General features: G+C 43.4%; 1 long non-coding RNA gene across 1 annotated transcript; it reads left to right on the forward strand.

The window, feature by feature from the left end:
• The first annotated feature begins 258 nt into the window (after positions 1–258).
• On the forward strand, positions 259–91,409 carry LOC132391448 (uncharacterized). The gene is made up of 5 exons (XR_009511211.1): positions 259–466; positions 14,050–14,983; positions 21,630–21,892; positions 86,187–86,312; positions 89,098–91,409. It is a non-coding gene; the product is annotated as an uncharacterized LOC132391448 (long non-coding RNA).
• Positions 91,410–144,179: the final 52,770 nt, after the last annotated feature.

The raw sequence follows: 144,179 nt of genomic DNA on the forward strand, positions 1-144,179 counted from the left end.
ATGAAGGGCCTTGGCCCAAAACATCAACAGTTATTCCCCACCATTGTTCTGCCTGACTTGCTGAGATCCTCCAGCATTTTGTGTCTGTTACTGCAGCATTTTGCCGAAGACTGGCTCAGGCCACTGGATCTTAATCTAATTAAGGAACAGATCACGAATGCTGGGGCACTTACAGCCATTAATAATGAGTTACAAGTCAATCTATAACACTAGCAATAATTGATAAACAGCATTAAGCATAGTACACATACAGCCAGGTACTCAACCACAGCAGCTGCAGAGCGCAACGTTCACTGTCACATTTCCTTCAGTTGTTCAGACAAGATACTGCACAATTGGACACTGGAAATATTGAGATTGCAAGAGGCATACCCACAAGGTCTAGCCCCCCCATAGAGGACATGTTGCTGAGTAAGCCATTCCTTCAACAGCAGACGGTGTGAAGCTCGGTCCATGAATGTTGACGGTAGGTTCATGTCTTATCTTCTTTCTCACATCCATATAATCTTCCTCCCATAATCTTTTCTGGCTGAGAATCTGCAGCTGATTTGAGCCAAAATCTCTTCTTTTCTCCTTGTTATAACCTTTCTATAATCCCTGCCTCCTATCAAATACTCAAGAAGTGATAGACCAAGAGGAGCATGTTGGCAAAGTGAAGTGCTGCCATCACCTGATTTCACTCTCACAATCGCCACATCAGGCGCCCACGGTGAAAATACCATGGAAATCAGCATCAAGGCAAGATCGAAGAAGTTAGCATGCTGCTTTCAGGCTGGGGAGTAACACAAGAGCAGGTGCCCGGTAGCCAGTTGATATTGGAGCTGGATGTACGGGGTGAAATACATGATGTTTGGGAAGTCTGCCAGAAAGCTTGGAGACAGTGTCAAAAAGCATGGCGAAGTTCAGCACTGGCTGGGTAATGCCTCTCCTGCCACACCACTGGTGCTTTGACAGCCGCCTGTCAGTCAGCTAACACAGGGTAGTCTGTCTCATGCCAAGTGGATGCGGTCTGATGCTGGGTCTTTCAACCAAAGGTGTTGAAGTTTGCTGACGGCTATCTAGAGTATGCAAGTGGCTACACTGTGGCCACTGAGAGTCCTGCGCAGGGTAGTAAGACAGCAGATTAAGGTGATTATCTAGTTTTCCTGCAATGTGATGCAGATGCAATATTTATTTGATAACTTGTTTGCAAATGAGGAGTTTTGTGATGATTTCTATTACTGGCACTGGATTGCAATCAGTGAATAGCATTTGAATCAATTTTCCATGTAACTACCAAGCAGAAAAGGGGTTGTTTAGATTGCATCCTTCTCAACCCCCCCATTTGTTTTCATCTCCTTGTCCTACTCTTCCTTTCCCTTTCTCCTGCTCACCCCTCTGCCAGTACCCTACCCTACTGTGTGGCCTCTGCTCGCTCCCCCAGCCACGCTTGATTGTAAGAGGGAGGAGTGCAAGGGCACTCATTTCCAGGAGCAAACACGCCCAGTGTGTCATGACTAGTATCACTAGTCACCTGCAGAATCAGAATCAGGCTTAATATCACTGGCATATGTTGTAAAACTTGTTAACTTCGTGGCAGCAGTACAATGATAAATATAGAAAAAACAGAATTACAGTAATTATAAACATGTGTATTAAAAGTTACATTTAAATAAGTAGTGCAAAAGTAAAAATAAAAAAGTAAGGTGGTATTAATGAGTTCACTGTCCATTTAGAAATCCAATGGTAAAGAGGAAGAAGCTGTTCCTGAATCACTGAGTGTGTGTCTTCAGGCTTCTGTCCCTCCATCCTGGTGGTAGCAATGAGAAGAGGGTTTGTCTTGGGTGGTGGTGGTCCTTAATGATGGATGCCACCTTTCTGAGATACCGCTCCTTGAACATGCCTCGGATACCTCAGATACTAGTACCCATGTTGGAGCTAACTAATTTTACAACTTTCTGCAGCTTACTTTAATCCTGTGCAATAGCCCCAAATCTGTGCCCCCCCCCCATCATACCAGACTGATGCAGCCAGTTAGAATGCTCTCCACAGTACCTCTGTAGTTTTCAACTGTTTTAGGTGACAAACCAAGTCTCTTCAAACTCCTAATGAAATATAGTTGCTGTCTTGCCTTCTTTACCTCTGCATCAATATTCCAAACGAAGTTAGATCCTCAGAGATATTGACATCGAGGAACTTGAAATTGCTCACATTCTCCGTTTCTGATTCCTCTAAAGATTGGTTCATGTTCCTTCATCTTACCCTTCCTGTAATCCACAGTCAGCTCCTTGGTCTTGCCGATGTTGAGTGCAAGGCTGTTGCTACAACACCACTCAACTAGCTGGTAGTATATCTTGCTCTTGTACACCCTCTTGTCACCATTTGAGACTCTCCCAACAAAGTTTGTATCATCAGAAAATTTTTGGATGCCTTTTTAGCTATGCCTAGGCACACATTCATGGTTGTAGAGAGAGTAGAGCAGTGGGCTAAGCAACGTAGCCCTGTGGTGTGTCAGTATTGATTGTCAGCAAGGTGGAGATGTTATTTCCAATTCTCACAGTTTGTGGTCTTCCAGTTAGGAAGTTGTGGAGCCAGTTGCAGAGGGAGGTACAGAGGCCCAGGTTTTGGAAATTTCTGATGGGAACTGTAGGAATGATTCCCTAGGAATAATGGTGATGCACTACATTCTTCTGTCAGATTAGAAGATCAAACCATTGAATCCAAAAAGTACCAATGTGGAAGCAGTTTTGAACTCCAGAGACACACATTTAGTGCCCAAAACAGCTTCTATTTTAAAAATGCATCTGATTTCCAGTTATCACCTCCCTTGATGCCAGGTTTAAATACTATACCCCGTCCTCCCTCTGACCCCTAATTTCTCTACAGCTCCTTCCTCATTGCTGTCTGTATGATTATCGATTTGCTATGCTAGAGAAGTGTCGTCACTGGGGTAGGTATTTCAGGAGGAGCCAAAGCTAACACCAGGGACTGAGTGAGCTGAGGTAGAGTGATAGTACAGTTGTTTGGAGAATCGTGGTGGGAAATTGAAGCTGCTGGACTGTGGGCAGTGCTCAAACACAAGAAGTTGATTCCAATGATTCATCACCATTCAATAGACAATAGGTGCAGAAGTAGACCATTCGGCCCCTCGAGACTGCACCGCCATTCTGAGATCATGGCTGATCATTTACTATCAATAGGAATTATCATTCAGGAATAATCAGCAACTCTACTCGAAAAATGAAGGTTCCTCTTAGTCTGGATTTCACCTACATCCTGTGTAGGAAAATTCCTCCCCTTAGCAGCATCTGTTGGTCCTGATTTCTGTCTCAGAAGCCGACATTAGAATATCTTTCAAGAGTGTGAGCCCTTGCAGGGTGTCAGGCCCTGATGGTATACCAGCTAGGGCTCTGAAAACCTATGCCAGGCAATTGGCGGGTGTGTTCAAGGACATTTTCAGTCTCACTGCTGCAGTCAGAGGTTCCCACCTGCTTTAAAAGCTCAACAATCATACCAGAAGAGAAGGATGAGGTGCCTCAATGACTATCCGACCAGTGGAATTCACATCTACTGTGATGAAGTGCTTTGAGAGGCCGGTCATGGCCAGAATCAACTCCTGCCCAGACAAGGACCTAGACCAGCTGCAACTTGCCGATCACCACAATAGTTTAACTGCAGATGCAATCTCACTGGCTCTCTGCTCAGCCTCAGAGCACCTGGACAATAGTAATTCCTACATCATGCTGCTGCTTATTGATTACTGCTCAGAGTTCAACGTAGTCGTGCCCTCATTTCTAATCAACAAGCACCAAAACCTGGACCTCAATACCTCCCTCTGCAACTGGATCCTTGACTTCCTCACTGGGACACCACAGCTTGTGAGGATCAGAAATAACATCTTCTCCTCGCTGACAATCAACACTGACACACCTCAAGGATGTGTGCTTAACCCACTGGTCTACTCTCTCAATACCCATGAACTGTGTGGCTAGGCACAGCACAAATGCCATCTATAAATTTGTTGACAATCCAACCATTTTTGGCAGAAATTCAGATGGTGATGAGGAGGCATACAGGAGCAAGATAGATCAGCTGGTTGAGTGGTGTTGCAACAATAATCTTACACTGATTGTTAGTATGACCAAGGAATTGATTATGGACTTCAGGAAGGGAAAGTTGAGGGAATACACAACAGTCCTCATCAAGGGATCAGCAGAGGAAAGGGTGAGCAGTTTCAAGTTCCTGGGTGTCAAACTCTGAAGGTCTATCCTTGGTCTAACATATTGATGCAATTACAAAGAAGGCACCACAGCGGCTATATTTCATTAGGAGTTTGAGGAGAATTGGTATGTCAACAAAGGCACTTGAAAATTTCTACATATTGTATGTCTTGCGGAGAGCATTCTGGTTGTATCATCGTCTGGTATGGAGAGGCCACCACACAGGATTGGAGAGTTATAAACTCTGCCAGCTCCATCATGGGTACTAGCTTCTCCAGCATCCCTCAAAGGCAATGCCTCAAAAAGGCGGCATCCATCGTTAAGGAGCCACATCACTCAACATTTCAGGAACAGCTTTTTCATCTCTACTATCAGATTTCTAAATAGACAGTGAACCCATGAACACGACCTTCTTTTTTACTCACTTTTTGCACTACTCATTTAATTTAATTTTTTCTTTTATGGTGTGCCACAGGGATCAGTGCTGGGTCCATTGTTATTTCTCATCTATATCAATGATCTGGATGATAATGTGGTAAATTGGATCAGCAAATTCGCTGATGATACAAAGATTGGAGGTGTAGTGGACAATGAGGAAGGTTTTCAAAGCTTGCAGGGGGATCTGGACCAGCTGGAAAAATGGGCTGAAAAATGGCAGATGGAGTTTAATACAGACAAGTGTGAGGTATTACACTTTGGAAGGATAAACCAAGATGGAACATACAAGGTAAATGGTAGGACACTGAGGAGTGCAGTAGAACAGATGGGTCTAGGAATACAGATACAAAATTCCCTAAAAGTGACGTCACAGGTAGATAGGGTTATAAAGAGAGCTTTTGGTACATTGGCCTTTATAAATCAAAGTATTGAGTATAAGAGTTGGGATATTATGGTGAGGTTGTATAAGGCATTGTTGAGGCCGAATTTGGAGTACTGTGTGCAGTTTTGGTCACTGAATGACAGGAAGGATATTAATAAGGTTGAAAGAGTGTAGAGAAGGTTTACAAGGATGTTGCTGGGCCTTGAGAAACCGAGTTACAGAGAAAGGTTGAATAGGTTAGGACTTTATTCCCTGGAGCATAGAAGAATGAGGGGAGATTTGATAGAGGTGTATAAAATTATGATGGGTATGGATAGAGTGAATGCAAGCAGGCTTTTTCCACTGAAGCTAGGGGAGAAAAAAACCAGAGGACATGGGTTAAGGGTGAAGGGGGAAAAGTTTAAAGGGAACTTTGGGTGGGGGCTTCTTCACACAGAGAGTGGTGGGAGTGTGGAATGAGCTGCCAGATGAAGTTGTAAATGCAGGCTCACTTTTGACATTTAAGAAAAACTTGGACAGGTGCATGGATGAGAGGTGTATGGAGGGATATGGTCCAGGTGCAGGTCAGTGGGACTAGGCAGAAAAATGGTTCAGCACAGCCAAGAAGGGCTAAAAGGCCTGTTTCTGTGCTGTAGTGTTCTATGGTTCTATTTATAGTTTATATACATTTACAGTTTTAACAGTACGTTACAATGTACTGCTGCTGTAAAACAACAAGTTTCACAACATAGGCCAGTGATATTAAACCTGATTGTGATTCTGATTGTGAACTATTGCCATAGTCTTTGATATTGTCTAAGTTTACATTTCAATATTGCATTTTGGAAATAGCATACTCTAGTTTGAAGCCAAGTGTCCAGTTACCCAAACAAGAGAAAATCTTCAGATTCTGGAAATCTGAGCAACACACACAAAATGCTGAAGGAACTCAGCAGGCCAGGCAGCATCTATGGGAAAAAGTGCAGTCAATATTTTGGGCTGAAATGTCGACTGTTCTTTTTTCCATAGATGCTGCCTGGCCTGCTGAATTCGTCCATCATTTTGTGTGTGTTCTCCAGTTACCCTTTCATTAGCATGTAAAAGATTCTATGGCAGATTCAGAAACAGAATCAGATTTATTATCAGTGACACATGAAGTGAAACTTGTTTTGTGGCTGCAGTACAGTGCAAAGACATAAAAATCTATAATTTACAAGAATAAGGCATAATGAGACAGTGGTCATGGGTTTGTGGATCATTCAGAAATCTAATTGCAGTGGGGAAAAGCCTGTTCCTGACTCCTTAAATTTGGGTTTTCAGGTTCCTGTACCTCCTCCCTGGCGATAGTAATGAGAAGAGGTCATGCTCCAAATGGTGAGAGTCCTTAATGATGAATGCTGCTTCTTGAGCTACTAACTGTTGAAGAAGTCCTCAGTGTTGGAGAAGTTGGTGCCTGTGATGGAACTGTCTGAGTCTATAAACTCTGTAACTTTGTACAGTTCTCTGCATTAGGTGCTCCCTACCAGGCTGTGATGCATGCAGTTAGAATGCCCTTAGCATACATCTGTGGGTGGAAGTCAGAAATAGGAAGGGAGCAATCAACTTACTGGGAGTATTCTATAGTCTCCGTAATAACACCAGGAACACTGAAGAACAGATAAGTAGGCAAGTTTTGGAAAGTCACAAAAATAATAGGGTTGTTGTCACGATTGCAAAAGGTTTAGATGGGGCAGAATTTGTTTGGTGTGCCCATGAGGGATTCCTGACATAGTATGTGGACAGGCTGATTAACAGAGAGGTTATGCTGGATCTAGTACTAGGCAATGAACCTGGTCAGGTGACAGATCTCTCAGTGGGCAAGCATTTTGAAGATACTGACCATAAGTCCTTGATCTTTAGCAGAGCCACAGACAAGGATAGGAGCAGATGACAAGGGATGAGAGGTGTATTTAATTGGGGGAGAGCTCATTATGAGGGTATTAGGCAGGAACTTGGAAGAATAAATTCGGAGCAGGTGTTCTCAGGGAAATGCAAAGTGGAAATTTTGAGGTTATTTAGGGAGTTCTAGAGATGTTTGTTCCACTGAGGCAGGGAAATGAGAATAAGGTGAAGAAACTGTGACAAGAGAGGTGGAACTTCTAGTCAAGAAGAACAAGGATGCATACTTAAGGATAAGAAAGCAAAGATCAGACTTGGCTCTTGAGAGCTATAAGGTATCCAGAAAGGAGTTTGGGAATGAAGTTAGGAGAGCTAGATTAGATGGGGTCATGAGAAGGCCTTGGTGGGTAGAATTAAGGGAAGCTCCAAAGTGTTCTACATGTACGTGAAGCACAGGAGAATGATTAGAGTGAGAGGAGGACTGCTCAGAGATAAATGCAAAATCTGCTGGAGTAGGAGGAGGTAGGGGATTCAGATTCATTTATTTATCACATGTATATTGAAAAATATGGCAAAATTATGCTGTTTGTGTTAACAACCAATACAACCTAAGGATGTGCTTGGTGCATTCTGCAAGTATCACCACATGTTCCAGCCACAACATAGCATGCCCACCATGTCCGCAGAACACAAGCAACAATAGAAACAAAAAAAAACAATGGCAAACAAGCTTTTTACCCCTCTCCAACCCACTCACCCACACAAATAGTCCTCTAATCTGAGGACAGACAGCCTCTGGGCCTCCAGTGGATGCTTAGGCTCATATGAGGACCTTAATGAATACTTCGTATCAGTATTCACCACTGAGAGATACCTTGACGAATGTGAGTTCAGCATAGAACAGGCTAATGTGGTGCTTAAGAAACTCTAGTGTTGGGGCTTTTAAAGAACATTGGGATAGATACTGTAAGTCCTGGGGCCAGATGAGTATTACCCCAGGAAATTACAGAAAGTGAGGGAAAAGATCGCTGGGGCATTGAAGATGATCTTTGCATCCTTAATGGCCACAGGAGTAGTACCAGGAATTGGAGGGTGGTAAATGTTGTTTCTTTGTTCAAGAAGGGTATTAGGGATAATTCTGGGAATTATAGACAGGTGAATCATATGTCAGTGTTGGGCAAACTAATGGAGAGGATATTTAGAAATTACTATTTGGAGAAGCATACTCCTAATTGGGATAGTCATCATGGCTTTATAAGAATTAGGTTGTGCCTCATGAGCCTGATTGAGTTTTCAAAGAATTAACAAAACATATTGATGAAGGTGGTGATAAATGTGGTGGATATGGATTTTAGTAAGGCTTTTGACAAGCATCCCCATGGAAAGCTCATTCAGAAAGACATGAGGTGTATGATCTATGGATATTTGACAGCAAGGATTCAGAATTGGCTTGCCCACAGAAGGGAGAGGGTGGTAGTAGATGGAGCATATTCTGCCTGGAGGTCTGTGACTAGTGCTGTTCTGCAGGGATATGTTCTGGAGCACCTGCTCTTTGTATTTGTTATAAATGTCTAGGATGAGCAAGTGGAAATGTGAGTTGGTGCTGTTGTGGATCGTGTGGAAAGTTACAATGGAACATTAACAGGAGAGGGGGGCTGAGAGGTGGCAGATGGAATTCAGTCTGGAAAAGTTTGAAGTGTTACATTTTGGAAGCTGAAATTGAAGGCAGAGTGAAGGGTTAATAGCAGGATTCATATCTATAAACCCCTCAAAGTTGCAATGTTACTTAGGGTGGCTAAGAAGGCATATGGTATGTTGGCCTTCATTATTGGGGGATTGAGTTCAAGAGCCACGAGATAATTTTGCAGCTCCACAAATCTCTAGTTACCACACTTGGAATATTGTGTTCAGTTCTGGACACCAAAGGATGTAGAAGCTTTGGAGAGGTCGCAGAGGAGATTTGCCAAGATGCTGCCCATATTAGAGAACTTATCTTGTGAGGAAAGATTGAGCGATCTAGGGTTTTTCTCTTTGGAGGAAAGGAGGATGAGAGACAACTTCATAGAGGAGTAAAAGGGGCATAGATAGAGTGGACAGCCACCACCTTTTTCCCAGGGTGGCAATAACTAATATGGGAGGACTTACTTTTGAGGTGAATGTAGGAAAGTATAGGGGAAATGTTAGAGGTGGGTTTTTTTACACATAGAGTGGTAAATGCCTGGAATGCACTGTTGTAATGGTAGAGGCTGACACATGAGGGACACTTAAGAGACTCTTTGATAGATATATGAGTGAAAGAAAAATGTGATTGCATCAATGTGTTGCCTCAGTCCTCTGAGATTTTGACACCCAGGAACTTGGAGCTGCTCACAGCTGTTCCCTTCCTGAAATTCCTTGGTCTTCCTAATACTGAATTCAATGTCGTTGTTGCAATACCACTCAACCAGCCAATCCATCTTACTCCTGTATGCATCCTCATTACCTTAAGATGAGCACCACGATTCTTTCAGTCATCCGACAAGCACTTATTGTTTATTGATCTGAATGCATTTTTTTTCTTTATCAGAACAGCCACTTCACTTTGAAAGTATCGTTTTGGCTGTAAAGCAACCTCAGCAAATCCAAGGGCTTGTAAGACATTGTCAGCATTTGCCTTCTTTAAAAGAATTATGGACTTCCAGTTTAAGATGGTGCTGGTGAATCTCGGCAACTTTTGACTGGTGGCCATTGAAACAAAGCAAACAACTAAGTACTTTGTCAATCACTCTTTTCCTGGTAAACTCCTCTTTGGACTTGGAGCCGATTTGATGTGGGAGAACCGAGGCGAGGCAGCAGGCCTGACACTGAGAGTGAGGTTCGATTGGGTTCAGGCCAGATGAAGGAGGTAGAGTCCGGGCCCCAGGGTGTATCAGAACGACTGAACCCAATGTTTGGATGGTGATTTAGGGCTGGGCCAAATTGAAAAGGTTCAGGTGTCGGGGCCCAGCTACTCACTGCTCTGCTCTGCGCTGAACTAAGGCTCTATGAATAGACTCCCTTTTTTGGACTTCAGTTCAGAATGCTATTTGCTTGCATTTATCATTTGCATGACTTGTTTTATTTTCTTTACACATTGCGTGTTTGACGGGTTTCTTTCCTTAAAGGGTGTTTCTGGGTTTCTTTGTTTCCTGGCTACCTGTTAGGGAGAAGAATCTCAAAGTTGTATAACATATATGTACTTGATAATAAGTGTACTTTGACCTTTGACTGACATTGCCTCTTGCTTGACTTATACTGGCTATTCTGTTTATTTTTGAAACAAATGAGGAGTGATTTTAATTCTGACCAATCAACGGAAAGGACCAACTGTGAGGATTAATGTGATGCTGGTGATGGTTTCGATGGGAAGGTTATTCGTTTGTTCAGGTGGGGATCCTGTATAATGCAAAGGGATTAGATTCTGTTCTAACTATTGCCTGCGAGAAGTGTGCATTCAAGAGAGATCCGAATGAGATCCATAAAAATTGAATGGTAAATTTGATTTGATGGATCTAGGAGGAGTGAGGTGACAGAATGGGGGGAAGGAGGGGAGGTGGATTTGCTGTTTCCATAAACACATGAGGCTCTGCAGATGCTAGAAATCCAGAGCAAAACACAAAATGCTGGAGGAACTCAGAAGGTCAGGCAGCATCTGTTGAGGGGAATAAACAGTCAATGTTTTAGGCTGAAACCCTTCATCAGGACTGGAAAGGAAGGGAGCAGAATCCGGAATAGGGTGGAATGAGAGAAAGCTGGCAAGTGATAGGTGAGGCCAGGTGAAGGGGAAGGTGGTGGGAGGGAGAGGCGGAATGAAGTAAGAAGCTGAAGGGCTAGGAGGAAGAAGTAAAGGCTAAAGAAGAAGAAATCTTATAGGAGAGGACACCTCAGCATGGAAAAAAGGGAAGGAGAAGTGAAACCAGAGGTAAGTGATAGGCTGGTGAGGAGAAGAAAAATGGTGAGAAGGGAATCAGAATGGGGAACGGAGAAAGAGAGAAATGGGGAGGGGAATGATTATCGGCAGATGGAGAAATTGATGTTCATGCCACCAGGTTGGAGATGACCCAAATGGAATATGAGGTGTTGCTTCTCCAAGCTGAGTTAGTCTCATCGTGGCTGTAGACAAATGCTTCACAGTTAGCACGGCATTATTACAGCTCGGGGTGCTGAAGTTGAGAATTCAGTTCTGATGTCACCCCCCTGTACATCCCCCTCATGAAACGTGTGTGTTTTTTCCAGGTACTCCGCTGTTCTCTCAGAGTCCAAAGATACACCGATCAGCAGATTGATTAATCATTGTAAATTGTCCCATGATTAGGATAGGGTTAAGTCAGGGGCTGCTGGGCAGAATGGCTCAAAGTGCCGGAAGGTCAATAAATAAACAAACACATCAGAATGGGAATTGGAAGTCAACTTGAAACAGGCGGCCGCTGAGCGATCCTACCTTCTGTGGTAGACAGAGCGAAGGTCCTCGATGAAGTGGTCCCTCAATCTGTGCTGGGTCATGCTGATGTGGAGGAATCCACACTGGGGCACCGGAGACAACTGATGGACTCACATGTGAAGTGTTGCCTGACCTGGAAGGACTGCTTGTGGCACTGAATGGTGCTGAGGGAGGAGGTGTGTCACACTTGCAGGGGTTAGTGCCGGGAGGGAGATCAATGGGGAGAGACGAGTGGACAAGGGAGTCACGCAGAGAGCAATCCTTACAGAAAGTGAGGGTGGACGGGGGGGGGGGGGGGGCGGGGAGGATGGGTGTGGAAAGATGTGCTTAGTTGTCAGATATGTGGATATGTCGGAAATTATGGAGATTGATGTGCTGGATATGGAGACTTGTAGATTGATAGGTAAGGACAAAGGGAACCCTGTTCCTGTTATGACATCAGGGGGATGGGGTAGGGTAGATGTGCAGGATAGGATAAATGTGCGGGAAATGGAGGAGATGGGGTGAGGACATTATCAACGGTGGTGGAAAGAAAACCCCGTTCTTTGAAAAAGAGAACATGTTAGATGTTCTAGAATGGAAAGCCTCATCTTGAGAATAGATCTGGCAGAGTTGGAGGAAATGAGAAAAGGGAATAGCATTTTTACAAGAGATAGTGTGGGAGGAGGTATAGTTAAGATCACTGTGAGAGTCATTGGGTTTGTAAAAGATGTCAATGGATAGTATATCTCCCATGGTATGGATACAGTAAGACTGAAAAAGGGGAGAGAGGTGTCAGATGGACCAAGATTTAAGGGCAGGGTGGAAGTCGAAGGAAAAATTAATGAAATTGATGAACTCAGCACGGGAGCAGGAAGCAGCACCAATGTAGTTTTCAATGTTGCAAAGAAAGAGCTGTGGAGTGTTACTAATGTATGCTTGGAACCTGCATTGTTGTTTTCAGTTCCCTTCCAAAATCAGCTTTATATTGTTCAAGTCTAGAGTCAGTAAGTTATATCATGATATTTGTTATGGACATCTAAATGCAAAATATAAATGTGATCTTGCTCTCAAAGTAGGTCTGAGAGCAGGGCCTCTGGCTGTTGGTTGAATGGTTGTTGTTTCTTCTTTATTTATTTTACCTAATATTATTAATTGAAGTCATCATCACTGGTCTGGTTTGGGCTCATGATGTTGCTCTAACAGGTCGAATTAAAATTTACAAATGTTGTCCATCAAGACATTGAGATCTTTACATTGTATTAATCAACTCAAAGTAAAGAACTGAACGCGAATACTATCTGTTTATTGGAGACACAATCCTTGGCACAGTTTCTTTGACTAACACAACAGTTGGTATCTAGAATTATGCCACATTCAATTCAAAGCAGGTTTAAAAAGTTGTTGGCCAGATCTGAAACTAATTTGACACTAATGGTCTGATGGAAATAAAATGGTTCTGTAGCACATACAAATAATAAGGTCAGTGGGAGCCTCAAGGTCTCCAGAATAGAAAATTATTGATTTCCTTGAAACACTTTGAGATTGAGGATTGCTAAAACAAATGTAAGATGACTGCAGGCTGTTTACGAGGGAATGTTTCAAAATCTTACCGCAGCCCAAGTTATTTAATAATGATGAATGACTCATCTTCACTTCAATTCAAGCTCAAGCTGACTGTAGCCTGTCAGACTTCAGTGCCAGGGCCAAGCTGTGCCAAGAGCTGAATGGAATCTTGGCCTCCCTCCAAGATCACCACAAGTTTAACCTCAGATTTCTTCTGATGGACAATCCTGCTATTTATCAACTGATATGGACTCCAAGCAAACAAGCTGATTCTGGTTGTATTTTTATTTGAAACCCATAATCAATTATCTGCTTTCTACTGAAATTCTTGCCTTTACGCCTTGTACCAAGTTTGCTTAGGCCGTGAACCTTCCTTTGTGAGAAGATGGTGTAATGACATTTACTCCCAGCCCCTCGAAAACCTGCTGCTAGTAGGAGTTTAAAAAAAATAGCCTCTGGTTTACTTCCCTTGCAGTATTTTCCCTAAGAATGGAATGCCGCTGGCATGGAAGTGCGAGTCTTGGGTAGCCGGTGAGAGGCGTGAAGTAAAGCTGTTGGACACATGAATACCAATGGTTTGGAAGGCCGCTTACAATGAGGCTGACAAGCTTACTTTGTGTTGTCCTCAGCAGCACGGGGATGAAATGATATGCCCGTCATGCTGTCTACCTGTCCGGTCACATGCTTACGTCAACACTCTTGTAGAAATTGCCCAGGACTGCATCCCTTCCTGGGCCATGCAGATAGTTTGAAAGTTAAAGTCTAGACTAGAGGGAATAGAGGATACAGTAAGCTTTATCCTTAGCAGTGACATCCACGTGCCAGAAATTAATGTGAAAATCAACCTATTTAAGTTAGCTTGTAAGGACAAGAGAAAAGAGAAAGTTTTCTCTCCATATTGTTGATGTTAAAATGCTTCTATGTTTTTATTGAGGACAGGATGGTAAGCAATATTTTTGATGATATTACCACTGACAAAAATGTCCTATATCATTTATTTCTAATATATAAATATATGAAACAAGAGAGAAAAAAACAATCTTACTTGTAGCTGGCAGATCCAAGCTCCACCATAATTCTTAAATCACAATTGATTAAGTCCATTAATGTATTGAAATTTAATATATCTTGTGTATTTATCTTTGACAATTTTTTTCTTGTCCTTTTAGAATCAATAAGCTCCAAGACCTTGGCCTCAGTACCTCCTTGTGCAACTGGTTCCTGGACTTCCTTACTTGTAGACCCCAGTCAGTTCAGATTGGCAACACATCTCCTCCATGATCTACATCAACACAGATGCACCACAAGACTGTGTACTTTGTCCCCTGCTCTACTCACTTTACATCTATGACTGTGTGGCTAAGTACAGTTCCATTGCCATATTCAAGTTTGCTGATGACACCACAGTTGTGGGCCGAATCAAAGGTGGTGTTGAATCAGCTTACGGGAGGGAGATTGAAAATTTGACTGAATGGTGTAGTAACAACTGCATGTTAGCAAGACCAAGGAATGTTGACGTCAGGAGAGGGAAAGCAGAGATTCATGAGCCAAATCCTCATCTGAGGATCAGAGGTGGAGTGGGTTAGCAACTTTAAATTCCTGGGTGTTACTATTTCAGAGGCTCTGTTCTGGACCCCGCACGTAAACGCATTTGCAAAGAAAGCACGGCAGTGCCTCTACTTCCTTAGGAGTCTGTGGAGACTTGGCATGACATCTAAAACTTTGACAAACTTCCATAGGCGTGTAGTGGAGAGTATACTGACTGGCTGCATCACAGCCTGGAATGGAAACACCAATGCCTTTGAACAGAGACTCTTACGAAAGCTAATGGATTCGTCCCAGTATATCATGGGTAAAGTCATCCCAACCACTGAGCACGTCTACATGAAACACTATTGTAGGAAAGCAGCATCCACCCACCCAGACCATGCTCTCTTCTCGCTGCTGCCATCAGGTAGAAGGTACAAGAGCCTCAGGACTTGCACCACCAGGTCCAAGAACAGTTACTACCTCTCAACCATCAGGCTCTTGAATAAAAGGGGAAAACTACACTTACTTGCCCCATCATTGAAATGTTCTCACAGCCAGTGATCCCACTTTAAGGTCTCTTTATCTCATTATGTCACGTTCTTGTTATTTATGTCTGTTTATATTTGCATTTGCACAATTTGTTTGTTGTCTTCTACACTCTGGTTGATCTTTTGTTGATCCTGTTATAGTTACTATTCTATAGATTTGCTGAGTATGCCGACAGGAAAATGAATCTCAGGGTTGTATATGGTGACACATACATACTTTGATAATAAAATTTACTTTGAACTTTGAACTTTTGAACTTTAGAATCTAAAATACTTTTACTTAAGCAGCTGATCAAATGTAAGAAATAGTTTGCAAAATTATACTACCAGTTTCCAGTAGACTGAGTAGAGTGGATATTCATTTACTTTTAGAACGCTGTGCATTGTTTAATAAGTGACCACACTAATAGCTGGTAACAATTGAATATGAGCAGTTCTTTTCCCTCTTGAAGGTCCACTGATCAGTATGATAAATCACCAAAGATTGCTAGCCTATTGAACTGTACCGTTAATGGCAATTGAACCACTCATTTTCAGCTTCCATTGGAACTACTGTCACTTGAAACATTCACCAGCTGTGGACTCAACCAAACAGCACCGTTTCTTTTAATCAAAAACGTGCAGATGCTAGAATTCTGAAAATAAGGCAGAAGTGCTGGAAATGTTCATTATGTCAGACAGAGAAAACAGTGTTAACATTTCAGGTTAATTCCCTCTCACCAGACATACGGGTTTTTTGAACTGTAATTTTAAGCTCTGTTTTCTCTCAATGATTGCTGTCTGACCTAACTATTTCCATGGCTTCCTGTTTGATTTGCAGTAGTCCTTGGATAAATGGGGGAAAGAAAGAGGTAGAAATTTATTATAAGTGCAATTGTTTTCTGGTTATATTCCAAAGACCATCCTTGGGTGATATTCAGGTAATGAAGCTAGCATGTTGATATCAGTTTTAGATTATTCTACACTGGCCTTGATGCTGGCAGGGAGAAGCCCAGGAAGCAGATGATACATTCATCTTTTCTTTATATGCTCTTTCTCACATCCCTATTAACCAATGACCCCATCCCCCAGTCCCTGTACTGATTGGACTTTTTTGCCTCTGACTCATCAAATGCAATGCACCGCTGGCTGAACACAACACCTCAGCCCCCATGGGTCTATTCTTTTCTATATTGCAGGTGAAGCGAGTTCAGAAATAGAAACAATGAAGAGTGTGATATATCCTCAGGTGGGCTTTAGATACTAGCAGGGAACAGGAGTGACCTAACCATAACCACAGTTACTAGAGAGAGAGGATCTTCAGCAGCAGCAAAAGAACAAATTGCTGGAGTAACTCAGTGGGTTGAGCAGCAGCTGCGGGGGGAGAGGAAGTGCAGGACATTATGGGTCAAGATCAACCCTACATCAGAAAGGATGCAGGGTTGGGACCTGAAGCATTGAAAATTCCTTCTCCCCTCTCCCCCCACCCCCACAGATGCTACTTAAATTGCTGGGATCCTCCAGAAATTTGCTTTTGCTCCAGATTCAATCATCTGTAGTCTCTTGAGTCTCCCTTTTAAAAAAATATTTTTGCCTTATGGTAACTCTAACTGAATGATACTCCTACCTGTCATGCTTATGACATGTACAGTATATGCACATTTTGATGTCATTGTGCCCTATGACCCGTTACACATTTGCATATAGTATATAAATAACCACATTGCTTTCCCATTCTAAGGATATGTGCAAATATTGGTCATAGTCATTAATATTCATTGCAATGACTATCTCTTACTATAATCATTGAGTCATACTGATATTTTTGGCAGTTTCCGATACATGCTGAGTTCCATTTAAGATTATGAGATTAGTCTTTTTATTGGGATCTCATTGCTGAGTCTCGTACTCAATCTGTGGCCTAGTGAGTCTCCTCATCCCCACTTTTCCCACATCTTCTCTCTCTCTCTCTCTCTCTCTCTCTCTCTCTCTCTCTCTCTCTCTCTCTCTCTCTCTCTCTCTCTCTCTCTCTCTCTCTCTCTCTCTCTCTCTCTCTCTCTCTCTGTCTCTCACTCTCACTCCCTCCCTCTCTCTTTCACATACACTCTCTCTGTGAAAATGCTTTTCTTCGCATCGTGACTTTGGCTCTGCTTCAATTGCTGACTCTGTTCTTTTTTCTAATTCAGGCAGTATCAAACTTAATTTGCACAAAAAATGATGATGCACAAACAGTTCTGCCAGAGAACAAACAGCAGACGAGTGGAGCTGGTACCTTAACATGGAATTAGACAATTGATGAATCATTGTGAAGTGAGAATAACATTGAAACCCTTAATTCTGCAAGGCTTCTTTTACCTAACACAAGACAGATCCCTCCGCTGCTCCATTTGAAGCCAAATGACACACAGAAGTAAACAGATACTTGTTGTCATTGCATCAGATAAAACACCCAAATAAATGCAAAGTGAAATGCGGTTTATTGCCAGAATCAGATCCTGTCAGTATTTCACATGCAGCAAAGATTAATCTCGACTCTCACATTCCCTAACTGCAGCATTTAATGTCTGCCTGCTTTCAGCACTATCTTTTCCAACTTTAATATTATTGGTATGGAAAGCATCTTCATCCTCTCCTTATAAGATATGAATGATTCACATTCCTTGTTGCACATTCCTTGGCTGTCTGAGAAACCTGAAATAAAAACAGAAAGTGCTAAAAATACTTATCATGTCAGGCAGCGCCTGTAGGGTGAACAACAAATTTAAATATTTAGGTCAATGATCCAAAGTGTACTTTAAGTTGTAGGGGAGGGGGTTGGAAAAAGCACTGAAATGTCCAAGGTAGCCCAGTTCTCTTGAAGCACTGTCAAATTAATTGATAGCTCAGAGCAATTAGCAACGGAACATACTGGATTCATGAGAAGCAAAACACAGCAGTTGCTGCAAATCCAAATAGGAAAGCTGGAAATACTCAGCAGATCAGGCAGCACCTGCAGGGAGAGAGAAATAAAACGTTGCTGTAACAGAAGCTGAAGGGCTATCTGTGGAAACTTGCACAAGCTCAAGCTGCTTGTCATTTTGTGGTATATGTGAAAAAGTCTTTGTTTCCATCTGAATGGGCCCTACCCCTCAACTCTTTCTTTATTGATATCTGCCTTGGTGCAGTGCCTGGCAATCATAAAGCAACTTAAAACTTTCATTACCATGGCATAATCTCCCACCTTGTTGACACTTCCACATGATCCATTCCCTTCCTTGGGTTCATTATGTCCATCTCAGGGATAGCATAACAGCCAATATTCATTACAAACTGACAGACTCCTTTAGCCAACCTGACAATTCCTCATCCCACTCTGCTTCAGTAGGACCCCATTCCAATTTTCCCAGTTGTATTCTGATGACAAGATGTCTTCCTGTAATGTTAACCGTGACTTCCACTTTACCACAATCGGCGAGACTCTCAACAGCAACTCCTCTATTCTGCTCTCACCTTCTCTATTCACAGCCAGAGGAAGGCTATGTTTCCCCTTCTGCCCCACCAGTTCCTGCATTCAATCATCTCCGTAACTTCTATTACCTTCAACAAGAGTCCACTTTCCATAAATTGTATGCTCCCCGCTCTTTGACCATTCCAAAGGAACCACTCATTTGATGACATTCTTGTTGGCTCACCCACCAACCATTGCCTTTTCATGTCACGTTCCTGGGCAACCATAGATGCTGCCTAAACTGTTGTGCATTTCCAATAGAATGGCATGATAATGTAACAGTTAGTGTTCCCACCTCACAGATCCAAGGAACAAGTTTTGATCCTGACCACAAGTTCTGTCTGTTCTCCTCTTGACTATTCTCCCCGTCTTTTCCAGTTGTCCCCCCCAAAACCTGAAAGAGGTTGGAACATTGATTAGCTCCTGTAAAAATACCGTACTCTTCATTCTGGGAGAATGATGAAAAGTGTGAAGTATATGCAAGCATGCTTTACAGCAAAATAAGACATGGAGCTGGTGTGATTGATTTGCTGGAAGCTGGCATTGACTTAATGGGTGGAATGGCCTCCTTCTGTGTCATAGTTATTTGCCAAAGTGATGTCCTTATACCCCTGCTTCCTGTGTACTTGCATTTTTACTCACAACTTTTTCTTCTATTTGTCAACATACACAATCTCCTTTGCTTTAATTTAAATTTTGACCTATTTACATATAATGATAAATACACTACAGAGAGGGACACAAGTAGGGTGGGAAGAGGAGGGGCAGACAGATAATGTATTTGGTTGGATTAAAAAAGATCATGTCATGTTATCATGCTGATTTGATTTGAATTTGAAGTAAGTCATGATCATCTCCATATAAGACCATAAGATGGTAAGACATAGGAGCAAAATTAGGCCATTTGGCCCATCAAGTCTGCTCCATTATTCAATCAAGGCTAATTAGTTATCACTCTCAACCTCATTCTCCTGCCTTCTCCCCGTAACCTTTGATGCCCTTACTAATCAAGAACCTATCAGCCTCCACTTTAAATATCCCCAATGACTTGGCCTCCACAGTCATCAGTGGTAATGAATTCCACAGATTCACTACTGCCTGTCTAAACAAATTCCTCCTCATCTCTGTTCCAAATGGACGTCCCTTTATTGTGAGGCTGTGTCCTCTGGTTCCAGACATCCCACTATAGGGAACATCCTCTCCTCATCAACTCTATCTAGGCCTTTCAATATTTGATAGTTTTCAATAAGAACCCTCCTGTATTCTTCTAAACTCCAGTGAGTAAAGCCCCGGGCCATCAAATGCTCCTTATACCCTTTCATTCCCAGAATCATTCTCATAAGCCTCATTTGGTCAATGCTAATCAATTCTCTCAAACTAGGGCTTTTTACATCAATTGCCAGCAAATAGCTGAAGAAGCCAGCCCTCTGAGGGGGCCCATTCTCAATCCTAGGCCAGCTACTAATAACTAAATTGGTCCAGTCGGGAAGGTCAGGAAGATAGTTGGAGTGTCACCTGAAGATCCAGAGCATGAATGTGGCAGATGGTGCTGGCAGGGAAGTTGCAGAACAGGGGTGATGAAACTTCCTGTGTTTGTGTGTCCAAATTGGTGATAATCTTATAAAATTTCTCTCGTGTGCTTAGTAATTTTGAGCAAATATTATCATTGATTAACAAATTAGTGACAATAATTCTGGACATTTTAAAGGAAGAAGGATGAGCCCTGTTAATTAATTATATGTATTTATTATTAAGATTTTTACTGCTAATTCTGTACGGTATTTCATTTAATAGCTTTCTGTAAAAACAGTGTGTCCAGCTGGTGGAATGTTTGGGTTTTGGCTAAAGATAACATCCAACTTAGGAACGTTGTGTCAGCCAATCAGGATGGTGGAACTAGGAGAAGGTTCTAGAGAGAGCTGGGTGGAGAGAAGTCTGTGATGCTTTATGGTCTTGTTGGCAGGAGCTACGGAGAGGTTTGGAGGGAAGATTGGGTTGAGATGGATTTCAAGCAAAGTTCAGAATGTGCAGTGTGCTTTCCCACTGACCGGGGGGTCCAGCACGTGAGGTAACAGGACAACTTCAAGATCAGCTCTAACTTTATGTGCACATTTGGACTGAAATGGGCCCTCTTTCTAACTAACTGATCCATAAAGATGAGATTTGTAAATATGCTTTCTTTAAAATTTTATGCAGTGTATGATCTGTTATTTTGTGCTGACCAACAATCATGTATGGGCATTAACTCAAATCAGGGTTCCTCTAATCTGAACATCACGGCATTCCTGTGTGGCTGAACGCCAAACTATATTGACAGTAGCCATATATAGTTTATGAAAGGTGGCTTTCTCACCACTGAGTCCTGTGGCTGTTAGCAGAGCTGGCTAACAAGCCAAGTTTGCAAATGAGCCCAGTGAGGCAGTTGCCATTATATCTGTGCACATGGGGAATGAGAGCGGACCTGAACTGTAAGCTCTGTGGTCAAAAGGGGACACTAGCTCATATACTGTCCGGGTGTAAAACTGCTCTAATTCAAGGACGGTATAGGTGACACCATGATAAAGTGCTGCTGGCTCTTGCTGACGCACTAGAGTGAGGGAGATGCAAGAAGAGGACAACTGGCACAGATTTGAGGAAGGTCATCACCTTCATCAAAGAGGGAGCCAGGCCTTTCATAACCAAACAACAAAAGCCAAATCTGCTGCTAACAGCCAGGTCCTGGGAGATGAGGGTCGATGTGGGAAGGTGGCTGTAGTTCCCGGAGGTGGTGCACACAACCCTCCACCCGGACATTGTATTGTGGTCAACTGATGACCAGAAAATAATTCAGGTTGAGCTGATGGTGCCGTGGGAGGAGGGATGGGAAGAGGCCCACGAGAGAAAGGCCTTGATGTACCAGCCCTTAGTGCAGACAAGGGATGGCAGGCATGGTTGTTCCCAGTGGAGATCGGCAATCAATGGAAGATATTTGAATGAAGTGTGGCAGAAAAGTGTACTGGAGTAGAAAGCCGCACTGTCCCCGATGGCAGGGACTTCAGAGGAACCTTCTTCAAGCATGTGAGATTATATTACAGAATATGCTTCCTGTATGGATCAAGCAGACAATCCTGTTGGTTATCAGACACACCACTGAATTGGGTCCAAATATACCATGACACTGGATACATGCACTCTGAATTCATTTTGTCTTCAATTATGTTGGCAGATACCTTCGAACTCAGACTCAAGATGGTGAAGTCTGGTTGGTCTTTGAGATGGATGAAGACAAAAGAGGTACATCAATGAGGAAACTCCATTGAAGTGCTCCTCATCTGGAATCTAGTAGGCCTCAAAACACAAGTGTGCTCCTGATACAGAAGAAGTTGATTTCCTGAAGCTCTCCAGGACTCCAGACTCATAATTTGTCAGCCATGTGACAGAGCTGCCAATCCTTACCTTTGCTGGAACTACAGAAATTACACATTGCAGGTAGTAAATGGCTAATGCCTTAAATTTGCTCAAAGGCATGTAAAGAGGAAAGTCAGATCATATGTTTTCGCTTGCAAGTCATATGTATCCAAATAATTCTGAGTATTTAACTTGAAATAAAAGTACCAAATGTCAAATATACTCAACTGGTTAGGCAGTATCAATGGAGGGAGAATTAGTGTCATTGTCTCAGGTCAATGATCTCTCATCAGAACTATGTCCTGGACTGTTTTGCCCATGGAGCTCAGGGTCGTTTGTTTTCAACTTCCAACTCTCAGGGTCATTCTAACTGCTACTGATCTCCGCCATGTCCCAGCTTGTGCTCACCACCATATTAGAGGAGTCACCCAAACTCCAAGCCAAGGAATAAAGTCTATCTACTTTAGACAGAAAGGAAATGGGAATCAAACTTCTCTGAATATAAACCCTCTTGAGAACACACTCGTATTCTTTCTGTGGTTTTCTTTTAGGGTCTCCATAGTGCTATAGGACAAAGAACTCTTACAGGTACAATGCTTCACCAACATGAGAACTCAGTTGGTAAGACAGCATCTATGGACACTGTTAGCATTTTGGAATGAGACCATTCATCAGGACTATGAAGCGTCTCAGCCTGAATTGATGACTGTTCATTCCTCTCCATAGATGCTGCCTGGCCTGCTGTGTTCCTCCAGCATTTTGTTTGTGTTGCTCACTATTCTTCACCATTCTGTTCAAGTTCCCCTGGCCCCTGGGTGCACTGTCTCATTCAGCTCCCAGCATTAGAGCAGTTATTCATTCATTGGAAAAACGAACCTGTGGCTCTAAGTGCTGCTGGTACATTGCTGTTTCTTTAAATGTTACCTGGGAGGTTTGTCTTTGCTGTTTTACTGTAATGTGCAATGCTAACAAGTAACACTGGACTGGAACCCACAATATCAGTTTCAGCTCCGCATTGTGCAGGGAAACCTGATCTTGTGTCCTGTGAGGCTTTCCCTTGCAGTTCCCATTCTTTACACAGTTTTCGCAAACAGGTGTTACAAAATTCTGCTTCAAGGTCAGGAAAAAATGGCATGGAACATTTTCTAAGCCAGCACATCTTGATGTGATTCAGAAAAAAACTTCCTGTGTAGAAAGTAAATTGTCAGCAAGTGCAAAGTGAACAAATCCTATCCTACTGGAAATTTGAAAGCACCTGTGAATAAGGAGCTCTTGTGTTATTTCTGTGAGTTTTAACCAACCCGCTCAATAGCTCTTGCTCTCCCACCTTGCTGTTAAAGAGGTTTTGTGAAACCAGGAACACAGTGTTTGGCACATTAAACTTTCAAAATATCACTCCTCTGAGCAATTGCTGTACTCTATGTCATTGGGCAAACTGCATCTTCTAGGGTGGTTATAATAACATTGAATTTAACTTAGTTTCAGCCCGCAAATGTTGCTCTGCTTCCAGTACCAACATATCATTCCCATTAACTCACGAATCCTAATCCCGTGTCTGGAATATGGGAGGAAGCTGGAACACCTGGAAGAAACTCATGTAGTCATGTACAAGCATTTACAGCCTGTTGCAGGAATTGAACCCTGATCTTACGGCAGGCGTTGTAAAAGCATTATGCTAACCGGTACACTATCATGCTGCCCCTTTGCCATTTTGAACCTGCTGTGTAGGGGTGTGCAGAATGTGTGGCAATGACCTGCATTCCCCGTACCTCCTCCTCTCCTCTCATAATCATTAGGAGAAGTTATGGTAATTGGTTTACACATACTGTCTCAGTAAGATTAAAGAAGCACACACGTGACTCTCCAAAAGCAGTCACACCCTCCTTGGTTAAAAGATGGCATTTATCATTGCAAACATGGACTCAAACAACATTTTGTGATCAGAGCTTTATTAGTGCGACACAGAGCAGTCAGTATCAAAGATTCAGTCTGCCTATTCAGTTAATATTTATTTTCATAATTCCTTACAACGTAACAGAACATTCAAGTCATTGAGTCTGTTCTGGCTTTCATCCGTCTGGTTTCCCCCCCTGTCTGACATGCATACCACTTCCACTCTAGTTCTCCTACCATCAGCTCTTTAGTCCTCAGCTCTGCAAGGCCTTCCTTAAACATTTCTTTTGTACTTTGCTTTTCCCCTGAAAACGCTTCTTGAAACCCATTTCTCTGGCAAAGCTTTTGCCTCAATGTCAAATTGCCAAGTGCTTTGTGTCAACAATACTCCATGTCCAGCAGCAGAGTGGGAAGTACGCAAGACTTCAGGTCTAGGAGCAGAAGAAGACCATTTGTCCTCTCCTGACCAGTTCACCATTTAATAAGGTCTGCTACTTCAATGCACCTTCACTACATTAGCCCCACCTTTCTGAAATCTAATAAAAACACGTGTTTGCAAAAACCTTGATAACTAAATCTGGAAAATGGGATGTGATTTTACAATTTTTTAAATTAACCTTAAAAGTGGACCCTCTTTTGCTAAACAAAGTTATTAAGCAAGTTTTACTTTATTGTTGACCAAACTGAAAAATAAAAAGTGCTAATGATTCAATCTATTGCGAGCAGAGTCAATGGAGACATTTGCTTCACGATGTTCAGCAGATCAAGTGCAGCTAAATGTCACCTGATTCTGCCGAGTGAGGAGCACGTCATTGCCAAATTAACAGATATGTAAGTCTGTCAGTGTTAAGTACTTAATGCAGTATTCGAGGCTGGGTCTGAATTAACTGGGGCTTTCTTAAGTACAATATGAAGGGATTAACATGATCTACACTTTGAAATGCTTTGACTAAACTAACTTGAGGGGTGTGGTAGATGCAGGGGATGAGGTCACCTGCAGAAACTGACTGCAGAGGTTTTCTACATGAAACAACCTGAAGTAAATGACATGGTTTAGGATTTATCTGCTTACAACTACACCAGATCCACACAGAAATGGAAACTGCACAACTGTAACTCATAGAAAATGTGAAGAATGGAAATGTGCCAATTTTAAAGTAATATATACTGTATATATGACCATAGTGATTTCAACTGGTGCAGAGTATCCACCTCCGGGAAATTTTACTGAACATACAGTCAGAAATAGATTACCAATATTATATGGAATAAATAATAATTCAATAACCTTGGTACACCAGTGAGTTTCTTGATAGAAAATTAATCAACCCTCCCCCTTCCTACATTCCCCAGTTAAATAGTTCCAGCTGAGACATATTTGTTTGCTCGATTCCTAGTCTTCTGTTAAAACCGGGAATATTATTTGCCACTAATTCCCCATTTCTCCTGTTTGCAAACCAGAAAGCAATTTGTGGCTTACAGCTGGCTACCAGTGACTAAATTCAGCCATTCATGCTAATGTGCTAATAGTAATAAGACCCCAGGCTCTTGCCCCAGATCCTGAGGAGAAGAACCATCTTTACCATGCTGTAAATCAAATTCACTTTTTTTTTCCTGTAGCGTGTCAAGTTTCTTGAGCCTTGTCAGAGTTGCATGATCCCGGCAGGTGAAAAAGTATTTAGTTGCACCTCAACACATACAAACAAGCTGGATGAATTCACCAGTTCGGACAGCATCCATCGAAAGGAGCAGTCAACGTTTCGGGCCGAGACCCTTCGTCACGACTGACAAAGAGTCTCGGCCGGAAACGTTGACTGTTCCTTTCAACGGATGCTACCCAACCTGGTGAGCTCATCCAGCTTGTTTGTACGTGTTGATTTGACCACAGCATCTGCAGTGTACTCAGTGTTTAATTGTACCTCGACTTGACCCTTACAGAAGTTTTATGAAGTTGGAGGTGGGGGTGGGGTGATTGAGTCATTTATCCTATCACACCCAAACGCTCTATTATAAGATATTTTATACGCAGATACCTCACGGAATAGGCTATTCTGGCCACTCAAGCCATGCGTCAGCCTGATTTAATAATGACCTAATCACGGGACATTTTGCAATGAGCTATTAGTCCACCTACCAGGTGGACTATGGGAGGAAACTGGAGCACCTGGAGAAAACCCACGCATTCCACAGGAGGGACGTACATAGACAACTTACAGAAGAGGCTAGGTTTGAACTCTGAACTCGTGATGCCCTAAGCTGTAATAGCAACATGCTAACTGCTGTGTTGCTATGTGCCTCTTTTAGCTATAGCATTTATGTGAGTGCTCTAACTCATTTTCAGTTCAGTAGTAATCCCAGGACTCAAGGGAAGTCTCTATAATGGTAATGTCATGGGATGGCAAACGTACGTAGTCACCCACCTGGCTTTTATGGAGATAGGCATTGTTTGGAAGCTCACTTCACTCAGGTGGGACCCTTGTGTACAGGTCATTGGTAAGTGACACCTCTAGCACAGTTGTTGAAACCATTCGTTATTTTGCCGATGATTGAGGCTAAAGCGATTGAGCAATAATTAGACTGACTGGATCTTTTCCACTTTTTGCGCTTGGACAAGCCTGAGCAAATTTCCACATTGTGGGGAAAATTTTAGTATTCTACCTGGACTGGTATCGATTGGATAGAGAACGCAGTTAGTTCAAGAACACATGTCTTCACACTATAGTCAGAACCTAATCTGGTCCTATAGCCTTTGCCGTGCCTAACATTTTCAAATGGAGAAGTTCAAATTACTGAAGATCTCAGTAAGCAGCAATTCTGGCCTTCCTGCTAAAGATAGCTGTAAATGTTTCATCCTTGACTTTAGTACTCATGTTCTGGGCTCGGCTATCATCATAAACAGCAACGTGCTGGGAGCCTTGTCCACTCATTCGCTGTTTAGTTGTCCACCACTGTTCTCAATTGGATATGGTGGGACTGATTCAGAATAAGGTGACAAAGATTCTTATTTCACAGTAAGAGTACAGTGCCAATCATAAAAAATATTATAAGTCACAACAATAAATATATGGTGCAAAAGGTGAATAATGAGTTAATGTTGAAGGATTCATGGACTATTCAGAAATCTGATGGTGGAGGGGAAAAAGCTGTTCTTAAATCATTGAGTGTGGGTCTTCAGGCTCCCGTCCCTCCTTCCTGAAGGTATTAATGAGAAGAGGGCATGTCCTGGATAGTGAGGGCCTTTTTTGATGGATACCACCTTCTTGAAGCACCTCCTCTTGAAGATGTCCTCAATGTCAGGGAGGGTTGGGCTGATAATGGTACTGACTGAAAAGGCAGCACTGGAGGCCAGGGCTGGACCCTCATCACTGGCGCGCAGCTCTACTCGCTGTACCACTGTGCTAAATTGATTGCACGTTGCTTTTACTCTTCAGTGTTCATGTAATCCAGTGTTCCTTAAGGTTGACATAGCCAGAGGGTTTGGGGTAATAGTGGGGATAAGCTCCCACTAACTATTAAATGCCCCCAATGGTAAGCTCCTCAAAGAGCCTCTGACAATCAAATCCAGCTTCTGGCCTTCCCATGTGGCTTAGCTACTAAGCCCGGTGGTATCATTTTTACTGACAGGAGAAAGGGGCAAAGGTGGGTTACTGGCACCTTATAACCAGTCACTTCAGGCAGAATTAATTAACCAAACATAGAATGCTTAATTAAACAATATAGTTATGATATTACTCAAATATTACTGATATATTAAATTCACTTACCACTTGCTTCAAACCAAGTCTACAGTTATTTCCTCCGAGATGGCCATGCCTGTTGATGGTGATGCTATTTAAGCCAGTCGTGGTGATGGATATTGAAGTCTCCGCTCAGAATGTACTAACCCTACTACTCAGTCCCTCATCCTCATCTTCAGTACACCTATTGCTGCTCCCTGTTGATGCACCCTTCGTCACTGAACCTGGCCTAGTCTTGATTGTAATAGTGCAGTGAGAGATGTGAGGTTGACCTTCTCAGCTGAGGGAGAATGGTAGGTAGGGACCGGATAATCTTGAAGATTCTGTCACTGTGTGCTCTTGGAGGACAGGATCCAGGTGTGGAGGAACGGCAGGCTTTCTCTGACACTGGCACTGTCTCATCCTGCGGACGGCAGGTTCACGACTCGACCCGGGAATGGAGAAGCAGCAGGTTCTCCAGGAGGAGATGGAAGCAAGGGGTTACACATTGGAATACCAACGGTGCCTCAATGGAGCAACTGAGTGGCACAGTGAGACAAATCATTCTCTCCAACACAATGATCCCGGTAATTAATTTGGCCTGATTAAGCCCGAAGCACAAGGGCTTAATGGCTCTGCTAAAGATACTGATTAGTAAACAAAGGTGCTCAGAAACCCTTGGAGCTCAACACTCTATGGCAAGGCACAGAGGCCTGCAGGGCTCATGACGGGTTCTCAAGCTGCTTCCTCCCAAGCATATATGAGGGTACTGCCACCTTATTCAAGTCTGTCCCACCAGTTGGCAGGAGGTATTGTGAGAGTGAAGTGTGGGAATTTGGCTGTGAGCTATGATTTTTGTTGATAATGCCAGGCTATTAATTGACCATTTCAGAATTTTCAAAATTCCACATCATTTAATTAACTGAACCTATTCTGCCCAGTTAGCATAGTGGGATTTGGAAAGCTTCTGGATGGTCTTACTAACCACTAGATTACCACAACAGTAATGTAATATCCACACTATTGCTCACACCAGGCTACTCGACAGCTACATTCAAGAGATTGTTATCCCAAAATATACTAGCCTGAATATTTTCTGCTAAATCCTGTACTCATGAAGGTTTTGAGCTAACATTTCTCCCATTTCTTTAGCTATTGTGAAACATAGTTAAACATTTGCTTTACAATGATCTTATGGAAGAACGTGCTATTAAAGATTAATTAGGAAGCATATCTGTTCACATATTATTTACAAAACCCTGCAGGACCTTTTCCGTAAATGACAATTAGTAGATTAATGAGATTACAGTGTCTCCCAGTTTTCGTGACAATGCTCTTTCATTATATCTCCGATTAGGGAACATGTAGAGATCCCAGTGGGGCTGAAAGTAAGCTGAAGCATTGCACTGCAGAAGAACAGGAAGGGGAAATACATTCAGTCATCCAAAATAACTTGACTATTTATTTACAACAGACAAATGAGCTGATTTGTTCTAAGGAATTACGCCTCTGTGTCTTTTCACTTTGGCTTACTGAGCTTAATGAGGCAACCAAGCCAATTATTGGGAGTCCAATTTATGACTGAGAATGTTGCAGGTTCTTACAATGTCATATTTTGTAATGTGATTCCCTCCCTTCCATCAAGAAGTTTTCTTACGGTTGAAAGGATCTTAAGGCAAGGTGTTTCATATGATTTTTGAATGACTAAGAAAAAGATCACTTTGAATTAATTGCCATATTTATTACCATGTATATGAGCCATTATAGCTCCAGCGATGGTCCCTTCTCTTTACATCAACTGAACTGGCAGTGAACTCTTGGGTTCTTGGACAAAGAACTGGGAAAACCAGATAGAGTTTGATCCACTTATCAAAGTTGTAAAGCTGATGTGGGTAAATGTCAAATGATCAAAAACTAAGGGTCAGCTGTGATGCATACAATATGACACTTGCTGTCTCTCACATAGGGAAGAAGGTAGGTTCAAGAAGACGCCAGTCTCCGTGGCCCTGTACCATGATGTGGAAAAAAAGCAAATAAAAAATGTTAAATGTTTTCTCAAACATGAGAAAATTTGCAGATGCTGGAAATCCAAGCAAATCACACAAAATGCTGAAGGAACTCAGCAGGCCAAGCGGCATCTATAGAGAAGAGTCCACTCCACATGTCAGGCTGAGACCCTTTGGCAGAACTGAAGAAAAAAAGCTGAGGGGTAGATTTAAAAGGCGGGGAGGGGGGTGATGGTGGTAGGGAGATAGCAAGATGACAGGTGAAACTGGGGGGGGGGGAACGGTCCCTCCCCCTCCTCCTTTCACCTAACACCTTGTGTTTCTCTCTCCTCTCCCCTCACCTTTAAAATCTACGTTTAATATTCTTCTACATTTTTGCTGCTGATAAAGCTACTTAAAACATCCAACTAACTGTCCTTCGTGATGTCTGCATCACTCATGCCTGCTAACAGCACTATCAAAGCAAAAGTCAGTAAATATAAATGGGATAATTTCAGTAGTCTGAAAATCATGGGGAGGCTCTCCAAAATACATGATTTCACAGTATAATTACAGCAAAAGCATCTTGGGATGTTACAACATTCTGTAGAAATGCAAGTAAGATTAGAAAGCCAATCTTAGGTAATCTAACCCCAATAAATTAACTGTGTTCCTGTGGTCTAATAATTAACTCTAATGAATTTGATTCCACTGCTCTGAGGCAGAACTAATTTCTGTGTTGAGTGCTTTGTACATTAAGAACTTTTTGACTCCACCAGTAGTGCTGATAGGAATATCATCCTTTTCTGTTTTTGGGAGAAGTATTCAGTTTAATTAGCTTCCCTTTCCCACACAACATAACATTTTAAACATGGTTGAAAGTTGAACGTTAGCCAAAACATGGGGAGAGCTTCCCTGCTGTTGTGCAGCAGCTTCGATTGAATTATCTGATAAAGGGCAGTGTGGCACACCTTCAACACTGCGCTGAGGTGCCAGGCTAAATTCCATGTTTTGTAGTGCCACTGCCTCCTGGCTCAGAGATGTCTGCTTTCAACTAGAGAGCAGGAAGCGGTGAAAGAAATGCACAGAACTTTAAAGAATAATTCTTAGCTGGTTGCCCTGGCAGACCTTTGTACCGAATACCTTTAAGCCAGGCACTGCTGAAAATATTTATGTCTGCTAAGCCAGTCATGGATCAGTTATAGTACTGTCTGAGCCATGCTGGTGATGCAATTGTTCCAGTCTAAACTATTCTTACAAACCAGCAGATTTCCATTAGAATATATCAGCAATGAAAGCGGGTCTGCTTTCAATAATGGGATTATTCTTTCATTTGGTTGATTTGTATACCATTCTACAAACTGCTGTCCTCAATCTCAAAATGAGTTCTCATGGTTCCACTAAGACTGTCACCTCCCAAAACAGCATTGTCTTGGAACCAAATCAAAGACTTCCTGCAACTTACTGAGGTAGTGGTCCAGCACCTTCTGAGGCAAGCTATAACTGACCAGATGGCTCATCCTGTCAGTGTATTATCTCCATTTGCTAGAATTTTGAATTGATAACAACATTGCATCTGTGTCAGGCCAGCTGGACTGTCCTGAATATTGGATTGAATGAAATTTCAGGAAAGACTTAATGGTTGGTTTTATGACATCAAAACATTAAACTAGTTCAAAGGAAGATGCAGGAGTCTGAAATGTGAGTCTAACTTCGTGCTTTACTTTAGGTGAGGAACGCACGTATCATGTGGTAGAATCATGACATATATAATTCACGTATCTATGCATATAACTTGTAATGAATTACTTAAACAAACAAGGCTACTTAATCAACCTATATATATATATATACAAGATTACTGAAATATTACTAAAACATTAAATACTCAACTATCCTCCCTGCTTAGCTACAATCTCAAACTAAGTAGAGAATTTATCAACTATATACACATATATATAATATATACACTATATATATAATACTATTATTGTCTATTGTCTATATATAGACATCCATGGCATAGTAAATTTTAAATTGTCCCAGTCAGGCCTAAAGATAGATTTAATTGTTGTGGAAGATTTCTTGCTCTTGTGGGATAACATCTTTTCTTTTTTTTTGTAATTTATTTTTTTATTGAAATTCATCAAACAAACATTTCCATAAGATGTATTTCAGACATTGTACATATATATCATGTAATCATATATATCACAAATTTCCGCAAAGTATTTATCTGAGGTATACACTTATAGAAAAGAGTGGAAAGAAAAAACAAGCAAAAGGGAAGAACTATGTACAAGTATAGTAGTGATCATTTTTTTTTACAACAGATTCATTGATTTGTGAGAATAAAATCAGGCCTATGAGGCATTATGTAGTTAAACCATTTTTCCCAGTATGAATCAAATTGTTCCAGCTTATGATTAACAAATGCTGTTATCTTCTCCATTTTGTAAATGTCCATTGTAATTTCCATCCATGTATTTAAAGTTGGGCTCTCCTGTGATAACCATTTCCTAGTAAGCGTCTTTTTACCAGTCACCAACAGTATATTCATTAAATATTTATCTCTTTTCAAACATTCTTGAGGTATATATCCAAAATATATGGTCTTGCTCTCCAAGGGTATTTCACATTTAAAGATGTCTTGTAGGGTATTGTGTATCCCCCTCCAATAGTTTTTGATAACAGGGCAGTCCCAAAAAATATGATAATGATTTGCGTTTTGATTTCCACAATTTCTCCAGCAAACAGGGAGGTTACTATCATAATGGGATTTCTGAGAGGGTGTGGTAAAATACCTTATCAAGTTTTTCCATCCAAACTCTCTCCATTTCTGTGAATTGGTACACTTCCATTGATGCCTCCATATTATTGTCCATTGTTCCTCAGCTATAATTATCCCTCCTTCCTTCTCCCATTTTGTTTTAATGTAAGAAGTCGAATGTGTTTTAAGATTCGACAACCCCTTATATATGCTTGAAATGATTCTACTACCATTATCTGAATTATATACTTTTCTAAAGAGCTCTATTAAGCATGTATTTGCCTTGGTTACATTTTTAAGCGTCTTATTAATATATTGTCGCATCTGTAAATACCGATAAAAATTTTGTTTTTCTAATAAGTATTTCTCTTTAAGCATTTCAAAACTGAACAGTGTTCCTTCTTTCATTATGTTGCAAAGAACTGTTATTCCTTTAGCTGTCCAGTCCTGAAATCTAGCATCCAATTTATTTGGTGTAAAATCAGAGTCATATGCACACCATTTAAGAATTGCAATATCTCCCTCTAGATTATATTCTTTTATAGTAGTTTTCCATATTTTAAGAGTCAATTTCACCAATGGGTTATCAATAGTATTTATGTACCTTTGCAGGTTGTTATCAGCCAAAATTGCTTGTATGGGGATAACATCTTTTCTGACAAGGGATTTCATTCAGCCTGGCAGGGGAGGCTTGTGGCTGTGAAACAATCTCAGGCTCTGGGGCCTCCTCTATGGTGGTTGAAGGAGTTGACTCTGGGACTGCAGGAAGTTGTTCTGACAGCTCTGGGCACTTCTCTTCTTTAACAATGGACTCTGCTCTCCCCAACTGATCAACGTGTCATCTCCAGATGATATCTGATACAATGTCCATTGTGCAAGAAAGAAGTCCAGTTCTCTCCTTAATCTTTCCGAGTACCCACTTTTGATCACCTCTGTAGTCCCTCACCAAGACTGCTTATCCAGGGGTAAAAAATCGGACCTTTTTGTTTGAGGACCCTTGAAGGTGTCTCAGCTGTGTGTCCTGAGACTAGGTTTGAGGAGATCCAAGCATGAACACAAGGGACAACCTAGAACAGCATGGCTGGTGAAATATTGGTTATGGAGTGTGCTGCATTACAATATACAAGGAGGAGATTAGTGAGCTTCTGATTCAGTGTGTGTTCTGCTGCCATTGCTTGCAGTGACTTTTGACTCTGGATAAACTTTTCTGCTAAAATGTTTCTAGCTGGGTAGTATGGTACAGATGTAATATGTCTTATTCCATTCATTTTTAGGGTTGACTGAAACTGTTCCCCACTAACTGTGGTCCATTGTCTTGTAATTGCGTCCTCCAAGAAACAGAGCCCATCTCTGCATTGGCCCTGTTACTGTTAGTGGAACACCCTTCTGTGGATTGAAAATGGACACCAATGGTTGATGATCAGTAATGAGGTAAACTGTCTCCCAAACAAGACTCGAGGCCTCTCTGTCAATCTGTGTGTATTTTTTTCTCTCTCTGCAACATGATGCAAAGGCGATGGGGCATTCACTTCCATCACTCACAACGTGACATGACTGCACCCATGCCATAAGACGAAGCATCACAAGCAAGGTTTGCTGGCTGACGTGGATCATAATGTGTGAGAACACTGTCTGATATTACCATTTCACTTACTGCTACCCTGCACTGCTTTGTCCATTGCCATTTGTTCCCGATCTGCAGTAATGAGCCAAGGGGTTGAGGACAGAAGCTAGGTTTGTCAGGAACTTGTTATAGCAGTTGACAGATCTTTGACACATCCTTTGGACTTTGAGCATTCAATACTGCTTGAATTCTCACTTGCACACTTGTGTAATCCTTCTGCATCAAAATTATGACATCACGTGTGTGATGTTTGCTTTAAAGTATTCACACTTGTTGCGTCATACTCAGAGCACATAAACTTCTAATCTTTTTCACACTGTCTTCAACTTTTGGAGTTGTTTCTTGTCATCCTTACTGGTAACAATGTCATCCAGGTAACACTGTGAACCTGGGCAGCCTTGCAGCACCTGGTCCATAGCTTTCTGCCAGAGTGCAGGTGCAGGTGCTACTCCAAAATTAAGCATGTTATGGTGATAAAGCCCGTTGTGAGTTTTTATGGTGAGAAATACTTTGGACTCTTCTTCCATCTCGATGAGGAGGTAGGCCTCAGCCAAGTCCACTTTGCTGGTGCTTTCTTCAGAAAGGTTTGCAGAGCTATCCTGGATCCTGGGCAGAGAGTATTTATTGATCTGGATTGATGTCACACTGAAGTGACAGACCCATTCTTCTTGGTGACTAGGACCTCTGGTGTTGCCCATGGGCTCAACCTCAATCTTGGAAAGAATCCTTTCAGCCTCCATGCAATCTAGATGACTGGCTAATTATCACGGATAGTGCAAGGAATCGGACAGGCTTTGCAAAACTTGGGTGTAGCATTTTCATTTAACATTATTTTCCCCTTGCTATTTTTGAGTTTTCCAATGCCATTCTTGAACACTGCTGTGGCATCACCTGGTGTCTTTCTTAATTTGCTTTCAGTTGGTATCATTGCATGCCCATTGCAAGGGATGTTGCATGGAATTTGTGGATGGATCAATTTGTAGTTGTCTCTAACAATCATGATCCCATATGCTGGTCCTTCTGTTTTTACCACATGCAAGCTCAATGTGACTTATCTGTTGCTGTATTTCACAATTACGAATGCCATTCCCACAGGAGTTATCTTTCCTCCAGCATAAGTTCTTAGTTAAATATCTACAGGCTTTGTTGTAGTATCTTTGAAATGCTGCTCAAGCACATTTGTGGAATATCTGAAACGGTTGAAACAGTGCCCAATTCTATTTGAATTAATTTGCCATTAACTTCTGGATGGCCCACCTGGGGGAAGCAACAGTGGCCGTGCCTCTGGTACAGATTCTGGGCCTGTGGTTCAAAAGGGTAGGGAAAGGAAGAAGATGGCAGCAGTGATAGGGGACTCTATAGCTAGGGGGTCAGACAGGTGATTCTGTGGATGCAGGAAAGAAGCATGGATGGCAGTTTGCCTCCCAGGTGCCAGGGTCTGGAATGTTTCTGATAGCATCCACTATATCCTGAAGTGGGAGGGAGAACAGCCAGAGGTTGTGGTACATATTGGAACCAACGACATAGGCAGGAAAAGGGAGGAGGTCCTGAAAGCAGACTACAGGGAGTTAGGAAGGAAGTTGAGAAGCAGGACCACAGAGGTAGTCATCTCGGGAGTACTGCCTGTGCCAGGTGACAGTGAGTATAGGAATAGAGTAAGGTGGAGGATAAATATGTGGCTGAGGGATTGGAGCAAGGGGCAGGGATTCAGATTTCTGGAGCATTGGGACATCTTTTGGGGCAGGAATAACCTGTACAAAAAGGACAGGTTGCACTTGAATACCAGGGGGACCAATATCCTGGCGGGGAGGTTTGCTAAGGTTATTGGGTAGAGTTTAAACTAGAATTGTTGAGGGGGTGGGAACCAAACTGAAGAGATGGAGGAAAGGGCGGCTGGCTCGCAGCGAGAGGGAGAATAGGCGGGTGATAGAGAAGGGACGTGCTCAGACTGATGGTTTGAGATGAGTCTATTTTAATTCAAGGAGTATTATGAACAAAGCAGATGAGCTTAGAGCATGGATCAGTACTTGGAGCTATGTGTTATGGCCATTACAGGGATTTGGATGGGTCAGGGGCAGGAATGGTTACTTAGAGTGCCAGGCTTTAGATGTTTCAGAAAGAAGGGGAAGGGAGGCAAAGGAGGTGGGGGTGGGGCACTGTTGATCAGAGAGAGCGTCACAGCTGCTGTAAAGGAGGAAGTCATGGAGGGATTGTCTACGGAGTCTCTGAGGGTGGAAGTTAGGAACAGGAAGGGTCAATAACTCTACTGGGTGATTTTTATAGACCACCCAATAGTAACAGGGACATTGAGGAGCAGATAGGGAGACAGATTCTGGAAAGGTGTAATAATAACAGGGTTATAGTGGTGGGAGATTTTAATTTCCCAAATATTAATTGGCATCTACCTAGAGCAAGGGGTTTAGATGGGTTGGAGTATGTTAGGTGTTTTCAAGAAGGTTTCTTGACATAATATGTAGATAAGTCTACAAGAGGAGAGGTCTCTGCTTGATCTGGTATTGGGAAATGAATCTGGTCAGGCGTCAGATCTCTCTATGGGAGAGCATTTTGGAGATAGTGATCACAATTCTGTCTCCTTTACCATAGCACTGAAGAGGGATAAGAACAGCCAAGTTAGGAAAGCGTTTAATTGGAGTAAGGGGAAATATGAAGCCATCCGGCAGGAACTTCGAAACATAAATTGGGAACAGATGTTCTCAGGGAAATATATGGAAGAAATATGGCAAATGTTCAGGGGATATTTGTGTGGAGTTCTGCATAGGTATGTTCCAATGGGACAAGGAAAGGATGGTAAGGTAGAGGAACCATGGTATATAAAAGCCTGTTGAAAATCTAGTTAAGAAGAGAAGCTTATGAAAGGTTCAAAAAACTAGGTAATGATAGAGATCTAGAAAATTATAAGGCCAGCAGGAAGGAATTTAAGAATGAAATTAGGAGAGCCAGAAGGGGCCTTGAGAAGGCCTTGGTGGACAGGATTAAGGAAAACCCCAAGGCATTCTACAAGTGTCAATACCTCCAGTTGAACTCTGTCTTTTTGTGTATTTCCCCCCAGCTGTCAGTCTGTGGTTTTGTATTACCATGTGCTCCTGCTCTACTCCGGCCCTTGTATCACTGAATACTCTGTCTCTCATCTGTTTCTCATTATAACCTGTAATTGCTGCCACCTGTGTCTCATTGAGCTCCACCTATCATCTGCCTCTCTGTTTATTGCTCAGTGTATTTCAGTCCTGTGTTTTCACCTGTTTGTTGTCAGAGTGTGCCAGTGAATTTTTCTGATTCTGTCTAGCATTTATATTGTTACTCTGTCTGATTCTGAATTTTGGATTTCTCTAGATGTTTTGATCTCTGTCTGAACTTTGATGCTGACTTTGATTGTACCTTGGGATTTATTACTCAATTAATATCACTATGTGCACAGTACTGGGTCTGTTATTGGATCCCTGCTCCAGTGCCCTGAAACAAGTATGTGAAGAGCAAGAGGATAAGATGTGAGAAAATAGGAACAATCAAATGTGACATTTGAAAAGCGTGCATGGAACTGGAGGAAATAGCAGAGGTACTTAGTGAGTGCCTTGCTTTAGTATTCACTGTGGAAAAGGATCCTGATGATTGTAGGGATGACTTACAGTGAACTGAAAAGCTTATGCATGCAGATATTAAGAAAGAGGATGTGCTGGAACTTTTGGAAAGCATCAAGTTGGATAAGTCACTGGGACTGGATGAGTTGTACCACAGGCTACTGTGGGAGATGAGGGAAGAGATTGCTGAGCCTCTGGTGTTGATTTTTGCATCATCAATGGGGACAGGAGAGGTTCTGGAGAATTGGAAGGTTGCAGATGTTGTTCCTTTATCCAAAAAAGGGAGTAGAGATAGCCCAGGAAATTATAGACCAGTGAGTCTTACTTCAGTGATGGTAAATTGATGGAGAAGATCCTGAGAGGCAGGATTTGTGAACATTTGGAGAGGCATAATATGATTCGGGATAGTCAGCATAGCTTTGTGAAAGGTAAGTCATGCCTTATAAGCCTGATTGAATTTTTTGAGGATGTGACTAAACACATTGATGAAGGAAGAGCAGTAGATGTAGTGTATATGGATTTCAGCAAGGCACTTGATAAGGCACCCCATGCCATGCCTATTGAGAGTAAGAAGGCATGGGATCCAAGGGGACATTGCTTTGTGGATCCAGAACTGCCTTGCCCACAGAAGGCAAAGAGGTTGTAGAAAACTCATAATCTGCATGGAGGTTGGTCACCAGTGGTGTGCCTCAGGAATCTGTTCTGGAACCCCTACTCTTTGAGATTTTTATACATGACCTGGATGAGGAAGTGGAGGGATAGGTTAGTAAATTTGTTGATGTATGTTGGACATGTTTTGGATAGTGTGGAGGGCTGTCAAAGGTTACATCGGGACATTGATAAGTTCAACCCAGATAAATATGAGGTGGTTTATTTTGGTACAGTGGTCCCCAACCTCTGGGCCGCGGACCAATACCAGGCCGCGAAGCATACAGAGATGCAGTGGTAGCTAGCGCCCACCCAGCACATCTTTAAGAAAAAAGCCAAAATAAACAAGATTGATTGGCAATTGCCTCTGATCTGCACTGACATTTACGTGCTGGGTGGCACCTAATTAATTAGCTTGTTTATTTTGGCTTTTTAAAGATGTGCTGGGTACGCTCCAGCTACTGTTGCACCCGTTCATGCTTTGTGGCCTGGAGGTTGGGGACCACTTTTTTGGTAGGTCAAAATGATGACAGAATATAGTATTAATGGTCAGACTCTTGACAGTGTGGAGGATCAGAGGGACCTTGGGGTCTGAGTCCATAGGACACTCAAATCTGCTGCGCTGTTTGACTCTGGTTAAGAAAGCATACGGTGTATTGGTCTTCAACAATCGTGAAATTGAGGTTAGGAGCCGAGAGGTAATGTTGCAGCTGTATAGGACCCTGGTCAGACCCCACTTGGAGTACTGTGCTCAGTTCTGGTCACCTCACTACAGGAAGGACATGGAAACCATAGAGAGGGTGCAGAGGAGATCTACAAGGATGTTGTCTGGATTGGGGAGCATGCCTTAAGGAAACAGTTTAAGTGAACTTGGCCTTTTCTCCTTGGAGCGATTGAGATGAGAGGTGACCTGATAGAGGTGTATAAGATGATGAGAGGCCTTGATTCTGTGGATAGTCAGAGGTTTTTTACCAGGGCTGAAATGGCTAACACAGGAGGACACAGGTTTAAGGTGTTGGGGAGCAGGTACAGAGGAGATGTCAAGGATAAGTTTTTTTTATGCAGAGAGTGCGTGGAATGGGCTGTCAGCAACGGTGCTGGATGCAGATATGATAGGGTCTTTTAAGAGACTTCTAGACAGGTACATGGAGCTTAGATAAAGAGTCCTATGGGTAACCCTAGGTAACTTCTAAGGTAAGGACATGTTTGGCATTGATTTGTGGGCTGAAGGGCCTGTATTTTGTTATAGGTTTTCTATGTTTGTGTCATATTGCTTGTCTATTGTCAATTTTCATGCTTGAAGTCTCAAGGCTATACAGTCCTGTGTCACTCATCATTATTAGATTTTTCATCTCAGCATGCAGACTAGTGCTCTTTTTGTAACTGCACCTTGACTTTTTCTCTTCCTTTTGCTGTCCATTGGTTTTTGTCTTCCTGATGTGCTCTTTGTTCGTCTCCTACTTTGTTGCATTTTCTGCAAGTTTCACTGATAATCCTGCATTTGTTTGTGAGCCCCTGCCACAGCAGTAACACAATTTATTCAGCCAGGCTGGTTTCTGTTTAAGCATTACAATTTTGTTCATTCTCACTTTCATTCTGGACTGTAACTCCATTATGTCTGTCTGCTGTTTCCATTGATACAGCACTTTCAACTACTTTAACTGCTTCAGTTCAGAGCTGCTTTTGAATGCTCTCTCATAAGATTCCACAAACTAAATGATCTCAGTCCATCAATAGCGAGCTGACAATTATCAGACCATGTCTTCAATTCATGTTGGCGCGTAGCCGAGTGGGCAAGGCATCAGACTAGTAACCCGAAGGTCACTGGTTCAAGCCTCAGCTGAGGCAGTGTGTTTGTGTCCTTGAGCAAGGCACTTAACAACACATTGCTCTGCGACATCACCGGTGCCAAGCTGTATGGATCCTGGTGCCCTTCCCTTGGACAACATCGGTGGCGTGGAGAGGGGAAGGCCTGCAGCTCAGGCAACTGCCAGTCTCCCATACAAACCTAGATGCAAACTGTATGCCTTTAAACGCAAAGCACTCAGCAAAATTGGTACTTGTTTCTTATTTGCTGTGTCATTTTCTTTAAACTATTGTTCAATTTGATCAGTGTATAAAATTCACTTATCCATTGAGTAATCAAATGCATCAATCTTCCCAATGTATCCAGCCATTTCTGATTTTCTTAAATGATTATCACCTGGTACTCATTTTTATCAGAACCTGTGAATTCTTCTGATTTTTTTTAAAGAAAACTGGAGTGTATTTTCCTTTTCAAAGAACACATGCTGCGCTGCACTGCTCTGTTCATTTCTGTACATGCTGGGCTGCGTTCTTCACTCACTGTTCCTCATTGCGTTTATTTGTACTGAAATGTCCTAGTGAACTTCAACAAGTTGGCAGTCGCCTTGGATTCATTTTAAAAATACTTTGTTGCCACTGTTATGTATTGAATCTTCAAAACATTAAATTAATTCAAAGAAAGAGATGGGTATCCAAAATGTGAGTCTAACTTGTGTTCTACTTTAAATGAGGTGTAAACATATCACATGGTAGCATGATGACATATGCAATTCACATATTTATACACATAACTTGTAATGAATTATTTAAATGGATAGGAATGCTTAATTAACCTATATGTGTGATAACCCAAATATTACTTAAATACTAAATGCACAACATTTAATGCAAGGAATTACTGAAAGTGTAATTTGAGTCTCCTAAGCTGCAGGAGGAAACAAAGAAAACAGAAACTGAGCTTTAAGAAAAAGTGAAACAATTGTACCTTTGCAGTGTAAAGCCTTCAAATTTGTGTGGTATGCCACAACTTTAAAAAGGGCTTAAATAGCATCATTTGCTGGCCTGAAATTAATTTATATTTGCAGAGCAAATTGAACAATTCATAACCCAGAATGGAAGTCTCTCAATAAGATTAGTCTGGGTGAGGTTAACTTGTGGAATAATGCAAATGGACAAACAATTTCTGATGATTGGAATTCAGCATGCATTTTTCATGAATTGCTAGTAGTTTAATATACCAATATTGGCAATTACTGTGAATTTACTATTTTCATCAATGCTTTTGACCAAATTTTAGTTTTTTAAGTTGTTCAATTTGCTGAATTACTTACTAAGTTGGACAAGTTTACAAGTAGAGAGCTGGCAGGAGGCATTTGCCTGATTTCTCAAATGTGAGTTAATGTGTAGTTAATACAATTATAGATTAGGACAATTCGACTCCTTTGCTTAGTATTCATTCTGCTAAAAGTTCAAAGTAAATTGAAAATAAATGTTTTTCATATTTAACAATGACTGCATTTGAAACATAATATTAGTGAAGATCACGGACTTTTGACTGGTGTACTGTTATAAATATATGGGTGAACACAATATTTAGCCTGACAAGGTACTGTAGCTGGCAATTTCTTGGTTCATACTTACCCAGCTACTGCAAAGAAATAAATACAAAGCAATTTCTCTAAGTCAAATATCTTTTTTGTTAAATGGTTGGACAGAGATTTAGATGTTGATTTACTTATGTCTAACAAAAGTTGATTATATTGTAATTATAATAAACTTACATTATGGCATATTAGTTTAAAAAATACACTTGTAAATACAGTGCCTATAAAAAGTATTCATTCCCTCTTGGAAGTTTGTGTTTTATTGTTTTACAACGTTGAATCGCAATGGGTTTAATTTGGCTTTTTTGACACTGATCAACAGAAAAAAACTCTTTCATGTCAAAGTGAAAATAAACCTCTACAAAGTGATCTAAATTAATTAGAAATATGCAATCAATTATTTTGTGTTTATAAGTATTCACCCTCTTCAAGTCAGTATTTAGCATATGCACCTTTGGCAGCAATTACAGTCTCTGTGCATAGGTCTCTATCAGTTTTGCACATCTGACGCTGCAATTTTTCCCATTTATCTTTACAAAACTGCACAGGCTCTGTCAGATTGCATTGGGATTGTGAGTGAACAGCCCTTTTCAAATCCAGCCACAAATTCTCAATTGGATTGAGGTCTGGACTTTGACTTGGCCACTTCAGGACATTAACTTTTTTTAAGCCATTTCTGTGTAGCTTTGGCTTTATGCTAGGTGTCATTGTCTTGTTGGAAAACAAATCTTCTCCCAAGTCACAGTTCCCTCGCAGACTGCTTTAAGATTTCCCTGTATTTTGCTGTATTCATTTTACCCTCTACCTTTACAAGCCTTCCAGGACTTGCTGCAGTGAAACATCCCCACAGCATGATGGAACCACCACTATGCTTCATGGTATGGTTCGTGTGTTTTTGATGATGTGCAGTGTTTGGCTCATGCCAAACACAACATTTAATCTGATGGACAAAAAGCTCAATTTTGCATTCCATCTGACCATAGAATTTTCTTCCAGCTGGCTTTCATAGTCTCCCACATGCCTACTGGCAAACTCTAGCCGAGATTTCACGTGAATTTTTTTTCAATAGTGGCTTTCTCTATGCTACTCTGACTGGTGAAGCACCCAGGCAAAAGTTGTTGTATGTGCAGTCTCTCCCATCTCAGCTGGCAACTCTTCCAGAGTTGTCATAGGTCTCTTGGTGGCCTCCCTCACTAGTCCCTTTCTTGCACGGTCACTCAGTTTTTGAGGATGGCTTGCTTAGCCAGATTTACAGCTGTGTCACATTCTTTCCATTTCTTGATGATTGTCTTAACTGTACTCCAAAGGATAGTCAGTGATTTGGAAATTTTCTTGTATCCATCTCCTGACTTGCAATTTTCAATAAGCTTTTCACGGAGTTGCTTGGAGTGTTCTTTTGTCTCCATGGTGTAGCTTTTGTCAGGGTACTGATTCACCAGCAGCTGAATCTTCTAGATACAGGTGTATTTTTACTGCAATCAATTGAAACATCTTGACTGCACACAGGTCCCCAAAGACAGATTTCTATTTAACTAATTATGTGACTTCTAAAACCAGTTGGCTGCACCAATGATGATTTGGGGTGAAATATTAGAGGGGGTGAATATTCAAGCAATCAATTATTTTGTGTTTTATATTTGTAATTAATTTAGATCACTTTGACTTGAACAAGTTTTTTTCTGTTGATCAGTGCCAAAAAAGCCAAATTAAATCCATTGTGATTCAATGTTGTAAAACAATAAATCATGAAAACTTCCGGGGTGGGGGTGTTAGGGAATACCTTTTGTAGGCACTGTAAATTAAATTTGTTTTTCACTGTTGGATCCCAGTATAACCTTGTTGGTAAAGAGCAGTAGCCCCAATGCATTGAGGTTTTCTACACATACCATTAGAGCTTCATTGCTGAATTGGACTGGTATTTTTACATCCATGCAAAGTTTCAACAAATAGGGAGAATGTTTATGGTGAGAAACACTTTGGACTGTTCTTCCATCTCTATTTGTATGTAAGTCCACTCGCTGGAGTGATTTCTTCCAGAAAGGTTTGCAAAGATATCCTCCATCTTGGCAGAGGATATTGATGTACTTTCGGTATTGAGTTGATGGTAACCTTAAAATCATCACAGTTCAAGCCCTCTTTCAGGACATGAACATATAGATTAGCTCGGTACTCTGCAGCAGTACTCAGTGCATTGTATTGTCAAAAGAAAATGCGTAGAAAATAAATGTTAAAGTGAGGTGTGTTTGTCTGGAATTCTACTATTCAAAGAAGGAGAATAAATTTACTCTATGTCGTAACCAGCATTTATTTTTCAGCAAACATGAGTTGAACGAGTCACTTTTCAGATCAATTTACTTGTTAAGTAATGTTCATTACCCACCTTTCCCCTTGTCAGTTATCCACAGTGGTATTCTCAGGTTCAGGAACATGTAATTTTCCAGCGCACACCTCTTCATTCTATTGTCCTTTACTGCACCGACAGTAAGCTGCTCATTTTACTCTAAGGTTGTAGATTGGAATAATGCTAGTCTGACTCATAGTTCAATAAATCCATTTAATATCAGAGAAATATTTGCCATATACATCCTGAAATTCTTGTTCTTCGTAGACATCCATGAAAACAGAAGACTGCCCCAAAGAATAAGTGAAAGTTATAATGTTAGAACCCCCAAACCCCCTTACTGCCCTCCCCCACACACAAGCAGCAGCAAAGCATGAACCCTCCCAAGCCCACACCTCCACCCACTTCCACAGAAAAGCATCAGCGCCCTCCACCCACTAAGCTTAAAAGAGTAAAGGTCTTAATGAGGACCATGATCTGCAATACAAAAAAACCTCATTATTCACCCAACAATTTGACATACCACAGGCTCAGTCACTCTCCCTAATAAAGGGGAAACGAGTTGTCCTCTTTCACAGTGAGAGGGGAGACATACCAACCAACTCGCAGATTTCTGGTGTTAGAAGTCTTTTGAACCACTCTTTTTTTCTGAGTTCTCTGACTGGAGAATCAGCAACAAACTCCCTCCCACCAGCAAGAGAGAGAGAGAGAGAGTGCGTGATCCGTTGACTACAGAGCCCCCAACAGCCGATCTGCAATTCCCGATGTTCCTTTTCCTCCCATGATGCTTCAGTTTGTGGCACTGGCTTAGAATCAGTCCGCCCATAAGCAGAAAAACCTTGGAGCGCCAAAAGCACGCTCGTCTTCTAGGTTGCATCCTTGGGATTTCAAAAAGCAGCTGGTTGTGAGCCCCCGGGAGCAGGTCTCGCCACCGCAACGACCCAAAGTCTGAACGTAACTCCAGGTCTGCAACAGAACCCCATCCACCCTGTAAAGGAAAAAGAGAATCATCAAAGTCAGAAATTAAGCTGTTTTCATAGATAAACTTGGAAGAGTCATCATTGAGTGTCATCGTAACTCTGACTCATGAAGTGAAAAATAGCCTGTGGTTTAAAAAGTATGAATTCAGTGTGTATAATCCAACATCAGTGTCAACCCTGAATAGATATCTGAAGGAGGGCTAAAATAGCCTTTACAATCCAGATGGCTCCTCTCAGTTACAGAGAGATTCCATAGACATGAGAGGTACTGCAGATGCTGGAAATCTAGAGCAATGCACACAATGTGCTGGAAGAGTTCAGCATGTCAGGCAGCACCTATGGATGTCAAGTCAAGTCAAGTCACTTTTATTGTCATTTTGACTATAAACTGCTGGTACAGTACACAGTAAAAATGAAACAACGTTCCTCCAGGACCCCGGTGCTACATGAAACAACACAAAACTACACTAGGCTACAGACCTACACAGGACTACATAAAATGCATAAAACAGTGCAGGGCAGTACAATAATTAATTAAAAAATAAATAAAGACAGCAGAGGATACGTTTCAATATTATAATAAATGCTGTAGATGTCAGTCTAGATTCTGGGTATTGAGGAGTCTGATGACTTGGGGGAAGAAACTGTTGCCCAGTTTGGTCGTGAGAGCCTGAATGTTTCGGTACCTTTTGCCAGATGGCAGGAGGGTGAAGAGTTTGTATGAGGGGTGCATGGGGTCCTTCACAAAGCTGTTAGCTTTGCGGGTGCAGCGTGTGGTATAAATGTCTGTAATGGTGGGAAGAGAGGCCCCGATAATCTTCTCAGCTGACCTCACTATCCACTACAGGGTCTTGCGATCTGAGATGGTGCAATTCCCGAACCAGGCAGTGATGCAGCTGCTCAGGATGCTCTCAATACAACCCCTGTAGAATGTGGTGAGGATGGGGGGTGGGAGATGGACTTTCCTCAGCCTTCACAGAAAGTAGAGACGCTGCTGGGCCTTCTTTGCTATGGAGCTGGTGTTGAGGGACCAGGTGAGATTCTCCACCAGGTGAACACCAAGAAGTTTGGTCAATGTTTCAGACAGAGACCCTTCATCAGGACTGTAATTACATACCTTTTGGGGTTATATTTCAACCAGAACTATTTTGAATTGATTATTTGCCTTTATTTTAGCTTAATGATATATCCTATGTGTGAGCAAGTTCAACACGTGTACGCTTCTTATTAGAACTGAAGAACTTTGAAAAGCCATTCTATACTTCAGAGCCAAAAAATTGATCTATCAATTCATAAATATACTCTGTGACCTTCTGTTAAAATTCATTTCTTTAGAATGTACTGCACGACAAAATTAAAACATATTTCTTTTTCTCCAGCATATGAACATGATGAAAGAAGTGTGAAATAAGAGCAAAAATAGCTGTGAACACTAAGCAGGCAGGCAGGCAGAATCTGTGAAGAGAGATGCAGATGTTATGCTTCAGCATGAAGTCCCTCTATTTGGTTTGGAAAATCTTGCGTGTTGGTAGTCAAAGATCGGTTCTGTTTAGTGGTACACCATGTGAGTGAGGGGGTGCTGGATAGGACATATAGAGAGTTTGATGTGCATTTAATATTTCAGTGGTATTTGAGTAATATTGTAAATGTATTGTTGAGTAAGCATTCTTGTTCTTCAAATAATCATTACAGGTTATATGTATAAATACACGAATTGCATATGTCATCACGCTACCATGTGACACGTACGCGGCTCGCTAAAGTAAACTCAAAGGTACGTCTGTACTTTCAGACTCCTGTGTCTTCCCTGAATTACTTTAATGTTTTGAAGTTACAAAACGTAACATTGGTGACGCGGTATTTTTAAAGTGAACCCGAGCCAGCTGTCGACCTGATAAAGTTGAGCGAGATATTTGAACTAAAAAGTAACGCTGCAAGGAGTGGTTGAAATTAAAAGAAAGGGCACAGCATGTGTAGAGACATTGAGTTAAAAAAAGGTCATAAATGGAAGAATTCAGGGTTCATAAAGAGTGAGTACTGAATGAAAATGATCATTAAAAAATCAGAAATGACTAGATACATCAGAAAGTTCATGTATAGTGAACTATTGGAACAGTATTTTGAAGCAAATGAAATAGCTAGTGAAAAATGAGTACTAATTTTGCATTGGGTTTAAAGGCAAACAGTTTGCTTCAAAGTTTGACTGCTCCAGCCAAACCATCAGAATTGAGCTTTGCTGCTGTTGATCATTTAGAACCAAATCTATTGTGGATTGCAGAACGCTTTAGGTTTAATAGGGGTGTCCATTTCACCATATGTGGCTGAATTGAAGAAGTTGTCTGAGCTTTGTCAGTTTGGTAACAGGCTTAATGAGGCACTGACAGATTGTTTAGTCTGTTGAATCTTACAAGAAAGTATTCAAAAATGGCCTCTAACTGAAGCACAGCTTACATTTAAAGGAGCAGAGGAAATCACTGTTTCAATGGAAAACACCGACAGGGAAGCAATTGAGTTGCGGTCAGGAATGAAAGTGAATGTGAACAAAATTGCATCATCTAAACAGAATCTGGCTTGGTGGAACAAATTGTTTGTGTCAGGGGGGTCCACATACACCAAACAAATGCAGATTTAAAGATGAAACTAGCAGAAAATGCAACAAAGTCAGTCACATACAAAGAGCATGTCAGGCAGACAAAAATAAATGGATTGCTCAGGGAAGAGAACAAGCTAAGAAGTTATATTGCCATTTCTAAAAGAGCACTAATCTGCATGCTGTTGGTGAAAAGTTTGATAATGATGAAAGTGACACAGGACTGCACAGCCTTGAGATTAGAAGCGTTAATATTAATAATAGGCAATATGGCTTACACCAGAAATGAATTACAAATTAATTAAAATGGAATTGGACACTGGCTGTTTCAGTCATTCCATAAAATGTGTTTGACTGGTATTTCAAAGACCAAACTGAAAGTTGCAGATATTCAACTAAGAACTTATATTGGAGAAAATATAACTCCAGTGGGAATGACATTCGTTAACAACCAATAAGACACATTGAGTTTGCATGTGGTAAAAACAGAAGGACGAGCATAGTGGGGTGTGATTGGTTGAGACAATTGCAATTTGATTGGAGATCCATCCACAATTTGCATGTCACATCCCTGCAATGAAGCCATATGAAAGTGAATTATGAGAGGTACTGGATGATTGCGCAACAGTGGAATCAGGGATGCCTTGGAAAACTCAAACATATCAAAGATAAAATAGTGTCAAATGAAAATGCTGCACCCAAGTTTTGCAAAGCCCATCTGGTTCCTTACACCATCCTGGTAAAGTAGCCGGTGAGCAAGATCGCATGGAGGCTGAAGGTATTCTTTTCAAGGTCAAATGGAGCCCATGGACAATGCCAGTGGTCCCAGTAGCCAAGAAGGCTGGCTCTGTTAGTATCTGTGGTGACTTATAAGATTACCATCAACTCAGTACTGTAAGTAGATCAATACTCTCTACCCAGGATAGAGGATATCTCTGCAAACCTTTCTGGAAGATAACACTTCAGCAAAGTGGACTTAGCTGAGGCCTAACTACAGATGGAGTTGGAAGAAGAGTGTAAAGTGTTTCTCACCATAAACACTCACATCGCTATAATAAGCAGGCTTACTTTTGGAGTAGCATCTGCACCTGCACTCTGGCAGAAAGCTATGGACTAGGTGCTGCAAGGCTGCCCAGGTACTCAGTGTTACCTGGATGACATTGTTACCAGTAAGGATGACAAGAAACAACTCCAAAATCTCCAGACATTGTTAAAAAGATTAGAAGATAATGGGCTCTTCAACCCAAGTATCATTTACTGTGGTCACACCATTGATGCACAAGATTTACACAAGTGTGCTGAGAAAGTTCAAGCAGTGGTGGATGCCCCAAGGCCAAAGGATGAGTCACAGTTTTGGTCCTTTTTAAGATTTGTCAGTTACTATAACAAGTTCCTGTCACACCTGGCTATTGTGCTCCTCCCTTGACCTCTTCACCGCAGAGTGAGAAGACATGGCAATGGACAAAGCAGTGTGAGATGGCTTTCAAATAGGTAAAGGAGAATGGTGACATCAGATACTCTACTTGCACCCTATGATCCACATCGTCCAGTGAAGCTTGCCTGTACACCTTGCCTTATGGTACAGGTGCAGTCATGTCACGTGATGAGTGTTGGAAGTGAACGCCCCATCGCCTTTGCATCACATTCCCTTATCGCTGCAGAGAACAACTGTGCACAGGTTAACAGAGAGGCCTTGAATTTCATTTGGGGTGTAAAATGCTTGAAATGGTAGTTGTATGGGAGAGAGTTTATCCTTGTTACTGATCCTAGTGTTCATTTTCAATCCACAAGAGAGTGTTCCACTAACAGCAGCACAGAGATGGTCTCTGTTTCTTGGAGGACACAATTACAAGATCGAGTTCAAGAGGATGACTGATCATAGAAATGCTGATGGATTGTCTCATTTACCCTTGGAAAATGAAGTAGTAGAAAAATTTACTATTAAAGACACCCTCCTTGAAATAATCTTCTTCATGCAAATTGATAGTCTCTCTGTTATAGCTGAAATGATCCAAAGGGAAACCAAAACAGACCACATTGTCTCAGGTCTACGTGGCAACCCAAAATGTCTGGAAAGTGTAGCAGAAATTGCAGTTCCTCTGTTCTTAACAGTGATGGCATGAATCTGCCCTTGCCTGATGTGGGGATTGAGAGCTGTTCTACTATCTGAGCATTGGGGGAGCTATGTGCTAGTCATCTAGATGTGGTTAAAAATGTCCAGAAGATGACAAGGGCAGTGGCTCTCTATCCCTGACCTTGGCAGAGGGTTTGTGTGCACTTTGCCAGACTGCTCACGGGCAGTTTCCTTGTTGTAGTTGATGCAGCTACAGAGCGGCCATAGGTGTTTCCATTGGCCGCCACTATAGCCTCACGCACTGTTGCTGTGTTTAGAAGCCTCTTTGCAAGGACTGGTATCCAGAACACTGAGTTAGTGACAATGGACCACAATTCATGGGGGAGCTATTTCAGTCATTCCTAAAAAGTAATAGAATAAGGCATATTACACCTGCACTGTATTAACCAACTGCAAATGGGTTGGTTCATCCGGAGTCTAAAGTATGCACTATGAGCAATGTCAGCAGAACATGCTACACTAGCACTGAATCAGAAGCTCACCAATTTCTTCCTTGCTTATTGTAATGCAATATCTTCCAGAACCAACAACTCATATGCTAAGCCGTTCCTGGGTTGTCCCTTGCTTCATGCTTAGATCTCCTCAAACCCAATCTCAGAAGGAGTATGCGGGTCTAACAGCTGAGGTAAATTGAGGGCTCCTCAAACAAGGAAGTTTGATGTTCCTCTCCTGGACAAGCAGTCCCGGTGAGGGACTACAGAGCTGATCAAAAGAGGGTGATGGAAAGATTAAGAACAGAACTGGGCCACTTTCCTACACAGTGGAGATTGTGTCTGATATCATCTGGAGGCTACTTATTGATCAGTTCAGAAGAGCAGAGTCAATTGCTGGACAACAAAGTTGGCTACTGCTATCAGAACCATTCCCTGAAGTCTCAGAGTCAACTCCTCCAAACACCATGGAGATGCCACCAGAACCTCAAGAGTGTTTCACAGCCACAAGTCTCACCTGATAAGCAGAGTGAAATCCCTTTTCAGGCAAGATGTTATCCACAAGAATATGAAATCATCCACAGTGATTAAATCTACCTTTGGACCTGCATGGAACAATTTGAAATTTTCTAGGCTGTGGATATCTGTATGTAGTCATTGTATTATATAGTATACTGTGTATATAGTTGTTAAATTCTCTACTTAGTTTGAGATTGTAGCTAAGCAGGGAGAAGAGTTGAGTATTTAATATTTCAGTAATATCTGAGTAATCTTGTATACATGTTGGTTGATTAAGCATTCTTGTTTGTTTCAGTAATTCATTATGAGTTATATGCATAAATACATGAATTTAGATTGCTGAACCTCTGGCTAGGATCTTTATGTCCTCGTTGTCCATGGGAATGGTACTGGAGGACTGGAGGGAGCTGAATGTTGGCCCCTTGTTCAAAAAAGGTAGTAGGGATAGTCCAGGTAATTATAGACCAGTGAGCCTTACGTCTGTAGTGGGAAAGCTGTTGGAAAAGATTCTTAGAGATAGGATCTATTGGCATTTAGAGAATTGTGGTCTGATCAGGGACAGCCAGCATGGCTTTGTGAAGGGCAGATCATGCCTAACAAGCCTGATAGAGTTCTTTGAGAAGGTGACCAGGCATATAGATGAGGGTAGTGCAGTGGATGTGATCTACATGGATTTTAGAAAGGCATTTGACAAGGTTCCACATGGTAGGCTTATTCAGAAAGTCAGAAGGCATGGGATCCAGGGAAGTTTGGCCAGGTGGATTCAGATTTGGCTTTCCTGCAGAAGGCAGAGGGTCATGGTGGAGGGAGTACATTCAGATTGGAGGGTTGTGACTAGTGGTGTCCCATAAGGATCTGTTCTGGGACCTCTACTTTTTGTGATTTTTATTAACAACCTGGACGTGGGGGTGGAAGGGTGGGTTGGCAAGTTTGCAGACAACACAAAGGTTGGTGATGTTGTAGATAGTGTAGAGGATTGTCGAAGATTGCAGAGAGACATTGATAGGATGCAGAAGTGGGCTGAGAAGTGGCAGATGGAGTTCAACCCAGAGAAGTGTGAGGTGGTACACTTTGGAAGGACAAACTCCAAGGCAGAGTACAAAGTAAATGGCAGGATACTTGGTAGTGTGGAGGAGCAGAGGGATCTGGGGATACATGTCCACAGATCCCTGAAAGTTGCCTCACAGGTAGATAGGGTAGTTAAGAAAGCTGATGCGGTGTTAGCTTTCATAAGTTGAAGGATAGAGTTTAAGAGACACGATATAATGATGCAGCTCTATAAAACTCTTGTTAGGCCACATTTGGAGTACTGTGTCCAGTTCTGGTCACCTCACTATAGGAAGGATGTGGAAGCATTGGAAAGGGTACAGAAGAGATTTACCAGGATGCTGCCTGGTTTAAAGAGTATGGATAATGATCAGAGATTAAGGGAGCTAGGGCTTTGGAGAGAAGGAGGATGAAAGGAGACATATTAGAGGTGTACACAATATTAAGAGGAATAGACAGAGTGGACAGCCAGCGCCTCTTCCCCAGGGCACCACTGCTCAGTACAAGAGGACATGGCTTTAAGGTAAGGGGAGGGAAGTTCAAGGGGGATATTAGAGGAAGGTTTTGCACTTAGAGAGTGGTTGGTGTGTGGAATGTACTGCCTGAGTCAGTGGTGGAGGCAGATACACTAGTGAAGTTTAAGAGACTACTAGACAGGTATATGGAGGAATTTAAGGTGGGGGGTTATATGGGAGGCAGGATTTGAGGGTCGGCACAACATTGTGGGCCGAAGGGCCTGTAATGTGCTGTACTATTCTATGTTAATTACATACATCATCATGCTACAACATGATATATGCGTGTCTCGCTTAAAGTAAATGTGAAATTACATCCGCATTTTCGGACTCCTGCGTCTTTCATGAATTAGTTTAATATTTTGAAGTTGCGCAACATAACAGAGGCAGTAACACCCAAGGAGCAGCACACAGGAGACGGGGTGACAGTCAGGCAGGAGAAAGGGGTAAAGGAGACAGTGCAGAGTACCCCAGTGGCCATTCCCCTCAACACCAGTTATATCACTTTAGGTACTGTTGTGGGGATGACCTAGCAGAGGGAAGTCACAGTGGCCAGATCTGTGGCACTGAGTCTGTCTCTGTGATTCAGAAGGGAAGTGGGGAGAAGAGGTGAGTTGTGATGATCAGGGATTAGTTAGTTAGGAGAACAGAAAGGAGGTTCTGTGGATAAGAATGAGATTCCCAAATGGTATGTTGCCTCCCGGATGCCAGGTTCCGGGGCATCTTGGATCGGGACCTCAGCATTCTTAAGTGGGAGGGTGAACAACCAGAAGTCATGGTCTATGTAGGTACCAATAACATGGGCAGGATAAGTGACAAGGTTCAGCAAGAAGAGTTCAGGGAGTTAAGTTAAAGGACAGGACCTACAGGGTTGAACTCTCAGGATTGCTGCCCATGCCACATGCTAGTGAGGCCAGGAATAGAAAGATTATACAGTTTAACACGTGGCTAAAGAGTTGGTGTATGAGGGAAGGTGTCAGATTTTGGATCAATGGACTCTCTTCCAGGGAAGGTGGGTCCTGTACAGAAGAGATGGTTTGCAAATGAACTGGAGGGGGCATGGGGGGGACTAATTTCCTAGTAGGAAGGTTTGCTAGTGTTGCACGGTGGGGAATTAGAGTTACAGGGGGATGGGAACCAGACTGCCAGAACAGATAGTGGACAGGCTATGGAGACAGATGTTGTTAAGATCTCAGACAGAGTCAATAATCAATAGGTTGAACATCGTGCAACTATGTCTTGAGCTGCATGTATTTCAAAGCAAGAAGCATCATAGGAATGACAGATAAACTCAGAGCATGGATTAACACATGGGATTATGATACTGCAGCCATTAGTGAGACTTGGTTGCAGGAGGGGCAGGACTGGCAGTTCAATATTCAATAAACAATAGACAGTAGGTGCAGGAGTAGGCCATTCGGCCCTTCTAGCCAGCACTGCCATTCACTGTGATCATGGCTGATCATACACAATCAGTACCGGGGTTCTGTTGTTCTAGATGTGACAGAGTGGGAGGGATTAAAGAGGGACAGGTGACATTATTAGTCCGGGAAAATCTCACGGCAGTGCTCAGTCAGGGCAGACTGGAGAACTCATCTAGTGAGGCTTTATGGGTGGAAATGAGGAATAATAAGAAAGGTATGATCATGTTGATGGGGCTATATTACTGACCATCCAACAGTCCACAGGATTTAGAGAAGCAAATTTGTAGAGAGATCGCAGACTGTTGCAAGAAACTTAAGGTGGTTATAGTAGGTGATTTTAACTTGCCAAATATTGACTGGGACTTCCATACTGTTAAAGGAGTAGATGAGATAGAGTTTATCAAATGTGTTCAGGGAAGTTTCCTTAATCAATGTGTAAAGTCCCAGTGAGATGGTGCACAATATTGAGTCTGCTGTTAGGGAATTAGACAGGGTCAGTTGCAGAGGTTTGTGTAGAGGAACACTTTGTATCTCATGATCATAGTGGCATTAGTTACAAAGTAAATATGGAAAAAGGTAGGTCTGGTCCGCAGATTCCAAATTGGCGAAAGGTTTATTTTGATGATCTCAGAGAGGATCTAGCAAGTGTGCTTTGGGACACTCTGATTTCTGGCAAAGGTGTACTTGGTAAGTGGGAGACCATCAAGTATAGAATTTTGAGAATACAAAGCCTTTCAGACTAAAAGGTAAAGATAACAGGTTTAGGGAACCTTAGTTTTTGAGACATATTGAGACCCTGCTTATGAAAAAAGAGGAGGTGCATAGAGGTATAGACAGGCCAGAACAAATGAGGTACTTATGGAGTACAAGAAATGCAAGAAAACATTTAAGAAAGAAATCAGGAGGGCTAAAAGAAGACATAAGGTTGCCCTATCAGACAAGGTGAAGGAGAATCCTAGGGGATTCTATGGCTATGTTAAGAGCAAAAGGATTGCAAAAGACAAAATTGGTCCTCTGGAAGATCGGAATGGTAATCTAATCGTGGAGTGAAAAGAGATGTGGGAGATCATAAATGGATATTTTTACATCTCTATTTACTCAAGAGATGGATGCAGAGTCTGTAGAAGTGAGGCAAAGCAGCATCACTTTCATGGGCCCTATACAAATTACAGAGGAGGAGGCGTTTGCTACCTTGAAGCAAACTAAGGTAAATCCCCAGGGTGGGGCAAGGTGCTGTCTCGGACTCGGTGGGAGGCAAGTGCAGGAAATGGAAGGGCCCTCACAGAGATATTTACATCATTCTTTGTGATAGGCGAGGTACAAGAGGATTGGTGGATAGCTATTGTTGTTCCACTGTTTATGAAAGGCTCTAAAAATAAACCAGGAAATTATAGGCCAGTGAGCCTGACATCAGTAGTGGGAAAGCTATTGGAAGGTATCCTGAGGGACTGGATTTATGAGTATTTGGACAGACATGAGCTGATTAGGTATAGTCAGTATGGCTTTGCAGGTTATGTCTAACTAATCTTAATAGAGCTTTTTAATGAAATTACCAGGAAAGCTGGTGAAGGCAAGGCAGTGGACATTGTTTACATGGCCTTTAACAAGCTCCTGCAAGGGAGGTTCAATTGCTCAGCATTCAGGATGAGGTACTAAATTGGATTAGACATTAGCTTGGTGGGAGAAGCCAGAGAGTGGTAGTAGATGTTTTCCTCTCTGACTGGAGGCCTGTGACTAGTGGAGAGTCGCAGGGAACGGCGCCGGGTCTGTTGATGTTTGTCAAGTCTGTGGTGAGAAGGCAAATGCAATGTTGGCATTCATTTTCAAGGGGGATAGAATATAAAAGCAAGGAGATCATGCTGAGGCTTCATAAGACACTAGTCAGGATGCAATTGGATACTGTCAACAGTTTTGGGCCCTATATCTCAGAAAGGATGTGTTGTCTTTGGAAAGAGTCCAAAAGAGGTGCACAAGGATGATTCCAGAATTAAGGGGTTAACATATGAGGGGCATTTGGCAGCTTTGAGTTGTACTCACAGGAATTTAAAAGAATCCAGGGGGATCTCATTGAAACCTGCTAAATGTTGAAAGGACTAGATATGGTGGATATGGAGAGGATGTTTCCTATGTTGGGAGTATCCAGAATTAGAGGGCACACCTCAAAATTGAGAGGAGACCTTTTAGAACAGAGGAAAGGAGGAATTTTTTAGCCAGAGAGTAGTGAATCTGTGGAATTCTCTGCCCCAGTCTGTGGTGGAGGCCAAGTCCGTGGGTATATTTAAGGTGGAAGTTGATAGTTTCCTGATCAGTCAGGCCTTCAAAGGATATGGCGAGAATGGAGTTGAGTATGGAGTTGAGTGGGATCTGGGATCAGCCATGATGGAATAGCGGAGCAGACTCAATGGGCTGAATGGCCTAATTCTGCTCCAGGTCTTATGATCATTTGGTCTTACTGTACTTGCCTGAACCTTGCTGTGCTTCAAAGCAGCAATGACAACAGTTGATAATCGGCAACACCAGAGCTTCCATTTATATATTGACTTTATGTAGCAGATAGGTCTCAAAATCTCCACAAAAACATTTTTAACAAATAAATTGATGCTTAGCCACATAAGTTTTGCTAAAGTCTCAGAAGGAATTGTTTGCCAAAACCTTGGTCAAAGCCAGAAATTTTAAGGAGTGCATTAATAAAAGAAAGAAAAATAAGACCAGGAGATTTTGAGGGGGAGCTTCAGAGCCCAAGGATTTTGCAGCCAAAATTGAGGAAACAGAGGAACCCAGAACAGGTTTAGGCACATTGGAAAGACTAGAGGAGATCCTCAATAAAAGGAGAGGCAAGATCACAGAAAGACCTGGGAGTAAAGATAGCCAGTTTAAGTTCAAAAAGTATAGCACAACCATAAGCCAATGTAGGTTAGAAAGGGCTAATGGATGAATACCTGTGGGAAGGGATAGGGTAATTAAATGTACCATCCAACTTGCTTTCTTTAGTTATGTGTTGACATAATGACATGAAATTTCTTAGATCTGTCACCAAAACTTGCCGAGAATGTAATGGTAGCCACTTTGATAAAACAGGACGATCTCCAGTAAAATTTGACGCTTATTACAATAGCAGAGTGTTATTGGCGTTTAGTGTTACTATTCTATGAAACCACAAATCTTGAGGGTTTCTATATCTATGTACTACAGTTGTTTGAATTGACTTTATTTCTTACATCCTTCTTATACATGTGGAGTAAAAATCTTTACGTTATGTCTCCGTCTAAATGTGTAATATACAATTTATAGTAACTTGTAATAAATAGTATGTACATCAGGACAGTCAATATAGCATAGAAATATAATTGTATCAGCATTAACTAATCAGTCTGATGGCCTGGTGGAAGAAGCTGTCCGGGAGCCTGTTGGTCCTGGCTTTTATGCTGCGGTACCGTTTCCCGGATGGTAGCATCTGGAACAGTTTGTGTTTGGGGTGACTTTGGTCCCTAATGATCCTTTGGGCCCTTTTTACACACCTGTCTCCGTAAATGTCCTGAATAATGGGAAGTTCACATCTACAGATGCGCCGGGCTGTCCACGCCACTCTCTGCAGAGTCCTGCGATTGAGGAAAATACAGTTCCCATACCAGGCAGTGATGCAGCCAGTCAGGATGGTGTCAATTGTGCCCCTGTAGAAAGTTCTTAGGATTTGGGGCCCATACCAAACTTCTTCAACCATCGGAGGTGTCTGAGGAGGGATAGTTTAACGTGGACCAATTGTCAGCAATTCAACATTCCTCCAGTGGATTTTTTTAGTCTTTTCAGTTAAAGGAAGTTATTTGTAATGTGATTTCAAACCATTCAAAAGCCGGTGTTCCAATGAAATATTACCGAAGTCTCGTGCTTTAATGCTTATGTATGTTATGATGTCACATCAGCTTTAATTACTGCTTAGCAAATGATTTAGCTCTAAAATACTAATTTTTCATCTAATTTATTATCATTTATCAAGCATGAACATTTCAGCATATGTGAGATTTAAAATATCAGCACTTACTTCGTATGTATTTCTGAAATTTCATCTTCTACATGAATCATAGATACATGATCCAGATGGGCTGGTGTTAGTGATGTGCTGGGCAGCTTTGACGACCCGTTGTAAAGCTTCCTGTCAGTCACAGTGCAGTTTACACTCTATGCAGTGATGCTGCTTGTTAGGATGCTCTCTGCTGTGCATTTGTAGAATGATGTGAGTGTAGATGAGCAAAGTCCAGCTCTCTTCTGCCTCGTCAGAAAGTATAGGCATTGGTGAGACTTCCTGACTGTGTAGGATGTATTCTGGGCCAGTGAGAGGTTCTGTGTGATGTGCTCCCAGGAGTTTGAAACTGCTTGCAGTTTCTGCTGCCGTGCCGCTGAGGTAAAGGGGGTGGGCTGGGGTGAGTTCTGATGTCGATTACCATCTCTTTTGTCTCGTTGGCATTGAGGAAGAGGTTGTTTGCCTGGCACCAGACCTCGAGTTCCTCCACCTCCTCTGTAGGGCATCTCATCGTTGTTGGTGACGAGTCCCACCGCTGTCGTGTCATCGGCAAACTTGACGACGTGGTTGCTCGGGTGTTTGGCCACTTTGTCACGTGTGAACTGAATGTATGGCAAGTGGGCTCAGCACACAGCCCTGGGACCACGTGAGTCGGGGAAAGCATCTTTTCTTTAAGTTCTTTAATTGACGTTGGCATATTGTGGGCCAAGTGTATAGTAGTAGTCAGCTACTCAACACTGTTGTTCCAGCAGCTGCAAGGCACAACAGATAGCTTGTTCCTGAACCCTCTGTTCATAATTCTGTTTTTTTTCTTTTTATTCAATGACTTTTCAGAACAGCATGGTGGTGATTGGGAAGTTCGTGATATGGGGGTAATAAATTTAAAAATCATTTTCACTGCTACTTAGGGTAGTTCTCTACAAAAGATTGATCTCAAAAGCTTTTATTTCTTTCCTGTGACCTTAACTGAATGATTAAATCTTGCAGGTAATGTAACACATATAGTTTATTTAGTGATGCTCCCACCTATCAGCTCTTCTTCCTGTGAATGTTAGAGCAGTGCTCTGCTTTAAGAGGGATGTAAGGGTACCTTTGCTGTTTGTCCTCCTCCATCTGCTGGTTTCAGCAGTGGGATATGAGGATCAGAGAAAGCATGCGATTGAAGCTTGTTCAGCTGCACAAGAGGATTGGCAGCGTCCTCCTGCAAATTGCTATTGCCACAGAACAGATGGATAAGTGGAGAACCTGCCTTGAATACTGCTGGCAACAGATCTTGGCTTCAAGTCAACCCTTATAAGTTCATGAGTGAGTACTATATGGATCAAACATGTGTTGGCTGCATCTTTTGCATTTGAATGTGTCAGAGTTGCTCTCAGGATACAAGGACCACCCTTCTGTCTGGCCTGGTTAAATTTAGAAAAAATCGCTTCATCTTTGTCTTGTTGTACCTCAATCACACAAATTAAAGTCACATTATTGACAGCTTAGGAAAGGCATACACAGCTTTATTTTAGCTGCAAACACAACATAGTTTCACTCACACCTTTCATAACACGCTGTCTGTCAATGCTTGTGGTATCAGTCCTGGTTAGACTTGTGGCTTCCCTTTATTCTGTGTCCCAGACTCTTAAGTCCTTGCATGTCAGATTTTATCTAAGGTTCTCTCTGTGACTCCATATTCTTGTTGGTTCACTACAAAGGTAAATCACGTTTCTAAGACCCATCACCCTCCTATTCTTTCTGATCTCCTCAAATAAGATGGTACTTAGTTCATCTTCATCTGGGTGCAGCTGATTGGTTGCAACAGTATCATCCCCATCTTCCACTTCACCAATCGAGTAGCGTCCTAATTATGGGTACTAAGCTAATCATGTGAAGGTCGATTGCTCTTGACTGTTCAGACAAAGACCTTAATTTCCATGCAGGTCTCATGACCAAGTTGAATCCCTTCTTGTTTCTCAACCATTGTCTCTATCACTAAAGAAATTGCTAGTTCTTCTGGCCTAGATATCATTGGAGATGTCCTGCAGTGGACTCACTATATAATAGCTTGTTACAAGAAGATGGCAACTGCTTTTTGCTTCCAATTTATTAGACTCTTAGATTTTTCCTAATTCATGGCTCCTGCTGGCTGAAGCTGTTACAGTGGGGAAAAGCGTTCCATTATTCATGTCATTAACAATCCTCTTGCTTAGACTTTCTTAACATTATCAGAGAACTTCACACATTTCACTGGTTACACTTATCATGTTCCTTTTTTATCAGACTCCATAATCTTTGTTACTTGTTTACTGCCCATTACACCACTAGCATTTAGGGCAGCAATGAAGGTCCTTCATCTCTGGGAGTGTCTAGGGCTTTTTTCATCATGTCAGTAGTTTTGTCTCAGTTTTCCTTACTGTCAGTCATGCAAATACTAGGTGGAATACCATGGCACTCAGATGTAGGAGAACTCTTCATCGCTGTTTCCATAACAGTTTTGTTTTACCAGTCGGGGTTGTTCGCCCTGAGCTGAACCCCCGAAACTGGAGGACCGGTGGACCACCTCTTAGCCCGGCCTCTACCCTTTGACCTGTTTGGTATGGGTGACCCTACCCTACAAGGCCCTGACTCCAGCCAACATAGCTCTCCATTTCATTGAAACATGCAAGCTTCCAAACCACAGCAAGGTTGTGGTGCTCTTGGAGGAAACTTTAATCTCCTAGTCTTTATCTGTATTTCCACCCTTCCATCTCCTATCTGACTCCATCTGCCCACTGACTGCTTCTCACCTGGATCCACCAATTGCTTTCCATCTCGCCTCACTCCTCTCCCCTTACTTCCTTGTAGTGGCCATCTCCCCTCTATATTGTCAGTCCTGATGCATGGTTTTGATGCAAAACATCAAGAATCCCTTTGCCTTCACAGATGTTGTTTGTTTTGCTGAGTTCCTCCAGCAGTTTGTTTTTGTTTGCTCCAAATCCCATGGACTATTAACCACTCTTCTACATGGCAACCTGCAAATGCCTGTTAAGACCATCCACTCCTCCATTTTTGTGAGCACTGCTATAAATCTCTACCAGAGTTTGACAGCAGTGGTTCAAGTTAATCAGCAGCTTCAATGTGGCCATTCAGAAGTGCTGCTGGAACATATAGTAAAAAGCTCACAATCTGGAACATTCAGGAGTTTGGTGGTGTTGAACTGGCATTTCATCCGATGGTGTTCAATGCAATTGCAAATATTTTTATTCCTGTTTGTTGTCGAAGGGCACTAATGAAAATTGCAACCATATCCCCACTGACCCAGCTGAGATCTGTAAACACCATGAAGTCTCCCCCTTTACAAGTTACTACTACATATTAAGTTACTGACTGAATCTTTGGGTCAGCCAATGTTGGCTTTAAACAGTTTATTCTCTCACGGATACTGACAGGACCTGAACTAATTACCCCTTTCTAAATGTCCTAGAGAATACTGCTGGGAGCCATCTTCTCAGATCACTACAATCTTTGTGATGTGATTGACAGCCAAATATCTTCAACACTATTCTGAGGAAATCCAAGGGAGATTTGCTTCTAGTATCTGTAACCATCTTCTTTTAGGCAAGTTATGCCTCCAGCCAGTAGAAAATAGCATTTTGCTTTTTGCCAGAATTTTGGAATACATCAGGTGTTAACAGTTATTATTAATAATAATGTGGACATGACTTTAAGTGAACTACTAGCGGTGCACTACTGAATAGTTGGGTAGGCACCAGGAAACCCGAGAGAGATACATCAAACATTCAGAGCAGCCCAGCAACACCACAAGCTGTGACTGCTGGAAGCAGTCTGCTAACACCTGAAACCACTCAGGCAGTTAAATGAAGAAAGACACACATGAAATGGTTATTAGAAGTAAACACATTCATAGTGCGTGTCCATGATCAAGTAACGGAACTGGAGACTGATAGGACATAGAGGGACAAACCTCATCAACAGTTTATAGCACAAGATCCCTCCATGCAAGTAAATGCGCAAATCAACTTAGAGTGATAGCAAAAAAATAACTTAATCCTTACAGACCTGTTAAACCAAATAAAACATGAAGTTGCAGAAGAGTTAGAAAGAAACTAACCTGCAGGCCATGACAGTACTACACAAGAAAATAATGAAGATGCATCCCACTGAAGAACTGATGTAAATACGATTATTTCAATCGTTTCACAACCAGACAGTAATAGCAACAACACAGGTATAGAGTCCTCACAAAATGCTGATGATAAAGCTGAGCTTACGGACAAAATTATTCTAATATTTAACACCACACTAACAGACTGTGTGGTCATTGATGCAACAAAAAGATCCTGCATACCAAAACAAAATATGTCATAAATTTGCAAAAATTGTTATTTCTCTCAACAATATTATATTACGACAATATTTAGGAAAACTTGAAACATTTGAAGAACTACACATAATAACATACTGTGCAGCATTAATGGCAGTGCAGTGCAATGGATCCAAAATAGAGGCACTCATTAATAGAAACCCAAAACTGAGTAATGAAATGAAAACACCAAAATGGCAGAAGAAATTAAGAAACAAAGCTGAAACCTTAAGACAGAAATAGCCCATCTAATAGAGTATAAGATGGATAACCCAAGCAAGAAAGTTAAGAGAAAAGCTAAGAAAATATAAGGTTCATACTAGATACAATCAATCTAACAAAAGCACTGTAGAATTTATAGGTGTACTAAAACAAAAGTTTGGTGCCTACAAAGCCAAACTAAATAGATACAGAAAATATGCCAGACAAAGAAAACAGAATTATCAGTTCAGAAAAAATGAAAAAGGTTTACACAGGACATTAAAACTAAAATTGACACACATAAACATCATCAACTCTAGCACAGAATTATCAACAAATACGGAACTTTTGGTCTCAACTAGGTGACGCAGAATCAAGAAGCAAGCTGGATTGGGGAGGAAAAAGAACACACACACACACGCGCACACACACACACACACACACACACACACACACACACACACACACACACACCTGCAGTTACAATGGATGTGCTGAAAGAGGTTATAAAAATTATCCACAATTAGAAAAGTTCTGGAAGTGAAAATAATCATCAGTGTAAAAAATTTACATGCCTTCATCCGTACCTATTAATGTATATCAACAATTTTCTTAAAAATCATGAAGAATGCCTGAATTTTTGACAGGAGATAAAACATATCTCCTACCTAAAGGAGAAATCACAAATAATCCATCAAAATATCACTTACTTACAAACCATATATAAAATTGTAACATTGTGCATCTTGCAACTAATCACTACTCACTTAGATAACCACAATATACTTACAGAACAGCAGAAATATAAGTTAATATACAGTATACAAAATACACCAAATACTTGTGAAATTCCTTTCACATCTGATGAAGCATTGGCATATTGTAATCACCTGAACCATGAAGGAACAACCGCCATTATCAAAATAAACCAAGCCAACTCTCCAAGCCCACTATGGTTTTGCTTAGCTTTTAAGCCTGCTCTAATTTACCGAATCAGATGAAAATTGGGTGTCAAATTAAAAATAAAGATATTAATTATACCTTGCCACTCCTTCTATACATGCATGATTTGAAATTATGTGCTCCTTCATCAGTAAAGCTGAAGCAATTAATTCAATTAGTAAAGCTATTTTTGAAAGATATGAACATGAACTTTGGACTGGATAAATGTGGAACATTAAACATAAAGAAAGGAGCACTACAACTAGTAGAATATAAAACAGAGCAGCAGGATACAGTACAACGGATGGATAAATATGAAACATATAAGTATCCGGGATATCCACAAGCAAAGAAAATAGATCATGGTGTGATAAAGGAAAAACTTTTGACAGAATTTACTTCAAGGCTTAAGGAAAATCTGCAGAGCAGAGGTCAGCAGTAAAATTATAACAAAGGCAATAAATTATTTTGCTATACCCATGTTAACATATTATTTTGGCATAATATCTTGGTCCAAGACTGACCTGGAAAATTTGAAAAATTTAAAAACCTGAAAAATAAGAACTGAAATGACAAATTTTAAAGAACACTATGTACATTCCAAAACACTTAGATTAACACTTCCTAGGACAGAAGGTGGAAGAGGAATAACAGACATTAAAAATTTACAGAACAGTCAGATGAAACTTCTGAGGATATATTTTCACAATGAAAACAGGATTCTGTACTGCACTTGAGCATATACAATTCTGATAAAAAGTACACACCAGAGTACAACCCAGTAAAATGAAGACATTTTCACTATTGAAGACTAAGTTAATCAATGGAAGAGCATGGGCCTCCATGAAAGACATCCCCGTGATCTGAGCATTCTAGATGTCAACAAGGAAACGTCGAATGCCTGGCTCAGAGATCAAGACCTCTTCCTAGAAACAGAAGGGTTCCTTGTGGCAATACAGGACAAGGAAGTGAACACAAAAAAGTACAAAATAAAAGACCAATAAATTCAAGATGATAAATGCAGAAAGTGCCAAGAGAAACCAGAAACAATCCCACAAATTACAAGATCCTGGAGCAGTTTAACTCAATCTGATTACTTACACAGGGTACAATCAAGTGGCAAGCATCATTCACCAAAATCTTGCTTTAAAATACAAACTCATATGAGAAACTATACCTTACTATAAAAACAAGACTGATACAGTTTTAGAGTCCAGAGTCCCATGAATTATATTATGACTGATCCGTCATTATAGATAAGACAATCCAGAATAACTGTTAGGATATAATAATACAGGATAAACAAGTGTAACATGCTGTAAGGTTTCACTGCTAAGGCCACTGTAATGTTTTCTCTGTAGCAGCAATGTTTGGGTTATGACCAGAGATAATGGGGCATGTTGGCCAATGAGGGGATATTGTTCTTTCTTGTGTGTCTAGGAGCTGGGATTTCATGGTTTTTCGTCGGGGAGTGATGGAGAGAGTTGGTAGACCAATGGATGGAGTGGACTGAGGAGCAAGGGTCAGAGGGCCAGCTACGCTCGGAGGTCAACAGGAACAAATGAACCAACAGTGAGCTCCAACATTGCGCATTAGACTGTATCATGAGAACGAGTGCTTTTTTTTTTGTTTCTTTACTAACTATATAGTCAAATTAAGAATTATAAAGCTCAGTTGTTAAATCACATATTGTGTACTGTTTGATATTTTGTGGTGCGGGTTTGTATCTGGGCAACACATCACACAGCATCCATATGAATGTGATTTCTCAGTCTGGCCGAACCTGAGAGTTACAACCTACTTGATAGAAATAGCTATTCCGAACACACATAACATACAGAAATCAATAAATGAAAAACACCAGTAGATTGAAAGCGGAAATTGAAAGACTATGGAACATGAACAGGGAATATATTGACCTGATAATAGTATCTGCAACTGATATCATCCCAAAGGCACTGCACAATAGGATTAAACAATTAGGGCTATGCAGCAATATCTATGTACATCTTCAGAAAGCCGGAATACTAAACACCATTAGAATAGTTGGAAAATTCCTAGCAATTGAGAAATGAGAGTGCTTGGCTAGGCCTGCACCTTAGGATTTACTAGCCTGAGCTGAGAAACAATATTTTAAAAATACTTACTTTATTTTATTTAGCACCTTTCATACTGTACATTAGATGCAGGCTCGAATTGCTTTACATAGATTGTAAAGATAAATTGATGTACTCATTAAAACACAAAAATTATAAATAGTCAGTAAAAACAAGCATTATATAGAATAAAAAAGTAATTGAATATGCCAACCTGTACAAATGTACAGGTCCTAACATTTAACTGTTGTTAATTGTTTGGAGGCATTCTTCTGTTTTCATGGATGTTTGTGAAGGAAAAGCATTTCGGGATGTATATTGTATACATTTCTCTGACATTTAATGAACCTTTGAACATCAAAAGGCATTAAGTAATCTTATAAGTAGGCTAAATTGAAAAATAAGTCTTTAGAAGTGTTTTGAAACATTCCATAATACTAGCCCAATATATCTCAGTTGGTAGAGTATTCCAGAGTTTTGGTGCATCAGTGCAAAAGGCTGCATCATCAGTTTTCATATGCTTGGCTCTAGGAACACTAAGCAAATTAGTATTTCCAGATTTAAAATTATGATTAAGGATGTAAGGGGATAGACAATCCAAATACAATTGTCAATCGTTTCTCAAATAAACAAAGTACTTATGGAATCTTATAGGGACTTTTGTTGAGTTGGTTACACTTTATGTAACTCACAGCTTAACTGAATCTGAAAATGATTTTGCACTGAATGGTAATGTGCATTATCCAAATGCAATTAATTTGTCAGTCCAGTCTGGCCTACTGAAACCACAGGTCCATGAGCCTCTCCTCATCAGGGATCAGAGATGGAGAGGGTCAGCAACTTTAAATTCCTCTGTGTAATCATTTCAGAGGATCTGTCCTGGGTTCAGCACATAAGTGCCATTATGAAGAAAGAAGGCAGTGCCTCAACTTTCTTAGAAGTATGCAAAGATTTGACATATCATCAAAACTTAGACAAACTTCTATAGATACCTGATAGACAGTACAGTGACTAGTTGCATCATGGCCTGGTATGGAAACCCTAATGCCCCTGAACGGAAAAGCCTACAAACAGTAATGGATACAGCCCAGTCCATCACGTGCAAAACCTTCCCCCCTATTGAAGACATCTACATGGAGCACTGTTGCAAGAAAGCAGCTTCCATCATCAAAGACCCCTCCCCCCACCATCCAGGCCATGTTTCTTTATCACTGCTACCATCAGGAAGAAGGACCCACACTACCAGATTCAGAAACCGTTATTAGCCCTCAACCATCAGACTCTTCAACCACTCAACTTCACTTGCCCTGTCACTGACCTATGGACTCGCTTTCAACATCTCTTCATTTCATGTTCTTGATAGTTATTGCTCATTTATTTATTTATCCATTTATTTATTTATTTATCTATCTATCTATCTATGTCTATTTATCTATTTATTTATTTATTATAATAATTAAATTTCTTTTCTTTACTTCTGTATTTGCAGTTTGTTGTCTTTTGCACATTGTCTGTCCTATTGCGTGTGAATTTTCATTGATTCTATTGTGTTTCTTGTATTTACTGTGAATGCCCACAAGAAATGAATCTCAGCGCTGTATATGCTGACGCATATGTACTTCAATAATAAATTTGCTTTAAACTTAGAACTTTTAAATAAATGCCTGTAAAATTACTCACTTGTTCTTGGAGTGCTTAACTTCTCTGGGACTGGGAAGGAGCAGGGGAAACATTCATGAACTCACTTATGTCTTAAATTTCTTCTAAAGAATGAAATAGACAAAATATTTTTAAATGTTATCACACTTTCCATAACCATTTAGTACAGTTTGCACAAATAGTTTTTTGATTATATTTAAGCTATTATTAAAAGATTTCTACGCCCTTTTTTGTCGTTCTAAAAAAGATTTTTGTAAGCATGGTGTCATGTTTCCAGTTGTCCTAAGCTTGCTCAGGAGCTGGTTTAAAGAAGACATGTACATGTTATATTACAGATCTGCTTCCACTGAAAATAGTTCTGTATAAACGCTCAGTCTTCATGCTGATTGTACAGTAACAGAACTCAGTTATAATGGCCAACTGGGCTTACTTGAAATTTTGTCCCTGTACTGTGGTTCTAATTGCACATTGGTGACTTATAAGGCACTTTTAACGCAACTAAAAAAAGCGAAGGAGCTTCAGATGTGTGTTACCAAACAAAATATTGAAAGCAAATTATTTCAAAATATCAGAATTTAGATGGATTGAAAGAACTTTTCTGAGATGGGATGAGAGGGAGAGAAGCAAGGGATTTAAGATTTTTAGAGCTTGAAAACACACATGCACGATCACAGTCAGTGATGCTCCAGAGTCTGGAACTTGAGGAGCAGAGAAAGGCAGGATTCATAGTGTTGATGAGTACGAAGTCAGGGAAAACTGAAAATGGAGGTTCTGGATGGAGAAATCTGAAATCAAGGTATTACATTACTGGAAGCCAACCTAGATGAGCAACAACAGAGATGATTGGTGGACAGGACGTGGTTTGATCTAGGAAATGCACTGTGGAGATTTCACTTTCATAGAGAATAAAGCACGAGGCTGGTCAGGGTTGTATTAGAGCAGGCATGGGCAAACTACGGCCCGCGGGCCATATGCGGCCCGTTAAGCTTTTTAATCCGGCCCGCAGAACTTGATGAAATTATATTAATAAACCTTGTTAACGTTTTCTCCCCGCAATTCTGGCGTTTTCCCAATAGATGACGCACTCTATATACATTGACCTTTGTTGAGGTGCAGCGTATTACTCCACATTTGCGCTTTACGTTGTGACCTTGTGGCGACCCATTTCCTGGCACATCCGAACCGGCTCACAATTAGCCAGCGTTCCGGCTAAGAGAGATAGCCTGCGGGGATTTGCGAGCACAGAGCTCCGCATACCGGCGCGCTCTCCCTGCTTTGTCATTGTGCGGGTCGTTGTTGAGTTTTGGCACAGGGGACAATTGAATAAGAAGGAGCAGGACAAGTAGACCTGCATCTCCTACCGTTTTTGAAATAAAGACAGTCAGGAGGAGAGTGATGATGATAATATCTTGAAGGATAACAGAATTTTCAGTGCTTTAAAATAATAACTGTTACTATTAAAAAAGCTGTATTTTATTCATTTAATTTTCAGTGTTTTAAAAGTCATTTCAATAAATAGCTAAATACCATGGGACTTCAAAGACAGATATTTTGTTGTAATGCATTTGTTCATTTTCAATTGAAATTAAAGCACATGTTTTCTACATATCCCATGATATTTTGTTTTCTCTTATGAGGTGTATTACCAAAACACTCCATCCATCTGCTCCTGGTCCAGCCCCCCTGTCAAATTTTAGAACCCTTTGTGGCCCCCAAGTCAAAAAGTTTGCCCACCCCTGTATTAGAGAGTATCCAGAAGCACCAACAGCACAGCTGAAGGGCACAGACAGCAATGGAGCAGGATGGTATGATGGAGGTGGGGACATACTGTAGGCCTTAGTGTGCAGAGATATGTTCCTAAAAATCAAATGTGAGATCAAGATTGCAAACGGACGAGTACAGTTTCAGATCGTTGTCCCTAAGAGGAATGGAGGGGGGGGGGCATAACACCAAAGGAATAGAAATTATAACAGTGTCCAGAAACTTTGGCTTCACTCATAACAATATTTAATCTGGAAGAGGTTTCTGTTCATTCAGCACTGAATGTCGGTGAAATCTGGCAATCTAAAGATGATGGATTAGTCAGGGAGTTGTGATCACTGGCATTGATTTGGGATGGTGGTGCTGAGGGCCATCCTGTAGATGAAAAACAGGAGACTCTTAGGGGGTCTTAGCCCTGGTGGTACTGCAATTGGATGGAATAGAAGGGAGAGCTGAAACCAATCTAATCCAAAGATCATGGCAGGGAATCCTTGGGAGTGAATTGTGCAGCCCACAATACAAACAGAAATAACAAATGTTGAAGAAGGAAATGTTGAAGGAGTAGGGGATTTGGCTGCACATATCTGTTCCACCATTCAGGGTCCTGGCTAATCTTCTACCTCAGTATATAACCTAGATCTTTTTATTTCTTTAATATTCAAAAATAATTTAACTTCTGACTTGAATGTTATGCCATAAACTCAGTCATGGCAACTGAGTTTCCATAACTCCCATAGGTGGAGAGCTCCAAAGAGTCACCACACCTCTCACCTCAGGCCTAAGTAACCAAAGTTGCTTGAGATTCTGAATCAAGTTTCAAGAGAGATTCTAACACAAGTGAGTACAGCCCCAGCTTGCTTAACTTCATACAACAAGTTCCACTGCCTTAGGAATCAATCTGGTGAGCCTTTTTGATCTTTGCAGAGGGAAATGCTGTTAGAATGGGATTTGTTGGCTTGATTTGTCGAAGCAGTGACTCAGATTCAGTCTGATTGGACACCTTCTCTGCTTCGTGTCATCTGCAGTTCTTATGTAAGGAGACCATATCAATGTACAATATTCCAGGTGTACTCCCAGCAGGGTATTGTATAATAAAACACACTTATTCTACTGAAATCCTCCTGCACTGAAGGCCAACATGCCATTTGCTTTACTAATTAGTAGCTGTACCTGCAATTGGCACTGCTTGCTGTCACACTAGCACATCAATCTCACACCACATAAAAATAATGTTTTTTAATCAAAGAGGTTAACCACATTTTCCATTTTATTTATGATGTTTCAGCATGCTTTCACTGCCATTCAGCTTTATCTCATCAGCAAACCCAAAAATATTATACCATGTCAATGTAACAGTCAGCTCAAGAAAAACTAGGATAGAGTGTGATGTTACCTCAAAAAAACACCCGTTCATCAAGTCAAGTCACTTTTATTGTCACTTCGACCATAACTGCTGGTACAGTACATAGAGAAAATGAGACAATGTTTTTCAGGACCATGGTGTTACATGACACAGTACAAAAACTAGACTGAACTATGTAAAATAAAACAACACAGAGAAAGCTACACGAGACCACAGACTGGACTGGACTGCATAAAGTGCACAAAAACAGTGCAGGTATTGCTCTTTAGTTTCTTCAGTCAGTCTTCATAATCATGTGTATATTTGGATAGTAGGTGTAAGATGTTACTACCCCTCAACCATTAGGCTCTTGAACAGAAGGGGATAACTACACTCAACTTCACTTGACCTATCATCGAAATATTTCCACAACCAAGGATCTCACTTTCAAGGACTCTTTATCTTGTTGTCTCATGTTCTTGTTATTTATTGCTATTTATGTATATTTGCAGTTGCACAGTTTGTTGCCTTCTGCACTCTGGTTGATCTTTTACTGATCCAATTATAGTTACTATTCTATAAAATCTCAGGGTTGCATATGGTGACACATATGTACTTTGAACTTTGCACTTTGATTACAAGAAATCTGCTCACAAAGGCCAGTTGCACTCTAACCAGACATACAGAACAGTCCAGTGCTTTTTAAGTGCTTAATTAACTTATCATTGAATCATTTGTCTTGATTTCTAAAGCTTTCTTAAGTTAGTCTTCATAATTTATCCTGGTAACTTTGTATTAGCAGGTCTTTCCATCTCTGAACCTCTTTGAAAATGAAATATTATATATTAAATTCCATCTCTTATTTCTTATTTTCAAATGTTAAATTTCAAACATCCCTGGATGAAGTCATGGAGGGATTGTCTACAGAGTCTCTGTGGGTGGAAGTTAGGAACAGGAAGGGGTCAGTAACTCAACTGGGTGTTTTTTATAGACCACCCAATAGTAACAGGGACATTGAGGAGCAGATATGGAGACAAATTCTGGAACGGTGCAGTAATAACAGAGTTGTCGTGATGGAAGATTTTAATTTCCCCAAAATTGATTAGCATCTCCCTTGAGCAAGAAGTTTAGTTGGGGTGGAGTTTGTTAGATGTGTTTAGGAAGGTTTCTCGACACAACATGTAGATAAGCCTACCAGAGGAGAGGCTGTACTTGATCTGGTAATGGGAAATGAACCTGGTCTGGTGTCAGGTCTCTCAGTTGGAGAGCATTTTGGAGATTGTGATCATAATTCTATCTCCTTTACCATATCATTGGAGAGGGATAGGAACAGAAAAGTTAGTAAAGTGTTTAATTGGAGTTTAATTAGAGTAATGAAGCTATCAGATAGGAACTTGGAAGCATAAATTGGGAACAGATGTTCTCAGGGAAATGTATGGAAGAAATGTGGCAAATGTTCGGGGATATTTGCGTGGAGTTCTGCACAGGTACGTTCCAATGAGACAGGGAAAGGATGGTAGGGTACAAGAACCGTGGTGTACAAAGGCAGTTGAAAATCTAGCCGAGGAGAAAAGAAAAGTTTACGCAAGATTCAAAAAACTAGGTAATGATAGAGATCTAGAAAATTAAAAGGCTAGCAGGAAGGAGCTTAAGAATGAAATTAGGAGAGCCAGAAGGGGCCATGAAAGGCCTTGGTGAGCAGGATTAAGGAAAACCCCAAGGCATTCTACAAGTGTGTGAAGAGCAAGAGGATTAGATGTGTGAGAATAGGACCAATCAAGTCGGACAGTGGGAAAGTGTGTATGAAACCGGAGGAGGCAGCAGAGGTACTTAATGAATACTTTGCTTCAGTATTCACTACAGAAAAGGACCTTGGTGACTGTAGAAATGACTTACAGTGGACTGAAAAGTTTGAGCATATAGAGATTAAGAAAGAGGATGTGCTGGAGCTTTTGGAAAGCATCAAGTTGGATAAGTCACTAGGACCAGATGAGATATACCCCAGGCTACTCTGGGAGGTGAGGGAGGAGATTGCTGAGCATCTGGCAATGATCTTTGCATCATCAATGGGGATGGGAGAAGATCCAGAGGATTGGAGAGTTGCAGGTGTTGTTCTCTTGTTCAAGAAAGGGGGTAGAGATAGCCCAGGAAATTATAGACCAGTGAGTCTTACTTCAGTGCTTGGTAAGTTGATAGAGAAGATCCTGAGAGGCAGGATTTATGAATATTTGGAGAGGCATAATATAACAGGAATAGCCAGCATGGCTTTGTGAAAGGCAGGTCATGTCTTATGAGCCTGATTGACTTTTTTGAGGATGTGACTAAACACATTGATGAAGGAAGAGCAGTAGATGTAGTGTATATGGATTTCAGCAAGGCATTTGATAAGGTACCCCAGGCAAGGCTTATTGAGATAGCAAGGAGGCATGGGATCTAAGGGGCAATTGCTCTATGGATTCAGAACTGGCTTGCCTACAAAAGGAAAAGAGTGGTTGTAGATGGGTCATATTCTGCATGGAGGTTGGTGACCAGTGGTGTGCCTCAGGGATCTGTTCTGGGACCCCTTCTCTTTGTGGTTTTTATAAATGACCAGGATGAGGAAGTGGAGAGATGGGTTAGTAAATTTGCTGATGACACAAATGTTGGGGGTGTTGTGGATAGTGTGGAGGGCTATCAGAGGTTACAGCAGTATGTCGATGGGATGCAAAATATTTATATTTTTAGTCCCTTAATATACATTCCAATAACTTACCCACTACAGATGTTAGGGTTACAGGCCTATCATTTCCTGGCTTATCCTTAGAGCCTTTCTTAAACCGAACAACGTAACCATCCTCTAATCCTCTGGTACCTTCCCTGTGGCAAAGGACATTTTAAATAGCTCTGCACTAGCTCCCTGGGGTCTGATGGAACAGCCTGTCAGGCCCTGGGGATTTACCCACTCAAACTTGCCTCAAGACACCAATCATCTTCTCCTCTGTCAGCTGTATAGTGTCCATGTCCTTGCTGCTACTTTGCCTCATTTCTGTAAAGTCTGTATCCATTTCCAGAGTAAATACAGATGGAAAAAATCCATTTAAGTTCTCTCACATCTCCTTCAGCTCCATGTCTTGATGACCACACTGACCTTCCAGAGGAACAATTTTGTCCCTTGCTATCCTTTTGCTCTGAATAAATCTGTAGAACCTCTTGGGATTCTCTTTCACTTTGTCTGCGAGATGAAATTGATGCCTTATTTTAGTCTCCTGATTTCTTTCTTAAGTGATCTCTTGCATTTCTTAAACTCCCCAAGTACCTCATTTACTCCGTTCTGCCTATACTGTATGTGCTCCTTCTATTTTTTTTAACCAAGGCCTCAGTAACTCTCGAAAATCAAGGTTCCTTAAACCTGTTATCCTTGCCTTTTATTCTGATGGGAATGTACAAACTCTGTACTCTCAAATCTTGCTTTTGAAGGCCCCCCACTTACCAATTACACCTTTCTTTACAAGACACTCCCAACTGCCCCAGCTTCCGGGATTTAGTTGCTCTAACTCCCTGGAGTACAGATAGCTGGCGTGGCCCCTTTAAGTGTTCAGCACAGTCCCACTGATTGTTTTGGATGCCAAGAAATGCGTATTTAAGGAACAGCTGAAATGAGGTTTGGTGCACAATTGTAAGCCCTGCTAGTGATTTCCTCTTTCATTGGTTTTGTGCTCAGTTCTCGATCCAGTTTGAGACCGTGTCTCGATCCTTGCTTCGGATACTCCAGAATCTAGGTCCAAGACATCCTCATCAAGGAGTCTTGTCACACCTTTGCCAGAAAACAGCCCAAACAAATCCACATTTGCCAAACCCTTTCTGATACCATCAAAACTGGTCTTTCTCCAATTTAGAATCTTAACTTGAGGACCAGATCTATCCTCTGTAATTATCTTCAAACTAATGGCATTATGATCACTAGATGCAAACTCCTTGGAGAGTTGGAGGATGAGAGGTGACCTGCACAAACTTCTGTCACCTGCCCTGTCTCATTCCCCAACAGGACATCTGGTATTGCACTCTGTTTGGGGACCTCTATGTACTGATTAAGAAGACTTTCCTTAACACATTTGACAAATCTATCCTGTCCAGCCCTTATAAAGTATGGGAGTCCCAGTCAATATTTGCAAAGTTAAAATCACAACTTCAAACAAGAGAAAACTTGCAGATGCTGGAAATCTGAGCAACACACACAAAATGCTGGAGGAACTCAGCAGGCCAGGCAGCAACTATTGAAAAGAGCTCAGTCAACATATCGCAACTTTGTTTCTTGCAAGAGTTTGTAATCTCTCTGCAAAGTTGCTCCTCTAAATCCGGTGGACTGTCTGGTCTATAATATAATCCCATTAATGTGGTCATCCCTTTCCTATTCCTCAGTTCCATCCATATAGTCTCAGTAGTCAAGCTCTCCAGTCTGTCCTGTCTGAGCACTGCCGTGACATTTTGGCAGGTCAAATATGACAGCAGACTATAGTATTAATGGTAAGACTCTTGGCAGTGTGGAGGATCAGAGGGATCTTGGGGTCCGAGTCCATAGGACACTCAAAGCAGCTGCGCAGGTTGACTGTGTGGTTAAGAATGCATACAATGCATTGGCCTTCATCAATCATGGGATTGAGTTCAAGAGCTGAGAGGTAATGTTACAGCTATATAGGACCCTGGTCAAACCCCACTTGGAGTACTGTGCTCAGTTCTGGTCGCCTAACTACAGGAAGGATGTGAAAACCATAGAAAGCGTGCAGAGGAGATTTACAAGGATGTTGCCTGGATTGTGGAGCATGCCTTATGAGAACAGGTCGAGTGAACTCGGTCTTTTCTCCTTGGAGAGTTGGAGGATGAGAGGTGACCTGATAGAGGTGTATAAGACGATTATAGGGATTGATCGTGTGGATAGTCAGAGGCTTTGTCCCAGGACTGAAATGGCTAAAGTGGAGGACACAGCTTTAAGGTGCTTGGAATTAGGTTCCGAGGGGATGTCAGGAGAAAATTTTTTACACAGTGAGTGGTGAGTGTGTGGAATGGGCTGCCAGCGACAGTGGGGGAGGTGGATAGAATATGGTATTTTAAGAGGCTCCTGGATAGGTACATGGAGCTTAGAAATATAGAAGTCTGTGGGTAACCAAGGTACTTTCTAAAGTAAGTAATGTTCAGCACAGCATCTTTGGCTGGAGGGCCTGTATTGTGCTGTAGATTTTCTATGTTTCTATGCTTCTATGTTTCATTTGTCTCTTGAAATCTTTTCACACCCAATTGGAGATTGCCATTTGCTTGGGTATTTGAGTGCTTATTCAGTTTATACAGTTACAAGATTTGGATATTGACCCGCAGCTTTTGCCTCTCAACCACTAAGGTAGTTAAGACCATTTGGGTCTGGATTCACTTTTAAGGCAAGGAAAGGAAAATTTTCCTTAAGTATATTAACAAACAAGATAGTTTTTACAACAGCAAGCGCTTTTGTGGTTACCATTACTGGTACAAGTTTTTATTCAATTACTTGGATTTGAATTCTTCTGCCCCAGTGGGATTTAAATTGATGTGTTCAGGTCAATGGCCTAGGCCTTTAATTTAATCCAGTCACAAACACAATTCCACTTCCCCCTCTTTTTCTCAGCTAAAGGTGAGTATTTTATGATCTGTGTTCTAATCAATAAACTTAGCTGGGTTATTAATAGAAAAGACTTTATTTTTAGAATTTTCATTTCAGTTTTGTCCTCACATCAAAGATCAATAAATTAAGTCATGCATTTATTCTGTGTGGTATGCTACAGATGTACTGATTTTGTCAAATTCTCTTCAAGAGGCAAACGTAATTTGCCACCACACGATGTCTATGTATTCCTGTAACTCCAAAATGATTAAAGATTGTCTGTCAATTCCATTAGATATACCTGGGTCATTTGATACTTAGAAAGGTTATGTAGATTTGGAGGCAGGATGAATTTTCTCCCTCTGTAAATCTGTATAATTGAAACTGATAACTCAGAATTTGTGAAAGGATGATAACTCACATCAGTCCTGCTAAAGGGTCTCGGTTGGAAATGTCGGCTGTACTCTTTTCCATAGATGCTGCCTGGCCTGCTGAGTTCCTCCAGCATTTTGTGTGTGTTGCTTGGATTTCCAGCATCTGCAGATTTTCTCCTGTTTGTGATATCTCACCCGTCCTGTTTGACTTGTTTCTCCAATCTTCAGCTTATAATGTTTTGGCTTACAACATTCTATCAGTTCAAGCTGATAATGGTGCAGTGAGAGAAAGCAGAAATCTGGGATCTTGGAACACAACAGGATCTCCTTGAACTACCAGATTTAAGGACTGCAAAATAAATGAAGGTCAGACTGAGAAGATGAATTTCAGTGTGTGAATTTAATGTTGAATCAGCTACAGAAAGGAAAATAAGAAGGTTGAATCAAATGGGAAAAAGTAGAAATGTAAAAGACAAATAACGTAGCAGTCAGGCAGCATTTATTGAGCCATCATAGAGAGTTGACACTACCTGATGAAAGTTCCCAACCCAAAATGTCGACTATCCATTTCCCCCCATAGGTGCCAAATTCCTCAAGCTTATCTGTGTGTTGCTTCTGATTTCCGGCATCCGCAGTTTATTCTGGCTCTAAAAGAAAAATAACATGTTATAAAAATCTTCAGCACCAATACACTACCTGAAGGAATGCAACTCTACTTCTTTACTTATTCATTTCTTGGCACGACAGACAGTCATTAACATTTGTAATATTGTTAAAAATGTATATATGCTGTAAATTACCACTACAAGACGAACACCAAAATCCCACTGTTAACAGACAACTGAACAGCACTCTTGGCCTCACAATCTACCTCATTATTGTCTTGTACTTTATCATTCACCAGCATGGCACCCTTTCTGGTAGCTTTTACACTTTATTCTGTATTGTTATTATTTTACCTTATTCTAGCTCAATGTACTATGAAATGATTTGTTCTGTATAAATGGTATGCAAGAAAAGGTATCTTGGTACAGGTGACAATAACAAACCAATACCGATACCATCCAGGCCATGCTATCTTCTTGCAGCTACCGTCAGGCTGCAGGTACAGAAGCTTAAAGTCTTGCTCCACAAGGTTCAAGAACAACTTCTTCCCTTCAACTACTCAGTTCTTGAACCAACCCACAAAACCCTAATCACTACAGTTTAACTAAGCCCACTTTGATCACTTTGCACTAACATGGACTATGCTGTTTTGTTCAAATTGTGTTACTTTTGTGTACAATTTGGTAAAGTTTATATTTAATTAATTTTTTTTGTGAATATTGTGTCTCTAATGCTATGTGGCTGTGATGCTGCTGTTAGTAATTTTTTCATTGCACTTGGTGTATGACAATAAACTCGGCTTTGAACCTTGAACACTAATAAATGTGCAATTGCACCAATTTAGGAACAATCACAGGGAAATTGACAGTGAAAAGCCAACAGCTGTAAAGCAAATGGCAGGTAGCACAAATTGCCCAGCAAATTTGAGATATTTTGTTCTTCACAAGCTAATAAATGGTTCCATGCCCATGATGGTGTGGGCATTTCATACAATATTGACTTCTTGGCAAGTCTAGGGCAAAATGTTAATTTAATTTTCACCCTTTCAGTAGGTGTTTTGTAATAATAAACATCTGAGAACTTGGAGAGAAGATTATAGACTAGACTCTTACCAATCAACTCATTCTTATCTTTGTTGTTTGATTGCCCACAATAAGGAAGTTCAAACTTCAGAAGATCAAAGTAAAGTTTATTATCAGAGTACATACATGTCACCACATACAATCCTGAGATTCTTTTTCCTGCGGGCATACTCAGCAAATCTATAGAATGGTAAATGTAAGTAGGATAAATAACAGAGCAAGAGCATAGAAGACAACAAACTGTTGAAATGCAGCTATAAATAAATTGGAATAAATAACAAGAGCATGAAATAGGAAGATGAATAGTCCTTAAGGTGAGATAATTTCTTGTGGGAACAAGTCAATAGATGAGTGTAATTATCCCCTTCTGGTGGTTGAAGAGTAGTAACTGTTCTTGAACCTGGTGGTGCAGTTGTGCTTTCTTTGCAATTTCATTTATATGTTGGGTCTAGGACAGGTCCTCTGAGATACAGGCACCCAGCAATGTTTGACTGGAACATTCAGCTTGCGATGTTTTCAATGAAGCGGGAAGCGTAGGCGGCTTTGGAAATGCTTACACAGGCGAAGTGATGACGAGATCAGTGGTAGGATTTTGCTATGATTGTTCTCTTTTGATTCACACCCAACGGACACATAGGAACGATCCCCAGCAAGTGGAAGGAAGAAAACAGAGCTTGGTGAGGAGAAGGAGAGTAACAAAACTAACAGGGAATAAAATCCAGTGTGGGGAAGGCACCAAATGCAGCAGGTGCAGAAAGGGCGGGGGTCCGCCATCTCTTGTCCTAGAAGATAATCCTGAAAACATACTCATTGACTTGATCCAGCAGCTTCCATCTCTCTCCATTTCCAGATTTGCTGATGATTGTGAAAACATTGTTGCAATACTAATGTTAAAACAGACTACAACTGTCATATAAGAGTCATGTTTGTTCTTCATAACAAACTCTGTGTGGGTTTTAAATGTTAGCACATTTATTAACTGGAGACTAGTCATGGGTTCTAGCTACACACTTTGGAGCATGCTCCCCAGTTCATCTGTGTCACTTCTGGCACCACATTGCACACTGGGAACCGAAGTTCTTTATTATGTACACACATAATAACACAATAAGTAAATGTTTAAAATGTACAGGCTGGAATGCTGTTTGTAGACCCAGAGCAAAGGGTTCAATTGGGCTGGTGCACCTGGGATGGGGAGGAGGTTCTGCGTCTCCTGTTTCCACCCCACCAGTGGAGATGTAAAACCACCTTCTCCTTGACCTGGCCTCAAGCCCCTGCCCACCCTCTCACTCACTTACCCCCCACTATCATCTCTCAGCTGCCTGAAGCCTAGAAACTCTGCTGGTCAAAAGTGAGAAATTAAACCGGAGCATGCACCAACACTTCAATACTTAACTTAATAATCTGTCTCCAGGAAGCTGTTGAATTTCAAAGTTCAAAGTAAATGTATTATCACCACATACTAACTCGAGATTCATTTTCCTGCAAGCATCTACAGGGAAATAAAGAAATACAATAGAACTTAAAAACTGTACAGAACAAAGACTGACAAACAAGCAACTTACAAAAGAAGACAAATTGTGCAAATAATTTAAAAAAGAGTAAACATGTTAGTCATCAGGACATTGAGGAACAGATATGCAGGCAGATTAAGGAAAGGTGTAAAAACAATAGGGTTGTTGTCATGGGGGGCTTCAATTTCCTTAATTTAAAATGGGACCTCCTCAGTGCAAGTGGTTCAGATGAGGCAGAATTTGTTAGATGCATCCAGGAGAGTTTCCTAAATCAATATGTAGATAGTCTGATAAGAACAGGTGCTGTACTGGACCTGGTGTTTCATAATGAGCCTGGCCAGGTGACTGACCTTTCAGTGGGTGAACAGCTTGAGAAAAGTGACCACAACTCTAAGGTTTAAGAAGATATAGATAAAGATAGTATGAACATTGTGGGAGAGCATTAAATTAGAGCAGGACAAATTAAGAAAGCATTTGGCAGGAACCAGGGAGAGTTAATGGGGAACAGCTGTTTTGGCAAGTCCACATCTCACTTAAGAAAGGGTGTTTAAAGGTCAACTGGACAGAGTACAGGACAAGTATCTTGTAGTCAAAAGGAAGGACAAGGATGGGAAGGTAAGAGAACCTTGGTTGTTGAGGGAGGCGATGAATTTAATCAAAAAGAAAAAGGAGAAGTATGCAGAGGTTAGGAAGCTAGAATCAAACAGAGCTCTTGAGGATCATAAAGAAGCCAGAAAAGAACTCAAGAAGGAGATTAGGAAAGCCAGTAGGGGCCATGAAAAGTTGAATGAATGAATGAAATTATACGTAGGATTAAAAAGAATTCTCTACATACATTATGAGCATCAGAATAACTAGTCCGAGGGTAGGACCACTCAAGGATAAAGGGGGAACGTTTGCTTGGATGCAGAAGATGTGGGTGAGGTGCTTAATGAGTACATTGCTTCAGTACCTACCAAGGAGAAGGATGTGGAGGATAGAGAGATCAGTGCTGAGAGTATTAATATACTAGGTCATTCCAAAGTCAAAGAGGAGGTGGTGTTAGGTCTCTTAAAGAGCTTTAAGGTGGATAAGTCCCCAGGTCCTGATGGGATGTACCCTAGACTATTGAGAGAAGCAAGAGAATAGAATATTGGGGCTTGACCAATACCTTTGTGTCCTTGCTAGCCACAGGCGAGGTCTTGGAGGACTGACAAGTTGCTAATGTTGACTTATTATTCAAGAAGAGAACAAAGGAAAATCCTCGAAACAATGGACCAGCGAGTCTCACGTCGGTGGTAGGGAATTTACTGGAGAAAATTCTTAGGGATGGGATTTATGACCATTAGGAAAACCATGGCCTAATTAGGGAGAGCCAGCATGGCTCTGTGCTGGGCAGGTCATGTCTTATTAACTTGACTGAGTATTTTAATGAGGTGTCGAGGGAGACTGAAGGATGTTGTCTACATGTTTTTTAGTAAGGCATTTGACGAGGTTCCTCATGGGAGACTCATTCAGAAGATTAAGATGTATGAGATCTATGTTGAATTAGCCGTTTGGATTCAATACTGGCTTGTACATAGAAGACAGAGAGTAGAGGCTGAAGGGACTTATTTGAGCTGGAGGTCTGTAATTAGTGGAGTTCTGAAGGGATCTGTGCTGGGACTTCTGCTGTTTGTGATACGTATAAATGATCTGCATAAAAATATTGATGGGTGGGTAAGTAAGTTTGCAGATGATACAAAGATTGGTGGTGTTGAGCATAGTGTAGAAGACTGGTAAAGGATTCAACAGGATATAGATCATTTGTAGATATGGGCAGACCAATGGCAGATGGAGTTTAACCAGGCCAAGTGTGAAGTGTTGCACATTGTGAGGTCAAATGCAAAGAGACAAGGGCAATATCCTTAACAGTGTTTGATGAGCAGAGGGATCCTGAGGTCCAAGTTCACAGTTCCCGGAAAGTGGCTGCATAGGTTATATGCTGGTTAACAAGGCATATGGCATGCTTGTCTTTATTGAGTTCAAAAGTCAGGAAGTTATGTTGCAAATTTATGAAACTCTAGTTCAGCCACACCTGGAGTATTGCATACAGTTCTGTTTACCCCATTCTAGGAAGGATGTTGAAGATTTGGAATCAGTGCAGAAAGGTTTACCAGGATGCTGCCTGTATTAGAGGGCATGTACTATGAAAACCCCTGGTTTCCTTGGCTGTGTAAGTCTAGGGAGGACACTCTCTGGTCCCGCCAAATTGAGACGGGCTCTCCCACTCCAAACCCCGGTTTGTGTGAACGCTGTGTAATTTGCCACCCTGTTACAAATTATTGCCACAAAACATCAGACAGCACACTGCATACGATTAAAGGAATTATATTTATGAATCTTAACTTAACTAAAGGGTTAGTAAAGAAAAAGAAAAGGGCCCATTTTAGTTAAACAATCAATGTGCACAAGTTGGAGCTCATCTTGAACTTCTCCGTCACTTACGTGCTGGGTCCTTGGTCAGCGTGAAAACACACACTCCCCTCCAAAAGTCGCTTGCAATCCATCTCGAACAAACGGGTCTCCCACCGGGTCGTATCCTATAACCGTTTCTCTCCACCATCTTCTCTCTTCATCTCCCACAGAACCAAAAAAACCTCAAGCTCAACCTTAGTGTCCCTCACCAGGGAAACCTCCCCTCAGCTCTACCATCCTAATTGGATGGCACACATTTCTCCACATCCCTTATCTTCAAGAATAACCCAAACAAGCTGAAAACAGCACAGACTGCTCGTACAGAACTGCCAAAATGAAATACATACAGCATAACTGTAAAAATATGAACCAGGGCATTACACTCTCCCCGGACCAAAATAGCCATGTCCTCATGACTTTGCAATGATTTGTCATCCGTCATTGCTGACACCATTTTCAAAGCAAGTTTGTGATGTCAGAACCTTCAATCCATTTGTAAATGGTGGTGACATATCTCACTAGGGAGATAGTCGTAGCACTCTGTTCCCCTGGTGCTAAATAGGCCAGTCTATCTGGGAGTCTCCTGACTCTTCGAGACCTGATTATCCCTCATCTACTTCTTCAGTTTCAGACAATCCTTGGGATACTTCTGGTCTACATGGCAAGGCCTCGACTGGCCTATCACTCGTGCCATCCTGCAACTTGGATCTCCCTGTCATTTGGTTGAGCTCGGCTTCATCCCTAGTTACTTTAGAGCCCAGCCCCACTTCATGGTCCAGCTGTAAGCCTGCCTGCTCATTGCTAATCCCCCCATTTCACCTGCCTCAGTGTGAGAAAGGTTGGGAATCACTTCCTCACTTATTGGGGAGTTGGTGAAAGGCAACATATACCACACCACCATTTCCTCATCCTCCGAGTCTGTACCCTATTTCAAAATCAGAATCAGGTTTATTACCACTGGCGTGTGACGTAAAATTTGTTAACTTAGCAACAGCAGTTCAATGCAATACATAATTTAGGAGAGGGGAAAAAATAATAAATAAAATAAAATAAAACATAATAAATAAACAAGTAAGTCAATTATGTATATTGAATAGATTATTTAAAAATGTGCAAAAACAGAAATACTGTATATTAAAAAGTGAGGTAGTCTCCAAAGCTTAAAAGTCCATTTAGGAATCGGATGGCAGAGGGGAAGAAGCTGTTCCTGAATTACTGAGTGTGCGCCTTCTGGCTTCTGTATCTCTAACCTGATGGTAACAAGGGCATGCCCTGGGTGCTGGGGGTCCTTAATAATGGACGCTGCCTTTCTGAGACACTGCTACCTAAAGATGTCCTGGGTACTTTGTAGGCTAGTGCCCAAGATAGAGCTGACTAGATTTACAACCTTCTGCAGCTTCTTCCGGTCCTGTGCAGTAGCCCCTCCATACCAGACAGTGATGCAGCCTGTCAGAATGCTCTCCACGATACAACTATAGAAGTTTTTGAGCGTATTTGTTGACATATCAAATCACTTCAAACTCCTAATAAAGTATAGCTGCTGCCTTGCCTTCTTTATGACTACATCAATATGTTGGGACCAGGTTAGATCCTCAGTGATCTTGACATACAGGAACTTGAAGCTGCTCACTCTCTCCACTTCTGATCCCTCTATGAGGATTGGTATGTGTTCCTTCATCTTACCCTTCCTGAAGTCCACAATCAGCTCTTTTGTCTTACTGACATTGAGTGCCAGGTTGTTGCTGCGGCACCACTTCACTAGTTGGCATATGTCACTCCTGGATGCCCTCTCATCATCACCTATCAACAATGGTTGTATTGTCAGCAAATTTGTAGGTGGTATTTGAGCTATGCCTAGCCACACAGTCATGGGTATAGAGAGAGTAGAGCAGTGGGCTAAGCACACACCCCTGAGGTGCACCAGTGTTGATAGTCAGCAAAGAGGATATGTTATCACCAATCCGCACAGACTCTGGTCTTCCGGTTAGGAAGTCAAGGAACCAATTACAGAGGGAGGTACAGAGGCCCAGGTTCTGCAACTTCTCAATTAGCATTGTGGGAACAATGGTATTAAATGCTGAGTTATAGTCAATGAACAGCATCCTGACATAGGTGTTTGTGTTGTTTAGGTGGTCTAAAGCCATGTATTTTGCGTCTGCCACAGTGGGGGGTGGTTTAATCCTTCCCGCTGCTGGCACTTCAGTCTCTCCATGTCACTGCAGAGACTTCTTACTAGGTGTAGATTCCATACTCTAGGTCAACACACACCTGTTGTCCCAGTAGTTCTGATGGAGAATCTTGACAAGCCCATTCCCAACCTCTGGCTTCACCCAGAAAATTAGTATATTTGGCATCTGACTCTTTACTATATAGGACATAGCCACCCAGCAGTCAGCCAATTTATGCTTCCCAGGTAGTCTCAAATTCTTTATAAGTCTTCGGTGGTAGATCTTCTTTGCCAGACCCAAAATAGAGGTCAATGGGCAAACTCGCTTTGTGCCCAACCATCAGATAATATGGCAAGTACCTGGTAGCTTCATTTTGTGTACAGTTTAACAGCGGACCAGATGTCCAACATGTTGACTCCACTTGTTCTTTTTGGTGATCTCCAAGGTTTCGAGCATGTCCGATTAAACTTCGCAGGCTGGGGATCACCCTGCAGGTGATAAGGCATAGTCCTCGACCTCTCAACACCAAGCATCCTCAGTAGCTCACGTATAAGCCTACTCTCAAAATCTCATCCTTGATCACTATGTATCTGCCTGGGGAGTCCACAGTAAATGTAATACTTCTCCCGTGACACATTGGCCAGAGTGGAAGCCCTTTGGCAGGTATACAACATTGTAGCTGGGCGCTATGGAACAACATGCAGCAGTATAGTATGGATAGGATATTAGCCCTCAAAGTGACATGTGAATGTCTATAACCAGTTGCCTTCATACAATACATATTGCATCTGATTCAGTGTGATGTTGATGATCAGATCTCTGCTTGACTTTCCCCCTGCTTTTTGATAGAGGTTACAAGCATCAATATGATTAACATGAGGTGATCACTAAAGGATTACTCAGAAGAAAGCAATTTTTAAATTAATTTTCTTCCATCTCTAATATTTCTCAATTTTTCACAGTTTTTATTAAACTAATGACTCACCTCAGAGGATCAGGCTGAGTCATCCCTCGTCACCTTACCTCTTTTAATGGCCTTGCCTGTTTAATTCCCAAGTTGTCAATTGTGTATTGTGAATTCAAAGTTATTGGAAACTGAGATTATTTAAAGTTATTTGTGGAGATGTATTTTACACTCATCAGCATGGTCTGAATTTGTTTTTAGGCTCCAAAAGTAAACAAGTAATATTCTAAGACATTGCATCACCAAGTTCTAATGGAAAAGAAGCTCTTTCCAGCAGTGCAGTGTTTCTGCGCAGGGACCAAATTTAAATGGAGAGTCGTTCACACATTGTTCAGTGTGTGGGTTGTGCTGGTAGTGATGTTGTCATTTCTGGTAGGGAGCAACATTTAAATGCTATATTTCCATCTGGATATGAACAGGACCAAAAAAACAAATGGTTTCAAAACACAAACATAAGGAAATCTGCAGATGCTGGGAACTCAAGCAACACACACAAAAAGCTAGTGGAACACAGCAGGCCAAGCTGCATCTATACGGAGAAGCACTGTCGATGTTTCGGGCCGAGACCTTCGTCCTGTCAAAATGTCGACACTGCTTCTCCTTATAGATGCTGCCTGGCCTGCTGTGTTCCACCAGCATTTTGTGTGTGTTGCTTGAATTTCCAGCATCTACAGATTTCCTCGTGTTTGCTCTATAGGAAGAAGTACAGTTGACGTTTCAGGCCGAGACCCTTCGTCGGGACATTTTTGATGATTTAGTTAGTGATGATGTTTGGTCATCACTAACTTAAAATTCATTTGCAGACATGACATTGGACACTCACACAAAAGCAGAATTTCACAATACATGTGAGCACTGCTTCTGCGTAATTTAAAAAGGAGTAAATCACGGTTCATCATTGTGAAATATCATACTTGAAACCACTTGCAACTGGATTCCCTTTAAGATTTTAACCTAATCCTCACAACAAATCAAGCATTCTTACTGTTGGTTTCTTTTAGGCCTCTGAATGCCTGTTTGATTGCAGATTGAAGATGCCTTGGTCAATTGAAACTAACTTGACTCAATATCTCATAGAGTCATAGAATCAGAGAAAGATACAGAATGGAAACAGACCCGTTATTAGCCACCAATTTGCACTAATCCTGATTTATTCTCTCCAAATTCTCAATTTCCACGTGGAATTCCATCACACAACTGCACAGTGGTCAGTTAACTTATTGACCTAAGATACTGGTAACAATAAAGTTCAAAGTTGAAAGTAAATTTTATTATCAAAGTTCATATGTGTCATCATATACAACCCTGAGATTCATTTTCCTGTGGGCAGGCTCGGCAAATCTATAGACTAGTAAATATAACAGGATCAATGAAACATCAACTAGAGTGCAGCAGACAACAAACTTTGCAAATGCAAATATAAGTAAATAGGAATAAATAATGAGAACATATGATAAGATAAAGAGCCCTCTAAGTGAGATCATTGGTTGTAGGAACATTTCAATGACGGGGCAAGAGAGCATAGTTATCTTCTTTTATTCAAGAGCCTGATAGTTGAGGGGTTGACATCTTTTGGCTAGACCATGAGACTATTTATTTAACTTCTATTATGTCTGTTTTTTTTAAATCCTAGGTATGTGTCTGGAACAACTAGAGCCTGTGATTTCCAGTATGGAGATCAACTGAATGATCCAGCACTCTAGGAAGTTTTCAGGAAGTAGTGGGCCTGAGCTTTGAGGCAAAGAAAGTATGAGACAAGGTGCTAAACGATGTTCGACTCCATTTTGCAGATTAAAACATCAGAACATTAGAAAGTTTTTGACAAGAACAGGCCATTTGGCCCAACAGAGCTTGCTAAATTCTTCATCACATGGTGTGTTGAAATAACTATTGAGTTTAGATTTGGAAGTCTCTAAGGTACTCCTCTCAACTACACAAATTGGTAGTTTGTTCCATGTGTCCACAACTCGCTGTGTAAAGAAATGCTTCCTGATGTTAGTCTGAAATCTCCCTTAACCCGTCTCCACCTAAGGCCCCATGTCCTTGATGATGGATTAATGTTGAAGTAGCAGCTGGCATCCACCTTACTTATACCCTTAATGCCTTTCAACACTTCTATCACGTCTCCTCTCATTCTACGTCTACATAGGCTTAAAAGATTTAATTCTTACAATCTTTCTTCATTGTTCATGCCCTGCAGACCAGGAATGAGTCTAGTCGCCCTTTCCTGGACTCTCTCCAGTGCCTTCACATCCCTCACACAATACGGAGACCTAATTTGTACAGAGTATTCAAGGTATGGCCTCACAAGTGCATTATACAGCTCAAGGAGAACACCTCTAGGCTTGAACTCCACTGAGCGCATTATCTATTATCCTTCCTCGTCGCTTCTGCGTATTGTCCAGATGTTGAGAGTGATATCTACAAGGACACGCAAATCCTTCTCATACTGTCACTTTCTAACTCAAGACCCCCTCATTGTATGTCTATATCTAATATTTCTACTTCTTATATGTAATATTTTACATTTACTTACATTAAATTTCATTGCCATTTATCTGCCCACATCTGGAATTTGTTTAGATCTAATCGTATTGATTCTGCTGCCTGAAGGTTATCAGCCCATCCCCCTAATTTGTGCCATCAGCGAACTTTACTAGTTTGTTTGTTATGTGCTTATCCAAATTAAACACAGCAGCAGCCCTAAAACAGATTCCTGCGGAACCCCACTTTTACCATCTTCTAGGTGTGAAAATGATCCTCTCACTGTTTTCTGTTTTTGAGCTAATTCAGCGCCCATTTACATGCCCTGCCTCCTATAATCTGATTACTAACCACTTGTGGGGTACCTTGTCAAAAGCCTTCAGATGTCCAAGTAAATGATATCAACCGCTCTATTGTTATAAATTTTAAATGTCTCTTTATAGAAATTCAGCATATTTGTAAAACATGATTAACTCTTTCTGAACCCACGCTGGCTTTCTGCTAATGTGTCTGTTCTTATCAGCTGCTTTTCCAACTCATTCTTTACTAATGTTTCCATTGTCTTACCTATGCTACAAGTTAAGCCTACAGGTCTATAGTAACCAGGGTTAGTGCAGTCACCTTTCTTATATACCAGGACAGCAGTAGCCCATTTCCAGTCCTTAGGGATTTCACCAGTTGTCAGTGACTTTTGAAAAATACATGTTAGAGGTTTGTATATATAATAACAGACCTCTTTAAGTACCCTTGAAAGTATGTTCTCAGGCCCTGGAGATTTATTAATTTTCATTCTTTTCAGCTGAAGCAGGGCCTCAATTTCTAAGATCTCTAAGTTACTGCAAGCAATCTTATTTTTCTCTACACTTACTGGCATATTGCTAACATCTTCGCAGGTGAACACTTTACCAAAATATGAGTTAAGACTATCTGTTATATCCTTCTCTACATAATTTATCAGCCCACTATTATTCCTAATACACTTAACTTCCTCTTTGACTTTTATGAATAATGTATTGAAAAAATCTCCTGGGGTCAGTCTTAGTATTAACAACAATATCTTCTCAACCTGCCATTTGGCAAACTGAATTTCCTTCTTGACTATAATTCTCATGTTTTCATATGGCCTGCGGTTAACATCATTACTATTTTTCTATATTCCTTATATCTTTACTTCAATAATTTTCAATGTAATTCTTTGTTCACCCATGTATTTGATCTATTGTTTATATTGCTTCTCCCAACCTTGGGAATGAACATTTCCGGCACGGTGTGTATTACCTCTTTAAATTGACCCCATTGTTCTTCAACTGACTCAATGTCAAGCATTTCCTTCCAGTTTACCTTCTGAAGTGTTTGCTGCATCTGCACAAACTTTGCCTTTCTGAAATTCAATTTAATGGCTTTTGTTCTTACTGATATATACTCTCTGAAACACTTCAAGACTATCAATGTTATGATCGCTTGTTCCTAAAGGATCAACAACTTCTGTGCTCAAAATTCTAACCTGATTGTTACAGAATATCAAATCTATAGAGACCTCCCCTCTTGTTGGTGTATTAACATACTGGGTCAAAAAAAAACAATCAGTTAATAACTCAACAAATTCACTTTCCTGTAATCCATTAGTCACTGGGTTCTCCCACCCAATATTTGGGAAATTAAAGTCACCCATAACTATAACATCACCCTGAGAACTTGCTTTTCTAATATTCTGATACAGTTGTTCATTAAAATCACTCTCAGCATGAAGGGGTCTATAGCATACACCAGATGTTATTCCTTTATCCTTATAGCTTTCAATTCTCACCCAGATATCTTCACTGAGCCGCGATTCATCTCCTATCATAAGCAGCCTCACATTTAAATTCTCTCTTGTGTATATGGCTACCCCTCCACCTCTACGATCTTGCCGATCTTTCCTAAGTAGAGTATATCCTTTAATACTATATTCATCAACATCCAGCCAGGTTTCAGTTATTGCTATTATATCATACTTAAACACACTTGCATATAATTCCAGCCCATTTATTTTATTCTTAATACTTCTTGCATTTATACAGGCAATGCTTAGCCACAGATCTCCCACCTGGCACTTACAAGTGTAAGTGCTACACCTGTCCCTACACCTCCTGTCTTACCACAATTCAGGGCCACAAACAGTCCTTCCAGATGAGGCAACACTTCACTTGTGAGTCTGTTGGAGTAATCTATTGCATCCGGTGCTCCTTGGTGTGGCCTCCTCTACATCGGCGAGACCCAACACAGATTGGGGGACTGCTTCGTCGAGCTCCTCCGCTCCGTCCGCCACAACAGACAGGATCTCCCGGTTGCTTCACATTCCCATTCGGATATGTCCATACATGGCCTTCTCTACTGCCATGATGAGGCCAAACTCAGGCTGGAGGAGCAACATCTCATATACCGTCTGGGTAGTCTCCAGTCGCTTGGTAAGAACATTGAATTCTCCAACTTCTGGAAATTCCCTCCCCCTCCCTTCCCCCCCCATCCCAGTTTCACTCTGCCTCCTCCTCCAGCTGCCTATCACCTCCCTCATGATTCCGCTTCCTTCTACTACCCATAGTGCTTTCCCCTTACATTCCTTCTTCACCTTTCCTTCATATCCCCTCCCCCACCCCTTGTTCTTTCCTCTTACTGGTTTTTCACCTGGCACCTTCCCCCCTTCCCCCACCTTCTTTATAGGGCCCCTGCCCCCTCCCTTTTCAGTCCTGCCGAAGGGTCTCGGCCCGAAACGTTGACTGGTCATTTTTATCGGATGCTGCCTGACCTGCGGAGTTCCTCCAGCACGTTGTGCATGTTTCTTAGTCTTCTACTGCTGTTTTCATTCTATGACACATTTTTATATTTTGAAGCCTATAATCAGTTTATGTCCTAATATGTTATTCTCCATTGAGGTGTTTAAACAGTTGAGCCAGGCCTGTTCTAAGATCCCTGCCCCCTGCCCCCGCCACCCCCATTCCCAAGTTGAAACAGTCATCTGCCCCTCCAGTTCAAATGCAAACCATCCTGGCGGTACAGGTTCTATCTGCCCCAAAAGGACCCCAATGTCCCATAAACCTATGCCCCTCTAACCCACATCATGATTTGAGCTACATCTTAAATCTTCTAAGCTCCTCAATCTTACGTAGAATAGCACGTAGCACAGGCAGAACTTCCGAGAAGACCACCTTGTCAGCTCTGTCCCTAAGCTTCCTACCTAACTCTTTAAATTTGTCTTGCAGAACTGACAGTCTGCCCTTACCTATGTGGCAAATGACTACTGGATCCACAACAGCTCCGGCCAAGAGCTTATTTACTCATCCAGGGAGTTCTCCCACTTGTGCTCCTGATAAGCAACACACAGTACGAGACTCCCTACCAGTACACACCTGATTCTCAACCCCCCTCCGATAATTGAGAACCCCTACTCTCACAACTTCCTTTTTATGGTGTTCAGGCTTAGGATTAGACAGGGTCCTGTGGGGCTCTTCTGCCCTGACTACCACCTCGGAGTATTCATGGTCATTGTTGAGCATCGCTAGATTGGGCACTTCCAACTCTGAAGTTGATGCCCCCGGACAGTGTACACCTCTTACCCTGTGCTTCTGGTCTGCTGTCTCAGCCCATGGCTCTCTTGGAGTGCACATTATCTCCCTAAAGGGAGCTCTGGAGCACATTTGCCCATTCTCTACAACACTGCAGGTCAGCTAACTCCTCTTCAAGTTCAGACGCCTTGCTCCTGAGGTGTTGGATTAGCTGACAATTCTTGCATGTGAACTCTCCAGGGAAGCAATTTTCCATGAATCCATTGTTTGCCGATTAAAGCAATGAGGAAGATTGAAACATGGAGGTGAATGTGGAGGGCGAGAGCCGATGACCTGCCTTCTGATTGCTGGTGGTATCGCTCTGCTGCCGAAGAGAGGCTGTGTGGCCTACTGCTGTGCCTGGAGGGTAGGCCTGTTGATGTAACTGAGGTTTCTGCCTTTATAGATCTGGACTATAGACAAAGAATTTTTTTCAGTCTTAATCGTTTTTGAATTCTCTGTTTTTGCTTGTGCTTTCTCTTTGTTTTGCAGGTTGATGTTCAGGTGGTGTTTTGTGCAGGGGTAGGGGGAGGTGTGTAATGCACCATCAATAACTCTCTCTGAGATGTAAAGGCGAGATATCAGCTTTTATTGACTGGAAGAAGGAACAAGCAGTGGTTGACCACCATACTACATCCTGGAGACTGAGAGGCCAGGCTCAGGCCTCAATCGCCTTTATACAGGGGTCTGTGGGAGGAGCCACAGGAGCAGTCAGCAGGGGGCGTGTCCAGACAGGTATATGTAGTTCGCCATAGTGTAGGGGCTGATGTTCTGGTGGTGTTTTGTGCAGGGAGGGGGAGGTGTGGGGGTTGATGTTCTTGTTACGTTTTTGTCAGTTTTTACAAGGGGAGAGTGGAATTTGGAGGCCGATGTTCTTGTTGTGTTCTACGCTGGGGTGGGGGGGAGTTTGGTGGGAGGGTTGATAATCATGTTGACATTCTTTTTCATGTGGGGGGTGGGTTTCCTGTTTCTGTCTGAACTGACTTCCATGGTTTCTGCTTGTTTCGTGGCCATTTGGAGAAGAGGAATCTCGGAGGTGTATACTGCATGCATACTTTGATAATATACGGACCTTTGAACTTTTGAACCTTTTTTGGTAACATATAAGGCATTATATAAAAGAAACTCGTTCAGTTTGCATTCAGCCCTCTTGATATAGCTTTCTATGAAAAGGGAAGTAGTCTCTGGCTCTTAAAGCACTAATTAAAGAATAGCACAGCAAGCAAGAAGTCACATAATACCGTCATTAAAGTGGGAAAGCTTTCAAACAGTAAAGACTGTCAACACTCAGCATTGCATATTATATATTTGTTAGTCAATGTTTGAAAACCCAATCCTCCCTCTCACCAGCTGATACCCTCTTCCCTGACCTCACAATGCACAAACCACGACCCTATACAAAGCTATAAAGAAGACCAAGACAGCAGCTATATTTCATCAGGAGTTTGAGGGGATTTGGTTTGTCACCTAAAACACTTGAAAACTTCTACAGATGTAGCATGGAGAGCATTCTGACAGGCTGCATCACCGTCTGGTATGTTGGGTGGGGGGAATGGGGAGTGCTTGGCATCTACTGAACAGGGTCGAAGTAAGCTGCAGGGAGTTATAAAATCAGTCAGCTCCATCATGGGTACTAGCCTCCGTAGAATCCAAGACATCTTCAGAATCAGAAATTTGTTAACTTAGCAGCAGCAGTACATGATAAATATAGGGAAAATAAATAAGTATATCAATTACTTATATATGTGTATTAAACAGTTAAATTAAAATAGTGCACAAACAGAAATAATAAAAGTGAGGTAGCGTTCACAGGTTCAGCGTGCGTTTTGGAATCGGATGGCAGAGGGGAATAAGGTGTTTCTAAATCACTGAGTGTCTGCCTTTAGGCTTCCGTACCTCCTTCCTGACAGTAACCCCCGGCACCCAGGACACATCCTCTTCTCATCGTTACTGGCAGGAGGGGGTCCCACAAGCCTGAAGGCACAACTTCAGCGATTCAGGAACAGATTCTTCCTCTCCGCCATCCGATTTCTGAATGGACATCGGACCCATGAACACTACCTCACTACTTTTTTATTTCTGGTTTTTTTTGCACTACTAAATTTAACTTCCCTCCCAAACAGCACTGTGGGTGTACCTACACCTCAGGGACTGTAGCAGTTCAAGAAGGCAGCTCATCACCACCTTGTCAAGGGCAACTAGGGATGGGCAATAAATGCTGGCTTAGCTGGCGATGCCCACATCCAGTAAATGAACAAATAAAAATATATATACTTAATGTAACTCGGTTATTTTCTCTTTATTTATTTATCATATATTTCATTGTACTGCCGCCATAACGTTCACAACATATGCTGATGATAATAAACATGATTTTGATTCTGATTCTGTAATTTCTCATTCCACCTTACTATAGGGTAGTGCGTCAAGAAAAGGACTTTATGTGCAGAGACTGTATTCCAACGCACCTTGAATGTTGTGTATAGCAGAGCACTGCAGAGTGCAAATCATGCACAATGCAGATTGACATACCATGGACTGCTAATTTAGCAGATCTGAAGAATCCAATAATTTCTAGATTGATGTTTTCTTAATTACAGTTGTGCAACAGCTTGCACGTGGCTGAAAACTGCAGTTAAATGATTCAGAGTCAGCAGTCATTATTTGCATACTGTAACTTATATTGCTTCACCCTGTTTATATAATTCTTTACTGCTCAGTGCTAACAAATAGGTTTGGAAACTGGATGTCTGAGGATATGCACTTTTCCCTGTTTTATAACTCTTGCATAGCATTCTCAAACCCCTACAAGGGACAACCAGAAGATGCATGTTTTCACCAACTTTGTTATAGAGCATGCAATAGGTACCATGCGTGGCATGTTCTATCTGGACAGGTCGGGGTTACCTATACACTACCCAAAGTCTCCGTGATCACTACAGGTTGCTGCTGTTAAAATTCCGCAGCTGCATTCGGGTCTCTGATAAAAGATCATGGATCCTGAGAAGGCAGACTGGAGACCATATAACAATTACAGCACGGAAACAGGCCATCTCGGCCCTTCTAGTCCGTGCCGAACACTTACTCTCACATAGTCCCACCTACCTGCACTCAGCCCATGACCCTCCATTCCTTTCCTATCCATATACCTATCCAATTTTACTTTAAACGACAATACCGATCCTGCCTCTACCACTTCTACTGGAAGCTCGTTCCACACAGCTACCACTCTGAGTAAAGAAATTCCCCCTCGTGTTACCCTTAAACTTTTGCCCCCTAACTCTCAAATCATGTCCTCTTGTTTGAATCTCCCCTACTCTCAATGGAAAAAAGCCTTTCCATGTCAACTCTATCTATCCCCCTCATAATTTTAAATACCTCTATCAAGTCCCCCCTCAACCTTCTATGCTCCAAAGAATAAAGATCTAACTTGTTCAACCTTTCTCTGTAACTTAGGTGCTGAAACCCAGGTAACATTCTAGTAAATCTTCTCTGTACTCTCTCTACTTTGTTGACATCTTTCCTATAATTCGGTGACCAGAACTGTAATACTCCAAATTTGGCCTTAACAATGCCTTGTGCAAATTTGACATTACATCCCAACTCCTATACAGTACTCAATGCTCTGATTTATAAAGGCCAGCATACCAAAAGCTTTCTTTACCACCCTATCCACATGAGATTCCACCTTCAGGGGACTATGCACTATTATTCCTAGATCACTCTGTTCTACTGCATTCCTCAATGCCCTACTATTTACCATGTATGTCCTATTTTGATTAGTCCTACCAAAATGTAGTACCTCACACTTATCAGCATTAAACTTCATCTGCCATCTTTCAGCCCGCTCTTCTAACTGGCCTAAATCTCTCTGCAAGCTTTGAAAACCTACTTCATTATCCACAACGCCACCTATCTTAGTATCATCTGCATACTTACTAATCCAATTTACCACCCCATCATCCAGGTCATTAATGTATATGACAAACAACATTGGATCCAGTACAGATCCCTGAGGCACACCACTAGTCACCGGCCTCCAACCTGACAAACAGTTATCCTCCACTACTCTCTGGCATCTCCCATCCGGCCACTGTTGAATCCATTTTACTACTTCAATATTAATACCTAACGATTGAACCTTCCTAACAATCCTTCTGTGCGGAACCTTGTCAAAGGCCTTCCTGAAGTCCATATAGACAAAGTCCAGTGCTTTACCCTCGTCAACTTTCCTAGTTACCTCTTTAAAAAATTCAATAAGACCTGCACAAGCAGCCTCTCCTGTCCCTGTTGGAGAATGTCTGTGCTTAAAGGCTCCTGAGGACATAACCATTATCTTCCTTGATTTCTCTGAGCTTTACAATAAATGAGAATTCCAAAATTTGCATTCTTATAAAATATAGCAGCGGCTTTCAAAATGCTACACCTTATTAGACCGCATTTCTACAAAATGCAAATCATAACACACAGGAGCAGAATTAGGCCATTCAGCCATCAGGTTTGCTCCGCCATTCCATCATGGCCGATTTATTATTCCTCTCAACCTCATTTGTTATGCGTTGTAACTTCAAAACATTAAACTAATTCAAAGGAAGATACGGGAGTCCAAAATGTGGTCTAACTTGGAGTTTACTTTAAGTGAGGCGTAAACGCATCACGTGGTAGAGTCTTGACACATGCAATTCATGTATTTATTCACATAACTTGTAATGAATTATTTAAATGAAGAATGCTTAATCAAGCAATATAATATACACACAAGATTACTCAAATATTACTTAAACATTAAACACACAACAACATTCTCCTGTCTTATCACCTGCTTTAAATATACTTAATGACTTAGCCTTCACAGCCATCTGTGGGAATAAATTCCACAGATTCACCACCTTCTGGCTAAAGAAATCCCTCCTCATCTCCGTTCCAAATGAACGTCCTTCTATTCTGAGGCTGTGCCCTCTGGTCCTAGACTCACCTATCACGGAAACATCCTCTCCATATCCACTAGGCCTTTCACTACTTGAGAGATTTCAATGAGATCCTTCTTCATTCTTCTTATCTCCAGTGAGTACAGGGCCAAAGCCTTTATATGCTCTTCGTACATTAACCCTTTCATTCCTGGAATAATTCCCATGAACCTCCTCTGGGCCTTCGCCAATGTCAGCACATCTTTTCAGAGATAAATGACTCAAAGCTGCTCATGATACTCCAAGTGTAGCCCAATTAATGCCTTATAAATCCTCAGTATTACATCCTTGCTCTCATATTCCAGTTTTCTTGAAATGAATGTTAAAATTACATTTGCCTTCATTTGCCTTGAGTCGTACCACCGACTCAACCTGCAAATTAATCTTTAGGGAATACTGCACAAGGACTCCTAGGTCCCTTTGCATCTCCCTTTTATCCCTGTTTAGAAAATAGTATGTGCCTTTGTTCTTTCTACCAAAGTGCATGACCACACACTTCCCGACACTATATTCCATCTCTCACTTCTTTGTCCATTCTCCCAATCTGTCTAAGGCCTTTGTTATGTATTTAGTATTTCAGTGATAATTGAGAAATTTTACAGGTATGTTGCTTGATTAATGGCCGACCTGCCACTGCCCGACAGTGGTTCTGCCCGTCCTATCACTTGCCTCCGTCGGGCAGGCCCGGCCAGTCTGCCACTGCCCAGCGGGGTTTCTGCCCCGTCCTCCTCTTCTGCCCGAACTCTGGGATTGCGCCCCGCACCCGCCTAGGGGTTCGTGTCGTGCCCAGGCCTCCGGTATTTCCACCTGGGGGGGCGTCCCTACCCGGGATATATACGGCCCGCCCAGAGAGGGCTCTCCGCCAGCTTATCTAGCCACCGGGACCTATCTACCTGCCTGCCTGAATAAACCCCAGGGACCTGTCTGCCTGCCTGAACCCCAGGGACCTGCCTGCCTGCCTGAACCCCGGGGACCTGTCTGCCTGCCTGAACCCCAGGGACCTGTCTACCTGCCTGAACCCCAGGGACCTGCCTGCCTACCTGAACCCCAGGGACCTGCCTGCCTGCCTGAACCCCAGGGACATGTCTGCCTGCCTGAACCCCGGGGACCTGTCTGCATGCCTGCCTGAACCCCGGGGACCTGTCTGCCTGCCTGAACCCCAGGGACCTGTCTGTCTGCCCGCCTGAACCCCGGGGACCTGTCTGTCTGCCTGAACCCCGGGGACCTGTCTGCCTGCCTGAACCCCGGGGACCTGTCTGCCTGAACCCCAGGGACCTGTCTGCCTGAACCCCGGGGACCTGTCTGCCTGCCTGAACCCCAGGGACCTGTCTGCCTGAACCCCAAGGACCTGCCTGCCTGCCTGCCTGCCTGAACCCCGGGGACCTGTCTGCCTGCCTGAACCCCAGGGACCTGTCTACCTGCCTGAACCCCAGGGACCTGTCTGCCTGAACCCCGGGGACCTGTCTGCCTGCCTGAACCCCAGGGACCTGCCTGCCTGCCTGAACCCCAGGGACCTGCCTGCCTGCCTGAACCCCGGGGACCTGTCTGCCTGCCTGAACCCCAGGGACCTGTCTACCTGCCTGAACCCCAGGGACCTGTCTGCCTGAACCCCGAGGACCTGCCTGCCTGCCTGAACCCCAGGGACCTGTCTGCCTCCCTGAACCCCAGGGACCTGTCTGTCTGCCTGAACCCCGGGGACCTGCCTGCCTGCCTGAACCCCAGGGACCTGTCTGCCTGAATGAACCCCGGGGACCTGTCTGCCTGCCTGAACCCCGAGGACCTGCCTGCCTGCCTGCCTGCCTGTCTGAACCCCGGGGACCTGTCTGCCTGCCTGAACCCCAGGGACCTGTCTACCTGCCTGAACCCCAGGGACCTGTCTGCCTGAACCCCGGGGACCTGTCTGCCTGCCTGAACCCCAGGGACCTGTCTGTCTGCCTGAACCCCGAGGACCTGTCTGCCTGAACCCCAGGGACCTGCCTGCCTGAACCCCAGGGACCTGCCTGCCTGCCTGAACCCCAGGGACCTGCCTGCCTGCCTGAACCCCGGGGACCTGTCTGCCTGCCTGAACCCCAGGGACATGTCTGCCTGCCTGAACCCCGGGGACCTGTCTGCCTGCCTGCCTGAACCCCGGGGACCTGTCTGCCTGCCTGAACCCCAGGGACCTGTCTGTCTGCCCGCCTGAACCCCGGGGACCTGTCTGTCTGCCTGAACCCCGGGGACCTGTCTGCCTGCCTGAACCCCGGGGACCTGTCTGCCTGAACCCCAGGGACCTGTCTGCCTGAACCCCGTGGACCTGTCTGCCTGCCTTAACCCCAGGGACCTGTCTACCTGCCTGAACCCCAGGGACCTGTCTGCCTGAACCCCGAGGACCTGCCTGCCTGCCTGCCTGCCTGAACCCCGGGGACCTGTCTGCCTGCCTGAACCCCAGGGACCTGTCTACCTGCCTGAACCCCAGGGACCTGTCTGCCTGAACCCCGGGGACCTGTCTGCCTGCCTGAACCCCAGGGACCTGCCTGCCTGCATGAACCCCAGGGACCTGCCTGCCTGCCTGAACCCCGGGGACCTGTCTGCCTGCCTGAACCCCGGGGACCTGTCTGTCTGCCTGAACCCCGAGGACCTGTCTGCCTGAACTCCAGGGACCTGTCTGCCTGAACCCTGGGGACCTGTCTGCCTGCCTGAACCCCAGGGACCTGTCTACCTGAACCCCAGGGACCTGTCTGCCTGAACCCCGGGGACCTGCCTGCCTCCCTGAACCCCAGGGACCTGCCTGCCTGCCTGAACCCCGAGGACCTGTCTGCCTGCCTGAACCCCGGGGACCTGTCTGCCTGAACCCCAGGGACCTGTCTGCCTGAACCCCGGGGACCTGTCTGCCTGCCTGAACCACAGGGACCTGTCTACCTGCCTGAACCCCAGGGACCTGTCTGCCTGAACCCCGGGGACCTGTCTGCCTGCCTGAACCCCAGGGACCTGTCTACCTGAACCCCAGGGACCTGTCTGCCTGAACCCCGGGGACCTGCCTGTCTGCCTGAACCCCAGGGACCTGCCTGCCTGCCTGAACCCCGAGGACCTGTCTGCCTGCCTGAACCCCGGGGACCTGTCTGCCTGAACCCCAGGGACCTGTCTGCCTGAACCCCGGGGACCTGTCTGCCTGCCTGAACCCCAGGGACCTGTCTACCTGCCTGAACCCCAGGGACCTGCCTGCCTGCCTGAACCCCAGGGACCTGCCTGCCTGCCTGAACCCCGGGGACCTGTCTGCCTGCCTGCCTGAACCCCGGGGACCTGTCTGCCTGAACCCCAGGGACCTGTCTGCCAGAACCCCGTGGACCTGTCTGCCTGCCTGAACCCCAGGGACCTGTCTACCTGCCTGAACCCCAGGGACCTGTCTGCCTGAACCCCGAGGACCTGCCTGCCTGCCTGCCTGCCTGCCTGAACCCCGGGGACCTGTCTGCCTGCCTGAACCCCAGGGACCTGTCTGCCTGCCTGAACCCCAGGGACCTGTCTACCTGCCTGAACCCCAGGGACCTGTCTGCCTGAACCCCGGGGACCTGTCTGCCTGCCTGAACCCCAGGGACCTGCCTGCCTGCCTGAACCCCAGGGACCTGCCTGCCTGCCTGAACCCCGGGGACCTGTCTGCCTGCCTGAACCCCGGGGACCTGTCTGTCTGCCTGAACCCCGAGGACCTGTCTGCCTGAACCCCAGGGACCTGTCTGCCTGAACCCCGGGGACCTGTCTGCCTGCCTGAACCCCAGGGACCTGTCTACCTGAACCCCAGGGACCTGTCTGCCTGAACCCCGGGGACCTGCCTGTCTCCCTGAACCCCAGGGACCTGCCTGCCTGCCTGAACCCCGAGGACCTGTCTGCCTGCCTGAACCCCGGGGACCTGTCTGCCTGAACCCCGGGGACCTGTCTGCCTGCCTGAACCCCAGGGACCTGTCTACCTGCCAGAACCCCAGGGACCTGTCTGCCTGAACCCCGAGGACCTGCCAGCCTGCCTGCCTGCCTGAACCCCGGGGACCTGTCTGCCTGCCTGAACCCCAGGGACCTGTCTACCTGCCTGAACCCCAGGGACCTGCCTGCCTGCCTGAACCCCAGGGACCTGCCTGCCTGCCTAAACCCCGGGGACCTGTCTGCCTGCCTGAACCCCGGGGACCTGTCTGTCTGCCTGAACCCCGAGGACCTGTCTGCCTGAACCCCAGGGACCTGCCTGCCTGAACCCCAGGGACCTGTCTGCCTGCCTGAACCCCAGGGACATGTCTGCCTGCCTGAACCCCGGGGACCTGTCTGCCTGCCTGCCTGAACCCCGGGGACCTGTCTGCCTGCCTGAACCCCAGGGACCTGTCTGTCTGCCTGAACCCCGGGGACCTGTCTGCCTGCCTGAACCCCGGGGACCTCTGCCTGAACCCCAGGGACCTGTCTGCCTGAACCCCGGGGACCTGTCTGCCTGCCTGAACCCCAGGGACCTGTCTACCTGCCTGAACCCCAGGGACCTGTCTGCCTGAACCCCGAGGACCTGCCTGCCTGCCTGCCTGCCTGAACCCCGGGGACCTGTCTGCCTGCCTGAACCCCAGGGACCTGTCTACCTGCCTGAACCCCAGGGACCTGTCTGCCTGAACCCCGGGGACCTGTCTGCCTGCCTGAACCCCAGGGACCTGCCTGCCTGCCTGAACCCCAGGGACCTGCCTGCCTGCCTGAACCCCGGGGACCTGTCTGCCTGCCTGAACCCCGGGGACCTGTCTCTCTGCCTGAACCCCGAGGACCTGTCTGCCTGAACCCCAGGGACCTGTCTGCCTGAACCCCGGGGACCTGTCTGCCTGCCTGAACCCCAGGGACCTGTCTACCTGCCTGAACCCCAGGGACATGTCTGCCTGAACCCCGAGGACCTGCCTGCCTGCCTGAACCCCAGGGACCTGCCTGCCTGCCTGAACCCCAGGGACCTGTCTACCTGCCTGAACCCCAGGGACCTGTCTGCCTGAACCCTAGGGACCTGCCTGCCTGCCTGAACCCCGGGGACCTGTCTGCCTGCCTGAACCCCAGGGACCTGTCTACCTGCCTGAACCCCAGGGACCTGTCTGCCTGAACCCCGGGGACCTGTCTGCCTGCCTGAACCCCAGGGACCTGTCTGCCTGAACCCCGGGGACCTGTCTACCTGTCTGAACCCCAGGGACCTGTCTACCTGTCTGAACCCCAGGGACCTGCCTGCCTGCCTGAACCCCGGGGACCTGTCTGCCTGAACCCCGGGGACCTGTCTGCCTGCCTGAACCCCGGGATCTGTCTACCTGCCTGAACCCCAGGGACCTGTCTGCCTCCCTGAACCCCAGGGACCTGCCTGCCTGCCTGAACCCCAGGGACCTGTCTGCCTGAACCCCGGGGACCTGTCTGCCTGCCTGAACCCCGGGATCTGTCTACCTGCCTGAACCCCAGGGACCTGTCTGCCTGAACCCCGGGGACCTGCCTGCCTGCCTGAACCCCAGGGACCTGTCTGCCTGCCTGAACCCCGGGGACCTGTCTACCTGCCTGAACCCCGGGGACCTGTCTACCTGCCTGAACCCCGAGGACCTGCCTGCCTGCCTGAACCCCAGGGACCTGCCTGCCTCCCTGAACACCAGGGACCTGCCTGCCTGCCTGAATCCCGGGGACCTGTCTGCCTGAACCCCGAGGACCTGCCTGACTGCCTGAACCCCAGGGACCTGCCTGCCTGCCTGAACCCCGGGGACCTGTCTGACTGCCTGAACCCCAGGGACCTGCCTGCCTGCCTGAACCCCGGGGACCTGTCTGACTGCCTGAACCCCAGGGACCTGTCTACCTGCCTGAACCCCGAGGACCTGTCTGCCTGAACCCCAGGGACCTGCCTGCCTGCCTGAACCCCAGGGACCTGTCTGCCTGAATGAACCCCGGGGACCTGTCTTCCTGCCTGAACCCCGAGGACCTGCCTGCCTGCCTGCCTGCCTGAACCCCGGTGACCTGTCTGCCTGCCTGAACCCCAGGGACCTGTCTACCTGCCTGAACCCCAGGGACCTGTCTGCCTGAACCCCGGGGACCTGACTGCCTGCCTGAACCCCAGGGACATGTCTGTCTGCCTGAACCCCGAGGACCTGTCTGCCTGAACCCCAGGGACCTGTCTGCCTGAACCCCGGGGACCTGTCTGCCTGCCTGAACCCCAGGGACCTGTCTACCTGCCTGAACCCCAGGGACCTGCCTGCCTGCCTGCCTGCCTGAACCCTGGGGACCTGTCTGCCTGCCTGAACCCCAGGGACCTGTCTACCTGCTTGAACCCCAGGGACCTGTCTGCCTGAACCCCAGGGACCTGCCTGCCTGCCTGAACCCCAGGCACCTGTCTGCCTGACTGAACCCCAGGGACCTGTCTACCTGCCTGAACCCCAGGGACCTGCCTGTCTGCCTGAACACCAGGGACCTGTCTGCCTGAATGAACCCTGGGGACCTGTCTGCCTGCCTGAACCCCAGGGACCTGTCTGCCTGCCTGAACCCCGGGGACCTGTCTGCCTGCCTGAACCCCAGGGACCTGCCTGAATGAACCCCGGGGACCTGCCTGCCTGCCTGAACCCCAGGGACCTGTCTGCCTGCCTGAACCCCGGGGACCAGTCTGCCTGCCTGAACCCCAGGGACCTGCCTGTCTGCCTGAACACCAGGGACCTGTCTGCCTGAATGAACCCCGGGGACCTGCCTGCCTGCCTGAACCCCAGGGACCTGTCTGCCTGCCTGAACCCCAGGGACCTGTCTGCCTGCCTGAACCCCAGGGACCTGCCTGAATGAACCCCGGGGACCTGCCTGCCTGCCTGAACCCCAGGGACCTGTCTGCCTGCCTGAACCCCAGGGACCTGCCTGCCTGCCTGAACCCCAGGGACCTGCCTGTCTGCCTGAACCCCGGGGACCTGTCTGCCTGAACCCCAGGGACCTGTCTGCCTGAACCCCGGGGACCTATCTGTCTGCCTGAACCCCGAGGACCTGTCTGCCTGAACCCCAGGGACCTGTCTGCCTGAACCCCGGGGACCTGTCTGCCTGCCTGAACCCCGGGGACCTGTCTGCCTGAACCCCGAGGACCTGTCTGCCTGCCTGAACCCCAGGGACCTGTCTGCCTGCCTGAATCCCGGGGACCTGCCTGCCTGCCTGAACCCCAGAGACCTGTCTGCCTGCCTGAACCCCGGGGACCTGTCTGCCTGCCTGAACCCCGGGGACCTGTCTGCCTGCCTGAACCCCAGGGACCTGCCTGAATGAACCCCGGGGACCTGCCTGCCTGCCTGAACCCCAGGGACCTGTCTGCCTGCCTGAACCCCGGGGACCTGTCTGCCTGCCTGAACCCCAGGGACCTGCCTGTCTGCCTGAACACCAGGGACCTGTCTGCCTGAATGAACCCCGGGGACCTGTCTGCCTGCCTGAACCCCAGGGACCTGTCTGCCTGCCTGAACCCCAGGGACCTGCCTGAATGAACCCCGGGGACCTGCCTGCCTGCCTGAACCCCAGGGACCTGTCTGCCTGCCTGAACCCCAGGGACCTGCCTGCCTGCCTGAACCCCAGGGACCTGTCTACCTGTCTGAACCCCAGGGACCTGCCTGTCTGCCTGAACCCCGGGGACCTGTCTGCCTGAACCCCAGGGACCTGTCTGCCTGAACCCCGGGGACCTATCTGTCTGCCTGAACCCCGAGGACCTGTCTGCCTGAACCCCAGGGACCTGTCTGCCTGAACCCCAGGGACCTGTCTGCCTGCCTGAACCCCGGGGACCTGTCTGCCTGAACCCCGAGGACCTGTCTGCCTGCCTGAACCCCAGGGACCTGTCTGCCTGCCTGAATCCCGGGGACCTGCCTGCCTGCCTGAACCCCAGGGACCTGTCTGCCTGCCTGAACCCCGGGGACCTGCCTGCCTGCCTGAACCCCGGGGACCTGTCTGCCTGCCTGCCTGCCTGCCTGAACCCCGGGGACCTGTCTGCCTGCCTGAACCCCAGGGACCTGTCTGCCTGAATGAACCCCGGGGTCCTGTCTGCCTGAATGAACCCCGGGGACCTGCCTGCCTGCCTGAACCCCAGGGACCTGTCTGCCTGCCTGAACCCCAGGGACCTGCCTGCCTGCCTGAACCCCAGGGACCTGTCTACCTGTCTGAACCCCAGGGACCTGCCTGTCTGCCTGAACCCCGGGGACCTGTCTGCCTGAACCCCAGGGACCTGTCTGCCTGAACCCCGGGGACCTATCTGTCTGCCTGAACCCCGAGGACCTGTCTGCCTGAACCCCAGGGACCTGTCTGCCTGAACCCCAGGGACCTGTCTGCCTGCCTGAATCCCGGGGACCTGCCTGCCTGCCTGAACCCCAGGGACCTGTCTGCCTGCCTGAACCCCGGGGACCTGCCTGCCTGCCTGAACCCCGGGGACCTGTCTGCCTGCCTGCCTGCCTGCCTGAACCCCGGGGACCTGTCTGCCTGCCTGAACCCCAGGGACCTGTCTGCCTGAATGAACCCCGGGGTCCTGTCTGCCTGAATGAACCCCGGGGACCAGTCTGCCTGAATGAACCCCGGGGTTCCATCTACCTGCCTGCCTGAACCCCAGGGACCTGTCTGCCTGAACTCCGAGAGCCCGCTCTGCTCTGCTTGCCCGACACTCTATCTACCTGAACCCCAGCTCTACCCTTAAATGCCATGGCATCCCCATCCTGTCCTCCCCCTAGTATTTCAGTGTCTGTGTCCTGCGTTTGGGTCCATCCGGCCGCGTTCCTGACAGGTCAGTGCTCCTGGTACCTATGAAGAGTGGGTCTGTCAGGATCTGTGATGATTTTTATGTCACCATCAATCCTGTACTGACCAGGATAGAGGATATCTTTGCAAATCACTTCAGCAAAGTGGACTTAGCTGAGGCCAATCTACAGATGGAGATGGAGAGTCAAAATTGTTTCTTACCATGAACATTCTCAAAGGGCTTTATTGCTATAATAGGCTTTTTTTTGGAGTAGCATCTGTACCTGCACTCTGGCAGAAAGCTATGGACCAGGTGCTGTAAGGCTGCCAGGCACTCAAGGATGACATCATTGTTACTGGTAAGATTGACAAGGAACATTTCCAGAATCTCAAGACAGTTTTTAAAATATTAGAAGATTATAGGCTCACAGCAAGATGCAGAAAGTGTGATTTTTTTAAAACCAAGAGTCACCTACTGTGGTCACACCATTGACACACAAGCATTGCATGTGTGGTGAGAAAATTGAAGCAGTGGTGGATGCCCCAAGGCCAAAGGACGTGTCACAGTTGTGGCACTTTATAGGATTTGTCAATTATTGTAACAGGTAACTGCCCAACCTGGCTACTGTGCTCCGCCCCTTGAACTTATTACTACAGACTGGGACACAATAGCAATGGACAAAGCTGTGTGAGGTGGCTTTCAAAAGGGCAAAGGAAATGGTGGCGTCAGACACCGTATCACACTTTATGATCAACATCATCCAGTGAAACTTGTCTGTGACAGCTTGGCTCATGGTCTAGGTGCAGTCATGTCACCTGTTATGAGAGATGGAAGTGAACAGCCCATAGTCTTTGCATCATGATGCTTTACCACTGCAGAGAAAAACTAAGCACAGAGTGACAGATTGGCCTTGAATCTGGTTTTGGGTGTAAAACTTTTCAACCAGTACTTGTATGGGTGAGGGTTTACCTCATTACTGATCATCAACCACTGGTGTCCATTTTCAATCCGCTGCGTGTTCCACTCACAGCAGCAGCAAGAATGCAGAGGTGGCAGCAACACAATCCGTGCCAAGTTCAGTTCCTTCAGCTTCTCCACCAATGAACAACTCGCCAGTGAGGTATACCTGCAATACATTATGTTCCTTATGTCCAGCAGGGTCTTGCAATCATAGAAAGTACGAAAAGGACAGTAACACCTTTCATCGACCCTGTAGAAGCCACTGTGATTGAACACACCACCATCTTACCAAAGATGTACCATTGCTGTACCATTCAAGCTGAGACCTAAAGTGGTGGAGGAGCTATGTGCTGATCATCTAGGTGTGGTCAAATGGAAAAGGTTGGCTTGAAGCTTTGTTGGTGGCCTGGGATAGATCATCAGATTGAAGAGCCTGCCATGCTCTTTCCGTGATGCCAACATGTCCATAAGATGCCAAAAGCATCAACTCCACATCCCTGGCAATGGCCTGCATTGACCTGGTGGTTGATTCATGTGAACTTTGCTGGACCATTCATGGGCACAAATTTCTTGGCAGTAGTGGATTCAACTACAAAGTGTCTAGACAGGTTTCCAATAGCCTTCACTATGGTTCCACAGACCGTTGAGAATCCTTTGCTCAACATCTGGTCTTCCAGGACACTTAATCAGTGACAATAGACCACAGTTTGTTATGAACAGTTTCAGTCTTTCTCGAAAATGAATGGATAAGACATATTACATCTGCACTGTACCATACAGCTGCAAGTGGCTCCTGAAAAGGTTTATCTAGAATCTAAAGAACACAATGCAAGCAGGGCTCACTGTACTGACATTGAATCGGAAGCTCGCTAAGTTCTTCCTCACATATTGCAATGCAGCACACTGCATAATGAACAATGCACCAGCTATGTTACTCCTGGACCATCCCTTGTGCTCACACTTGGATCTTCTCAAACCTAAACTCGGGACGAGTTTGCAGGACAAACAACTGAGACAAATTGAGGGTTCTCAAACAAAGATGTTTGAAGTTCCACCCCTGGACAAGCAGTCCTGACAAGGAACTACAGAGATGATCAAAAATGGGTAATTGGAAAGATGAAGGACAGAACCAGACAGACCACTCTCCTACACAGTGGAGATTGCATCTGATGTCATCTGCAGATCAGTTGAGGGGAACAGAGTCAATTGTTAGAGAAGAAAAGTGTCCAGTGCTGTCAGAAGCACTTCCTAGAGTCCCAGAGTCAACTCCTACAACCACCATAGAGGAGGCCCAGAACCTCAGATTATTTCACTGCCAAAATTCTCACCTGCCGAAGAGGTCGACCCCTTTCATCAAGAAAGTGTTAAACCACAAGAAAGTGAAATCCTCCACAGCAGTTAAATCTTTAGGCTTGAATGGAACAATTTAATATTCACTATGCTATGAATGTCTGTATATAGCAGTTGTATTATATATTATACTGTCACTGACTGATTGCAGGGCATCCTCAAGGGTGAGGGTGAACAGCCGGAAGTGGTAGAGCATGTTGGCACAAATGACGTCAGGAAGAAGAGGAAAGAAATTCTGCAGCGGGACTTCAGAGAACTTGGAAGAAGGTTGAAAAGCAGGACCTCCAGGGTGGTTATCCCTGGTTTGCTTCCAGTACCTCGTGCTGGTGAGGGCAGGAACAGGGAGATATGGGATCTCAATGTGTGGCTGAGGAGCTGGTGAGGCAAGCAGGGGTTTAGATTCTTAGACCACTGGGATCTGTTTTGAGGTCGGGGTGAATTGTACAAAAGGGACGGGTTGCACCTTAACAGGCAGGGGACCAGCATTCTAGCAGGCAGGTTAGCCACTGTTACACGGGTGTGTTTAAACTAATAATTGGGGGGGAGGAGACAAACTGGAAATATAAGGATGGAGTTAAAGGGAAAGAGAGAATAAGAAGAGTTAGGAAAGACAACAGAATTAAAGGGGCAGAAAGCTCAGGAAGGGATCGGAGAGTATGGCCAAGTGCAATAGGGATCGATGTGAGAAGCGAGGGGAGTAATGGATTAAAAGTATTATATTTGAATGCATAAAGTATAAGAAATAAAGTGGATGAGCTTGAGGCTCAGTTGGAAGTTGGTAAGTATGATGTTTGTAGGATTGTAGGAATAACAGAGACATGGCTGCAAGAAGACCAGGGCTGGGAAATGCATATTCAAGGGTATACGTCCTATCGAAAGGACAGACAGGTGGGCAGAGGGGGTGGGGTGGCACTGTTGGTGAGGAGTGAAATTCAGTCCCTTGTGAGGGGTGACATAGAATCAGGAGATGTAGAGTCAGTATTGATAGAACTGAGAAATTATAAGGGCAAAAAGACCCTAATGGGAGTTATCTACAGGCCTCCAAATAGTAGCCTGGATATAGGGTGCAAGTTGAATCAAGAGCGAAAATTAGCATGTTGCTAAGGTTGTAATGGGGGATTTCAACATGCAGGTAGACTGGGAGAATCAGAATGGTACTGGACCCCAAGAAAGGGAGTTTGTGGAGTGCCTCCGAGATGGATTCTTAGAACAGCTTGTACCAGGGAGAAGGCAATTCTGGATCTAGTGTTGTGTAATGAACTGGATTTGATTAGGGAACTCAAGGTAAAGGAGCCATTAGGAGGTAGTGACCATAATATGATAAGTTTTAATCTACAATTTGAGAGGGAGAAGGGAAAATTGGAAGTGTCAGTATTACAGTTGAACAAAGGAGACTATGGAGCCATGAGGGAGGAGCTAGCCAAAGTTGACTGGAAAGATACCCTGGCAGGGATGACAGTGGAACAACAATGGCAGGTATTTCTGGGAATAATACAGAAGGTGTAGGATCAAATCATTCCAAAGAGGAAGAAAGATTCTAAGAGGAGTGGGGGGCGACCGTAACTAACAAGGGTAGTCAAGGACACTATAAAAATAAAAGTGAAGTATAACATAGCAAAGATTAGCGGGAAGCCAGAGGATTGGGAAACTTTTAAAAAGCAACAGAAGATTACTAAAAAGGCAATACGAGGAGAAAAGATAAGGTACGAAGGTAAGTTAGCCAAGAATATAAAGGAGGGTAGTAAAAGCTTCTTTAGTTATGTGAAGAGGAAAAAAATAGTTAAGACCAACGTTGGGCCCTTGAAGGCAGAAACAGGTGAATTTATTATGGGGAGCAAGGAAATGGCAGATGAGTTGAACAGGTACTTTGGATCTGTCTTCACTAGGGAAGACACAGACAATCTCCCAGATGTAATAGTGGCTAGAGGACCTAGGGTAACGGAGGAAATGAAGGAAATTCACATTAGGCAGAAAATAGTGTTGGGTAGACTGATGGGACTGAAGGCTTATAAACCCCCAGGGTCTGATGGTCTGCATCCCAGGGTACTTAAGGAGGTGGCTCTAGAAATTGTGGACACATTGGTAATCATTTTCCAATGTTCTATAGATTCAGGATCAGTTCCTGAGGATTAAAAGATAGCTAAGGTTATCCCACTTTTTAAGAAAGGAGGGAGAGAGAAAACAGGGAATTATAGACCAGTTAGCCAGGCATCAGTGGTGGGGAAGATGCTGGAGTCAATTATAAGAGATGAAATAGTGGCACATTTGGATAGCAGTAACAGAATTGGACCGAGTCAGCATGGATTTACGAAGGGGAAATCATGCTTGACTAATCTTCTGGAATTTTTTGAGGATGTAACTATGAAAATGGACAAGGGAGAGCCAGTGGATGTAGTGTACCTGGACTTTAAGAAAGCCTTTGATAAGGTCCCACATAGGAGATTAGTGGGCAAAATTAAGCACATGGTATTGGGGGTAGGGTACTAATATGGATAGACAACTGGTTGGCAGACAGGAAACAAAGAGTTGGGATTAACGGGTCCTTTTCAGAATGGCAGGCAGTGACTAATGGGGTACCGCAAGGCTCAGTGCTGGGACCGCAGCTATTTACAATATGCATTAATGATTTAGATGAAGGGATTAAAAGTAACATTAGCAAATTTGCAGATGACACAAAGCTGGGTGGCAGTTTGGAATATGAGGAGGATGTTATGAGAATGCAGGGTGACTTGGACAGGTTGGGTGAGTGGGCAGATGCATGGCAGATACAGTTTAATGTGGATAAATGTGAGGTTATCCACTTTGGTGGCATGAACAGGAAGGCAGATTACTATCTGTATGGTGTCAAGTTAGGAAAAGGTGAAATACAATGAGATCTAGGTGGTCTTGTACATCAGTCACTGAAAGTAAGCATGCAGGCAGTGAAGGAAGCTAATGGCATGTTGGCCTTCATAACAAGGGCAGTTGAGTATAGGAGCAAAGAGGTCCTTCTGCAGTTGTGCAGGGCCCTGGTGAGACCGCACCTGGAGTATTGTATTTGGTTTTGGTCTCCAAATTTGAGGAAGGACATTCTTGCTATTGAGGGAGTGCAGTGTAGGTTCACGAGGTTAATTCCCAGGATGGCGGGACTGTCAGATGTTGAAAGATTGGTGCGACTGGGCTTGTATACACTGGAATTTAGAAGAATGAGAGGGGATCTGATTGGAACATATAAGATTATTAAGAGATTGGACATGCTAGAGGCAGGAAACATGTTCCCGATGTTGGAGGAGTCCAGAACCAAAGGCCACAGTTTAAGAATAAGGGGTAGGCCATTTAGAATGGAGATCAGGAAAAACTTTTTCACCCAGAGAGTTGTGGCTCTGCCTCAGAAGGCAGTGGTGGCCAATTCTCTGGATGCTTTCAAGAAAGAGTTAGATAGAGCTCTTAAAGATAGCAGAGTCAAGGAATCTGGGGAGATGGCAGGAACAGGGTACTGATTGTGGATGATCAGCCATGATCACATTGAATAGCGGTGCTGGCTCGAAGGACCGAATGGCCTACTCCTGCACCTATTGTCTATTGTGTATATGGTTGAGATGAGTTGTTTATAGCTAAACAAGGAGGAGTATTGTGTATTTAATATTTGAGTAATATGGTAAATATATTGTTTGATTAAGCATTCTACATTTGTTTATTGTGGGTTATATATAAAAGTACATAAATGGCATACATCATTGCAGCGCTACATCATACGTGCACACCTCACTGAAGTAAAACAAATAACCCAAGCGTAACCATTCTCCAGGGCTCCCATGTTTTTCTTTCAATTATTATATGCTTTGGAGTTACAAAACTTAACATCCTTCTGCAGACTCCCTGCTTCCTCAACACTACCTGCCCCTTCACCTTACTTTGTATCATCTGCAAACACGGCCAGAAAGCTGTCAACATCCACTGACTCTCCTTTGCCTAGCCTGCCTATTATTTCTTTAAAGAATTCCAACAGACTTGTGAGCCAAGGTTTCCGCTCAAGGGAACCATGTTGATTTTGTTTTATCATGAGTCCCCAAGTCCCCGGAAACCTCATAGTTAATAATGCACTCTAACATCTTCCCAACTACTGAAGTCAGGCTAACTGGGCTAACATTTCCTTTTTTTTGCTTCTCTCCCTTCTTAAAGGGTGGAGTGACATCTGCGATCTTCCATTCCTCCAGCAGCATTCCAAAATCTAGTGATTCTCAGAAATCAGAATCAGGTTTATTATCAATGGCATGTGTCTTGAAATTTGTTAACTTAGCAGCAGCAGTTCAATGCAATACATAATATAAAAGAAAAAATATATAATCATTAAATAAGTCAATTAATTACAGTGTACGTATATTGAATATGAAAAATCATGCAGAAAAAAGAAATAATATATATTAAAGAAGAGAGGTAGTATTCAAGGGTTCAATGTCCATTTAGGAATCGGATGGCAGAGGGGAAGAAGCCATTCCTGAATCACTGAGTGTGTGCCTTCAGGCTTCTGTACCTCCCACCTGATGATAACAGTGAGAAAAGGACATGTCCTGGGTGCTGGGGGTCCTTAATAATAGACACTGCCTTTCTGAGACACCGCTCCCTAAAGATGTCCTGGGTACTTTGTAGGCTGGTACCCAAGATGGAGCTATCTAAATTTACAACCCTCGACAACTTCCTTCAGCCCTGCGAAGTAGCCTCTCCCCATTCCAGAGAGTGATGCATCCTGTCAGAATGCTCTCCATGGTACATCTACAGAAGTTTTTGAGTGTATTTGTTGACATACCAAATCTCTTCAAACTCCTCATGAAGTATGGTCACTGTCTTGTCTTCTTCATAACTGCATTGATATGTTGGGACCAGGTTAGGTCCTTAGAGATCTTGACATGCAGGAACTATAGATCATTACAGTACAGAAACAGCCCTTTTGGCCCTTCTTGGCTTTGCCGAACCATTCTTCTGCCTAGTCCCACTGACCTTCACCCAGCCCATATCCCTCCATACACCTCTCATCCATGTACCTGTCCATGTTTTTCTTAAATGTTTAAAGTGAGCCCGTAAGGAATTTGAAACTGCTTACTCTCTCCACTTCTGATCCCTTATTGAGGATTGGTATATGTTCCTTTGTCTTATCCTTCCTGAAGTCAACAATCAACTCTTTCATGTCTCTAAGGTTGAGTGCCAGGTTATTGCTGTGACACCACTCCACTAGTTGAGATATCTCGTTTCTGTACGGCCCCTCGTCACCATTTGAGATTCTACCAACAATGGTTGTATCATCAGCAAATTTATAGATGGAATTTGAGCTATACCTAGCTGCACAGTTATGGGTATAGACAGAGTAGAGCAGTGGGCTAAGCACACACCCCTGAGGTGCATCAGTGTTGATCTTCAGAGAGAAGGAGTTCTGCACAGATTGTGGTCTTGCGGTTAGGAAGTCAAGGATCCAATTGCAGAGGGAGGTACAGAGGCCCTGGTGCTGCAACTTCTCAATCAGGATTGTGGGAATGATGGTATTAAACACTGAGCTATAGTCGATGAGCAGCATCCTGACATAGGTGTTTGTGTTGTCCAGGTGGTCTAAAACCGTGTGAAGAGCCATTGAGATTGCATCTGCCATTGACTTATTGTGGCAATAGGCAAATTGTAAAGGGTCCAGGTCCATGCTGAGGCAGGAGTTCAGTCTAGTCATGACCAGCCTCTCAAAGTATTTCACCACTGTAGATGTGAGTGCTACCGGACGATAGTCATTAAGGCAGCTCAGATTATTCTTCTTAGGCACTGGTATAATTGTTGCCTCTTTGAAACAAGTGGGAACTTCTGCCCGTAGCAGTGAGAGGTTGAAAATGTCTTTGAGTACTCCCACTAGTTGGTTGGCACAGGTTTTCAGAGCCATACCAGGTACTCCATCAGGACCTTCTTGGAAGATTATTACTAATGACTCCACAATCTCTTCAGGTACCTCTTTCTGTACTCTGGGATGTAGTCCATCTGGTCCATGTATCTTATCCACCTTCAGACCTTTCAGCTTTCCAAACACATTCTCACTTCTGCAGTCTGACACTCTTGACATTCTGGCGCAATGCTAGTGTCTTCCACAGTGAAGACTGACAAATAAAGCTCATTCACCATTTCATTTCCCCCCAATTACTACCTCTCCAGCATCATTTTCCAATATCCACTCTTACCTCTCTTTTACTCTTAACATATCTCTTTTATATCATCGGCTAGCTTTCTTTCATATTTTATCTTTGCTCTCCTTGTACCTTTTAGTTGCTTTCTGTTAATTTTTAAAATTTACCAATCCTCTAACTTCCTGCTAATTTTAGCTATGTTATATATGCCCCCTCTTGCTTTTATGCTGTCCTTGACTTCCCTTGCCACGTACAATTGCATCATCCTCCCTTTAGAATACTTCTTCATCTTTGGGATTATCTATTCTGCACCTTCCTAATTACCCTGGGAACTGCAGCCAACACTGTTCTGCCGTCATTCCAGCTGGTATCCCATTCCAGCTCCTCTCTCATGCCTCTGTAATTTCCTTTATTCCATTGTAATAATGATGCATTCAATTTTATCTTCTACCTCTCAAACTGTAGGGTGAATTCTCTCATATTATGATCACGGTCTCCTTTACTTAAAGCTCCCTAATAGAATCTGGTTGATTACACAACACCCAATCCAGAATAGCCTTTCCCCTAGTGGGCACAACCATAATGCTCCATAAAACCATCTTGTAGGCATTCTACAAATTCCATCTCTCGGAATCTAACCAACCTAAATTTCAGCCTATCTGCATATTGAAGTCCCCCATGACTATCGAAACGTTGCTCTTTTTTCATGCAACACGAGTGAATCTGCAGATGCTGGAAATAAATAAAAAACAAAAAATGCTGGCAGAACTCAGCAGGCCCGACAGCATCTATGGGAGGAGGTAATAACGACGTTTTGGGCCGAAACTCTTCATCAGGAAACCCTTCATCATCACCCTCCTGATGAAGGGTTTCGGCCCGAAATGTCGTCACTACCTCCTCCCATAGATGCTGTCTGGCCTGCTGAGTTCTGCCAGCATTTTGTGTTTTTTATTTTTCTCTTTTTTCATGCCTTTTCTTTTGCCCATTGTAATTGGTATTCCATGTCCTGGCTGGTGTTTGGAGGTCTGTATGTAACTCCCATCAGGGACTTTTTACCCTGAACTCTACCCACATCAATTCTACATGTTCTGATCCTATGTCACCAGTTTCTAACAACTTGATTTCACTCTTTTACCAAAAGAGCTGCACCACCCCATCTGCCTACCTGCCTGTCCTTTCTATTCAATGTGTATCCTTCGATATTAGCCTCCTACTATAATCTTCTTTTAGCCACAATTCAGTGATGCCCGCAACATTATACCTTCCAATCTCTAACTGTCCTACAAAATTATTTACCTTATTCCATCTACTGCATGCATTCAAATATAACCCCTCTTTATCACCCCTTTTCACTTTGCCCCCATGTTGCACTTCAACTCATCCCACTGACTGCAATCTTGTCCTTTCCTCTGCCTGCCCTTCATCACAGTCTCACTACACACTGCAGTATTGAATACCAAGTGCCCCATCCTCAGTCCTGTTCTCGTTGCCCTGTAGGTACTTGAAGAACAGCTCCAAGATATTGCCAGCCTGTTGCAGATGCTCATGAATGTGAGTGCATTTCTTCATTCAAGCATAAGTAAATAGGTTGAAATGTAAAGAGCACTAGGTATACATACTATAATCTGTGACCAACCTCCTGTTTCTCCGTCTTTTTTCTAGTATTTCAAGCCTCATTCTTGTTTCACAAGCATTGTAACTTGACTTGGCTGCAGATGGCAATCTTTGCCTCTTTTAACAATGGTTATTCTAATACAGTGCTGGGAACAATTGAGCCTTTCAAATTTGTAAGAAGTTTTAAGAAAACTTTAAAACAATGCAAGTAGAAAATCTCTTCTTATATAAGCCTTCGTCATGACTATCCCTCGAGGTCGAGGATGATGGTCTTTGTTCCGTTTCCACAGAGCGAAGACGCCTGTGCGTGTATTTGTTTAATGTGTACTTGATGTTGCACTCCGAGAAGCACACAATACTTCACAAATCAACCAACTGATTCCAATGGCATGGAAACCATGATGATTGGAGCTGATGGATTTGTTGCAGCCTTCATCCTCCTTCACAGCCATTGAATTCAAAGTAACTTCGTCCGCCTGTTCCACTGTCGAGGTCTTGGTTGGATTGTTCATTGTCAGGAACCTCACCCTTGACCTTACTGCCATGGGTGACCCTCCTAGGAGCATAACTCCAGACGGCATCGCTCTCAGGATCTCAGGACCACATAAGCTTCTCCACCACGACAAGGTGACAATCCACAGAGAAGCCATGGCTGTTATTTTTGTGAATGGAGTCAAAATGGATCTCTTTGTGTCAAGTATGAAAGAAGAATCCATAAACTAGGATTTCCAGGGAAAGAATATGAATTAAACATAGGGCAGGACTGTCCTACTAGGTGATTATGAGCCCATTCAGCTCTGAGATAAAGGTTACTTATCATCTCTGAAGAATACATTTTTTCCCTAAAGGAAGCTAGCAGAAGTGACCAGAAAGGATTTTATAAAGCAGACTGCTGCAAATTAGAATATACATCTCTGAGAAGGGTTAGAAGAGGATTCAAGAGGAATTGAGTCAATGCTGAAAGGAAAAACAATTATAAAGCTGAATGGGATTGATTGGACAGTGCAACAACAGGATGTTCGGCTGAATGCCCACTCGAGGAGTCTCCAGGAAGTTCATGGATATTTTGGTGGAATTCAGTTTGGTTTTTCCGCGCACACAAAAAAAATGTTCCTGAGATTGGGAGGCACAATATCAGGAAACAGAACTTCTGAAGTGTAAATTAGCTGAAGTAGTCTAGAGATGATCTTTCTCCCATGCTTTCCAACTGAGACAGAAACCTGCCTAAATTTACAAACTGTATCGGACTCGGGTAGGTGATTTGAAACATAAGCAAAGCTCATTGGCAAAGTAAGTAGCTTTTTTCCGCAAATGGTAAACCTCCGTTTTGAATAGATAATTGGATAGTGAAGAGAGCAAGCAGTGGGAACACTACAGGACAGAAAATCAAAATTCTGATCAATTCCATGGATTTCACTGGCTGAACAGCTCCTGACCATGGTGCGTGTCTAAGCTACCTTCTTTTAATGTACAGACAAAATATAAAATAAAAGTATTTGTTTGCCTAGGAACAACAATATGATTGATAGGACCCAAACACAAAATTCCAAGAATCTTGGGCAGAACTTGAGAGGTGACTGCATTCAAAGACTTTGAAAATAGTAGAGGTTTTGAAGAAACTGCTTTAAACCTTTGTACTGTATTTAATGCAAACAGTAATCTTCTACAGATTGGAGAAGGGAATGGATAACTGAACATTCCAGTCCTGATGAAGGGTCTCAGCCTGAAACGTTGACTGTTTATTCATTTCCTCCAGCATTTTGTGTCTGTTGCTTTGAACATTCCATTGGCTTTCTTTGCAAATGATTCTGATCTTTCTATGGTTCTGAACTGATACGTTTAGCATCAGAGATTCGGAAATGCATTCTTCTTCCTCAGTCGCTATTTCTTCTCATTTGTGGCGAATCCAGATGACTTTATTTCCTGCACCTGCACTCACATGGCCTTTTCTTCCTCCCACATTAAAGGTACTGTTTCATTCATTCTTTTTCATCACACCATTTAGCATTTGCATTTCTGAAAGCAGCAATAAAATCAGCTTACCATTCACCTGCCTTCCTGAGGCAACGGCCCTGTTAAAAGGCTGTAACTGATATGTTGCTTGTCTTCACTCGCCAACTGCACTATGCAACTTTTCCATTTAACTGGACCACATGCAAGATGGTTCCATTCATCTTTTTCCAAACCATTGTTCAGACCACCAGAACAAAATTTCACACTAAGCCACATAATTATTCTGGAAGATGGCCTAAAAGAAAAATCAAACGGAAAAGGAAGAGAGCTGGAAATAACATGTTGGACTTACGCAGCTGGTCAGGCAGCAACTATAGAAGGAAATGGATCGTCAACATTTTGGGATGAGATCATTCATCTGGACCGAAAGAGGGGGAGATAGCCAACATAAAGAAATGAAGTTGTGGAACAAGTGACAGGTTGGTCCAGGCGAGGAAAAGTGATTGGCAGACGGGGGAGGGGAGAGTGGATATAGTGATAGAAGATGGGGAGCTGATTGCTGGATCATGGGATCTGATAAGAAGGGGAGTTGGAGCTGGGAATTAAGTGAGGGAGGTGAGGAGGGCAGGACGGGTTCCAGTGGGAGCAGTGTGTGGATTATGGGCAGATGGAGTGGGTAGAGAAAGTGAAAGAAACACAATAATGGGGATTAGAAAGACATTTCAGAGACCCAGGTTGGGATCTGAAGTCATGGCATCCAGTGAGAGAATAATTAAAATTCAGGAGTGTTATAAAACTGACAATAAAAAGTGTGAGTCTTTCAGAAGGAGCAGAGCTGGAAGGATCAGAGATGGAGGAGAAAACTCATAGAAGAAATTGAAACAAGGATGAGAATTTTAAGCAAGAAAGAATCTGCAGATGCTGGAAGTGCTCAGCAACACACACAAGATGCTGGAGGAACTCATCAGGCCAGGCAGCCGCTATGGAAAAGAGTAAACAGTTAATGTTTCAGGCCGAGACCTACCCGAAACATCAACTGTTTACTCTTTTCCAAAGATTCTGCTTGGCCTGCTGAGTTCCTCCAGCACTTTGCGCATTCTGCTTGACAATTTTAAAATTGAGGCTTTGCTTGAAAGGAAGCAATGCAAGTCAGCAAACAGAGGACATGCTAGGGGGGCTTTTGAGGACCCAAGTTTTAGCAATGGTGGAAAGATGAAGACCAGTTCAGAGCTGATCGGAATAATAAGTTCTAGAGGTAACTCCAGAAAGCTCAGCTGGATGAAGTCTTGCAACATGGAAGTAAAGGGTCCTCATGGTTATGTGATATGGGTTCAATCATGATACCAAAGGTGAACAGCCTGGTTTGATCTATGACAGTGCTAGGAAAAGAGATATAACAATAGTCTAATGAACGCAATTTTAGGGAAGGAATGAAGACAAGGGCTTTGACCCTTCCAGTACCTCAGAAGGAATTTCTGCTACACCCCACACCAGAAAAGATGAGCAGGAATATTTCCAATTAGCAGCACCACAGAAGAACTGTTGCAGTTTTTAAAAAATCGCTCTTCATGCTCTGTGTTTCACTGACAAGGCCAGCGTGTGTTGACACTCCCTTAAAACCACTGAACTGGCTGGCGCACTTGGCCATTTCAGAGGATATTTGCTGATGTTGGAGTCACATTTTGGCCAGAGCGCGTAAGGATGGGCAGATTTCTTCTCATGGGGTACATCAGTGTGCCAAACGGGCTTTTACAACAATCATCAAACTGCTTTCTTTCAATTAGAACATAGAACATAGAATAGTACAGCACGTTACAGGCCCTTCAGCCCACAATGTTGTGCCAACCCTCAAACCCTGCCTCCCTTATAACCCCCTCACCTTAAATTCCTCCATATACCTGTCTAGTAGTCTCTTAAACTTCACTAGTGTATCTGCCTCCACCACTGACTCAGGCAGTGCATTCCACGCACCAACCACACTGAGTGAAAAACCTTCCTCTAATATCCCCCTTGAACTTCCCTCCCCTTGCCTTAAAGCCATGTCCTCTTGTACTGAGCAGTGGTGCCCTGGGGAAGAGGCGCTGGCTGTCCACTCTGTCTATTCCTCTTAATATCTTGTACACCTCTATCATGACTCCTCTCATCCTCCTTCTCTCCAAAGAGTAAAGCCCTAGCTCCCTTAATCTCTGATCATAATCCATACTCTCTAAACCAGGCAGCATCCTGGTAAATCTCCTCTGTACCCTTTCCAATGCTTCCACATCCTTCCTACACTGAGGTGACTAGAATTGGGCACAGTAATCCAAGTGTGGCCTAACTAGAGATTTATAGAGCTGCATCATTACATCGCATCTCTTAAACTCTACCCCTCGACTTATGAAAGCTAACACCCCATAAGCTTTCTTAACTACCCTATCTACCTGTGAGGCAACTTTCAGGGATCTGTGGACATGTACCCCCAGATCCCTCTGCTCCTCCACATGACCAAGTATCCTGCCATTTACTTTGTACTCTGCCTTGGAGTTTGTCCTTTCAAAGTGTACCACCTCACACTTCTCCGGGTTGAACTCCATCTGCCACTTCTCAGCCCACTTCTGCATCCTATCAATGTCTCTCTGCAATCTTCGACAATCCTCTACACTATCAACAACACCACCAACCTTTGTGTTGTCTGCAAACTTGCCAACCCATCCTTCTACCCCCACATCCAGATCATTAATAAAAATCACAAAAAGTAGAGGTCCCAGAACAGATCCTTATGGGACACCACCAGTCACAACCCTCCAATCTGAATGTACTCCCTCCACCACGACATTCTTCCTTCTACAGGCAAGCCAATTCTGATCCACCTGGCCAAACTTTCCTGGATCCCATGCCTTCCGACTTTCTAAATAAGCCTACCATGTGGAACCCTGTCAAATGCCTTACTAAAATCCATCTAGATCACATCCACTGCACTACCCTCATCTATATGCCTGGTCACCTCCTCAAAGAACTCTATCAGGCTTGTTAGGCACAATCTGCCCTTCACAAAGCCATGCTGACTGTCCCTGATCAGACCATGATTCTCTAAATGTCCATAGATCCTATCTCTAAGAATCTTTTCCAACAGCTTCCCCACCACAGACAGAAGGCTTACTGGTCTATAATTACCTTGACTATCCCTACTACCTTTTTTGAACAAGGGGACAACATTCACCTCCCTCCAATTCTCCAGTACCATTCCCATGGACAACGAGGACATAAGGATCCTAGCCAGAGGTTCAGCAATCTCTTCCCTTGTCTCGTGGAGCAGCCTGGGGAATATTCCATCAGTCCCCGGGGACTTATCCGTCCTAATGTATTTTAACAACTCCAACCCCTCCTCTCCCTTAAAATCAACATGCTCCAGATCATCAACCTCATTCATATTGTCCTCACCGTCATCAAGTTCCCCCTCAGTGGTGAATACCAAAGAGAAATATTCTTTGAGGACCTCGCTCACTTCCACAGCCTCCAGGCACATCTTCCCACTTTTATCTCTAATTGGTCCTACCTTCAGTCCTGTCATCCTTTTGTTCTTCACATCATTGAAGAATACCTTGGAGTTTTCCTTTACCCTACTCACCGCCTTCTCATGACCCATTCTTGCTCTTCTCAGCCCCTTCTTAAGCTCCTTTCTTGCTACCCTATATTCCTCAATAGACCCATCTGATCCTTGCTTCCTAAACCTCATGTATGTTGCCTTCTTCCACCTGACTAGATTTTCCACTTCACTTGTCACCCATGGTTCCTTCACCTACCATTCTTTATCTTCCTCACAAGTTTATCCATAACATCCTGCAAGAGATCCTTAAACATCGACCACATGTCCATAGTACATTTCCCTGCAAAAACATCATCCCAATTCACACCCGCAAGTTCTAGCCTTATAGCCTCATAATTTGCCCTTTCCCAATTAAAAATTTTCCTGTCCTCTCTGATTCTATCCTATCCAAAACTATCCAAATAGATTCTATACTATTCCAAACTATCAACTGGTTTTAAATTCCACAGCTGTCATTGTGGGATTTGAAGCCTATGAAGCGATAACAAATGAAATGGCCGAGGGAGGACATTGGAGAAGTTGGATTGTTGGCAACACATGGTAAATGTTGCAGACAGCTTGGAAAGGACCAGGGTAAAAACTTAGCACTGCGAGAGTTACATAAGCAATCAATTGTCATTGGTAGGAGCTGTTTCAATTTAGTACTATGGCAGGGATATAAACGGAAGATTATGGGAAGGACATAAATATGCAAGGTGACAGTGTACTGGAAGACTTTGGAATAATAGGGGATATGGGGATGTGAGAAACTGCCTCTGAACTATTGCACTGAATTTAATGTAACAGTGATTTCCTACACATTGGACAAGCCTGCATCAGTTGAGCAACTGTTTTGCTGAATATTTTATCATCTGCCACTTCAGATGATTTTGAGCTTCCCCTGGTTCACTGCTTCAGTTCTCTCTCCCATTCCTGATCTCACAGATCCCTGTACCAATGCTCCCCAATATTTCATCGTAAAGTTAAGTGCTTTAGAGACTCCTGTCCCATGCCAATATCATGTGTGGCCTGAGAAGTAGCACATTTCTGAATGAAAAGAGGACTTTGTTTTCTCTGCTAAAATGACATATTGCTTAAGGAAGAAAACACTACTAAAACATAGCTATCAGTGGCATCGCTGCTGAATAATCTTAACCTTTAATTGATTTGCACATTTCCCACTGAGTTGTATTTATTACCCAAGCACTACTTTTGATTCCTTGTTTGATTTCGTTGTGATTAAATAAAACCTGTTTCAGTTTCCAATCAGCTTACGTTCTTTTTTACATAAACAAGTGAAGTAAGATTACTTTGTAGATATTAACTGAGCAAACTAATAGAAATTGTATTGTCCTAAACCCTTTACAGATTCAGTGACAGGAGTTATCAATAAGCATAACTTCAAAATTTAAAGCAATAAATCATTTTTGTTCTCAGAGTAATTTAAGATTGAGGCATGACTGCACAAGCGCGTGGACGTCAGCAAGTTAAGAATTTAAAAAGAAGACAGCGCTTAAAGAGAAGAGGGAGTCAGTGTAGGAGGGCTTTGGCTCAACGAGACCGACGATAACGGGTTGAGGTGTGGTAAGTTACTTGTGAAGAATAGGAAAATGAAGTACGTCTGTGAGGCTGGTGTTCTGTACTGGGTGTCAAATGTGGGGAGATGTGAGACTCCCAAGCTCCCGGATGGCCACATCTGTACTGGGTGCATTGAGCTGCAGCTGCTTAGGGACTGGGTTAGGGAACTGGTGATGCAGCTCGGTGACCTTCGTCTGATCAGGAAAACCGAGGAGGTGATAGAGAGGAGTTATAGGCAGGTAGTCAGACTGGGGCCTGGGCAGACAGGTAGGTAGGTAACAGTCAGGAAAGGGAAGGGCAGGAGTCAGAGGCTAGAGAGTACCCCTGTGACTGTACCCCTTGACAATAAGTACTCTTGTGTGAGTACTGTTGTGGGAGACGACCTACCCGGGGGAAGCAAAGTGGCCGTGTCCCTGGCACAGAGTCCAACTCGGTGGCTCAGAAGGAAGAGGATGGCAGCACTGATAGGGGACTCTATAGTTAGGGGAAGTCAGACAGGCAATTCTGTGGACAGAGGAGAGAAACACAGCTGGTAGTTTGCCTCCCAGGGGCCAGGATCCAGGATGTTTCTGATCGCATCCACGATATCCTGAAGTGGGAAGGTGAATAGCCAGAGGTTGTGGTACATAATTGGTACCAATGACATAGGTAGGAAAAAGGAGGAGGTCCTGAAAACAGAATACAGGAAGGAAGTTGAGAAGCAGGACTTCAAAGGTAGTCATCTCGGGATTACTGCCTGTGCCATGTGACAGTGAGTATAGGAATAGAGTGAGGTGGAGGATAAATGCGTGGCTGAGGGATTGGAGCAGGGAACAGGGGGCAGGTTTCTCGATCATTGCGAACTCTTTTGGGGCAGTATTACCCGTTCAAAAAGGACGGGTTGCACTTCAATCTGAGGGGAACCAATATCCTGGTGGGGAGGTTTACAATGGCTATTGGGGAGACTCTAAACTAGAATTGCTGGGGGTGGGAACTGAACTGAAGAGAAGGAGGAAGAGGCAGTTGACTCACAAATAGGGAAAGCCTGTAGGCAGTGTGAGAGGGAGGTTAGGCAGGTGATAGAGAAGGGATGCACTCAGACCGATGGTTTGAGATGTGTCTATTTTAACACACGAAGCATCATGAACAAAGCGGATGAGCTTAGAGCGTGGATCAGTACTTGGAGCTATGATGTTGTGGCCATTACAGAGACTTGGATAACTCAGAGGCAGGAGTGGCTACTTAAAGTGTCATGCTTTAGATGTTACAGAAAGGACAAGGAGGGAGGCAAAAGTGGTGGGGGTATGGCACTGCTGATCAGAGATAGTGTCACGGCTGCAGAAAAGGAGGTAGTCATGGAGGGATTGTGTACGGAGTCTCTGTGGGTGGAAGCTAGAAACAGGAAAGGGTCAATAACTCTACTGGGTCTTTTTTATAGACCACCCAATAGTAACAGGGACATCGAGGAGTAGTTAGAAAGACAGATTCTGGAACAATAACAGGGTTCTCGTGATGGGAGATTTTAATTTCCCAAATATTGATTGGCATGTCCCTAGAGCAAGGGGTTTAGTTGAGGTGGAGTTTGTTAGGTGTGTTCAGGAAGGTTTCCTGACACAGCATGTAGATAACCCTACAAGAGGAGAGCTGTACTTCATATTGTATTGGAAAACGAACCTGATCAGGTGTCAGAGCTCTCAGTGGGAGAGAATTTTGGAGATAGTGATCACAATTCTATCTCCTTCACCGTAACATTGGAGAAGGATAGGAACAGACAAGTTAGGAAAGCATTTAATTGGAGTAAGGGGAAATATGAAGTTACCAGGCAGGAACTTGGAAGCATAAATTGGGAACAGATGTTCCCAGGGAAAAGTACGGCAGAATTGTGGCAAATGTGCAGGGGATATTTGCGTGGCATTCTGCACAGGGAAGGGATGGTAGGGTACAGGAACCATGGTGTACAAAGGCTGTTGAAAATCTAGTCAAGAAGTAAAGAAAAGCTTATGAAAGGTTCAAAAAACTAGGTACTGATAGAGATCTAGAAAATTATAATAGGAAGCAGGAAGGAGCTTAAGATTGAAATTATGAGAGCCAGAAGGGGCCATGAGAAGGGCTTGGTGGACAGGATTAAGGAAAACCCCAAGGCATTCTACAAGTATGTGAAGAGCAAGAGGAAAAGACGTGAGAGAATAAGACCAATCAAATGTGCCTGTGGAAAAGTGTGTATGGAACTTGAGGAGTTAGCGGAGGTACTAAATGACTGCTTTGCTTCCGTGTTCACTACGGAAAAGGACCTTGTCAATTGTAGGGATGACTTACAGCAGACTGAAAAGCTTGAGCAAATAGACATTAAAAAAGAGGATGTGCTGGAGCTTTTGGGAAGCATCAAGTTGGATAAGTCACAGGGACCAGAAGTGATATACCCCAGGGTACTGTGGGAAGCAAGGGAGGATTTGAGCCTCTGATAATGATCTTTGCATCATCAATGGGGATGGGAGAGGTTCTGGAGAATTGGAAGGTTGCAGATGTTGTTCCCTTATTCAAGAAAGGGAGTAGAGATAGCCCAAGAAATTATAGACCAGTGAGTCTTACCTCAGTGGTTGGTAAGTTGATGGAGACGATCCTGAGAGGCAGGATTTATGAACACTTGGAGAAGGATAATATGATTAGGAATAGTCAGCATGGCTTTGTGAAAGGCCGGTTGTGCCTTATGCACCTGATTGAATTTTTTGATGATGTGACTAAGTACATTGATGAAGGTAGAGCAGTAGATGTAGTGTATATGGATTTCAGCAAGGCACTTGATAAGGTACCCCATTGAGAAAGTAAGGAGGCATGGGATCCAAGGGGACATTGCTTTGTGGATCCAGAATTGGCTTGCTCACAGAAGGCAAAGTGAGGCTGTAGACAGATCATATTCTGCATGGAGGTTGGTGACCAGTGGTGTGCCTCAGGGATCTGTTCTGGGACCCCTTCTCTTTGTGATTTTTATAAATGACCTGGATGAGGAAGTGGAGAGATGGGTTAGTAAATTTGCTGATGACACAAAGGTTGGGGGTGTTGTGGATAGTGTGGAGGGTTGTCAGAGGTTACAGCAGGATGTCGATAGGATGTAAAACTGGGCTGTGAAGTGGCAGATGGAGTTCAACCCAGATAAGTGTGAGGTGGTTAATTTTGGTAGGTCAAATATGATGACAGAATATAGTATTAATGGTAAGACTCTTGGCAGTGTGGAGGATCAGAGGGATCTTGGGGTCTGACTCCATAGGAAACTCAAAGCTGCTACACAGGTTAACTGTGTGGTTAAGAAGGCATACGGTGAATTGTCCTTTATCAACCATGGGACTGAGTTCAGGAGCCGAGAGGTAATGTAATAGCTATATAGGATTCTGGTCAGACCCCACCTGGAGTATTGTGTTCACTACAGGAAGGATGTGGAAACTATAGAAAGGGTGCAGAGGAGATTTACAAGGACGTTACCTGGATTAGAGAGCATGCCTTATGAGAATAGGTTGAGTGAACTTGGCCTTTTCTCCTTGGAGCGGTGGAGGATGAGAGGTAACCTGATAGAGGTGTATAAGATGATGAGAAACATTCATTGTGTGGATAGTCAGAGGCTTTTTCCCAGGGCTGAAATGACTAACAATAGAGTACACAGTTTTAAGGTGCTTGGAAGTAAGTAGAGAGGAGATGTCAGGGGTAAGTTTTTTACACAGAGAATGGTGAGCGCGTGGAATGGGCTGCTGGCAACGGTGGTGGAGGTCGATACAATATAGTCTTTTCAGAGACTCCTGGATAGGAGCTTAGGAAAATAGAGGGCTATGGGTAAACTGAGGTAATTTCTAAATTAAGTACGTGTTCGGCACAGGCTGAAGGGTCTGTGTTGTGCTGTAGGTTTTCTATGTTTCAGTGTTTCTACTTAATAGTCTTCTGAAATCAATTTCTGACTCACTCAAAATTCTGTAACTTATTTTCCCCCTTCTTTTGTGAAAAAGAAGTAATACTGACAGTTCAAAGGAGCTTGAGAGAACGTGTTATAATGGAATGAAATGTAATACGTGCAGGTTTACAGACAATACAAAGCTGGGTTGGAGGATGAACCTAGAGGAATATAGAGGTTAATTTGGATAGATTGGGGGAGCAGGCATATATAATGTGAATAACTGTAAAGTTATCCATTTTGTTGGCAATACCAGGAAGACAGATTATTATCAGAATTCTGAGGAGTGGGTGAAGAGTAGGTGCAGTGAGGCCTAGGTGTCCATGAACGTCAGTCACTGAGGCAGCTCCGGTGATTAAAAAGGAAAATCGAATGCAGATCTTTGTAGAGAGAATATTTGACCATAGGAGTGGAGATGTCTTGTTGCAATTATACGGGACCTTAGTGAAACCACACATTTACTATTGTTTGCAATTTTGGTCTTCTTCTCTGAGGACTAATGCTTTTGCTGTGCACAGTTCAGTGAAGGTTCACCAGACTACCTTGCTAGAGGTGCCTTGCTTCAGACTGATGTATGAAGAGATATTGGATCAAATGGGCTTATATTCTATTTATGAAAATGATTGGAGATCTCCCGGGTGTTTACATGATTCCATCAGGACAGGATAGATTAGATTAATGATGGATGTTCCTGATGGTCAGGGAATTCATCTGGGCTCACAGTTTACAAGTGAGTTCGAGCCCAGCCGATGCAGTGTGTGTGTCCTTGAACAAGGCACTTAACCAGACAATGCTCCAGTCTACCCAGCTGAAAAATGGGTACCGGCAAAAAAATGCTGGGGGTCAACCTTGCGTTAAACTGGTGTCCTGTCCGGTGGGGGGGGGGGGGGTCTCGTACTTTCAGTCATTTCACGCCACAGAAACTGGCATAAACACTGGCCTGATGAGCCACAAAGGCTCGGGACAGGACTTCAACAGTGTACAATTAGGGGTGAACCATTTAAGTTTGATTTAAAGAGAAAAGAAATTCTTGCAGAGTGCTGTGAGCCTATGGAATTTTCTACCATACAAGGCAGTTGAACCCATAATATATTCAAGAGGAATATGGTTTGGGGGAGGGTGGAGGGTGAGGGTTGGGTTGGGAGACAGAAGCAGGTGGATGTAAGGAGAAGGCGGAGGAAATGGTGCCAGGTGGAGGGGAGGGTAGAGGGTGAAGATGAAGACTGCTGGGAGGGTGATAAAGTCAACAAAAGCTATCAGTGCTGGAATCTGTTCAGTAACGATCATGTTGACAGTGCTCCTCGGTAACCCTGAGATATTTCGCCATGTCCTACATAAAATCAAGTTGTTGCTGTTCTATTTGGTCAACAAGAAACCTGTCACCTGTTTGATGCATCAGTGGCTGCGAAACCTGGCAAACACCTTACAGGAATCCAACAACAAAGGCCTTCAAGGGCGCAGTGACCTTGGCAGACACCATCAAAACCACTTCTACCCAAGAACTTAACAGAAAGAGGTGGCTAACAATTGAATAAACAGTAAGGACATATTTTGGTCGGACATATATGCCTGGGGGGATGTCTGTGGGGATTCTGAAGCAGGCCCACATCATTCTTCTCCATTGTTCCCTATCCTCTCCAGGACCACCGAACAGTGAACAAGCTGCCCAGTGGCAGAATTGTGATTGTGGTGACTTATACTGCAGCTGTGACAATGCTAAGTCTAAGAAGCCACTGAAATAACCCCAAAGTGCAAAGACTGTATTTGAACTGACTATAATAAGAGATGTATTAAACAGAATAATCTAAATAAACAACAAAAAAAAAGGAATAGAAGACGTCAATTCTTCAGTTAACACTGGCATGTAGTGTGGTCTCTAAATAGCCTAAAGAACCTTTGACAAGAGCACATTTGATGTGGAGAAAATGTCAGTGCGTTCCTGTTGCTGAGCACGTGATGTAGTGAAATTTGATATTTGTAATCAGCGAGAGCCATGTCCCGCAGGATGGCTCCATTCTGCTCAAGGGCACTCACTCCTTCACCAAGCTTAGTTGCATCTGGTTCAGCTGCACCAAAGGCGTTTCTGCTTCTTGGGTTAACTCTTCAGGGATGGTCCATGAAGAGTCCTCCTTTCCTGTCCAGTCAGGAGGTGGTCTCACAGGCCGCAGCTCATGGCAACAGGGCCTCCACAGGGTCCCAGTGGACCCCTGGTTAGATGTTTTGGTCACATTGTTCAAATGGAAACTCTTTTTCTTGACCAGAGGAAGGATCAGACAATTTCAAGAAGACCATGGGAATCAGGGGTCATTGGCTAGGAGTGAAGAAACAGGAAAAATGCAGGGGCAGAACAATAAGGGAGCAGGCATTATATTGTGTTATCTTAATTATAAAATACCAGTTCAGTTTGTAAAGCTGGGAATATTTTAAATTTAGCACATTGTTAAGCATTGACTTAAAAATCTACGGTGCTTATGTTTTTATAAACATGACTAAATTAGTAGCAATAATAAAAAAAAAGATGCTGGGCAGAGTCAGCTGTTCAAGCAGCACCAGCAGAAAGAGAAAAATAGTTACAGTTTCAGGTTGAGAATCTTTGGAACTTTGACCTGAAACATTAACTCGGGTTTTATTTCCATATCCACAGATGATGCTGCCCTGCTGAGTTGCCCTGATGGTCCCTTGCGATGATTCCTATGTCACAATTCCTTCAAGAATCACCAGATTGTGGAATGGTTCCAGAAGACTGGAAAATTGCAAATGTCACTCCACTCTTCATGAAGGGAGAGAGAGGCACAAGAACAGAAACTATAGGCCACTTAGTCTGACCTCAGTGGTTGGGAAGATGTTGGAGTCGATTGTTAAGTATCTGGTTTCAGGATACTTGAAGACACATGACAAAATAGGCCATAGTCAGCATTGTTTCCTCAAGGGAAAATCTTCCCTGACAAATCTGTTGGAATTCTTTTAAGAAATTACAAGCAGGATAGACAAAGGAGAATTGGTTGACATTGTGTACTTGGATTTTCTGAAGGCCTTTTGACAAGATGCCACAAATGAGGCTGCTTAACAAGCTATGAGCTTATGATGTTAAAAGAAAGATTCTAGCATGGATAAAGCAGTGGCTGATTGGCAGGAGGCAGATAAAGTGGGAATAAAGGGAGCCTTTTCTGGTTGGCTGCAGATGAAAGGGGTCGGTGTTTTTACATTATAGTCAATGATTTGAATAAGGAATTGATGGCTTTGTTGGAAATTTTGTGGATGATACAAAGATAGGTGGAGGAGCAGGTAGTTTTGAGAAACTAGAGAGGCTACAGAAGGATTTAGACTGATTAGAAGAATGGTTAAAGGAGTGGCAGATGGAATACAGTGTCAGGAGGTGTATGGTCATGCACTGTGGTAGAAGAAATGAAAAGGTTGATTGTTTTCTAAATGAAGAGAAAACACAAAAGTCTGAGGTGCAAAGGGATTTGGGAGTCCTTGTGCAGGATTCGTTAAAGGTTGAGTCTGTGGTGAGGAAGGCAAATACAATATTAGCATTCACTTCAGGAGGATTGGAATATGAAAGCAAGGATGTAATCTTGAGACTTCATAAAACACTGGTAGAGGCCTCACCTGGAGTATTGTGAGCAGTTTTGGGCCCCTTATCTTAGAAAGGATGTGCTGAAACTGGAGAGGGTTCAAAGGAAGTTCACTGAAAAGATTCCAAGATTAAACAGCTTGCCATATGAAGATCATTCGATGACTCCCGGTCTGTATTCACTAGACCTAATTGAAACCTATCAAATAGTAAAAGGTCTTGATAGGATGGATATGGAAAGAATGTTTCTATGGCTGGAGAGTCTGAGACCAGAGGACACAGCCTCAAAATAGAAGGGGTCCTTTTAGAATGGAGATGAGGAGGAATTTCTTTAGCCAGAGAATGGTGAATCTGTGGAATTCATTGCTACAGGAAGTTGTGGAGACCAAGTCTTTCCGTATATTTAAGGAAGAGAATAGATTCTTGATTGGTCAGGGCTCAATGGGGTACAGAAGGATAGCAGGAGAGTGGGGCTGATAGGGAAAAATGGATCAGCCTTTATGAAATGACAGTGTAGACTCGATGGGCCAAATGGTCTAACTCTGCTCCTATATCCTATGGTCTTATGCCATTGAATCTGCAATAAAACCAAGGAGCTAGGAGGCTATACCCTGACTCTCATGTCATTTTCAAATGAGTTTGGCTGACTGTCTAGTTGGTGTTACAACACCTCAGAGAGGGCCGTACAGGTGGGATCTTTGATTATATTGGCTGCTTTATCAAGGCAGTGAGAGATGTAGACAGAGTGCATGGAGGGAGGCTGGTTTCCATGATGAGGTGTGTGTGTGTGTGTGTGTGTGTGTGTGTGTGTGTGTGTGTTTACAGCTTTCTGCAGAATCTTGAGGTCACAGGTAGAGTACAGGTTAGGCAGGATACTTTCTATGATGCATTGATAAAAATTTGTGAAGGTAAAAATGAGACATAGCAAATTTGGTTAGCTTCCTGAGTAACCAAGCATGCTGGTGAACTTTCTTGGCCATGGTGTCTATGTGATTGGACCAGGACAGGCTTTTGGTGATACTCACTCCCAGGAACTTGAAGCTGTCAACCCTCACAACCTCAACACCATTGATGTAGCTGGGGCCACGTGCACCACCATACCCCCTTCCTGAGGTCAATGACCAGCTCCTTTGTTTTGCAGACATAAGGCTCATAAGGCAGACCTGCTCTTTACAAAGCCATGCTGACTATTCCTAATCATGTTATACCTCTCCAAATGTTCATAAATCCTGTCTCTCAGGATCTTCTACATCAACCTACCAAACACTGAAGCAAGACTCACTGGTCTATAATTTCCTAGCCTATCTCTACTCCCTTTCTTGAATAAAGGAACAACATCTACAACTCTCCAATCCTCCGGAACTTCTCCCATCCCCATTGATGATGCAAAGATCATCAACAGAGGATCAGCAATCTCCTCCCTCACCTCCCACAGTAGCCTGGGGTACATCTCAAACATTCCCATCGACTTATCCAACTTGATGCTTTCCAAAAACTCCAGCACATCCTCTTTTTAATATCTACATGCTCAAGCTTTTCAGTCTGCTGCAAGTCATCACTACAATCACCAAGATCCTTTACCATAGTGAATACTGAAGTAAAGTATTCATTAAGTACCTCTGCTATTTCCTCCAGCTCCTTACACACTTTTCCCACTGTCACACTTGATAGATCCTATTCTTTCACGTCTTATCCTCTTGCTCTTCACATACTTGTAGAATGCCTTGGGGTTTTCCTTAATCCTGCTCACCAAGGCCTTCTCATGGCCCCTTCTGGCTCTCCTAATTTCCTTCTTAAGCTCCTTCCTGTTAGCCTTATAATCTTCTAGATCAGTAACATAATTAACATTAGCTCTCTGAACCTTTTTGAAGCTTTTCTTTTCTTCTTGACTAGATTTATTACAGCCTTTGTACACCACGGTTCCTGTAACCTACCATTACTTCCCTGTCTCATTGGAACTTACCTATGCAGAACTCCACACAAATATCCCCTGAACATTTGCCACATTTCTTCCATACTTTTCCCTGAGAACATCCGTTTCCAGTCTAAGCTTCCAATTTCCTGCCTGACAGTATCCCCTTACTCCAGTTAAACACTTTTCTAACTTGTCTGTTCCTATCTCTCTCCAATGCTATTGTAAAGGAAATAGACTTATGATCACTATCTCCAGAATTATCTGTGAAATTATGGATGGAGATAGAGCAGAATTTGGTTGTGCAGCTGTGGGTGTATAGGGCATAAAGCAGGGGTCTGAGGATACAGTCTTAAGGGGTGGTAGTATTGAGGATAATCATGGTGGTGGGGTTGCTGCCTATCCTGAGTCAGGTCTGTTGGTCAGAAAGTCAAGAATCCAGTTGCAAAGGAAGGTGTTGAGACCCAGGTCTAGGAGTTTGGAGATGAGTTTGCTTGGAATCAGGATCAGAATCAGGTTTAAGATCACCAGCATATGTTGTGAAATGTGTTGTCTTTGCGGCAGCAGTACAACGATTACATAATAACAGAGCAAAAAACATGAACTACAATAAGTATATGTAGTAAATAGTAAAATTAAACAAGTAGTGCAAAATTAAAAGTTAAAAAAAGTAGTGAGGTAGTGTTCACAGGTTCAGTGTCCATTCAGAAACTGGGTGGCAGAGGGGAAGAAGCTGTTCTTGAATCACTGAGTGTGTGCCTTCAGGCTCCTGTACCTCCTACCTTCCTGGTAGCAATACAAACAGGGCCTGTCCTAGGTGATGGGGTCCATGATGATGAATGCCGACATTTTGACACATCACTGCTTGAAGATGTCCTGGATACTACGAGACTGATGGAGCTGACTCAGGTTACAATTCTCTGCAGCTTATTTTGATCCTTCGCAGCAGCCGCCACCCCAAATACAGCTGGGGAAGCAGCCAGTTAGAAATCTATGGTATTTTAATCAGAGATGTAATCAATAACTAGTAGTTTGATGTAGATGTCTTTACTCTCCAGACGCTCCAGAGATGAGGGTAGGGCCAGGGGGATATGGACCTGTTTCAGCAGCAGATGCATTATTGTGGGTCAAAGTTGTCAATGGCATAATGGCATTCCACAGAGACTGGTGTTAGGCCGCTGCTGTTTTTAACATCTGTGTTAATGACGTGGACTTAGGACACAGGCCAGAATTTCCATGCAAGATAACGCAGTAATATTGTGAACTGTGAAGAAGATAGTATTACATTGCAGTAGGGCAGAAACAAGCTGATGGAATGGGCAAATGCATGGCAGATGAAGTTTAACGTGGAGGAATGTAAGATAATGTTTTTTTTTTGGTAGGACAAATGAGGAAAGACAATATAGAATAAGATAGAGGTCTTTAAACACAAAATGCTGGAGGAACTCAGCAGGCCAGGCAGCATCTATGGAAAAAAGTACAGTCGACATTTTGGGCCGAAACCCTTTGGCAGGACTTCTTAAAGGTGAACAACAACAGAGAGAACTGGGACTATGGGTTCATATATCATTGAAAGTGGCAGTGCAGTTTGAAAAACGATTTTATTTGACTTGCATAATTTTGGGGTTTATTAACAGTCATTGAATATAAAATGTTTATGGAACACTGACTTGACTTGAACTGGAGCTTTGCCTTTAATTCCGTTCATTGTATTATAGGAAGGATGTAGAAGCAATGGAAAAGCTTTCAAAAAGTTTTATGATGATACTTGCAGGGATGAGCTACTTTCCACAGGTTGGAAAGGCTGGGACGGTCTTATATTGAGAAGAGAAGGCTGAAGGGAGATCTACAGTATTGAGCAGTCAGGATTGTGGGAGGCTGCCCCCTTCAGAGGGGAGGTTGAGAACTAGAGGTCACGGATGTAAAATAAAAGGGGAAGAGAATTAAAACTGACATGAGGAATTTGTTTTTATGTAGTCTGTGGTTGGCATCTGGAATAGATTACCTGCTGATGTGGTGAAGGCAGCTTCCATTCTGGCTTTCAAGGGAAAATTGGATAAATATATAATGGAAATGTTCCACGAAAGAGCCAGGGAGTGGAACCAGGGCATTAGTCCGGTAGAGAATCAGCCTGGATGGTAATGGGTTGAGTAGTGTTCTTCTGAGCTGTAGCCATTCTGCACATTTATCGTCATACGTAGTTAACAGCATTTCATGTGAGAGCTCTCAGAAGTGTTTCAGATTGTTAGTCTAGGCTGCCCAGCAATAAAGGTTATGCTCCACTGCCTTAAGTCTATTCACATTTTAAAGGCTTAGTGAAAGAATTGCACGGAAAGCACAATTGCTGTCTGTCTTAGCTCACAGCCTTGGCACAGGTCAGTGCTCTACGCTCATTAACAGACTCAAAAGCTGCTGGCTTGATCTGCTGACAATTAGATCAATTTGTACAATCACATAACTGATACAAAACTTGAAGCATAGTGCAATCAATAGGTGAAGATGAGCCATCTATCATCTTTGAATAGTTACATATTCCATAAAAATATCAATTACTCATAAACCAAATAATGATATCCTATTTTGAAAAAGGCTGGAGTCATGATCAAAGTTTTAGAGGCTGAGGTTATGGTCTTAACACAAAGGCAAAAAGAATCACCACCATTGCTCAGAATAGTAAAGTTCTTAGAAAACATGGATTTAGAATGAAGTTGGGAAATTCCATTATTTATGCTCTGTGAGGTTGACACCCAACAGTTGTTTTATTCAAAAGTATAGCATACTGATGGAAGTCATAATATACCAGAATTTCCCTTCTGTGTAAAAAAAAGCCTCAAAGAACTTTGATGCAAGTGCCAGAAGGAATAATTATCTACAAGCTGTGTTCCCCTTAGCTCATTTATCTAAGCTATTTGTGCGTTCGGTTATCACCCACAAGAGAATCCTTTCCCGAATATGATCCAGCTCAACTTACCTATATCTTTTGTGAGGTGATTAAGTTGATCTGTTCAACTACATGACCTGTGAAGTAGATTACAAACTCTCCCAAAATTAACCTCCAAGCTTAATAGCATTTCTTGACTTTTCCCATAGGAAGTACATTTGTTCTCAGGTGAAATTACATTTTTCTCTTGATGTTAGATATGCCATTCTAAACATATGGATTTAGTCACATAGTCTGTCCATAACATGTTTCCTTTCAAAAAAAGTACTGCTCATTTGAGAGTTGATGTTCTACCCTAAATACTACTAAATACACATAGCCATAAAACACCCACATATAGATCACGCATGAGTGCATTAATTGAAAAAAATCAACCTCCAACACAGCGATGCAGATTTGCCGCATGAGGAAGTTTTTGTGTTATTTTGCTCTTAATTAGACTTCTCACATCAAGAAAATTTTGAAGATACAACTGATTTCTGACAACTGTATAATTTCGGAACCAGCTCTTTCAAAAACTCTTTTGCAAACACAGGGAAAAAACTGAAGCATCCTGAATTGAATTATAAAGAATAATTTTGTTTCTTCACACTTATCTCTGTTATTTCTTTCAAATATTATTTGTTTAAGTAATCAATACTGGCACCATCTAGATTTCAAGAAGTTTGTGAGATCAAATGGTAAAGAGCTGAACTATCACCAGTAGAGGTACCAGTGACTTCAAATTTATTTATGGAATGTTGATATTACATTTAACCAAAAGGCAAGGATAAATCATGACCTTCCCCATTTTACTCCTCATATAACATCTTATTCTATTAATTACAGAACTTTCCCTTTAGGTGGATAAAGATAAGCAACAATGTATGAGGAGAAAAGAAGTGAGGTGTCACTTGATATGGATAATCATAAAGAATTAAACAAAAGATTCCGCAGATGCTGGAAATGTGAAGCAACACGGTAAATGCTGGAGGAACTCAGCAGCACAGGAAGCGTCTATAGAAATGAATAAACAGTTAACATTGCAGGCCAAGACCCTTCTTCACTACTGAAAAGGAAGGGGAAAGATGCCAGAATAAAAAGCTGGGTGGAGGGGAAGGAGGACTAGATGGAAGATGATAGGTGAAGCTAGGTGGGTGGGAAAGGTAAAGAGCTGGAGAGGGAGGAATCAGATAGGAGAGGAGAGTGGACCATGGGGAAAAGGGGAGAAGGAGGCGCACCAGGGATAGGTGATCGGTAGGTGAGGAGAAGAGGTAAGAGGCCAAAGAAGTCAATAGAATAAGAGGGAAGCAAGGGAGGGAGCAAAACTTTACTGGAAGGAGAAATTGATGTTCATGCCATCAGATTGGAGGCTACCCAGATGGAATATGAGGTGTTGCTCCTCCACTCTGAGAATGGCCACACTGTGGCAAAAGAGGAGGCTGAGGTCCGACTTGTCAAAATGGGGATGGGGATCGGCATTAAAATGTTTGGTTGTTGCGAAATTCCGCTCTTGGCAGATAGAGTGGAGGTGCACAACAAAGCAGTTCCCCAGTTTACGTCAGGTTTCTCTAATGCAGGAGGCCATATCGGGAAAACCAGGTACAGTGGATGACTCCAAAAGGTTCACAGGTGAAGTGTCACTTCTCCTGGAAGGAATGTTTGGGGCCCTGAAATGAGGTAAGGGAGGATATGAGGTAAGGGCAGGTGGAGCATAGGTATCTACCACGAGGGAGGTTTATGGGGAGGGATGAATGGACAAGGGAATCACAGAGGGAACATACCCTCTGTTGTTCTATATCTACAATGTTACAACAGTACATTTTCATATTATAATTTACTGAGTACTGTTACGAACCCCGTAACTGGGTCACTTACCAGCAAAGATAGAGAAGTCCATTGAAGTCTGATGGTACTATTTTAACAGCATTTATTTATAAAAATACACAAAATAATATCAATGCAAACATACAGATAATATATGTCATCAATACTAAATCTAAAAGCACGGGTATAATAATAATCAATAAGAAATAGCTCTATCATTGTCTAGGGGATAATGTATTGTCCGATGGAAATATAAAAGTCACTGTTAGTTCGTTCAAACTGCAGCATTTGTGGTTTGAGAGAAAGACGGGTTTAAAACTTGCCCAGGCCTTTTATGATGTCAATCCCTCGAGTCGTTGGGAGTCGGTTTCCCCGTTGTTAGCTAAAAGCCAGTCTCCCGTGGTAAAAGCCACCGGTTCTGGGGCAAATGGAACCGAACGCACGTGGCCTCCTCCCACCGGCTTCTGCTATTATGGGATCGCTAGCGTTTCTTCTGGTGCATCTGAAGGGGTTGTTCCCACAGACCCTCTTTTATCCTGACTCACAGGGTCTCAGATGTCAATCAGGTTGGGGTGAGGCAATCCCTCCCTCAACCAGCCCACTTTGCCTGAGGGCTTCCACGTAGCACAGTATTGTAATACACAAGTTAGTCTCCAAGAGACAATGGCCATTTCCCGTAGCTTTATATCGCCGGGGGAACAAGACATTCCGCACGTCTCTCTCTCATTTCCTGGGTCTCCTGACCCAAATCAATAGTGATCTTGCGATTCTCACAAAGGAGGAGGCTACCCTGCACCCTTCGGCCCCTCAGAGCTGTGGTACATTCATAACAGTACCAACATGTGCATTTCTTAAATACAAGATTCTCTGCAGTGCTGGAAATCCAGAGAAACAAACACCAAATGATAGAGGAACTCAATAGATCAGGCAGCATTTGGTTTCACCTATCACTTGCCAGTTTGTACTCTTTCTCCTTACCCACTATCTAATCCCGGCTTCTTCAGCCTTCCTTTCCAGTCCTGATGAATGGTCTCAGCTGTTCATTCCTCTACATAGATGGTGCCTGATCTGTTGAGTTTCTCCAGCATTTTGTGTGTGCAATACTCTTCCTCTTACTGTAGTCCTCAATGTACCATTTTATGGTTAGAATGATTAAAGTTAATTTGTTGGTCTTCAACTGCAATAAAAACTATTGTATTTCTAAAGCATCTCTAATACAGTAAAGAATCCCAAAGTCTTTTGCTAGAGCAGTATCAAAGAAAAATTGGCTTTGAACTACACAAGGTTCTATTAGAACAGATCAGTAGAAGTTTGACCAAGGCGATAACTTTAGGGAATATCCTATGTGAAGAGAATTAGAAAGAACATAAAAACATAAGACATAGAAGCAGGATTAGACCATCTGGCCCATCCAGCCTGCTCCACCATTGAATAAGATCATGGCTGATCTGACCATGGACTCATCTCCACCTACCTGCCTTTTCCCCATACCCGTTGTGCTGTCTTTACGACAGTTATTTAGTTTATAATATTTTCGCTTAGTAATTCATTCAATAGTATTTTCTAGTTAGAATTAGAAGTGTTTAAAGTATATTCATTGCATGTAAAATATATCGGCATGCGATGACGTCACATCCGGTTTCGCCGCGTCTTGTGGGAAAATACCGGTTTGAAATTAACGCGAGGGTGGGGGCTCACCACGAGGCACACCTGAGCAGAAGTTGTTTGCAGGCATGAGAAATCACAGTGAGAGCAACGCTGTAAGTTAATAGATAATCGATATATTGAACTAAGATGTTAATGCCGATCCTGTTAGAAGTAACGACGGTAGATAATGTTTATGCTTTCATTAGTTAAAGAGTCGCGGATAGTTTGCATGGAAGTGTATTTAAAGTAGTCAATGGAGCAGGTAAACTCTCCCTGTATACTGCACCTTAGTGTAATGTAGTTATAGTCACCTTTGCAAGTATTTACACTTGAAATGTGATATTAAGGAAGGAACAAATACTGTATCAATCTTGTATTGTTTTATCAACAGTTTTCACCATATGTTAATGTGAAGAGTGAACAGTAAATGGTTAATCTTACTGTGATCTGGTCTCATTGACTGGTTTATCCCGACGTTGAATTCGGCGTTATCAGTTACACGCGAAGGAGAACGTTAAACTGAAAAAGCGGCATTATCAGGTGTTTCAAGTGCTGCAATGTCAGCTCAATCCAGCATCAAGTCGACGCCGCCCAGCGACAAGGGCAGTAAACCGACATCAAGTAAGCCCACCCAGGCGTTATCAGGTGTTCCAAGTGCTGCAATGTCAGCTCGATCCGGGATCAAGTCGATGGCGCCCAGCGACAAGGGCAGTAGAACGACATCAAGTAAGTCCACACAGGCAAGAGCCAAGGCAGAAGCCGCCAAGATGCGACTGCGTTACGCCAAACAAGAAGCAGTTTTGAAAATGAAACAGGCCACCAGAGAAGCCGAAATCCAGAAAGAAAGGGCCGCCAGACAAAGAGAAGAGGCTGCCAGAGAAGCCGAAATCCAGAAAGAAGAGGCCGCCAGAGAAGCCGAAATCCAGAAAGAAAGGGCCGCCAGACAAAAAGAAAGGGCTGCCAGACAAAAAGAAGAGGCCGCCAGACAAAGAGAAGAGGCAGCCAGAGAAGCCGAAATCCAGAAAGAAAGGGCCGCCAGAGAAGCCGAAAAGGCCGCCAGAGAAGCCGAAACCCAGTTGGAAATGGCAAAAATATCGACAGAGTTGCAAGTGCTGCAGCTAGAAAGAGAAGGAGAAGCTGCCATGGTGGAAGCAGAGTACATAGAAGAAGCTGAAGGGTCGCGTGATCTGACCGAAGCAAGATCTACTTTAGAAAGGACCAGACTAGAACGCACAAGCGACTATGTACAATATCAAACAGACTGGCAGGCTCGTCTCCCCTCTCCATACCTATTCGATAACTTCCCCAGCTACGAGGAAGAAAATTTACCCTCGCGGCTCCGTGATGAAGTCAAGAATGAAAGAGCTGACAACCGATATTCTTTGACACCAAAGTTACAAAGTTCGATGCGAAGAGACGCGGAGGTCGAATCCAGGATGGCAAATTCCATGAGAAACGTGCGTTCTCAGTCATATAGGCGCCAACGTACTTCTCCAGCCCGCATGCCGCTTACAGCCGATCCCACGCTGCAGTATTTAGCACGACGGGATCTTGTCACTTCGGGATTGTACCAGTTTGACGATAAACCCGAAAATTACCGTGCATGGCACTCCACATTCACCAACGTGATCGACGGGGTCCAGCTCAGTGCAACCCAAAGGTTGGACCTTATGGCGAAATGGCTGGGGAAAGAATCACGCGACCAGGTGAGACGCATGCGTTCAGTGTACATCAACAAACCCGAGCTAGCCTTAAGCGAAGCGTGGGAGAGACTTTGGGAGAGATATGGGGCCCCCGACATTATTGAAGCGGCGCTATATCGACGTCTGGAAAACTTTCCTAAGGTGTCAGCCAAAGATCACTTTAAGTTAAGAGAATTCGGAGATTTACTCATGGAGATCCAAGGCGCCAAAGAAGATGGCTATTCAGCTGGTCTAGTATACCTAGATACTCCATCCGGGATTAGACCAATCGTGGACAAACTTCCATTTGGGCTGCAGGACAAGTGGCTGACTGTTGCCTCAGAGTACAAGGAAGACCACGGTGGTCGATTTCCTCCCTTTGAGCACCTCACTGAGTTTGTGCGCAAGGAGGCAAAGAGGCGAAACGACCCTAGCCTCATGGGTCCAGGTAGATCCTCTTCGAATGTTTTCAACATTGATAAACCCGTGTCAGTGCTCAAGACTGAAGCCCTTACAACTAACAACGACCCTGGCGAGTATTGTCCATTGCATAACAAACCTCACCCCCTGAAAGCATGCAGAATGTTTAGGGAAAAACCCCTTGAAGAGAGGACGGCTCTTCTCAAGGAGAAAAGAATATGTTTTAGATGCTGTTCCTCAACCTCTCACCTCGCCAGAGAGTGTACGATCGCCGTGAAGTGTCCGGAATGTGATAGCACGGATCACTTCGGGGCCATGCATCCCGGCCTGTCACCGCAAACCGACAGCGCTCCTTCTCCCCCACAACAGGACGGCGGGGAGGGAGAGGCTCACACCAGGACAACAGTTGTCAGCTCGAACTGTACAGAAGTCTGCGATCAAGCTCGGTCAAGCCGTTCTTGTTCCAAGATCTGCCTCACTAAGGTGTACCCTAAAGGAGCCAAAGACAAGGCCATCAAAGCCTATGTGATTCTGGACGATCAGAGCAATCGTTCACTAGTCAGTCCAGAGTTCTTTAAATTGTTCAACATTGAGAGTGAGCGGTTCCCATACTACCTCAAAACTTGCTCAGGCAACATGGAAACCCAAGGAAGGAAGGCAGAAGGCATCCAGATCGAGTCCCTGGATGGTAAAGTCGTCATCTGTCTCCCTCCGCTCTTAGAGTGCAATGAAATCATGAATAACCACGCTGAGATCCCGACACCAAGTGCGGTGCTACACCAGCCGCATCTCCACCACATCGCCAAACACATCCCAGAACTGGATCCGAAAGCGGAAATACTCCTGCTATTAGGAAGAGATGTTATCCAGGTACACAAGGTTAGGCAGCAGGTCAATGGACCACTCGACGCCCCCTTCGCGCAACGTCTGGATCTGGGCTGGGTGGTGATAGGAGAGGTGTGTCTCGGTGACGTACACAAACCGACGGTCGACACACTCAAGACCAATGTGCTAGAGAGTGGCCGCCATTCGATTTTTCAACCCTGCACAAGTTCCATGTATATCAAGGAAGCACAACAAGGCATTAACAAGCGCGAGGCAAGCGACGAGTCGCTGGGCCAGTCAGTTTTCGTTCGAACCAAGCACGGAAACAAACTTGCACAATCAGCTCAAGATACCATTTCTTTAAAAACCAAAGACACCAAGGTCTTCAGAGATGAAGCAAATAATGGGGTTGCCCCATTGCCTTTCAGAGAACCACGCCAGCGCTCACCAGATAACAAAGAGCAGGCAGTCAAACGGTTCACGTCCTTACGGAAAACCCGGAAAAGGAAACCTGAGATGCAGCAACGCACCCGATTGGCCCACGAGATACTGTGCACCCTAATGGCAGAGGTCACAGCCATTATAGACGCACAATCATTCCTACCTGTGTCTTCTGACCCAGAAAACCCCTTTATACTTTCGCCATCAACGCTCCTTACGCAGAAGGCAGGAGCACTTCCTCCACCAGGAGACTTCTCAGACAAGGATGTGTACACAAAGCAATGGAGACAAGTCCAGGCTCTGGCAAATCAGTTCTGGTCCCGCTGGAGACAGGAATATCTACCTTTGTTGCAACAGAGACAAAAGTGGACAGAACCCCACAGGAATCTTCAAGTTGGAGACTTAGTCCTGCTCAGGGGCAAGCAAATCGCCCACAACAGCTGGCCAACGGCCGGAATCACTGCTACATTCCCTAGCGGGGATGGACATGTCAGGAAGATCGAATTGAAGACTACCGACCAAGGCGATGCGAAAGTTTACCAAAGGCCAGTTACAGAAGTTATTCTACTTCTACCCAATGACTGATTAAGAGACTAAGTTTTGTACTCTGCTCATTGTGACCTTACGAAGGTCAAGCGGGGAGTGTGCTGTCTTTACGACAGTTATTTAGTTTATAATATTTTCGCTTAGTAATTCATTCAATAGTATTTTCTAGTTAGAATTAGAAGTGTTTAAAGTATATTCATTGCATGTAAAATATATCGGCATGCGATGACGTCACATCCGGTTTCGCCGCGTCTTGTGGGAAAATACCGGTTTGAAATTAGCGCGAGGGTGGGGGCTCACCACGAGGCTCACCTGAGCAGAAGTTGTTTGCAGGCATGAGAAATCACAGTGAGAGCAACGCTGTAAGTTAATAGATAATCGATATATTGAACTAAGATGTTAATGCCGATCCTGTTAGAAGTAACGACGGTAGATAATGTTTATGCTTTCGTTAGTTAAAGAGTCGCGGATAGTTTGCATGGAAGTGTATTTAAAGAGGTCAATGGAGCAGGTAAACTCTCCCTGTATACTGCACCTTAGTGTAATGTAGTTATAGTCACCTTTGCAAGTATTTACACTTGAAATGTGATATTAAGGAAGGAACAAATACTGTATCAATCTTGTATTGTTTTATCAACAGTTTTCACCATATGTTAATGTGAAGAGTGAACAGTAAATGGTTAATCTTACTGTGATCTGGTCTCATTGACTGGTTTATCTCGACGTTGAATTCGGCGTTATCAGTTACACGCGAAGGAGAACGTTAAACCCGTAATTCTCTTACCATGCAAAAATCTATCCAACTTTGTCTTAAATTTATTTACTGAGGTAGCCTCCAGTGCTTCATAGGGCAAAGAATTCTATGGACTCACCAACCTCTGGGAAAAGCAGTTTCTCCTTATCTCCATCCTAAATCTACTCTCCCGAATCTTAAGGCTATGTCCCCTAGTTCTGGTCTCACCTATCAGTGGAAACAACTTTCCTGCCTCTATCTTATCTATCCCTTTCATAATTTTATATGCTTCTATAAGATCTCCTTTCATCTTCCTGATTCCAGCAAGTATAGTCCCTGGTGACTCAATCTCTCCTCATAATCTAATCCCTTCATTTTTGGAATCAACCTGGTGAACCTCCTCAGCACTGCCTCCAAAGCCAGTATATCCTTCCTCAAGTAAGGAGACCAGAACTGCACACAGTACTCCAGGTGTGGCCTCACCAGTACCCTGTATAGTTGCAGCATAATCTCCCCGTTCTTAAATTCAATCCCTCTAGCAATGAAGGCCAACATCCTATGCACCTTCTTGATAGCCTGCTACGCCTACAAACTAACCTTTTGTGTTTCATGCACGAGCACTCCCAAGTCCCTCTACACAGCAGCATGCTGCAATCTTTTTCTATTTAAATAATAATCTGATCTTCCATTTTTCCTTCCAAAGTGGATGACCTTGCATTTACCAACATTGTATTCTATCTGCCAGACCCTTGCCCACTCACTTAACCTATCTGTCTCTCTCTGCAGACTCTCCATATCTTCTTCACAATTTGCTTTTCCACTGAATTTAGTATCATCAGCAAACTTAGATACACTACACTGGGCCACCTCTTCCAGATTGTTAGTGCATATTGTAGAGGCGTAGAGCTATAGAGCGGAGTTCTAATGCTTAGGAACTGGGCATGTTCAATACAGCTGAGCAATTAAAATGAGGGTGCAAAAAGTCAGAACTGGAGGAGTACAGATCCGTCGGAGTGGAGCAAAGTTTATTTAAGTGTAAAACATTGCTGGACTAAGAGCGAATGTGAACACAGGAACGATGGATAAGCAACGAATAACAATGGGAGCAGCAGAGTCTGGACAAGCTCGGATTTGCATCAAGTAGAAGATGGGAAACAAGCCAGGATAACACTGGAATTGTGAAGTCTAGTGATAAGTAAGTCATCCAGCAGAGTTTCAGCAGCCAGCAACCTGGGGCTAACGTCCTCCTTTCCTTGGAAGATCCCAGTCTGACTCCATCTCATTGTGTGTGCCTGGCTGGGTTAGTTCTACCTCCGATTTACTGCTGAATCCAGACTGGAATGATATTCCAAGAAGCTGTAGCTTTGATTCCAGCCAGTGTTGGGATTAAAATGTGATAGGCCATTGCTTAATCAAATAGTTCCAACCAAAGGAGATGCATTCAGACCATCGTAAGAACACAGAGCTTTCCTGACATTCTATATAAAAGAGCTCAGATGACAGACTCAGAGTAGTGATCCCAAACTTTAATTTTCCTTGCAGAATTGATGGTCTTTTTATGCATCCTTTGTCTAGTCTTAAGAGAGTTTACCTTCTGTCTGACAAGTTTGATATGTAATTGAAAAATTAGCAGCACTAAGATACTGTATACAGGCAACTTTTTTGACATTTCTGCTTGTACTAACTTCCTCCATTGCGCTTATATTTTCATTTTACACGAGCTGCACAGCCTCAACTTTAGCCACCGGACAAATGTAACTCCGGATTGAGCAAGGACCTGGACTCGATGCATTTTGCCTCCCACCACAATATGTCCACAGCAGATGCAATGTTGGCCTTGGACCAACTGGACAAAAACAGTACCAACATTAGCCTGCTATTTACTGATTGCAGCTCAGCGTATGACGCCATCACTCCTCAATATTTATCAAGAAGCTTCAAAACCTGGGTTTCCATACCTCCCTCTACAACTGGATCCTTGATTTCCTTATCAGCAGACTGCTCTCAGTGCAGATCAATAATAACATCTCCTCCTCACTGACAATCAACACAGGCATGCGTCAAAGATGAGTATTTAGCCCACTGCTCTGCTCTCTCTACACCCCTGATGATGTACCTAGGCACAGCTCAAATGCCATCTATAAATTCACCAATGACACCACTATTGGGGCGGAATCTCAGATGTTACAGGAGTGAGAAAGATCAGCTAATTGAATGGCATCACAACAGTAACCTTGCACATAACATCAGCAAGTCTGGGAAATTAATTATGAGTTTCAGGAAAATATATACCAATTCTCATGAGGGGTCAGTTTCA

The sequence above is a fragment of the Hypanus sabinus genome, chromosome 3 (assembly GCF_030144855.1).
Source record: "Hypanus sabinus isolate sHypSab1 chromosome 3, sHypSab1.hap1, whole genome shotgun sequence".
NCBI lineage: Eukaryota > Metazoa > Chordata > Chondrichthyes > Myliobatiformes > Dasyatidae > Hypanus > Hypanus sabinus.